General features: G+C 49.7%; 6 protein-coding genes across 25 annotated transcripts in view; 3 read left to right on the top strand and 3 right to left on the bottom strand.

Annotated features, from left to right (window-relative positions):
• Positions 1-10,396, top strand: part of Oplah (5-oxoprolinase, ATP-hydrolysing) — an 11,489-nt gene extending 1,093 nt beyond the window's left edge. The window contains exons 2-27 of the mRNA XM_051189201.1: positions 1,257-1,480; positions 1,553-1,744; positions 2,187-2,286; positions 2,363-2,486; positions 2,580-2,775; positions 2,853-3,018; positions 3,128-3,266; positions 3,528-3,595; positions 3,745-4,010; positions 4,154-4,266; positions 4,354-4,524; positions 4,712-4,849; positions 4,937-5,075; positions 5,210-5,322; positions 5,485-5,636; positions 6,257-6,417; positions 6,509-6,610; positions 6,692-6,866; positions 8,406-8,590; positions 8,696-8,842; positions 8,935-9,069; positions 9,236-9,385; positions 9,478-9,635; positions 9,719-9,879; positions 9,995-10,092; positions 10,220-10,396. Coding sequence (XP_051045158.1) covers positions 1,257-1,480; positions 1,553-1,744; positions 2,187-2,286; positions 2,363-2,486; positions 2,580-2,775; positions 2,853-3,018; positions 3,128-3,266; positions 3,528-3,595; positions 3,745-4,010; positions 4,154-4,266; positions 4,354-4,524; positions 4,712-4,849; positions 4,937-5,075; positions 5,210-5,322; positions 5,485-5,636; positions 6,257-6,417; positions 6,509-6,610; positions 6,692-6,866; positions 8,406-8,590; positions 8,696-8,842; positions 8,935-9,069; positions 9,236-9,385; positions 9,478-9,635; positions 9,719-9,879; positions 9,995-10,092; positions 10,220-10,366 — 3,920 coding nt within the window. The 3' untranslated portion in view covers positions 10,367-10,396. The remainder of the gene's footprint in view (positions 1-1,256; positions 1,481-1,552; positions 1,745-2,186; positions 2,287-2,362; positions 2,487-2,579; positions 2,776-2,852; positions 3,019-3,127; positions 3,267-3,527; positions 3,596-3,744; positions 4,011-4,153; positions 4,267-4,353; positions 4,525-4,711; positions 4,850-4,936; positions 5,076-5,209; positions 5,323-5,484; positions 5,637-6,256; positions 6,418-6,508; positions 6,611-6,691; positions 6,867-8,405; positions 8,591-8,695; positions 8,843-8,934; positions 9,070-9,235; positions 9,386-9,477; positions 9,636-9,718; positions 9,880-9,994; positions 10,093-10,219) is intronic.
• LOC127225689 (sphingomyelin phosphodiesterase 5) lies at positions 10,112-12,651 on the bottom strand. Its single transcript, XM_051189202.1, has 7 exons — positions 11,656-12,651; positions 11,496-11,568; positions 11,136-11,276; positions 10,974-11,063; positions 10,821-10,884; positions 10,609-10,744; positions 10,112-10,534 (listed from the first exon to the last, which is right to left on the bottom strand). The coding sequence occupies exons 1-7, from the start codon at positions 12,523-12,525 to the stop codon at positions 10,445-10,447; spliced, it is 1,464 nt and encodes a 487-aa protein (XP_051045159.1). The 5' UTR covers positions 12,526-12,651; the 3' UTR covers positions 10,112-10,444.
• Positions 12,652-14,425: 1,774 nt separating this feature from the next.
• Spatc1 (spermatogenesis and centriole associated 1) lies at positions 14,426-33,296 on the bottom strand. 4 transcript variants are annotated; one of them, XM_051189197.1, is made up of 5 exons: positions 32,663-33,296; positions 21,890-22,534; positions 21,266-21,781; positions 21,008-21,147; positions 14,426-14,833 (listed from the first exon to the last, which is right to left on the bottom strand). In XM_051189197.1, the coding sequence occupies exons 1-5, from the start codon at positions 32,865-32,867 to the stop codon at positions 14,504-14,506; spliced, it is 1,836 nt and encodes a 611-aa protein (XP_051045154.1). In that variant the 5' UTR covers positions 32,868-33,296; the 3' UTR covers positions 14,426-14,503. The 4 variants fall into 4 exon arrangements, with proteins under 4 accessions (XP_051045154.1, XP_051045155.1, XP_051045157.1 ...); XM_051189198.1 differs by having other exon boundaries at positions 32,696-33,296; XM_051189200.1 differs by having other exon boundaries at positions 32,736-32,879.
• A 28,528-nt stretch (positions 33,297-61,824) lies between these two features.
• On the bottom strand, positions 61,825-64,968 carry Grina (glutamate ionotropic receptor NMDA type subunit associated protein 1). Of its 2 annotated transcripts, none has more exons than XM_051189193.1 (7): positions 64,861-64,968; positions 63,547-63,882; positions 63,350-63,459; positions 63,062-63,262; positions 62,815-62,943; positions 62,592-62,735; positions 61,825-62,509 (listed from the first exon to the last, which is right to left on the bottom strand). In XM_051189193.1, exons 2-7 carry the CDS (start codon positions 63,857-63,859, stop codon positions 62,360-62,362), a joined length of 1,047 nt encoding a protein of 348 aa, XP_051045150.1. In that variant the 5' UTR covers positions 63,860-63,882; positions 64,861-64,968; the 3' UTR covers positions 61,825-62,359. The 2 variants fall into 2 exon arrangements, with proteins under 2 accessions (XP_051045150.1, XP_051045151.1); XM_051189194.1 differs by lacking the exon at positions 64,861-64,968 and adding an exon at positions 64,763-64,783.
• Positions 64,969-67,959: 2,991 nt separating this feature from the next.
• Parp10 (poly(ADP-ribose) polymerase family member 10) lies at positions 67,960-77,067 on the top strand. 2 transcript variants are annotated; one of them, XM_051189179.1, is made up of 11 exons: positions 67,960-68,017; positions 68,118-68,278; positions 68,354-68,608; positions 68,691-68,927; positions 69,011-69,750; positions 69,856-70,077; positions 70,160-70,232; positions 70,436-71,074; positions 71,173-71,306; positions 76,229-76,403; positions 76,483-77,067. In XM_051189179.1, the coding sequence occupies exons 2-11, from the start codon at positions 68,125-68,127 to the stop codon at positions 76,785-76,787; spliced, it is 2,934 nt and encodes a 977-aa protein (XP_051045136.1). In that variant the 5' UTR covers positions 67,960-68,017; positions 68,118-68,124; the 3' UTR covers positions 76,788-77,067. The 2 variants fall into 2 exon arrangements, with proteins under 2 accessions (XP_051045136.1, XP_051045137.1); XM_051189180.1 differs by lacking the exons at positions 67,960-68,017; positions 68,118-68,278 and having other exon boundaries at positions 68,360-68,615.
• A 327-nt stretch (positions 77,068-77,394) lies between these two features.
• Positions 77,395-137,734, top strand: Plec (plectin). Of its 15 annotated transcripts, XM_051189164.1 has the most exons (33): positions 77,395-77,545; positions 78,674-78,878; positions 113,719-113,780; positions 114,100-114,189; positions 114,486-114,521; positions 115,016-115,093; positions 115,196-115,288; positions 116,261-116,427; positions 117,111-117,226; positions 117,301-117,407; positions 117,497-117,616; positions 117,714-117,809; positions 118,052-118,179; positions 118,463-118,556; positions 119,252-119,406; positions 119,487-119,796; positions 119,878-119,955; positions 120,039-120,200; positions 120,389-120,493; positions 120,592-120,687; positions 120,876-121,001; positions 121,807-121,959; positions 122,057-122,211; positions 122,303-122,429; positions 122,530-122,713; positions 122,797-123,250; positions 124,597-124,735; positions 124,822-125,178; positions 125,247-125,330; positions 125,520-125,624; positions 125,719-125,817; positions 126,816-130,196; positions 130,331-137,734. In XM_051189164.1, exons 2-33 carry the CDS (start codon positions 78,680-78,682, stop codon positions 136,547-136,549), a joined length of 13,875 nt encoding a protein of 4,624 aa, XP_051045121.1. In that variant the 5' UTR covers positions 77,395-77,545; positions 78,674-78,679; the 3' UTR covers positions 136,550-137,734. The 15 variants fall into 15 exon arrangements, with proteins under 15 accessions (XP_051045121.1, XP_051045122.1, XP_051045128.1 ...); XM_051189165.1 differs by lacking the exon at positions 114,486-114,521 and having other exon boundaries at positions 77,396-77,545; XM_051189171.1 differs by lacking the exons at positions 77,395-77,545; positions 78,674-78,878 and adding an exon at positions 80,527-80,691.
• The last annotated feature ends 662 nt before the right edge of the window (positions 137,735-138,396 follow it).

Genomic DNA, 138,396 nt, shown 5'->3' with positions numbered 1-138,396 from the left:
TAGAGTTAGGTCCACTTAAGGGCTGGCTACTTATGTAGAGCCTGACTTCCTCGAGAGGGGGACACCAGATGTGTGCTGGTTTCACTACAGTTCTGGTTGCACTGTGGAATTGACTGCGGGATGTGTGCCTCTTGTTCATTGTGCCACTTCTCCAGCTGAAATAAGATTTTCTCGGAGGCAGGAGGCCCTTTTAGGTCTTCCTATCTTCCATTGTTCCTTGCCAGGCCCTTTCCACCCACCCCATCTCATGCCGGGGAGCAGCCTTGACAGTCTTAGTACATCAGAAATATTGCTACTTTAGGGCGCAACCAGTTACACAGAGACCTGAAGATGGGTGTTAAGGGAGCCCACGCTCGGTGAACCAGAACATGTAGAGCGGTTCAGCAGCTCCCGGAACCAAGGTGCCCTTGAAACAAAGTGCTGAGTCCGCCCTTGCAGGCAGGGCCACTCAGTCACTCAGTGGATCGCTGTTGGCAAAGGCGGAGGCGCTCCAGCTCCGACCGGCCCGCTCTTACATAACCTGGAGGGCACGCCAGACTTGTGTGTGTTGGGGGTGGTGCAGGGTGTGTGTGTGTGTGTGTGTGTGTGTGTGTGTGTGTGTGTGTGTCCCGGTCTACAGGCCCCTCCCCGAGGTGGGGGCAGGGCCTGCGGGAAGCACAACAGGAGAGAATACAAGCTGAAACTCCCGAGCCGAGCCGATTGTGCAGGTGAAGGTCTGTGCAGAAGTCCTTAGCTACTCAGCTACTGCCTTCTCTACTTCCCACTTGGGGCTCTGCTGTTCCTAGTCTCCTGTCTCCGGTCTCCCAGGCTTTAGCCTCGCCCCACCGTTGTACCAGTTCTGTAGGGTTCCAGTGGTCCTAAGGCCTTGCTTGGCCCGGAAGTTTGAGCAAAGCGAGAAGTGGAACTATTTCTTACCTTCACTTTCCAACTCAGGTGTCTTGCTGAAAGAACCCGAGCTCCCGCAGCATTAAAAAACAAGGCTCCAGGGTCCAGCGGCCCTTCTACCTCTACTCCAGGACCTGGCTTTCCATCGGCACCAGGACTCTCAGACCTGGTGCTGTGGAGACTTGGGGCTGGCAGATGGCCTTGTCTGCCTCTGACTTCAACTCAAGCCACCGTGTGTGACTTGGTCCTGCAGCTCCTACCAAACCTAGAGCTATTCTGGCTCTTCCCCAGAGCACCTCCTAGAATCGGTTGCCATCCCAACCTTTGTTTAGAAACTAGACCCCCTACTGACTGACAGGCTCTTTATTCAGTTCTCCCAGGATTACAAACTGAAGAGCCACTGCTGGACTCCAGCCCCACTGTCATGGGCAGCCCAGAAGGGCGCTTCCATTTTGCCATCGACCGTGGTGGCACCTTCACAGATGTCTTTGCCCAGTGCCCAGGAGGGCATGTGCGTGTCCTGAAGCTGCTCTCAGAGGATCCTGCCAACTATGCAGATGCACCCACAGAGGGCATCCGCCGCATCCTGGAGCAGGTAGGCCAGGGCAAAGGCGGTGGGTGAGGGAGACCCCAGCCTGAGGTCTCACACTGACCATGTGGTCTCCAGGAGGGAGGCGTGTTGCTGCCTCGAGACCGACCACTAGACACCAGTCGCATTGCCAGCATCCGCATGGGTACTACAGTGGCCACCAATGCATTGTTGGAACGACGGGGGGAACGGGTGGCACTGCTTGTGACACGGGGTTTCCGAGACCTGCTGCATATTGGCACCCAGGCCCGGCCAGACCTTTTTGACCTGGTGAGCTCTCGCATGCCAACTGGGTGTTAGGAGAACTTGTGCACTGCTCTTCCTCCTTTTCCCAGCAAAGGCCTTGTGGGGAGGGCTGTGAAGCAATGATGGCTAAGTCCACTGGATGATAGGCATAAAGAAATCTGAGTGTTGCTTGCAGGACCCTATGTCCCTATACCTTCCAAGCAGGTGCGCAGTGTTCTGCCAGTCCAAGCCAGCACTGTTCAGGATGAGGGGTTAGAGACTTCACCTTTGGATTCCTGGAGACAGCTGCCCTCTGGGGGAAGGGTGGTTGGTTCCACCCCACTTAAGTGCTTGGGTTCAGAGAGAAGCCTGGGTGGGTCTTGCTGAGCCATTTTGACTGTGTCCTCACTTTTTGGGACTCTCCCCTTGCCTGCACTGCCCCGCCCGCTCAGGCCTGGCTCTCTTCTAAGCTTCTGCCTGCCCTCAGGCTGTGCCCATGCCAGAGGTACTGTACGAGGAGGTGCTGGAGGTTGAGGAGCGAGTGGTGCTGTACCATGGAGAACCAGGTGCCGGGTCTCCTGTCAAAGGTACGCATGGTGCTGGCAGCCTGTGTGAGGTTCTTGGGCTAGGCACAGCCTAGCAATTTATGAATGGCTGTTTCAGGTCGTACAGGGGACCTGCTGGAGATACAGCAGCCTGTGGATCTGGGAGCTCTGCGTGGGAAGCTGGAGGGGCTTTTATCTCGGGGCATCCGTAGCCTTGCAGTGGTACTCATGCACTCTTACACGTGAGTGAGGGCTACATGGGTAGAGGCCTGGCCCAGAGGAAGCTGGAAGGGTTTTGGGTGGGATGCATAGAGTACCCTGGGTTCTTGTTGTAGGTGGGCCCAGCATGAGCAGCAGGTGGGCGCACTGGCCCGGGAGCTGGGCTTCACACATGTGTCCTTGTCCTCGGAAGCCATGCCCATGGTACGTATTGTTCCTCGGGGGCACACGGCCTGTGCTGATGCTTACCTTACTCCCACCATCCAGCGCTACATTCAGGGCTTCAGCCGAGGCTTCCAGGGCCAGCTAAAGGTAAGGCCTGTTGTCTTGCCCCAGACTCTAGCCTTGAACTCTCATAGCACATCACTCTCCATTCTCCCCATTCACAGGATGTGCAAGTACTCTTCATGCGCTCTGATGGTGGCTTGGCACCCATGGATGCCTTCAGTGGTTCCCGGGCTGTGCTTTCTGGCCCTGCTGGCGGTGTGGTTGGCTACTCAGCTACCACTTACCAGCTGGAAGGTGGCCAGCCTGTCATTGGCTTTGACATGGGAGGTATGAAGGCTAAAGCGGGTATGTGAGGGAAGATTCAGCTGCCTAGCTGGGTGAAGCTGGGGGATGCAGGTCTTGGGTGACTCTTGGCATCTATCTTATCCCCCATTAGGCACATCCACAGATGTGAGCCGCTATGCTGGAGAATTTGAGCATGTCTTTGAGGCTAGCACAGCTGGTGTTACCCTCCAGGCCCCCCAGCTGGATATCAACACAGTGGCAGCTGGTGGGGGTTCCCGCCTCTTCTTCAGGTCAGCCCCACCCCTCCTTTCTTGGTTTTTTTTTTTTTTTTTTTGAGACAGGGTTTCTCTGTGTATCCCTGGCTGTCCTGGAACTCACTCTGTAGACCAGGCTGGCCTTGAACTCACAACAGAGTTCTGCCTGCCTCTGCATTCCAAGTGCTGGAATTAAAGGTGTGCGCCACTACTGCCCAGCAGCACATATCTCTTTAGTTGGGACTTCTCAGCTTTTCCATGCTCCCCACCTCTGATACCAGTCCTTTATCTCCCAAGGTCTGGCCTCTTTGTGGTTGGGCCAGAGTCAGCAGGTGCTCACCCAGGTCCTGCCTGCTACCGAAAAGGTAAGAGCTAGCCTCTCCTCTGCCCTGCCAGGCCTTTTCTTCTCATGGTTCTTTAGGTCCATTCCACTCTTTTTGTCTCCATCCCTGCTGCACACATCTGGTTTGCTCCTCTAGTCTCCAAACCATACACAACTGTGCCTGCTTCCCAGGGGGTCCTGTGACTGTGACAGATGCTAATCTGGTCCTGGGTCGCCTGCTGCCTGCCTCCTTCCCCTGCATTTTTGGGCCTGGAGAAGACCAGCCATTGTCCCCAGAGGCATCCCGAAAGGCTCTAGAGGCTGTGGCCACTGAGGTCAACAACTTCTTGACCAGTGGACCCTGCCCAGCTTCCCCACTAAGTCTGGAGGAGGTGGCAATGGGGTTTGTGCGTGTCGCCAATGAAGCCATGTGCCGGCCTATCCGTGCTCTCACACAGGTATGCCCATACCCCCTTTTGCCCACCATCACCTGTCTGTCTTAGCCATGTTCCCATACTCTTTCAGCCCAAAAGAAATGGAATGGGGTGGAGGGCTGTCCAGGGTAGGAAAGACTACTTATTGACCCTTTCTGGATCACTAGGCACGAGGCCATGACCCCTCAGCCCATGTGCTGGCTTGCTTTGGAGGAGCTGGTGGGCAGCATGCTTGTGCCATTGCCCGGGCCCTGGGTATGGACACTGTGCATATTCACAGGTGGGTCTGCATATGGGTATGTGCTCTTAGTTGAGAGAGTTGGCTTTGAGGAGTGTCCCCACATTTCTGTGCCACCTGTCTCTGCAGACACAGCGGGCTGCTGTCAGCACTGGGACTGGCCTTGGCAGATGTGGTTCATGAAGCACAAGAGCCCTGTTCCCTGTCTTACACACCTGAAACCTTTATGCAACTGGATCAGAGACTGAGTCGCCTGGAGGAGCAGTGTGTGGAGGCCTTACAGGCCCAGGGCTTCCCTAGGTAGACTCATGGACCACTGGACACAGGGTTTATCTCCCTTTATCTCCACCACCCATTTGGTGGTGGACCACTGGATGTCTTCCCAGATGTTCCTGGGTCTTCAGGGCAATGATTTCATTGTGCCCCAGGAAGCAGGGCAGACATCCTCAAAAGGCACTGGGTAAGTAGCACAATCTTCTTCCTGCAGGTCTCAGATCAGCACTGAGGGCTTCCTGCATCTTCGTTATCAAGGCACTGATTGTGCTCTAATGGTGTCTTCCCATCAGCATCCAGCCACAGCCCGCTCACCCCGTGCTGGCGACTTTGGAGCAGCATTTGTTGAGAGGTATATGTGCCCTTCTGTGAGTCCCAGCATGTGGCCTGCGGGTCTGGTTGCCTTGTTCTGATTGCTCCCTTGGAATGGTGGGTGCAGGTACATGAGAGAGTTTGGCTTCATCATTCCTGAGCGGCCGGTGGTGGTAGATGATGTGCGAGTGAGGGGAACTGGCCGTAGTGGACTTCGGCTGGAGGACACCCCCAAAGCCCAGACTGGACCTCCACGGGTGGACAAGGTTGGAGGCATTGCTGTGCCGGTCCTCCTGCATCCTCAGGACCTGGGGACAAGAGCTAATGGGGAGGCCTGGCCATGTTGAGGGGCCTCGGGAAAGATGGTCTAGAAGCCCAGCTCATTCCATACCCTCTGCAGGTGACCCAGTGCTACTTTGAGGGGGGTTATCAGGAGACCCCCGTGTACCTTTTAGGAGAGCTGGGCTATGGGCACCAGCTCCAGGGGCCCTGCCTTATCATTGACAACAACAGGTAAGCCTGGGTTGGGTTATAGCCTTGGAAGGGTTATTGCAGGACCCTTCACAGCAGAGGTTCCATCATTGGGGTATCTCCTGGCATGAAGTAATGACATCCCTGGTTGAGGGAAGGTTGTGGCCAGCCTTCTTGTAGCTCTTCTGTGTCCCCTGCCCGTAGCACCATCCTCGTAGAACCAGGTTGCCAAGCAGAGGTAACTGAGACAGGGGACATCCGCATTTCTGTGGGAGCTGAGGCACCTAGCATGGCAGGCACCAAGCTCGACCCCATCCAGCTATCTATCTTCTCACACCGCTTCATGAGCATCGCTGGTGAGTGAACATTGCTGTCCTCTTTGGAGCACTGGCATTTGTGATGTAGGACATGGTGGGGGGGGAGGGTTGCATCCTAGGCAAAAGTACAGACACATGGGGTAACGTTGGCTCTTGTTACAAGTAGTAACCTGGCAAGTGTGCCAAGGGGGAAGGGCAGGATCCTTGCAGGTTGGGGGTGGGGAGTATGACCTTGGTTTTAAATTGTACTCCATGCTGCAAGAGCAGGCCTTGGACAGGGCAGGTACTTTCCTCTTCTCATGAGGAGTCAAGTGACCCTCATCTATCTAGGGATAGGAAGCAGGCATGCATCCACTGTGAGCTCATCTGTTCACAGTCAGGCCATAGGCTTTTAGGAGCTCAGGGGTCTAAGCTTGGGAACCAGGTTCTTGTTGCATCACTCAAGAAGGAAAGTTGAAGAGAGGTCCCAGGCAGGCTGGAAAGAGAATGCTCTTTTCATAAGCTAATGTATACCTGACTACAGCCTTCATGCTTAAGAAGGTATGTGCCACCCTGGTCTTCCTTGGGGCCCAGGAGGTCTTGACCATGGGGGTCCTGTGCCTCTTTTTTGGAGTGATGCATGTGGATGATGGGGCCACCTGGTTACTCTGTGCCCCCAGAGCAGATGGGCCGAATCCTACAACGCACAGCCATTTCCACCAACATCAAAGAACGCCTTGACTTCTCCTGTGCCCTCTTTGGGCCAGATGGGGGCCTGGTCTCCAATGCTCCCCACATTCCTGTGCACCTGGGCGCCATGCAAGAGACTGTACAGTTCCAGGTGTGGTGACAGTGACATTTTCCTTTCTGCTCATTCCCTTTCCCATGACTTCACTTTCCTTTTCCACTCTGTGTTTGTCTCCTGGTTTCAGATTCAGCACTTAGGAGCTGACCTCCATCCTGGTGATGTGCTGCTCAGCAACCACCCCAGTGCAGGGGGTAGCCATCTTCCAGACCTGACTGTTATCACACCGGTGGGTGAGGAGTGCTACCTTGGCTACTATCAGAGTGGCAGAAGTTTCTGGTGCCACTGACAGTTGCTGTTCACCCCTTAGGTGTTTTGGCCAGGCCAGACACGGCCCGTGTTTTATGTGGCTAGCCGAGGGCACCACGCAGACATTGGAGGTATCACGCCAGGCTCTATGCCTCCCCACTCTACCACACTGCAACAGGAGGGTGCTGTTTTTCTGTCCTTCAAACTGGTCCAGGGAGGCGTCTTCCAGGAAGAAGGTGAGCTGGAGAAGGGGTACAGTGATGATTCAGCAGGCAAGGATGCATTGCTGCTACCAGGAACCAGGTTGGGCAGGATTCTGATACACAACTGATGTATACTGCTATATCAGCTCAGGCCTGCCTTGAGGCTTGGCAAAGACAAGTGGTGACCTCTCAGGGCAGCTGTAAATCATCTCAGATATACAGAAGAGTTGAGATGACTTATGCCTGGACCATCTTTGAAGATGATTTTGGGGTGGGGAATTGGCTAAGACACCCAAGGTAGACTTTAGCTTCAAGGTTGGCAACTGTTACAAGCTACATGGAGTATCAAGGATACAGGAACTCTGTCTGGGTTTGGGTCTCAGTCACTGGGCAGTGGGGCAGCTGGAGCTATACTGGTCTGCTTGCACACCTACCTGCAGATTGACCCTGAGGGTGGGCAGAAGAGTCAGATGTGACAGCTGCACTCACCTTCAAAAATGGTGGATACCCAGGTGGTAGAGGGTGGGAGGAACTGTTTGGGAACTAAAGTGATACAACCTGGGGACTGTAGGGTCAGAGTTAGATAGCTACAGAAGGAAACTGCATTGAGCAGCATAGACAGCTGCAGGCAAGATGGAGGCACTGGAAAAGACAGCCCTGTTTAAGGCCATAGGATTCTGAGAACGCAAAAAGAAATTCTTGGAGTTGAGGTGATAAGGTCAGGGTAGAGGTTTGGAGTAACAGAGCAACAGGGCACTCTGGGTGTCACAGATACATAGAATAACCTTGATCATTGGGAGCTGAGGTGGATCATGGAGACACAAGTTTTAAACACATGGCTGAGAGTACAAGTGGCCAGTAGACCTCAGAGAAGTCCATGACCAAGACTGGAAAGTGAGGGTTTCCCCTGGTGTGGTATAGTCTCTGGGCTAGATAGCACTGCCTTGTCTAGATGTAGAAACTGCAGGAAGAGGACAGGAACAAGTGCATGTGTATGTGTTTCCCAGAGTGCATGTATGTGCACTGGAAGAGAGTATAAGATCCTCAGGAACTGGCATTATGGGCAGTTAAGAGCCCCCTTGTGTGGGTGTTGGAAACTGATCATGGATCCTCTCAAAGGACATCAAGGGCTCTTTAACTGCTGAGCCATGTCTCCAATCCTGTGGTGTCTTGTATTCTTGAAGTACTAGGAAGCCAGTGGGAGTGGGAAGGACATAGGGCAGACAGGACAAGGCACATGTGGTGTGTTTGTCAGGGAGACTGACTTTCCTGTGAGGTGTAGAGGGGGACCTAGAAAAAGCAGATGGATGAGCTTCCCAAGCCACCTCCAGCTCCAGCGAAGTCATTGTCACTGCCGCTTGTCAAAGGTGCTCCAGATACTGGGATATAGAAGAGGTCTCAGCAAGATGGAGCCTACATCTTCAGAGTCCAGGAGTTTCCAACAGGGGAGGTGGAAGGTCAATAGGGTGCTCCCAGTGCTCAGTATGTGTGTTGTGGGTATGGAACAGGCAAGCACAGGCAACTCTTCCTGAGGTCATGGAAGGTGACTCAGTTGTGACCCTGTCTATCCAGCGGTGACAGAGGCCTTGCGGGCACCAGGCAAGATCTCTGGCTGTAGTGGAACCAGGAACCTGCATGACAACCTGTCAGATCTTCGTGCCCAGGTGGCAGCCAACCAGAAGGGCATCCAGCTGGTGGGAGAGCTGATCGGGCAGTATGGCTTGGATGTGGTGCAGGCCTATATGGGCTATATTCAGGTGGGCCTGGGAATAGGAGCATACATGGGGTAGTGTTGTGGCTGCTTCAAGTTATCTGGGCCACCCTGCTGGTGGCATGGCTGGGCTGAACCTTATCCCTGCTAGGCAAATGCTGAACTAGCAGTTCGAGACATGCTTCGGGCTTTTGGAACCTCCCGGCAGGCCCGGGGCCTGCCTCTGGAGGTATCTGCAGAGGATCACATGGATGACGGCTCTCCTATCCGCCTGCGTGTTCAGATCAACCTGAGTCAGGTTAGTATGTGAGGGAAGTGGGGAGGGCACTGGCACTGGCCTCTGGGGTGTGTCCGGTTGCTGATAGCCACACCTTTCTTCCTCCTGGGTAGGGCAGTGCAGTGTTTGACTTCAGCGGTTCTGGGTCTGAGGTGTTTGGCAATCTCAACGCTCCACGAGCCATAACGCTGTCTGCTCTCATTTATTGCTTGCGTTGTCTAGTGGGCCGTGACATCCCACTTAACCAGGTTTGTAGGGGTGTGCTACAGGTGTAGGGGTGTGTAGGGGTTAAGTCAGCAGGTGGACCCCGAGTCACCCGGAGTTTGCCTGAAAACAAATGAACCCCAATAAAACAGTGGTTGGATTTTTTATCTGAATCTAAGTGGTACCCAACCCACCCTTTTCATTCACCAGGGTTGCCTGGCTCCTGTGCGTGTAATAATTCCCAAAGGCTCCATCTTGGACCCATCCCCAGAGGCAGCAGTGGTGGGCGGCAACGTGCTCACATCTCAGCGAGTAGTAGACGTCATTCTGGGTGCTTTTGGGGCCTGTTCAGCCTCCCAGGTGTAGTGGAGCAAAGGTCTGGGGGCTGCTGGAAAACAGGGTGCTGGGGTGGATGCCCATATTAACAAAATACTGTTCCCTACTTCTGTCAGGGCTGCATGAACAATGTGACCCTGGGCAACGCCCGTATGGGATACTATGAGACGGTGGCTGGTGGTACGGGCGCTGGACCTGGCTGGCATGGTCGCAGTGGTGTACACAGTCATATGACTAACACACGCATCACGGACCCGGAGGTTCTGGAGAGCAGGTGAGCAGAGCAGTCGCAGTGCTAGGCAGTTGGTCTGGGGGATGAGTACCCACTCATCTGGGCTGGGCCCTTCACCTGCACAGGTACCCAGTTATTCTGCGCCGCTTTGAGCTGAGGCCAGGCTCTGGGGGCCGGGGCCGCTTCCGGGGAGGTGATGGTGTGGTTCGAGAGCTGGTCTTTCGGGAAGAGGCGCTGCTGTCTGTGCTCACCGAGCGTCGGGCCTTCCAGCCTTATGGCCTCCATGGTGGGTGGCTCCCCAGCCCTTCCTGGCCTCTTTTGCCCACACCTCTGTATCCAATCTCCCCATCTCCTGCTCCTGCCTGCCTTGACTCCCAGCTTCTTGTTTCTTCCTCCTGTAGGGGGAGAGCCTGGTGCACGAGGCTTAAACCTTCTAATCAGAAAGGATGGGCGAACGGTGAATTTGGGAGGGAAGACATCTGTGACTGTGTACCCCGGGGTAAGAGACACAGTCTGTGTGGTGAACAGAGATGCAAAATTTTAATTTGGTAGTGGCCTCTGTGACCCCAAATGATTGTCCTACTGAGACAAGGCTACACCTGTGTTGAACCTGCTCTTCTTCACAGGACGTATTCTGCCTTCACACCCCTGGCGGAGGGGGTTATGGAGACCCGGAGGACCCAGCGCCACCACCAGGCTCACCCCCGCTATTTGCAGCCTTCCCAGAGCGCGGCAGTGTATATGAGTACCGCCGTGCCCAGGAAGCCGTGTGAGAACCCTACAATAAAGACCCTTGGAGTCTCCTTATGGTGGTCTTTCTCGCTAGTCAGCTGATTGTCTGTGTGCCAGCGTCAGGAACACACAACTTGAAGCTTCAGGCTCAGAGCTAAGTGGTCTGTGAGCCCCGCCAGCGCAGTACTAAAAGTCACCTGCTCCACATCCTGCGGGGTAGGAATCAGATTGAGAACTGTTTTCAATTTGATCATGCCCAGCTGACCCCAGCTCAGGCACTTACTGGACTCAGGCGACTGTCAGGAATTCCGCGGTAGGTGATATAGTCCAGGCGCCGGCCCTGCCAGGATTTACCTGAGTGACTTCCACTAGGGGGTCCAGCCAGGTAGAGGCGGCGCCCTTTTTCCTGTTCCAGGGCCCTAAGAGAGGGACAGAATCAACAAGGCTAGGCCAGTCCCTCCCAGCTGACCTGCTTAATGGTGCCATCAGACTTACCTCCGTAACATCTCTGGGGAGCTGGCAATGCTGTGGTGTAGCGTGGAAGTGCTCAAAATCGTCCCTGTGAAGTCATGGAGAGCAGAAATCAGTAGCAGCCCTGCTGACCTCTCACAGACCAGCTCTCCCTGCCTTCATTCACAGAAACAGTACCCAAGGCCCAGGGCTGCTCCTGGCGGATGCCTAGCCGGCAGGGGTCCTGAAAACAGCTGAAGAGTTGGTGCCCCTGCTCCTTTGCATGATCTGTATAAGAAAACTGTTCTCAGCAGGCAGCAGAGCTGAGTCTCTGGGCTCCACCTAGGCCCAGCTTCTCACCTCCTGAGCAGTTGTCAAAGTTTAGGTCTCCCAGGAGGACACTGAAGGCTACAGCATCATCACTCTGGCGGCTCTCAGCCTCAAACTCCTCTACCCATTCCAGCAGCAGCGTTAGCTGTTTGCAGCGAACATGCCCATCTTCTAAGAGGATAGTTGAGGTTGACTTAGCCCAGAGTGGGGATCCAAGACCATACCCTGATCTGTAAACCCACCCAGGCATTTCTTGGGATGTCTGGGTTCAGAAAATAAACATTGGGGCGTAGGGACAAAAGCGTTGGTGAGGTTAGGGGCCTGCTGCTTTCACAGGAGAGAAGAGGGGCTGCCCACATTCATTCCAACAACCCCTCCTGCAGAGCTCACCAACAGGTGCCTGCAAATGTGTGCAATGAAGGTATCCCACGATACGACGCCCGTCCAGGATGCCCAGTTGTGCCTGCAACACCACCCACAGTTCCAGCTCTCTGCTTGTTAGATCCACTGCCTACCCTCCCTGCTAGGGATCATTGCAACCTGTTAATACCTGAGCGGATAGTAGACCTTTGGAGGCCATGGCGTCCTCGCCACGAGCGTTAGGAAAGCAACGGAAGGTGGCACGGAGCAGCGGGTAGCGCGAGGCCAGTAGAAGTCCACTGCCCAGTACCTTGATGTACGGCCCAGGCACTAAGCCAAATGTGCCTACATCGTATAGCACTGGACCCAGATTTGGCACCAGGACGCGCACAAGACGATGAGCTGCACGGAGATCAAACACTTCCTGCAGGCACACGAAGTCCAGACCCATAGGTATTGTGGCCCTCAGCACACCACCAGGCACCCCAGGCAGTGACTGGCTGCATCCGGTAGCCCAATAGTGCGACATTCGAAGGCTACCTAACAGTGCTGTGCCAATAGCCTCCGCGCGCTGCTGGCTGTGCGACAGGTTGCTGAAGCGTGCCAGCCCATCAGGGAGCAGGCATATATTGGCAGTAAAAAAGACAAAGCAGCGCCCGCGCTCAGCAGGCGGGTGCCAGGGCTGTGGCCACACCCAGCAGGCAGGAGGAGGCTGGTAGCAGAAGGGACGGCGCCAGACCTGTAGGGGCAGCCAGAGCACAAGGCCAAACACCGCCAGAGGTAGGCCAACTACCATTAGCGATAGCAACGCAGCCCCACTTCCTGCCAGAACTTTGAGCCACCCCAAGCTGCTGGATCGTGCCATTGGTGCCCAGCACCCCAGCAACTGGTCCAGAGACCAGTAGGCTGGGAAGAGCAGCATACGGGATAAACTGTGGAGGGCTTGTAGCACGGGGTGCGGGAAGGGTGAAGGCCTCAGGGCATCTGGTGTCGGGGGCCAGCTGAGTGAGGGTTCATGGCTCACAGGGCTCCTTTGCTGCGAAACGTCAGGGAGATTCATTCCAGCGTGAGAGTTGAGTCCGCACGAGCTGCAGGAGGTCAAGACCAGGTGGCACAACCTGTGCACGCAGCTAAAAAGACCTGTGCCCCGGGAGCCTGAGTTCTGGACATTGGCCCCACCCACTCAGAACTTCCGTGACCGTTGGGGAAAAAAAAAAAAAAAAACAACCCGGACTTCACAGCCCTGCTCGCTGTGCTGGTCCTTCCTGGCGATTCACTTAGGGCTTCAGAAAAACTTAGGGCCCCGCCTTCCGCCTAGCCTTCCCCACCCCTCCGAATAGCCTTTCAGTCTGGCTACACTGCAGGCTTGGTGCCTGAGTGCAAAGTTTTAACACCAATGGCCTGCCAAGGTTGGGGAGGTACACGGACCAGACCGTTAGTTCTATACTTTAAGGAGGCTTGCCCGGACACATGAGCCAGATGAGCCAGGTAAAAGGAGGTTCCTCTTTCTATGAGCACTCTAACACACTTTAGTTTTTTGTTTTGTTTTGTTTTTCGAGACAGGGTTTCTTTATGTAGCCCTGGCTGTCCTGGAACTCAGAGATCCACCTGCCTTTGCCTCCTGAGTGCTGGGATTAAAGGTATGCGCCACCACTGCCCAGTTCAACTTTAAGCTCTTACATTGTCCCTTGGCTTTCACAGATTTTTTTCTCTGCTTCCCTTGGAAGTCTGCCCACCTAATTCCAGCTATGAGCCAGCATCCACCCTGATGTCAACCATAAGTATCTCTTAAATTGCCCATCAGGTTTGTCTTGGCTACCAGTCTTCACCCAGGATGCCAGGATAGTTATGGAGACATTTTGATGAAGCGACTGTTAATGAGCTGTCTGGCTGTGTTCTCAAAGTCTCTCCAATGGGAGTGGTCAGGGCAGAAGGTGGCAAGCTCTAAGGGGCCTGAGTATCCAGCTGGAAAGTTCCAGCAACCCCACACCTCTGTTCCTGGAATTTTATTGGTACTGGATAAGATTCCTGTTTGAATTCAGTCCCCAAGGCTCTTCTGATCTTTGACTGGTAATGACTAGTTTTCTAAGATCCTGGTTCTTTTTTTCGTTTAATTTTTGATTTTAAGACAGGGTCTCTCTGTGTAGCCCTGCTGTTCTGGAACTCTCTTTGTAGACCAGTCTGTTCTCAAACTCATAAAGATCTGCTTGCCTGTGCCTCCCAAATGCTGGTACCAAAGGTGGCCATCACCACTGCCCAGCTTCTTTTCCTTCTTGTCACCCTGGCACCTATACCTTCAGGCAGATCAGGAGCTATTCTAAGCTTTTCTCCACTGCCCTTCTGATGAACCAACCCATTCTTGGTGTACATTCTTCCAGCAATATCTCAGCCTTTCCAATCTCAAGCTACACTTTGATTCCAATACTCCATATGAACCCCTAGTCCTTTCTCTACTCGATCCTATTTTTCTCCACTTGATCCTTCTTTCTCCAACCCATATTCTTTATTCCCTGGCCAGATCTTCCATAGTTAGATAGGGCCTATCATTTTCCCAGACCTTGAACATCTTTGCAAGGTGCTGCCGTCTCTCTGGCTCCCCTGCCCAGGTTTGAATGCAGTGGCGTCTGGCTTTCCTTCCTCTACTGTCCCTCCTGCCCCAAGACCCTGAAACTCCCCACCTCCAGTCTCTTGCTCAGCACAGGAGACTTCTGTGTGTCATTCTTTCCCAGTTCTGGTTCTTATTTTTGCTCCAACTCCCAGAACCTCTGCTTTCATTATCAAGTGAAAGGAAACTTGGGGCATCTCATTCAATCCCTTCAGAAAGACAGTGTCGGAGCCTTGATCTGAGAGGTCTCTCCAGGGGCCTGTGATGTGAATGTGGCCCTCCAGGGCTGACGAGACCAAATGTACATAGTGAGGTACCCTACAGGAGCAGGTAGGTGTGGTATGGGCCCAGTAACTCAAGTCTTGGGAAACTTTAATGGCCATGCATGATGGCCTGCAGGGTGAAGTGAGCCTGGGCCAGCCGGGCACCAGTGTTACCAGATGAACATGGGTTTGCCGTCATCATGGGCCAGCTGGTTAAGGCAGGAGAGCAGCAGGAGGGCATCAGTGAGCATGCTGGGGTGCACAGTTTCCACCAGCACACGCTGCAAGAAGTCCACAGTGTAGGAGCCACCTTCTGAAGCCGCCAGCTCAGGCCGCTCCCGCAAGATGCCATACGCATTCACCAGCTGTTCTGTCAGTGCTGGATGCACCCGCCCATTGTAGCCCAGACTCTGCAGTCTGTTCATGATGCTCACATAGCGCTGTGTGAGTGTCTGGCACAGGTCCTCATCCAACTTGTGGTTACTGGGGTTTAAGGAGGCCTGTTGGGAGAGTGGCCATCAGGGACCTCCCACACCACTCTGGACCACAGGCAGGCAGGAAGAACCAGGGCAAGAGAGGCTGAGGGAAGGAAATGGTTAAGTATGGCTAAGAGATTGCAGAGAGAGGAGGAGCTGTGGCACTCAAAAGGCTCAAAGGGCTGAGCTTGAGGTCAAGGCACCCAAGACCCAGCTCAGGCAGGCCCAGTGGTTATCCAAAGCTTCCAGAGACACCCATACCATCGTTTTCTCCACACCAGATAGTGTATGAGACTGGGGTAAAGATGCCAGGCATGGAGGACAGAGAGGTATGACTTGTAGAATGGAGGTATAGGGAGCACTTCATATCACAGGTTGCCTGACTCCAGAGTTTGTAGGCTTTTCCAAGAGTTAATGAAAAGCTCTTAACCTGGAATGGCAAACATTGTTCTAAAATAGGATAGGAAGGTCTTCCTGAATACCACCTTTTCTGACACTCCCTTGTAATCAAAGGATCTACATTCCTACCAAGACAGTGGATGCAGACAGGCAGGTGAAGAGACCCTTACACATAGAAGGCAGGCAGGTCTCCAGGGAGTACCATGAATATGTCACTGGTTCTTCGGGGACAGCTGTATTCAACTGGGGATACCTGGCTGGGTATCTTTATGCTGTCTTGGGACTGGTGCCCATGGTGTGTCCACTAGGAGAGTCCCTTGGTGTGTTAACATTTTTTTTTTTTCTTGTGCGGTATAGCAAATGAATTTTGTGTCCTTCCTGTAGCTGAGAACCTTAATATTATAATGAATCCATATTTGTTTGTATCAGTTGTTGTTTGCAACCAAGCACACTGGATGATTTGTTTAAGAAAGAGACTGGTTTGGGTAGGTGATGATGGTACAATGAGAGACTAGTGTTCTTGTCAGATAAAGGAAAGGTTGCCATGTGATCTACTGCTTTATATAATTTGCAAAAAGATGTGACCAATGTAATCTGTGATGATGAAAGAATTGAGATACAGTAGAATACTTACTGGCCTTCACACAATGCCCTGGGTTTGACACCAAGTGGGTGCGCATGTGCACACATGCACGCGCACACACACACACACACACACACACACGAAATGGATCTGAGTTTGGCCCCCAGCACCCATGTCAGGATGGCTTATAACCTCTAACTCATCTAGCTCCAGGGCAATCTGACACCTCTGATGTTAAGAGTGCCTGCACACACACACAGAGGCTATACATAATTGAAAATACAATAGATCTTCAAAAAGAGAAAACTGAAAAGATATGAGTAGGAATTTAATGTGTAATCTGGTTAGACAATGTGTGTATGTATATGCCATCATATCATATGACATCCCATTAAGAGGGATGATTTAACCTTTTGCTTTATTCTTGGTTTTTCTTCTTTCTTCTGTCATTCTCCTTTTCTTTCTCTTTCTTTCTTTCTTTTTTTTATTTCTTTTGAGATAGACTCTAGTGTAGCCTAGGCTGGGCTTGAACTTGTTAGGTAGTTAAGTATGACCCTGAGTTCCTGATCCTCCTGTTTCTCCATCCTGTGTTCTGGAAGTGAAGGCATGTAGCACCACACCCAGTTTAGGTAGTATGGGCTAGGCAAGTACTCTACCAGCTGAGCAGTCTGTAAGTCCTGATTTTTATGTTTTATGTCAATATTAATTTTTCTTTACTTAAAAATCAATAAATTTTTTTATTATTTTTAATTGTATGTATTGTCATTGTGTCTATGTGCACATGAGTCCAGGGGCCCACACAGGCCAGGGATTTTGGAATCCCTTGGAGCTGGAGTTATAGGTGGTTATGTCACCAGATATGAATTCTTGAATTTGAACTTGGGTTCTCTGGAAGAGCAATACATGTGTTTAATCATGGAGCCATTTCTCTAGCCCGCTATTTTAAAAAATTAAAGGAATAGATGGGCCTGGTGGCTCATGCCTGTAACTGTATCACTCTAAAAACTGAGGCAGAAACATTGACTCAGGTTCATGACTGGCCTGGGCTACATGGTATGAGTCCAACTAGGGATAAGTATACATCAAGATTTTGTCTCAACAAGTAAATAAGTAAATAAATATCCATTCACTCATTCTCTGGACACAATGGCAAATACTTGTCATCATACTTCCCAGGAGAAAGAGAAAGAAGTATCACAGCAAGTTTTAAGACTAATGAGTTCCAGGTCAGCTGGACTACTTTAACAAGACCTATCTCAACAACCCAAACATACAAAAATAAATAACACAGCTGGGCATCCTCAGTAGGTTGAGGTAGGAGAACCATAGGTTTGAAGCCTACTTGGGTTAAATGTCAAGACTAAAAATATCATATATAACTGCCTAGATAATATGATTCTTACCAAGAAAAATGCAGATGATATACAGGTTATTAGAACACCTAAGAGGGCTTGGATACTTAAGGTGGTTTAGATCCAAGTCAGTATGTAAAACAGGTCATTCTTGGCAGACTGTCAAGGGGTCGTCAGGGCACCACTTTGCCACCTTGCATGGCCCTAGTCACTCTCACACGCCTTTGATCCCAGCAATTGGGAGGCAGAGACAGGAGGATCTCTATGAGTTTGAGGACAGCCTGGTCTACAAGAGCTAGTTCCAGGACAGGCTCCAAAGCCACAGAGAAATCCTGTCTTGAAAAACAAAAAACAAAACAAAACAAAAAAAGACAATGTGACTGGGCTGGAGAGATGGCTCCAGCACCCATGTTGGACAGTGGTTCACAACAACCTGTTACTCCAGCTTAAAGGGACTAAATACCTCTAACCTTTTCAAGCACTTAAAGGTACACATATATACCATGCACACACACACACACACACACACACACACACACACACACACACACACACAAATAAAACTTAGGAAAAAAGACACAGTGGTACCAGACATAGTGATGTGTGCCTGTAATCTATGTAAGTGGGAGGCAGAGGCAGGAGGAGGACTATAAGTGTTAGGCCAACCTGGGCTACATAGTAAGCTCTAGGCCGGTCAGCAGTACACAGAAAAACAAAAAGCCCCCAAACCTAACCCAAACCAAAAGACAGTGTAACTTCATGATCTAATAAAAATAAGCAGCCAGATTCAGTGGAAAGTCAGGGTTCAACTCACCAAGCCTGTACAGTGTGGAAAGCAAATGGCTTGTAGGACCAATCACAGGTCTGACTAGTTTTAGCAGGTCTGGTTAGAATTTAGGGATTCTAACTACTGACACTAAGGATATAGAAAGACAGATACAAGGAAAAACGGGAAATGAAAGTTGTACAGTGTGGAATCAGATGCAGGTGTGACTCAGCCAAAAAAAGCCCAACCAGACAGGTGAATACCCTTGAAGCCAGGAGGTAAATTTATGATTTCCAAATGTGACCACATAGGTTGGCCTGGAGAAGGCTCCACAGAGGGATACAGCTGGGATATTTAAGGTCAGCCTAGCTCCAGAAGGCCACTTTGTCTGCAGGTGGATTTCAATTGAGTTGTTCCCAGGAGAAAGGAGAGAGTCTGGGTCACTGCTACTAGGACTAAGATGAGACACTGAGTCTGAAAGAGATGATGGAGGCTCTTGGGCAGAAGGACAAGCATGTTACGATAAAAAGTCCAGCATCTCATAAAACCAGACATGGTGGAACACATCTCTAATTCTAGGACTTGGAGGCAGAGGCAGGAATCTCAGAAGTTTAAGGTCATCCTTGGCTATAAAGTGAATTCAAGGCCAGCCTGGGCTACAGGAGACCATGTTTCCAAAAGTAAAACAAAGTAATATGTAATCTAGAAATGTTTAATTCACCTATAAACTAATTCAAAATTTGGGCTAATTTTCTGGAACTTGATGGAAAGATCCTAAAACAAACAGAAAAGGAAAGAGCTAAGATAATAGAAGAGATCAAGGAGGAGCCTGGCTCAGGTGCTGGGATAAAACCCAGGGCTTTAATCCATGCTAGATTACTAGACAAGCACTCTTGTACCAGAGCTCTTTATAATGTCAGCTGCCCCTTGGCAGCTATGGTCTCTGTTGCTATGTCATTGGGTCCTCTTTGGTTGAGTTTCTGGCTGATGACTGTCCACTGGCATCCAGGAACACTGCTGTCCTGTCATAGTATAAATGGACAAGGAGGCTGGGACCAGACAGACCAGAGAATTCTCATAGATGCAGGTCTGAGAGGGACACTGGAAGGCACTGGGAAACCCTTCTTGCCCTAGCAGCTTTGAGCTTTAAGAGTCTGCACTGACTACCCTGTTAGTGAACTCCTGTGAGGTACAGCTCCACAGATACGCTGTGCCCCTCAAATAATGCGCTTATTTTCTGCTGCCATCATGTTCACACAGCCCTCTGTTTCCTCATCATTTTTCTCTCATCCTTCAGTCGTAGGGCCTACCCTCTAGCCTGGAGTCATACTAATGCAATGGGCACACTGTGTCTTGGTGGTCTTTGGAGTTAGTCAGGGGTTTTCATGCTTGGGAGAGGATGTGCCCTACCTTATAATTCTACCATGATCACTTATGGAAAAACCAGAGATTCAAAAAAAAAAAAAAGACACACACACACACACACACACCCCACACACACACCACACACACATACACCATATATACGCACACCCCACATACACAACACCCACATACAACACACAACACATACACAACATACACACACAACACACCACACAATCCCACATACACAACACACACACCACATACATACACAACGCGCGTGTGCGCGCGCGCGCACACACACACACACACAAACCCAACCAAACTTCAGGGCTGGAGAGATGGCTTGGCAGTTAAGAGCACTGGCTGCTCTCCCAGAGGACCCGAGTTTTGTTTTCAGCAACCACACCAATCATCCCTGTTCCATACATGCATACACATAATAAAAGAAAAAACAATAAGATTTTTTAAAAAACTCAAACTTTAAACCCTTAGAAGAAAATACTGACTATGGAATACAAAATATTTTCAGGAATTTCTGCTAGGGAAAGATTTTTTTCTTTTTCTTTCTTTTTTATTTATTTCTGAGATATGGTTTCTCTGGGTAGCCCTGACTGTCCTGGAACTTGCTCTGTAGACCAGGCTGGCCTTGAACTCACAGAGCTCCATCTGTCTCTGCCTCCTGAGTGTTGGGATTAAAGCTGTGTGCCACCACTACCCTTCTAGGGAAAGATTTCTTAATTGAGACATGATCAAAGACTGACAGTTCTGAACACATTAAAATTAAGCATCTAAACCAAGCAAGGCAGCACACACCTTTAATCCTAGCACTTGGGAGGCAGAGGCAGACAGAGCTCTGTGCATTTCAAAAACAAAACAAAACAAAAACCAAAGCATCTAAATCAAAGGACACTTTAGCCAAGGAAAAGGCACATTCAGAATTGGCCTGTGCAATCAAAAAGTCATTCCTACAAGATGGCAGGTGCATACAATCGGTACACAAAGATGGCAAGGGAACTAGCAAGTGGTAACACAGGGAAGCCATTTTCCCCAAGAGAAGCCCACACAGTCTATATACAGGGATAGGAACCATTGTCTTACATGGCACAATTATGAACAAAATCTCCTGGGTATCCAGCCAAGTGCAGACCCATATCCCCAGTCCTTACCCCCTTGCCAATACCATCTACACCTGTAAGTCATAGTTTTTTGTAACTCCAGTTTTTTGTTTTTTGTTTTTTGTTTCTTGTTTTTTTTTTTTTTTTTTTTTTTTTTTTTTACATCTAACTCCCTTTTGTCATTGGGAGGAGGCTTTGTGGCCATATCTAAGGACACATTAGCCTAAGCATCAGGCCTTCTGACAACAATGCTGCCACCCACCCAGTGTGTTCTAGGATGATAGTGTTCCCCATGGTTCAGCATTGGGGATGCTGAAGAGGAAGGCCACAGAATTCGTTAGGTTGCTGGCTTTATCCGTAGGGTTAGAGCTGCCCATCTAAAGGCCATTTTGGAGGCAAAAGAGGAATGCCACTTGCCCATTTGAGCAAACCTGCCCTGTTCTTTCCTCATGGGTTCCCATGAAAAAGCTCTGGACCCTTGTCAACTGCTTGCACTGAGCCCTGAGCTCCCTCCATTTCAGAGTCCCCGTAAACGCCCTGCCCCTCAGTACTGAGCTCACTGTTCCATCCATGAGGGCCCCTCTGGCAATGCGTGGGAGGTGGATAGCCACACACCTGGATGATCTTCTCTGGAATGTTGGAGACAGTGAAGCCGTACAGGCGCACACGCTCTGGGAAGATGCTGGACAGGATTCTTCGGTCTAACTGGAAGGCGATCTCCCCCACTAGCCTCTCCCAGGCTAGTTGCTTTGAGTCTGGGGATGACAGAAGGTCTCAGCTGAGCAATAAGCGAAGAGAGTGGTAGGGCCATGGTTAGCAGTGTGATAGGGGAGTTGGCACCAGACTCGTGTTGAGCAGCTGAGTGTTACTGACCTCGGGGACTGTCAGAGAACTTGTTAGACTTGCGGTGGGCTATCTTCCGCTCCATCTCCAGGACACTCTTCCGAGACTGGTCCATGGTGCGTGAACCCCGGGTGTCATTGACTGAAGCCGGAGAGGATGAGGTGCGGGGTGGGGAGTGGGGGTTGTGTGGAGGAGAATGTGGGCTGGGCACAGGCCGGGTAGGGGATTGGTGCACCCTGGTGGTGGAATTGGAGTGGGAGTTTTTTGAAGGGGAATAGTTTCCAGAACTTTGGGGGGCAGGTGTCGGGGCAGAGTTGGGGGCTGTACAAGCAGGAGAGCCTGTTGGGGAGTTTGGGACAGAAGTGAGGGTAATTTGTCCCTGGAGAACACCAGTCTGGGTCCGAGTATCTGAGGTGGCATAAAAATTTGCTGTGGGACTGGATGTGGCCATGGTGCTCATGGGAGTGGAGTTCTGAAGGGGTGCACCCACAAACATCATGTTGAGGGGCTCTGAGTCCTGGGTCTGCTGGGGGTGCTCACCGGTGACTGGTGACATGAAGGAGTAGAAAGGAGAGGAGGGGTTAGAGTGAGGCAGGATGGGAACAGGAATCGGCCTACCCAGGATGCCCTGCTGCCCCACCCTGTATCAATTACCTTTTGAGGTGGCGATTGGCCCTGCACCTGCTGAAGCTCCCGAGAGGTTTCCGCGGGGTGGCTCTGCCAGCCGCACCCTTGGGGCCTCTGACAGCCCTAGGTTGTTTATGGGGTTGGGCAGTATGTTCTGAGAAACACCTAGAGGGGTAGCCGTGGAGGAGAGCAGGGGGCTGCTCAGAGAGACGGCCACTGTGCCTGCCAGGGGAGCCATGAGGGGGCTGCTCTGAGATACAGCCACAGGGCCTGCCAGCCGGCTACTTGTCGTCAGGGAGCCAGTTGAGGTCAGGCCCAGTGAGCTGGCCAAGGTAGTCCCAGGGGGTACAACCATGGGACTGGTCAAGTGACTGCTCAGGGGTCCAGTCGTGGGTAAGCCCAGAGAGCTGGCCAAGGTAGCCCCTGGGGAAATTGCAATGGGACTGTTCAGAGGGCATGGCACAAGACTGGCAAACTGACTGTTCTGTGACAAGGGCATTTGGCCTGACAGCAGTGGGTTGAGAGGGGCCACCAGGGGGTTCATAAGGGAGCCTGCTGCAGGACTGAGCTGTGAGCTGTTGAGCATATCAGCCAGAGGGGCCAGGGCCACCATCCCCATGTCTTCCATGCCTGGCTCCTTTGCTGCTGCTGCTGCTGCAGGCAGGAGTACACCTGTGGATACAGAGAGCACATAAGCCCCTCTACCTCTAGAAGCAAGTGGGAGGCACTCGTAAAGATACCTGATCAAGATACCTGTCTCTGCTGAGCTGGCAGGTTTGACCTGCCATCTTGGAGGCAGGGTGGGCTGGATGATAATGCCCTTGCCTGAGGTGATCTGTGAGCTGCCAGAGGGCTTTCTGGGCCACCTTGAGAGAGTCTTGGATGTGGGTCTGCCCTCTTTCCTCTCAGTTCCTGAGGCTTGCTGTTCAGCCCCAACTCTATAGTCAGAACTCCTAGACCCTTATCAGACTACCTGCCCTTCAAGCCATAGGACATTCCAATCTCTCCTTCACCTGCACCCACTGCACTGAGCTGCCAACTTCACACACAGAGGAGAGCAGCTCCTAGTGGTTAGCTAACTTGGTCCTCTGCTTTTGGCTGGGAGGAGTAAGTCTGGCCTCAACTTTGTGGAGAGATATGTATCCATTTGGTAGGACCTTCAAGAGTATTAATTATTAGAGTCTCACGTGGCCTACAGCCACACATAGTCTATGTGAGGAGGGATGTGGCTCTTGATGGCTCAGAATCATTGCTGGCTATTCTTGGACTCACGGAGAGGGTGGGGTGAAACCTTATTGACTTCTGGAGCTGACTTTCCTTAATGGCCATTTTTTGGGAGGGAAATCCCTTTGGAGACATAGTTGCTACAAGAGATAGAGTGCAGAGTTTTTTTTTTTAACTATGCAATTAAAAAAAAAAAAAAAAAGACTTTGATTTTGCCTGGCTGGAGGTGGCTCAGTGATTAAGAGCACCGACTGCTCCTCCAGAGGACCTGGGTTCAATTCCCAATTCACAACTGTCTGTAACTCTAGTTCTAGGGAAGAATATGGGTTCCTTTTGGATTCTGTGAGACTTGCTTGTATGTGGCACACAAACATACATGTAGGCAAAGCACTCATACATATAAAGTTAAAACAAATTTAAAAAATGACCTATTAAAAAACAAAACAAAACAAAAAAAAAAAAAAAAAAAAGAACCTACTTTAGCCAGGTGGTGGTGGCACATGGCTTTAGTCCCAGCACTTGGGAGACAGAGGCAGGCAGAACTCTGAGTTCAAGGCCAGCCTGGTCTACAAAGCTACACAGAGAAACCTTGTCCTGAAAAACCAAAAACAAAAAACTACTTTGGAATTTACTCCTTTAAAAACATTTTCATAGCTGGTCCACACCTTTAATCCCAGCACTGGGAAGCAGCAGCAGGTGGAGCTCTGAATTCAAGGGCAGCCCAGTCTACAGAGCAAGTTCCAGGACAGCCAGGGCTACACAGAGAAACCCTGTCTCGAGAAAACAAACAAAAACATTTTTTTTAGTGTGTGTGTGTGTGTGTGTGTGTGTGTGTGTGTGTGTGAGCACATGCAGGCACCCATGGATGCTAGAATCTTCAGACCCGCTGGAGCTGGAATTACAGGAGGAAGCAATAAGAACTGAAAAGGATGCAATGGACTGCAAATAATATAGTGAATAAAACTAGAGTATGTTTGTATGAGGTGGTCAGCTGCCCTGGAACTGGAGTTACAGGTTACTGTATGTAACCCTGCTCACTATTTTCAATATGCAAATCTCTTCCCCAGCCCTGTAACTATAATGACATGGATAAAATAGCTCTCAGGGCTGGAGAGATAGCTCAGTGGTTAAAAACCAGTGGTTAAAAGCACTGCCTGCTCTTCTAGAGGATCTAGGTTCAATTTCCAACACTCACATGGCATCTTACAACTGTCTGTAACTCCAGCTCCAGGGGAACCAACACCCTCATATAGACATGCAGCAAAATACTGATGCACATAAAATAAAAATAGATCACTAAAAATGTTCAAGGCCACTGACCTACTTGAGACCTTGCTTAAAAACAAAACAAGAATTCACTTCTTAGCTGAGCAATGGTGACACACACTTTTAAACCCAGCACTTGTGAAGCAGAGAGGCTGGTTCAAGGCCACCTTGGTCAAGTGAGTTCCAGAATGGCCAGGTCTACACAAAGAAACCCTGTCTTAAAAAACAAAAACCAAGACCAAACCAAAAAAAAAAAAAAAAAATCACCATCGACCAAAAAACAGCATTTCTTTGCAGACTAGCAATATAGTTTAGTTAGTAAAGGTGGCTATTGCCAAGCTAGGTAATCTGAGTCAGATCCCAGGGACCTATGTCATAGAAGGAAAGAACCAACTCCTGCAAGTCATCCTTTGACTTTCACATGCATGCTCTGATGTGTATGCACTCTCCTTAACGAACACAAATAAATGTAATATTTAAAAAACGAAAGAAAAAGGTCTATAACTAATAAACAGCAGAGATAAAATTATATTTTAAAAAAGTTTGTTAATCAATACACTTTGAGACTATAATGCCTGGTGTTCCCATCTGAGTTCCAAGAAATACAATCTCAAATCTGCTCTTGCAGATTCCAAGCATGCACATGGTGGCTCACAGCCATTTAGGGGATCTGATGCCCTCTTCTGACTTCCAAAGGCATCAGGTATGCTTGTGGTAAGCATACATACATGCAGGCAAGACATTTATACACATAAGTAAATAAGTAAGTAAGTAAATAAATAAATACAATTAAAAATAGTCTCAAAAGGACTCCAGAGCAAAAGAAAGAACACAAGGGGGCTGGAGATAATTGTTAGCTGTTTATTTCAAAATGCCAACTAGAAAAATCTATTTTTAGGGCCAACCAGAGAGCTCAAAAGGTAAAGTGCTTGCAGTCAAGCGTTATGACCTGAGTTCAATCCCTGGAGCCCACATGGTGGGAGGAAAGAATGGGCTCTCACTTCCACATGCAACCCATTCCAAATAAGTAAGTGTAATGAAAAGACAGAAAAATCTGGCTTTTAAAAAATATTTATTTATTATATATAGTGTTCTGCCTGCATGTCAGCCTACATATCATAAGAGGGCACCAGATCTCATTACAAATGGTTGTAAGCCACCATCTGTGGTTTCTGGGAATTGACCTCAGGACCTCTGCAAAAGCAGCCAGTGCTCTTAACCTCTGAGCCATCTCTCCAGCCCAAGAAATCTGTTTTTAAATGCATTTTATACATGAGGTCAGGGTATACCTTGCATATTGTGCTTGAGACCCTGGACTCAATTTCCAGTGCCCTCTCTATCACCAAACCCCTTCAATGTGTACTCAAATGTTTGCATTAATCAGGGTCGCTGAAGAGGTCAGCAACAACCTTGAGATAGAGAAGCCTGCATTTGGGGAACTCATGTGTGGGGTGAGTTCTCCCACCTAACACACCTTTGAGACAGTTCAGGCCTCCCCTTTGCTTCTGATGAAAAGATGTTTAAGCCATAATGTTAGAGATCTTTGTTAGAGTTCGCATTTAGTTGATTAGGATTTGTGAATTTAAAAGCTTGCTAAGTTCTGGTACCATATTAGAATTTTATAGAAATTAGAAATTTCAGATTCGCTGAGTGTGTGGTTATCTTAACCAGCTAGAATTAGAAAAAATATGTTACATCAGACAATGGGGTTAAAAAAAGAAAAACAGCGTCTTAGGATTTATGACTACAGTTTGCCATGTTTAACTCTGAATGGCTGGTCCAGCTCTCCCATCCTATCTATCTTGGTCCTTTGCTGTTTCTCACACTTGCCACAGCCCTGCCACTCCATCTCTGGACCCACAGACACTCCCTCCTCCCTCCCCCCACACACCACCTTTCTGGCTCTCTCCAGCCCAGACAGGCTGCAGCAGCCTAGGGCTAGGAGGGCTTGCCATGGGGTCACAGCGCTGGGGGAGGTCCCGATAGGATGAAGAGCATGAGGTAACTGCATTAGGGGTACAGGCTGAGTCTGACAGAAGGGAGGGTTGAGGAAAAAAAGGAGACCACCCTAGCTAAGATGTTCAAATAGGGGTTTCTAGAGAGGTAAAGGGATGTGGAAAGGGCGGGGAAAACCAAGGAGTGTAGCGGAGAGGGAGGGGAAAGTATTCAGGGAAGAGATAACCAAGAGGAGGAGGGTCCCCTAGGGGAGGAGGATTCCTAGAGGAAGAAGGACAAGAAAAAGGGAGTCATGAGAGCAAAGTCCTGAGCGGGAGGATATTCCTAGAAGAGGATCCTGAGAAGGAAGGTAGAGTCCTGCATCAGAAAGGTCTTTGGGGAGAGTTGAGGACCGGGGTGGGGTGGGGTGGGGGGGGGGTGGGGGTCTCTAGAGCTGATCCTGGGTTGGGGATGTGCCGTGGGAGGGTGTTTTATGTGAGTCATCTGAGTACTGAGACAGCAGAGTTAGGAGGGACTGGTTTGTGATCCAAGAACAGGCTCCTAAAACAACAACAAAAACACAAAAAAGGAGTATCAGATCAGAGGCAGGTCTTGTGACAAGGTTAAAGATCTAAGATAGAGTAGGAAGTGGTTGGGAGGTGGTGGCAAGTAGCCATTCTATGTGCTCTTTCCTGGGGGGCGGGAGCCTGCCCCCTGCTGGAGGAAGCATCCAGCAGAGCAAGCAGTTGGCACAAAGGTAATCTTAGCAAGCCCAGGAGGAGGAGCATGAAGGAATGGGAGCAGGGCTAGGTGACAGTAATAGCACAGACTTCTTAACCATTTTATTCCCACTGTCTGTTCTTGTTAGCCTATGCCACTCTGGCCACCTGTCTACTTTCTTTTTCCTTCTCTCTCTTTGAAGTGGGTCTTTCTGTGCAGCCCAGTCTGGCCTAGCATTTGTGATCCTCCGGCACCCATATCTCTAGAGTTGGGATTATAGGCCTGTGCCATCATACCTAGGTTCTGTGTCTTTTCTTCCATGTGGAGAGGCTAGATCTGACCCTTGGGAACAGAGGCCACTTATCAGCCCCTCTTTTGGAGTCTTGCACACTTAGCTTCAGCCCTCACTTTTGGCTCTCCTCTGTTACTCCCATAGTCCTGCATCCATTTGTCTCTGTCTCCCAGAGACATCCTAGTGTCTGGGCAAGTCCTGGCGTTCTTGGGAGGAAGAGGCCCCACAGTCTGAGTGCTGTCTGGTTCTATTTCCATTTCCTATGGTGGAGTTAAGGTTTGAAAGCTCTTGGCAATTCTCTTCCTGAAAAGTTGTTTTCTAATTGTCTTCCTGATCTGCCCTTCCTCTATTGTGAGCCTACACTCTTGCTAAACCATTGCAGTGTAATAGATGCCTGATCTCAGGTTATAAAATGCTACAAGAAAAGGTATAAGATGGGTGGCTCACGCCTTTGGAAATCTTAAGGATGGCTAGTACCATTTAGCTCACTATATAGTCAAACAAGATGTCCAGGTTCCCTTTTCAGTTCCTACTCCCATCTCTATTTCAGACCTTCATTTCTCCACCCTTGTTCTTGTTTGTTATTGAGACAGGGTCTCACTGTACAATCTTGGCTGATTTTGAACTCACTCTTTAGCAGGCTGGCCTCAAGTTTACGGAGATCTGCCTGCCTCTATCTCCAGAGTGCTGGGATGAAAGGTGTGTACCACCATGCCTGGCTCCATACTTGCTCTTGAAAAATGTTTACAGAGAAAATTGAGTAAGTCAGAAGTTCCCTTACCCAGCATTCACACTTATAATTCTTTTCATTCTTCCCTTCAGTTGAAGATACTTCCTAAAAAGTTCCCTTTTCATTTTGTTCATTTTCAAAATTTCCCTTAGTTCCTTCCAAATATAAACAAATTCAGGTTGCTGTCATCTTGAAAAGAAACTCTGGACTCTTGTCTCTCTCTAGGTACCACACCGTCTATCTAGCACCCATACCTCCTATGAAGTTAATTTCCATAGTCAACTTGACTGGATTAAGAAACACCCAGAGTGTCCTAGAGGACATGGTGTCTATATCAGTAATTCTAGCACTTGGAAAGTGGGGGCAGGGTGTCAGAAGTTAAGCTATCATCAGCACACAAGCTCGGACTACACTCGGACTACAAAAACAAAAAGACAACAAAAGACAACCCAACTTTTAGTTTGTCTGTGAGGGCTTTCAAAAGGTGATTAACTGAATGTATAAACCTGACTTGACTGTGGGTTGCATTATCCTGAGGGCTGGGGTCCCAGACTGAATCAAAAGGAGAAAGCTTGTTTGTTGAGCGCCAGTGTTTATCTCTCTGTGAAGATACAAATGATTAATTACTCACATTCCCACCCCTGCCATGATGCTCTCAGACTATAAACTAAAATAAACCGTTTTTACTCAAGCTGATCTTGCCACAGCAGTGAGAAATGTAATAAAACTGCAAAGCCAAACTTCTTGAAATAAAACATCAGGGTCATCTGTTTTTTCTATTTTCTTTTAAAGTGTTTTTTTTTTTTTTAAAGTGTGTGTGTGTGTGTATACGTATGTATTCATTCACAGAACAGCATGTGTATGGGAAGTCAGAGGACAACTTGTGAGAGTCATTTCTCCTTTCAGAGTGTAGAATCTTGGGATTGAATTCAGGTCATCAAGCTTGTCAGCAAGCACCATTTCCGACTGAGGCACCCCACCAACCCTGTTCTTTCCATCTTCTAACTCACTCTTGTCAGCTTTTCTCAGTGAGGTTGAAATCGCTTTTATTAAAGTCTTGAGTACCAAGGCTGTGAATATACTCAGCACTTTCCTTGCTCTACTGTTTGGCAAGCCTTTACCTTGCTGACACCATTTCCTTTGAAATTGTCTGTTGGCCTCCCAGACAGTATACTTTTGACATTTGTTCCTTTGCTAACTTCTCTGTTCTTACTCGGTATTTGCCACTCAGTTTCTTCCTACTGTATACTCTCTCCCTAGGTGTTCTTAACCCCTCTCATTCAACTATCAACAACTTTTGGATCTTTCCATCAAAGATGTGGCATAAACACAAACTTGCATACTAAGGGCATTCATACATAACACAGAAACTCACATAGCCATATGGAAATATTTACTCACAAACAACATACCCTTAAAGCGTACATGCTGTATATATTCTCACATATCCATGCATGTACTCCAGGTACGTACGTTGCACACATTGACACCATGCACTCCACATCCATTCATCTCTTCACAGACTTATGCATATTCTCTCACACACATTACATTCAGCTACTTCTCACTTATGTATCACTAGGATCACATCTTTATCCACACTCCATTTTCTCCTAGAATGCAGCTTTCTGCCTTCATCATCAGCTGTTTGAATCCCTCCATAAAGATCTGCAATAGTCCAAAGCTTGGGTGGTTTGATTGCATGTATGTCTGTGTATTGCATGTGTGCTTGGTGTCTGAGGATAGCAGAAAAGAATGTTGGGGACTGGAGTTACAAACACTTGTTAGCTGCCATGTGGACTCTGTGAATTGAACACAGGTCCTCTGCAACAATACTCTCAACTATTGAGCCATTTCTTTAACCTCGAGTGTTGTGGAATATTTGATTACACTGTGAACCTCGAGTTTGCGTTTGGGTTAATTAAATCAACCTTGGGTCAAGAGGCCGAGTTAGCAACTAGTTGACAGAAAGTAATCATAGAGAGTTATAGGGTGTCTGTAAGACAATAGAGAGATGCACAGGAAGTAGTAGGAGGGACTACAGCCTCTTAGAACATTGGTGGAGCAAAATGACACTCTTCTTTTTGGAGGCACCAGTAAAGAAAAGAGGTCAACTGGTTGCTATTCAACCTCTCTGAGCTAGGTGGTTTTCACCCCTGCCTTTGGCTCCCAAGTCTTATCGATAACTAGAAAGACAGATATTTAATTAAAAGCTGTTTTGGGCAGTAGTGACAAAGCTGATGCCTTTGGGAACAGAATTCCTTCCAGGCTACAGCCTGAGTAGTCTCTGCCAGAAAAGCAGGTCAGTAATGGAGCCACATTAGCTGCCTTCACAGTAGTAGATTTAAACAGCCTCTGTGCCGACTGAAAAACAACCCCCAAGGATTTAAGATTTAAACCTAAGAGCCAGATATGGTAGTATGCACCTGTAATACTAGCACTCTAGAGGCTGAAATAGGGAGATAATCACTTTGAGGTCAACTGGGACTACATATTGAGTTCAAGACCAGTCTGGGCTATATAGTGAGATTCTGTCTCAAAAACCACAAGGGTCAGGGAGATGGTTCCATGGATAAAAGCACTTAATACAAGCATGAAGACCCAGTTTGGATCATCAGAGACTTTGCAAAAGCTGGACATGATGGACACATGTCTATGAAATGCAGATTCCCATGATGAGATCAGAGACAGAACTTGAAGAATCTTCCATAAGCACATGGGTCAGGTAGCCTAGAGTACAGTGGCAGAAATAAGGGGGACCCTGACTCAAATAAGATGAAAGATAAGAACCAACGCCTTCGGTTGTCTTTGACCTCCAAACATGTGTCATGGTAAGTGCGTGCATGCCCTCACGTACAAACCCATACACAAATGCATATTTGAAAGATGAATTTAGAAAGAAAAAATACCTAAGGCTTTAAGTAGGAAGCCAGACTCTAGCATTGTAGACTATGGAACTTTTTAAACTTTGTACCTCCTCCATGCATATTATTTATACCACCCTGTTGGCTAGCTCAGCCACTAGTGACATGACATTTAAAACTGGAGGTACATGTGTACTTATGACTACCACTAGAGAAATGAAGAGTGTCCACTACAGCCAGGCTTGATGATAAGAAGCCCAGTGGGTAAGCAGCCAGGGGAGAAGCCATAAGGGAATTGAATAATGTCCAAAGGACTTCAGCCTCTTAGTTTGAAAGTCTGAGTTCTATACCAGAACTTTCTTTTTGAGACAGTGTCTTGTGTAATCCAGGCTGGCCTTGACATCACTGGGTAGCAGAGAATGACTTTTAACTTCTGATATTCCTGCTACTGTCTTGCGTAATCATGCCTACTTAAGAGTAGGGATCAAACCCGGGGCTCCAGGCATGCTCAGCAAGCACTCTACCAATTGCATTACATCCCCACCCTCTGGTGAGACTATTTCCATTATGCCTTCAGAATCCTCTGAAGCTATCTTCACTTGTAGTCTGGTGTTGGAGGAGTGCTGTAGGTGAATTGGCTGAGGGTGGAGGGGCAGGGCTTGAAGCTTGAGCCTGGGAGTTGCAGTGATTAATGTGAGTCAGGATGTAGATAACAAACTTGGCTTGGAAACTCAGGAAGAAAAACTAAGAAAAGGGTTATTATTCCCAAATGCTGTGCAGAGGTGGAAAAGACACTTAGGTGACACTTAGGTTGTTACTCATAACCTCCCAGAACAGCATTGTTGGCATCCATTGCCAAACTTAGAGGTCTAAACAGGCAAAGTAAAGCTCTCCTTTCAGATGAGAGAGATTTCATGCCTGATCATGAACAGAGGAAGCAGGGACAGTAAGAGGAAGGTCTGTGCCAGGGGTCAAGTCACCATAGGGGCAGATGGACTGTAAGCACACATGGAAAACCATGGACAGGAAAGAACACAATGTCTAGGACAGGAAGGTCTGTGTAGGTAGGGAGATGGATGTAAAAACTACCAGTGTTTCCTCACTTGTATATACCTTGGTAACCTGTATCAGCTATGGCATCTATAGCTACATCCTGGTAGTTTGTTACCCTCATGTAATCTCTCCCTGGTATCTTCAATGTTGACCACTCTGCTCATAACTTTCCATTCTTTCAGCCCTTCCTAATATACTCAGCTTTGTGGGCTTTGTCTGAATGCCACCTTCCCCTAGCCCCATAGCTGGGCTTAGCATCTGTTCAAAGGCATTTCTGTGAATACTTGCAACTTCTTTGCTTGCTCTCCTCTCGCACCCTGCCCTGGATATCTAGCCCCAGGACTTCCATCACACACTAAGAAATCCTGAATCTCAACTTTCAGTCCTGGTTTCTCTCCTTGGCTTCTGGGCTCTGCAGGGAAGAACATTTGGATCCCAGAGTGTGGTAGTTTTCAGTCTATGATGCTGTTTGGAAGTTAGGTTGAGAAGTGAAGAGCTCCTACTGGGTGAGTGGGTATGGGACCTACTCTTGCCCTTTCACCCTTTGGTCCTGTGTATTCATCCTGCCTCCATCTGTTGAGGCCAATGTCCTCTATGTTTGCTACTATCTAAGCCCTCCCTCCAGGTTCCTCAGACCCCAACACACTGGCTCTTCTTCTCTCAGCACAGCCTCACCCTTCCCTCCCCACTGTCCTACCCAGGCCTCTTATAGTTACCCTGGTGTTGGGAAGGGCCTGCCGCTGCCTCACCAAGCCCGCTGGTGAACCCGCTGATGCCAAGGCCACCTGCCTGAGTCTTGATGGCAGACTTGAGCTCGTGATTCTCCCGAATGAGTCGCACCAGCTTCTTCAGTTCCTCATTTTCCCGCACCAACCTCTCTATCTGATGCCGAAGCCCCTCATAACTTGTAAGTAGAGACATGCCCCAGGGCAGTGGAGAGGGTGCGGCCCAAGGGAGGGCACTGCACCTGGAGGCTGCCCAGGGCCCCGGGCCTTGCCCGGGCTGGAAAAGGGCATCAGAGTCTGCAAGGCTGGCCCAGTGGGCCCTGGGTATTGTGAGGTCAGAGACTGTGCTCTCTTCCTTGCCCTCTGTTCTAACAGGTTCAGCTCTCTGAATCTCTAGGCCTGTGCCTTACCTAACCTCTGCCTGAAATGTCCTGACAAGGTCTGGCCAATTTTGATTTCAAGTTTGCCTCTTTTGCAAAGTTTCTTTACAAGCTAATTGCTGACTCTGGACTTTCCTGGTAGATGAGTCCTATGTCACATCACTTGCCTTGTGTCTATAAAATTGGGCCCTCAATGCTTTCCACTTGATATACAGTGTTGGTGTTGTACCTCCTTGGAGTCCTGAGACCACATAGGGTGCAGCTTGATACAAGCATTTGTTGAATATTTGCTGATGACTACTCATTATTTTGGCTTCCTGGGCAGGGTGCCCTTTTCTTTTGATAAAAGGCATGCCTGAGTTTCAGCTGTCATCTCCTGAGGAAGCTCTGTCTTGGATGCTGGAACATTGGCCCATAATTTCTTCTGGCCACAAGTGCTACATTCCTTCCCTGGTGATTGGCCCAGGGTTTCCTGTATCCAAGCACCAGGCTCCTCACAGCGTAGGAGTTTCCATTCCAGACATGGGTCCCCTTAGTCCTGAATCTGTCATGGTGCTTCTTTTTCACCCAGATTCCTGCTTCTTAGGTCCTTGAATCTCCCAAGTTTCATTCTTTCAAGAACCTAAAAAAAAAAAAAAAAAAAAAAAAAAAAAAAAAAAGGCGTGATGGTGATCTGGAAGTATCCTCTGTTACTCCATGATTCCAGGGTTGACGTGACTGGTCTGGCTGGGTAGGTGAGTACCTCATTTCTTCCTCACTGTTCCATGTGTGTCCCTTCAGAAGCTGTCCACTTGGTAGAAGACAACCAGTCAAAGACAGACAAGTAGCTACACTTCTCTGCTAGGGCTTCCAAGCAAGAACCCAAGACAGTCTTCCTCAACTGATTCCAAAACTGAGGATGGAATCCTCCTGGAACTCCCTTCTCTTAGTGCTCTCTGTAGAGAACCCCATGGGCCTAATCTTGGCAGTCAATGGAGGCTGATCCTCAGGACCTCCACTGGTTCTGTGGTCATCTCTCAAACCTCTCTATGGGTTAGGTCAGGAAGAAGAAGGTGAAGTTCAGTTCCAGACCAGATTCCAGTGGGCAGACTCTGGGAGAAAGAAAAGATGAGGAAGAGGAGATCCAGTAGGGCTGGGTTCACTCTGAGTTGAGTATTCCATCTGGACCTCACAATGGGGGGCCTGCTCCCACTTCTGACACTCCATGCTATAATCTGTCACTCTGGCCTGAGGTCTGAGGATGAGTTCTCTTCATTACACCTTCTAACTTTGTAGACTAAGTCTGCTGGACTTCCCTTATGTGACAATAAGCTTATTATGTCTTTGAGTTGATGTCATCTGTGACGGCTACATTGGACCTGTGTGTTTGGATAGTCTAGGGTGGGTGTGGTGCCCATGTCTTTGGTCAGAGGCTGGTATAGATATTGTTCTAAATGTTCTAAAGGTTTTTGTTTTGTTTTGTTTTCAAGACAGGGTTTCTCTGTGGCTTTGGAAGCTGGCCTGGAACTACCTCTTGTAGACCAGGCTTGTCTCGAACTCACAGAGATCCGCCTGCCTCTGTCTCCCCAGTGCTGGGATCAAAGGCATGCATCACCACTGCCCGGCTGTAAAGGTATTTTGTAAGTGTGGTTAACATTTACAAAATGTTCACTTTAGGGAGATCACCTCCAAGCTTATAAAGATGGGCCTCATACAGTCAGTTGATGGACTTATTAGCAAAAATCTGCATCATAAAAAACAAAAAACAAAACAAAAAACTTGAAGACAAAGACCATCCCTATTTCTTTTTGTCCTAGTGCCTTTTTCCTCCTCCTGTGCAGGCACAGAACTGGAGACACAGTTTCAGCAATAAATTGAATGATCATGAGGAACACATAAAAATGTTGAGCTAACCCTGTGACAAATGCTAGGATTGGACGTTTCCTGTCCCAACCACCTGGTCCCAAATAACCAACTCAGAGGCTGAATATGAATTATAAATGCTTGGTCAATGGCTCAGGCTTGTTATTAGCTAACTCTTACACTTAAATTAACCCCTATTTGTATTTATTCTTTGCTATATGTCTCATGGCTTTTTATCTCATTTTTTACATGTCCTGCTTGCTGGGCAGCTGACTGGCATCTCCTCCCTCTGCCCTTCTTCTTCCTATCATTCTCAGATTGGCTTTCCTGCCTAACTATCATGTTCAGCTATTGGCCAGTCAGCTTGTTTATTAAACCAATCATAATGAATATAACACAATGTACAGAAGGATCATTCCACAGCACTGTGGGTTAGATACAATTGGATCATGACAGCCTTACCTGAGGAAGTGACGGTTGAGGTAATGAATATCAAATGTGAATATAGTTTTTTAGTAGAGGGAACAGCCCATGCAGAGGCCATGGGGGAGCATGCTCTCAGGAAGGTGGACCTATGGATGAGAAGAGTGGACTGATGTGTGCTAGAGAAGGATAGAGGGCCCAGGTCATGATGAACTGATGTTGACTTAGAAGAGCTTTTAAAAAATGGAGTGTGAAATGTACTGAAAGGGACAGAACTGCTGGATGGTGTACAAGAAGGAGTTTTTGGCAGCCATCCCAATGAGCAATGAGGGTAGCTTGAAGGTGGATGGTGAAGTGGTCAGGGCTGGGAGATGGCTAGAGGTATTAAATGCAGTGGGCTTAGGGATGATGGCAAAGTTGAGGACAGGAATGGCCTTGGAGTTCCTGGCATAGGAATAGTGGAGTAGTCACTGGTTATACCAACCCAACAAAAAAGAAGGTCAAATTTAGAGAGGAAATTCCAGGGTGAGTTTAGATGTGCTACGAGACCCTGGAGATATGTTAATCGAGGTGGGAGTTTCTGTTATGAATCTCAGAGTAGCACATGCTGCATGGGTTGAAAAGATAGATTTTAGAGTTATCAGCTTCTGGAGTGACAAGTGAAGGAATCTGAGGGGATGATATCAGCCAGGAATAGGTAATGAGTGAGAGACCCATTGTGTCTCAAATAACTAGGGCAAGTCTGCAAAAGGCAGAGGGGTGAAGCCATAGGGATGGGTAGAATACTCTAGGAGGCCTTAGTGGATAAGTCACATAACAAAGGGAACACTTCAAGGCTATGGAACAACAGCAATATTAGCTAATGCTTCTGGGAAGTCAGATGAGACAAGATGGGAAAGTATATTAGTTCTGACATAGAAGTCGTTATGTGGGAGGCTGCTTGGGTGGAGCAATTTGGCTAGCTCCAGATTCATAAGTCTGGCAAGTGAGTGGGAAGGTAAAGAGATGGGAATACATATGGCTTTTCTCAGGGTTCAGATGTGTGAAAGAGTGTGGGGAGAGAGATGACTTCCTTCTCTAGTACCTTTTGTTTTCACAGCTGGGTGCCAGAGTCCACTGTGACCCTTGGCTCTTAGTCTACAGCCTCTCCATGGAGCTATGATGTCAGGAGTGAATGACCTCAAAGGGCACCCAGACTTTCCCAGAGCATTGAGCCATTCCCTCTGCTTCATTTTCTTCTCAGGACTCTATGTTCTTATTTTTCTTTTTTCCTTTTCTTTTCTTTCTTTCTTTCTTTCTTTCTTTCTTTCTTTTTTTTTGGTTTTTAAGACAGGGTTTCTCTGTATAGGTTTAAAGCCTAGCTCTGTAGACCCTGCTGGTCTCGAACTCACAGAGAATCCTCCTGCTTCTGCCTCCAGAGTGCTGGGATTAAAGGCATGTGCCGCCACCACCCAGCAACTATATGCTCTTTCTATTCTTTTTTTTAAAAGGTTCTTTTTATTATATGTGTGTATAGAACATGTGAATGCAGGCAGAGTTTGTGCCCACAGAGGTTAGAGGCAGATCTCTTGGAGTTGGAGTTACAGGCAGCTGTGCTAGGATTCAAGCTCAGGTCCTTGTCAAGAGCTGAGTTCTCTCTCAGCTCTACTCAGCTCTGCTCTTATTTTCTCTTCATTGCATTTTTCTTTTTTCTATTTGTTTTATGAGCATTGGTGTTTTGCCTACATGTATGTCTGTGTGAGGGTGTTGGGTCCACTGGAACTGGAGTTACAGACAATTGTGAGCTGCCATGTGGGTGCTGAGAATTGAACCCAGGTCCTCCGGAAGAGCAGTCAATGCTTTTAACTGCTGAGCTGTCTTTCCAGCCCCTCACATTGTTCTTATCATTAGTTTTATTATGTAGTATTTGCAAAGTGTCCTTTGGTATCCAAATTAGAGGGTTTGGAAGTTTGGAGTGCGGTATTTATCTAAAATCTGCTCCCATCCACCTGGATCTTATATTCAGGAAGTGAGGTCTGGGGAGTAGAGTGATGCTTGTCCCTGTGCTATCTTCAGTCTAGCTTGCCTGGACTCCTGGGCAGTGCCATCCACAAACAGGTCAGGGTTGTTGACTGGAGGTCCAGTGGGAGCCTCTCAACATCCACTCAAGCTTTCTGTTCCTCACAGGTTTCTTAGGAGCTCACTGGGAACAAATCTTAGTGTTGTCTCTTCTTGAGTGCTGAATCAGATCTACTCCCTTTGGTTTCTAGACACTGGGTTTGCACAGTTTGTCCCCATTCAAATTTGCCTCATTAGATTCAGTTCAGCATTTCAGCTTAGCAATACTTCATGGAGCTCTGCTCCCCACCTTGGCTTGGAATTTTTGCAGCTTCAGCAAGTTTGCTAAGCCCCCCCCACTTTTTTCTTTCTTTCAAATGACCTGGGGTCTGTTTTGGAGCCTATTCCTACCCCCTCACCTTTGGCTTCCCATTTCCTTTCAGTGGATGGACCATGCTATGCTGAGAGGTATCCCCTGGGAAGCTGCCATATACTGTACATGGCCAACACAATACTAGCAATGCTGGCCATGTGACCACTTTGATCCTTCCTGAGGTAGTTGGTGGTTGGCAAGCATGTGTTCACATCCTGCTAATGGCAGGAGCTCCTGTGAGGGACTGTCCATTCTTCTCCTCCACTCAGTTTACTCCCCTTTCCCATGTTTTGTTTTTAGTAGTGTTATTGTTGTCTTTGAAACAGGGTCTTACTTTGAAGCCTTGGCTGGCCTGAAACTCAATCATAAACCAGGCTGACCTCCAACTCACAGAAATCTACCAGTCTCTGTCTCCCCAGGGCTTGGATTAAAGTCCTGTGCCTCCATACCCTGCTTTCAGCTAGTCTTTGTCACTGTGCTCCTAAATATCAGCGGCAACTCTTACCTATCCCTGTCATATCCTCGAGATGATGAAGGGGCCATGGGTGACAGTTATGGAGTGCTTCCTGTATGCCAGGCCCCAGTTGTGGCAGCTGATGAGGTAGAGCACCTCACGGGACACAACCAGTTCTCTCTTGGATCAGTGTCTCCTCAGCTGTGTGGGTCCAGGCTTGCTGGAAGCACCACAGTCTCTGGCCTGCTTGTCTGACTTCCAGCACCCTCTTTCATGGCAGCTTTTCTCTGAGCAGGTGCCAACAGGCGGTGCCCCTGCTCCCAGCCAGAACACTGACTTAGAAAGACATCCCAGAAGAAAAGAGTCACATCATCTCTACTGTGTTCCAGAGCCCAGCACAGGCCCTGCTGGCACTCTCTCAGCAATCAATAAGAACTTTATTTTTAAAAAACCCAAATGCTAGCTGATTGTGGTGACACACACCTTCAGTCCTAGCACTTAGGAGGCAGAGGTAGGTGGATTTCTGGGAGTTTGAGACCAGCTGGGTCTACAAAGTGAGCTCCAGGGTAGCCAGGATTATTAAGTAGAAAATCCAACAGCATATTGGCAACGCGCCTTTAATCTCAGCACTTGGGAGGCAAAGGCACGCAGATCTCAGTGAGTTCAAGACTAGCCTCGCCTACGTTCTACATAGGGAGTTTCAGGTCAGCCATGGCTACATAGTTAGAATCTGTCTCCAGAACAAGCAGATTCGCCCATATGGCGAATCAGATGCTCAGGCACCCAAACAGGGTTATCTGCGTCTCGTGGAAAGACACAAACTGACCCTCCAGCCCGTACTAGAACTAGGTCGGGGCTGCATCATTGTCCAGCAATGACATTCTTCCACATAACTGAGCCAGAGTCAGATGACCGAGGGTGCCAATGCCTGTCAGCCGAAGATCGAACAGCACCATCAATAGTTAAAAAATTTTAAATATAAAGGACATGAGAAAGGTGATTATGAGGAGACCCTATAAATTCCCCCTTTTTTGTTTTATAAAGATAGGCTTTAATTTTGCAATGTGCACGCTCCACATGGCCTGACCCTGAGGATTGTAAGGGATGCCCGTGTTATGTGAGATAAAAAAATTTTTGCAAAAGTAGTTGAAACCCTGCCTAGTAGAAGCAGGGCCATTATCAGTTTTTAATTGTCTGGGCATTCCCATATAAGCAAAGGCTTGTAAACAATGGCTCTTAACATCCTTGAGCCTTTCTCCAGTATGGGCAGAGGCAAATATGGATATGAGAATGGGTATCCACAGATACATGAACAAATTGTAGTCGACCAAAGAAAGGAACATGAGTAACATCCATCTGCTAGTTATCATTAGGCATGACACCCCGGGGGTTAACTCCAAGGTGTGGAACAGATAAGAACTCTGCACATAGGGGACAATTCTTAACTATATTAATAGCTTGGTCTCTAGTAATTTTAAAATGGAATTTAAGCGATCCTGCATTAAGGTGGAAGGTTGTATGAGCTTTGCAGGCTGCTTCATAACAAGACTCTCTCATCATCATAATGGCACTATCTGTTTTAGTATTAAGATCAGCAATGGCATTTCCTTCACTCAAAGGGCTGGGCAAATCAGAATTCACTTGGAGATGTCCTACAAAAATTGGATGAGAGCACCTTCATAATAGGCTTTGTATGGTTAGTAAATGTTCCTGTACACGAGAGACCAGAGCTATATAAGCAGCAGTTTCTAAGAGAGCCAGTATATGATACACATATTTACTGTCAGTGTATAAGTTAAACGGCTCATCAGAAAAATGTTGAAGGGCTAATTGTACTGCAGTTAGTTCAGCAAATTGTGCAGATTTCACTTTAAGTATAGAGGGTTTAATAATGGGAAAGGAAACAACTACTGCACAACCATTTGAGGAGCCATCTGTAAATACATTGTGGGCCCCTTCAAGGGATTTTGGGAAATAGTCTTGGGGAAACACACAGGGTGATTTTTTCTTAAAATGAGTTAATTTATTGGAAGGAAAACGATTGGAAGGAAAAGTGGCAGGGTGTGGAACACAAGAAATGTGTTGAAGCCAATGTATCTGTTGTTGAGTATAGGGAGTAACAATTACATTCAGGATCTTGCCAAAAACTTGAAGACTCATTTTGTATGCCTTTTGAATAATACAAAGCATTGCCTGGGGATAAGACCTAACTGTCTTTCCTGGGGATGCATGTTCATGCACCCACAATATAAGACCAGTTTGCCAAAACACCATGGTAGGTGAATATGTTGAAGCAAAAACTAGTAACATCAAGTTTTGAGAATAGTCGATATAATTTAAATGTGCAGATTGGAGGCGTTTTTGCACAGTTGTATGCATTCTTGCATAGCAGGTGTTAAGGTGCATGGAGAAGTGGGATTAGAATCTCCTTGTAAAATATCAAATAAGGGTCTAAGTTGCCCAGTGGTTAGGGCAAAACTCGATCGAACCCAATTTATATCTCCCAATAATTTTTGAAAATCATTAAGGGTGGTTAGTCTATCCAGCATTAAAGTAATTTTTGAGGACGAATACCAAAATATAACAATTGATGACCCAGGGAAATTCTTGTTGCACCTTTTCTGGGGTTATTTTTAAGCCAGCTAGTTGAAGATTATGTTGCAATTACCCAAAAGCCTCATTCATTTCCTTAGGATCCAGGCTAGCTAAAAGAATATCATCCATATAATGTGTAATATACAGGGATTGAAATTTCTCCCTAATTGGGGTAATGGCTAAAGATACATAAATTTGACAAATAGTGGACTATTGGCCATTCCTTGAGGCAACACCACCCATTGATATCTCTTATAGGGCTCTTTAAAGTTAATAGAAGGAATGCTAAATGCAAATCGCCCACTATCCTGAGGATGCAAGGGAATGCTAAAAAAGCAATCTTTTAGGTTTTATAGACCTAATAAATGATAGCCTTGAGGAATACCTACAGGGGAAGGTAAGCCAGGTTGTATGGTTCCCATAATTTGCATACAATCATTAACAGCTCAGAGATCTTGTAGGAATCTCCATTTTCCAGATTTTTTCTTTATAACAAAGATTGGATTATTCCATGGGGAAGTAGAAGGAACAATATGTCCTGCCTCTAATTGTTCCTTTAGAAGTTGATGTGCAGCCTGTAATTTCTCAATAGATAAGGGCCATTGCTCCACCCATACTGGGTTATCAATTTTCCAGATAATAGGAATGGGAACAGGCTTCACAGCAATAGCCCCTAAGGAAAATTTCCCAGCCCAGAGCTCTTTTGATAATTAAATTTTTGGATGCAACAGACTGAGGGTCACCTTGGAGGAATTTACCCAGTCCTCTTCCTTGTACATAACCTTGGTCAGCCAGCATATTTTTAACAGGCTCAGTAGTAAGGATGGCTCCCATGGCCTGAAGCACATCTCTTCCTCAAAGATTAACAGGGATATGACTTAACACAAAAGGTTGAAAAAGACCTGTATGTCCTTCATCATCTGACCATTTAAGAAGCTGAGTACTACATTCTGGAGCCACAGCAGTTCCCACTCCTTGTAAATGAGTGGAGGCCGGCAGAAGAGGCTGTGCTTGTGGCCAATGGGTTTTGGTTTTTTTTTTTTTTTTGCTATTACTGAGGAGTCAGCTCTGGTGCCCCAATTCCAGAAAATTGTCTACCTTGTATGGTAAGAGTGAGCATGGGGTGCTGTTCAAGACTTGATACCCAAAAGGCCCCATGGAGCCTATGGACCAGCAGATCCCCTCCTTTCAAAAGGGATTGTTGGTTTTGAACATAGGGAGAAGAACCAATTGCGCTATCCGAGCACCCTGTGGTATCATTAATATTCCCATTTCTGCCCTAACCATGATTTTTATTTCTCCTTGAAAATCTAAATCTACTACTCCTGGAATAACTCTAATTCCTTTCAACAGGGCACTACTGTGTCCTAACAATAGCCCTATTGTTCCCGGGGGAAGAGGCCCAAAGACTCCTGTGCTTAAGGCTTGAGTGCCCATTTGTGGTGTTAATATTGCTCGGGTGGCGGAACAGAGGTCCAATCCTGCACTTCCTGGGTACCTCTGATAAGGCCCTGGACATAAAGGGGTTTCTCTGAGGGATCATCTGTATTGGGCGGGTTACAGGTGTATCCATGCCCCATACACCTGGGCTTGAAGGGCCCGAGGCTGACCCCACTTCCTGTTTCCTGGAGCCAGTAAAGGATTACCAAGGGCATCTGTTTTTGATCTACATTCATTGCTCCAATGGTGACCCTTACTGCAACGGGGGCAAAGCCCTGGCCTAGGACTCAATTGCATTGTCACACTCTGGGGACAGTTCCTTTTGAAATGTCCTGGTTGTCCACATCCAAAGGAAGTCTTTGGCCTGGCTCCTCCTTTGTTCCCACCTCCTTTCATAACTGAAGCTATAACCTGGCCTATAATGTGATGCCTATCTGTGTCCTGACATATAGGTATATAGTCATTAAGACTTTTGGCCTTATGGGGATGTAGAGCCTCTTTACAATACTTGTTTGCATTTTCGAATGCCAATGGCATTTTCAACATCACCAAAAATGTGACCAGCCAGCTGTAGGAGGTGGTCTGCAAATTATGGATAGGGCTCAGATGGTCCCTTCAATACCTTAGATAGTTGATCCTCTGTAGCCTTATTAGGCAGGGCTTTCCAAGCTCTAGTAGCAGCAACAGCAATTTATGCATAGACCTCTGGGTCAAAAAGAATTTGAGCTGCAAGGGTAGCATATTGCCCAGTGCCCATGAGCATATCTAAATTCCTTGCAAGAAATCCAGCAGCAGCATTGCATTGGGTGGTTTCCTTGCAAAATTCTTGAAATTCGCCTCTCCAGAGCAAATAGTCACCCCCACTCAGTGTGGCTCTACAGAGCTGCATCCAATCACTAGGGGTACAAGTTAATGCTGCAAAAAACTTAAAAATTGTCTGAGTAAAAAGAACATGGGGCCCATAAGCAGTGACAGCCTCTTTAAGTTGTTTTATATCCTTACAATTTAGTGGGCTGTGCTCCCTAACACTGTTATCCTGTCTCAATCACTGGAAACACTTGTCTTTCCTTTTCTAACACTTCTATCTTGGTTATTAAATCTTTGACCTCTTCCTCTAAGCCTCGAGGTGCAGAGGCCCTACTAAAGGGATCATAAAAGGGGCTGTGCCATGGTGGGCTGCATATGTGCTCATCAGATTCAGTTTCTGATTCCAAAGTATCCTCTTCATCAGTTACGGTAGGACTATCATCATTTCCTAGTTGGGATCTCTCTTGTTCCTTGATAGACTTCACAGATTCTAAATCTTGTACTTCCTTAAAAGTCCTATTCATCTCTGCCATTTTTTTTTTTTCTTTTACTTTATGGCAATGAATTCTTTAGTTGTCTTGTTTTAATCCTGGTGCCCTGTCTTTTCAATAGGGCCACTAATTGCCCACTGAGCATTTCCTTACAGTTACTTGCACCCATCCTTCAATACACCCTCATTCACTTACTTTGCCAGCCAGCCTCCGAGGGCAATCTCTTTCTTTCCCGACCTCCATTTGTAGCGCCCATGATACTATCTGTTCCACAAATTGGGCGAAGGCCTAGAGATTGAAATAAAGAGACAAGACAGTGGGTCATTTGTTCAATAGCAATGTTGGAACGCTGAATGCCATTTATTGAGGGAATGGAATGGCTTAAATACTGATTTACAGAACAGTGGAAAAATTACAGGATTTTTAGGCTTAGCTCCTCCCCACAAGGTGTGTGTTATCAAAACGGGAAGAGTACCAACAACAGGTTTGGGGCAAGGAGTTCCTGCCAACAGCTTCAGGCTTGCTCAAGGTGCCTTGGGGGTCCATGTAGGGCCCTACATGTGTGCACAAGTGCATGCATGTGCATGTGTGCGTGTGCACACATGAGCGCATGCAGAGATGAGAGAAGAATGAAGGCCAGGGTAAGATTTTGGGTGTCCTTCTCAACCTCTTTTCACCTTAGTCACTTGAGAAAAAGTGTGTCTCACTGTTATCTAGTTTTTATGCCATCTTAACAGAAGCTAGAATCACTTGGGAAAAGAGAGCATTCATTGAGAAAATACTCCTACCCCAGTCCTGGTGTACATCTTATTCATTAGTGATTAATGTGGGAGGTGCTACCCCAGGGTAGGGAGTCCCAGGGAGTATACCAAAGCAAGTCATGAGGAGCAAACCAGTGAACAGCATCCTCCATGCTTCCAGGTTCCTGCCTTGAGTTCCTGTCCTGACGTCCCTAGATGATGGACTACAAGGTATGAATTAAAATAAACCCTTTCCCCTCCAAAGTGCTTTTGTTCATAGAGTTTCTTCATAGCAATAGACACCCTAGCAAGAGCTCACTGACCCTAGGCTCTAGTCCTCCTGGTTCTGCCCCAAACAGAGCTGGGGTTCCAGGGCTGTGTGTAACCATGTCCTACTTTCTATTCAGATTCTCAGGATTTGAATTCAGGTCCCCACGCTTGCACAGCAAACATTCTTACCCTTGGAGTCATCTCTCCAGTCCTTGACCTGAGATCTAAAAGCTAGTTATGACTGGGTAACTGTGAACTATGCGACCTTTTCCATGCCATAGTTTATTCCTCTAAAGCAGGCAGCAGTGCTGTTTTATAGCTACAGAGAGGACAGTGCTTAGGTAATTCTCCACAGTAGGCATCTAGAGTCATCTCCTACAATACAGTGAGCACTGCAGAGTCCCTGTTGTTGCTTAGGGACAACTGTCTAGCAGAGGGAAGATTGATGGCCAGATAAAGGGATAATTGTGTATATGGGTCAGATGGGGTTATGTGTCATGAGTAGAGATGCAACCAGGAAAAGGGAGCACAGGGCAGAATGCTAGTGGGACAGGGTACTTGGAGAGGCTTCCTTGTTGTGGGATATTAATTTAAGATGTATTACATTTGTTTAAGCTGTGCAATATTTGTTTAGTGATGCAAAGACATGTTACATTTTTTTTTTTGATTAAATAAAATTAACCTGAGGTCAGGAGGTTGAGTCAGCAACTAGCTGACAGGAGTGGTAAAGAGGAACCATGGGTAGGTACAGTTCATAAGTGGGGGCTAAGAAGAAGGGTCCCTGGTTTGGGGGAGACTCTAGCTAAGAGAGAAGTTCAGCTCCTTGCTATTCAGCCCCTGTGAGCAAGCAGAATTTCACCTCAACCTTCGGATCCTGAGTTCTGTAGAGGGATAGAGATTTAGACAAAGTTCCCTTTTGTGGCTGTGATAGAGCCAGTGCCTGAGGGAACAGGATTCCTGCCTGGCTAAGGCCAGTGCACCTAATGGCTATAAGGGGCTATAATGGCTACCGAATTTAATAAAAAACAATATTTTCCTAACATGGTTATGCATGGCAGGAGACCTGAAGGAAGGGAATTGAGAAAAGGCAAAACTGTGTCAGTGAGACAGGTATCTCAGTCAGTAGAAGCAGCTCCACCAAGCCTGACTATCCTAGTTAGAGCCCCTTCAGATTCACATAGTAAAAGAAGAGAACCTACTCCTGCAGATGTTCCCCAACATCCACGTGTGTGTAGTGACACCCATGTACTAGCCAAAACACAAAATAAAGTGTGATTAAAAAAATAAGAGGCTGGGTGAGGCAGTGCACGCCTTTGATTCCAGCACTCAATAGGCAGAAGCAGAATTCTTGTCAGCCTGGTCTTCATAGTGAATTCCAGCTTAGCTAGAGTTACACAGTGAGACCCAGCCTACATACAACTCTGTAGACACAGTATACATATAAAAAAATAACATTTTTAAAAGGACAAAAAGTTTTTCACACTAACAGTGCAAAACCCAGGGGTTGGCATGTTAAGATCTTCAAGGAGACCCATGAGATGAAGCGGAAATAATCACAGGAAGAGGAATAGAATACAAGGAAGCTGAATATAAGTTTGTAGGCTGAGATAAGGACTTTGCATTTGGGCTGGAGAGATGGCTCAAAAGTTAAGAGGTGTTCTTCCAGAGGTTCCGAGTTCAATTCCCAGCAACCACATGATGGCTCACAATCATCCATAATGAGATCTGGTGCCCTCTTCTGGCCTGCAGGGATACATGCGACAGAACAATGTGCATATAATAAATAAATAAATCTTGAAGGAAAAAAAAAAAAGAACTTTTCATTTACGCAGGTAGAAGGGTCAGAAGATTCAGAGCAAAGAAAGGGACTACGCTTATTCTGTGAGTGTACACATCCTGATGCAGGAGAGTCACTTGGTTGGGTCTCTTGAAGGCTTCGTGATTCCACCAAATCAAATGGACATGGCCTGGCCTTACCCACTGTCTTTGCTCCTCGTTCCAGAGTAAAGTCCAGGTCTCTTAACAGTCCCTTCCCCCGAATGTCCTCACTGCTCCACATCCTGTACCTTTGACCAGGATGGTGTGCTCTCTCCCAAGTCACATGATCTTGCCTCCCCTTAAGTTTGTTCCTCCACCACTCTGGGACACTAGGCCTGGTCTGGTACCTCCAACACACCCCTTTGAACCCATGTTACCTATACATATATGGAGGGTGCTGTCAGGCCAGCCTGCTCCTGAGTGAATGGACCCTCCCCACAAAAAAATCCTTGAAAAGCAGTCTTCATCAAGAATCTCTGTAAAGAGGAAATTGGCAGGTGACTATGGTGGTTTGAATAAGAATGGCCTTCATAGGGTCTTAGGTCTGAATGCTCATTCATCAGAGACTGGTGCTATTTAAAAAAAGATTAGAAGGTGTGGCCTTGTTGGAGGAAGCACATCATTGGGATGGTCTTTGAGGTTTTCAAAAAGCTCAAGCCAGGCCCAATGGCTTTCTCTTCCTGCTGCTTGTGGATCTGAGTGCACAACTCTCAGCTCCTTCTCCAACACAACATCTGCCTGCATGCTGCCATGTTCTCCACCATGAAGACAATGGATTAACCTCTACAACTGTAAGCAAGCCCCAATTAAATGTTTTCTTTTATAAGAGTTGCGGTGGCGTGGTGTCTCTTCACAGCAATAGAACACTGATTAAGACAGTGACAGGCTGGGGTGTTGGTGGCACACGCCTTTAATCCCAGCACTCAGGAGGCAGAGGCAAGCAGATCTCTGTGAGTTAGAGGCCAGCCTAGTCTACAGAGTGAGTTCCAGGACAGCCTCCAAAGCCACAGAGAAACTCTGTCCGGAAAAACCAAGGATGGGGGGGGGAAAGATGCTGACAGTTTGAGGAAGGGTGCTTACACACAGCCCAACATTTTCCTGGCCATGTAGGTTGGGAAGTGTGAAGTTACCTCAGACTGGCTTCCTCTCCGTGAGTGGGGTTCATAGCACCTACACTTGGCCATCTAAAGGGCCATCTATAAACGGTGAGTGTAAATGAACCCAATAATAGACATGGACTTCTGAGACTCACCGGCCTCCCTGGGAAGGACTGATGACGTGGTGTGAAAATGCACAATCCACCCTAGCTTATTCTGATCCAGGTCAGCGAGCTGGGGTCGAGGTCCACCCTGTAGGGTTCTGCCAGCTTGCTCTTGAGCTATGCAGGCAGGCCTCTGTGTTCACCATCTCAGGCTGGAGGCAGCCTTTCCAGGTCATGTGTCCCTAGCTGGACTGCAGCCAGATCCCACTAGAAGCCTGACTTCTTCTTGAACTCTTTTACTCTCCATTTGAATCACCTGTAGGTCTGTTTCTGTCATTTAACTTTCCCTTTTTGTTGTTAGCCAGGCAACCCTATTTTGAAATACTTAGTAACTTTAATGAAATGATGAATATTGTGTTCCAGGTGATATTATCTCCTTTTAGAAGGAATTCACTTTATCCATTGCCAGGCATAAGGAGTGGAGCCCAGGTTGTGGTGTTAGCTACTTCACACCTGCTTCTAGTTGGAACCCTCCAGGTTTCTAGACAAGTCTTACCACTGCTTTCTTCCCCCGAGAGTCCCAAACATGAATTCTGGTCAACACAGGGCAACTTCTGTCAGTCACACAGCTGCAACTATTCCCTCTGCCAAAGACCACACTGTCACTTGTCCCAAGGCCGGTGGCACATATGCTGTGTTAACTTATTCATTCAATCCATATTTGATACTCTGGTATGCCAGGCTCTGTACTAGGTTCTGGGCTATGATTAAAAATTCAGATCATAGTCCCTCTGAAGGCACTTCCAGCCTAGAGATGCTGAACAGTAGCCCTAGTGAGCCAGAGGCAGTGTGTGGGGGATCTGAGCTGGCCTCTAGGAGCTAACCCCCCTACTGTGTTTTGCAACTCGCACCAATGACAATGTTGCTCTGAGGGTTTTCAAGATTAAACACCATAAATGCTAGTGTTTAACCTTGAAAACAAGATTTAATTATTACTTATAAAACTAAGTACTTTTGATTGGAAGTTAATCACCTCCTTTGGCTTTAATAGTTAACTCTGCCAGTGTTCTCCCATGTAATCCTCTTGGGCATATCTATGGCTTGACCAGGTAGGATTATTACCTATAGAGTCAGGGGTAATTCTTGAAGCAAAGACACAGAGAGAGTACAGCTTGATCCTTTTTTTTAAAACTTATTTTTATGTGCATTGATGTTTTACCTGCATATATGTTTGTGTGTGGGGGGGTGCCAGATCCCCTGGAACTGGAGTTACAGATAGGTGTGAGCTGCCATGTGGGTGCTGGGAATTGAACCCGGGATCTCTGGAAGAATAGTTACTGCTCTTAACCACTGAGACATCCCTCCAGTCCCAGCTTAGTTCTTCTTATAGCTTGAACAATGCCTATATTTTCTGTGTTTAGATAGATGAGAGGGGTCTCAGTCTCTCTCTCTTTTTTTTAATCTTAGTTTTATTTTTTACTGCCAGGTTTCATTTTGTGGTTACAAAGAAAATATCAATCATCTTATAATCATTTCAAAATGTAATATTTTAAAAAGCTAAAAAAAAAATCACAAACCTAATCTTCTTTATATGTTCAATAACCACTAATCTCTACTATAAATCCTCAGGGTGCATACACACTCATCAAGAGATTTTTATTAAATCATATTGGGAAGTTGAGGGGAAAAATGGGTACACATAATTAATCACATATCTTGCCTAACCATTCAAAAGTGTGACTTTCTAACCTTTATATTGTTCCTAAATACTTTCTACATTGAAGCCACTAAAGAAAACAACTTAACCTAACTATACTAATCATCTACATGTTTAAGTTCTTTTAAGAGTAGTGGTTAGTACCACTAACACTACTCAGAGTCAAGAGTTTCCATACAATACAGAGATTATGCTCTAATATGCGCGGCTATGCTCTATAACCACATGAGGTCCTCAAGACATATATTCTGACTCTCTACATTTATTTGGCATGGTTTTGCTACCTATCAATCTGTGTTGAGTACCAAGGTTTCTTGCTGTTCCTCTCACATGACAGCCAACCATTAGCACATCACAGTGATAAGCCCCTTCATGGTTTTGCAATACAACAGAATAGTCTTCTTGATATCAAATGTATACAAGTGACAAAATCAGGCTCAAAGATAAAAGCATTTAAAAATAATGATTTATAAAAAGGCTATCAACTAGAGTGTGGAGGAGGCATGAAATAGGCTCAAGGGATCTGATCTGAGAGGTGCTGCAAGGAAGAAGGTAAGGGGAGATGTGATATAATTAATGAAAACATTTTTAAAATTAAAAAATATCAACTAAGAAAATGTAAACTATATAGGAAGGGCCACTATTGAAACCGCAAGGGAGAATTTACAGATTTAAAACAAACAAACAAACAAACAAACAAACAAAAAACCCTTGAGAATTAATAGCTACATTCAAGAAAATAAAAAAATTAGTATGTCAAAGAAGTTTCTATTGTAGGCTAACTACGCAACTGTGTTGACATATCAACAAATCCAATACTGGCAATACAAACATATTTCCAAAACATGGTTTCAGTTATTCAAAAAGAATTCTTGAAAAAATTCTTAATAACTGAAATGTGTCAGAGTTTCATATACTGCATTTTATTAATTGTCTAATATCTAAATCTGTCTTAGTATTTCTATGTGAATCTTCTATGACTAATATTCTCTGAGATTTTCTGAGATGAGCACTGATAAACTAATTTCACAATCTTGGATATTTCATAGCTGAAGACATATGTGTATGTTTTCAAGATTACAGGTTATAACTTTAAAATCCTCATATTATTTGTAGGCATTCTTTCTGTAATCAATACTGTGAAGGTGAATAACAAATGAGCTTTTATTGTACCATTGGGAGGTGACTTATTTCAGAATCAATTTTCAGAGGAATTTACATTTTTATCAGTAGGTCTTGACAACATCAACTCATTTCTAGAAGTTCTCTAGAGTGGTCCTCATAAGGTACAATGACAGACATATCTAACACAAGTGTGAACATCTCCATACTTTCTAATATGTTTTCTTTAGTGTAGCAATTTGAGAAGAACTATTAATGAGGTCCATTCCTATTATATAATATACCTTTTCTGAAAAGATGTAGAATGCAAATGCATCTACTCACTCAAAATGTGGATTGAAAACAGAACCAAGAATGGATACCACCAAAGTACATTTTGTTAAAATCAATAAGCTCTATTTGGGTTACCTTAAGGAATAAGGAAACACATTGGTTACAGGAATAAATCAGACTAAAAATAAAATTCTAACCATTCATGAGAAAGAACGTATAAACCCTACACACCCAGAATGCACTGCCTTGAGTCACATCCTCTTGCAAAATAACGTATACCTTAAAACTCTAATTGAGCCTTATCTTGGTAAAGCAGAAAACTGCTGAAAAAGCAGTCTGTTCCATTCAACCCAGGAACTGAGATAAACAGACACTTATGGTCTGATATTTATGTTCCATTTAACCCAGGAACTGAGATGAACTAAGACGCCAGGAACTGAGATAGGTAGACATCTAGGGTCTGATATTTTTGGCCTGGGAAAATACCAGAGCCCCAGAGTCAGCACAGCTACCCCTCCCCTTCCCTCCCTGCTTTGCTTTAAAAACCCCTCTTTGTGCCTAATAAAGTGAGACCTTGACAAAGATTGCTTGGTCTCGTTCCTTCTTTCTCTCCCATTATTTTCAGGTTCTAGCCCACCTTGACCCACGAATAACTAGGCCCTGCTGGTCGGGGCAGGTGGCGTCCAACGTGGGGCTCGAGGGAGGGTTTTTACCAAAAGGAGTCCTCCAACCCTGAAGAAAGTCGGTAGTGTGCACTGAGAAGAGTGCTGGACCTGCAGACCTGAGCTCTGCAGCAAGGCCAGAAATTGGAATCTGTCCTCACTGCTCATGAGTATGCCGAATTCCTGGTGAGTTCCCCCCCTCCATAATAATGGGTTAATCCTTGTCCAAGGAAGTTAAGTTCATTAGGAACTTCAAGTCTTCCTTTCGAGAAAGAAGGAATTAGAGCTTCATATAAAGAGTTAGTAAGTTTCTTTTCTTTCCTTTCTAAAAATTGTCCTTAGGTTATTCACCCCCTGACATGGGAAAAGGTGGCGAGGATCTTAATAGCCTACTTAAAGAACAGGATCTAGAGGCCCTAAGCCGTAGGAACTCCTGCTGTGGCTAACTCCCAGCCAAGTGTATGGAAAAATTAATACAGCCTGTCAGAAACAGGTGAATTTATTGCAAATTGTTCAGATTGTGGATGCTCATAATTTAAGGGTTGGTTAACAGCTGCATTACAAGAAATTTCAATTAAGGATGTTTTATTTCAACAAACTAATCTTGGTCTAAAGAAAAAGAGAGCTAAATATGTATGTATGGTCTGTATGTTTGGTGTGGCCACACATGTGAATGTCTGAGTGTCTGAAATGTGATTATGAATGTATAAATGTGTGAATCCCAACAATAGGTACTACTTGAATTCCTTGGGATATAAAAAACAAAACAAAACATAATAAGAGAGAGAGACATCATAATTGAAAGAATTGGAGATCTGCATCTCCCATGACTGTCTTGCAGAGTGAAACAATAGAAAATGGTCAGAGCCAGAGAAATCTGTATGGACATCTCAAAAGAGTTTAACAGAGGAGAGAATACAAAAAATCTTCCTAAACTTTGATGGTTAAAAAAGAAATGGAAAGAATGGAGATTAATGTAAGATCTGAGAAAAGCTATTGAAAGGAGGCCTAGGGAAACTGCAGGGCCTATAACCACACCTGGAGAGGTGTCAGTGAAAATGCAAATGAGACCAGGTCAGCTAAGGAAAGCTTTACCGGTCAAAGTAGAAAGTTTTCAAAAGTATTTGGGACTTATGTTACATCCTAAAGAAATTAGGCCTCAAAGATTAAAAATTAGAAAAGATAGCTTATGATCATTGAATGATTTTCAGAAGTTATTAGGAAATATTCCAGTGGTTACATCCTTTTTTAAAAGGCACCTACTGGTGACTTGAAACCTTTAAGTATTCTCAAAGGAGATAGTAATCCCAATTCACCTAGACAGCTCACTGAAGAGAATAGACAAGTTCTCTTACAATCGGAGAATACAATCCAGCATCTGCAGATATGCTATATTGAGTATACAAAACCATGCAAGGCTTATGTACTTCCCACACAGCATAGTCCAAATTCTTTCTGTCTTATGGCAAAGGGGACCATTGTAATGGTTGCATTTACCTGTTTCCCCAGCCAAAGTGTTAAATCCTTATTTTAAAGCAGTAGCTTGTATGGTACAAAATATTGTCTAAGAGATAGTTTGCCAGAGAACCAAGCATAATACATGTTTCCTATACCAAATAGTAAGTTAATGGTTATTACTAAATCTTTACAACCAGCAATTAACAGGCAAAGGAATGTTTACTTAGATGGTAAGAGGTTACCTCCCCTTTTCTGAGAGTGGGCTCAGGTACCAGCCCTGGCATTCCTGACTTAAGGAGTTAATTTTCTTTTATCATTAGATGTTTCCTTCCTCTGTATAGATTTAAGGCCTACGTTTTCAAGCTTTAATTAATTATAATGTTTGGTCCATCAGCTTTTGCTCAGCTTTTGGAAAAAATTGATAATCAGTTTATAGACATTACAATTTGTACTAATACATCCTTTTGTATTAGTAATCCTGTTAAAAAATGCTATGTTCGTTTTTACTGATGGTTCTTCTGATGGAAAAGCAACTTATGTTATTGATGAAAAAAATATGTAGTACAGACAGATCCAGCTTCAGCTCAGATAGTTGAGTTACAAGCTGTTGCAATAGTTTTTCAGCGCCTATGAAAGATTCATTTAACTCATATACTGATAGTCATTATGTTTTCAGAGTTCTTCAAGTTTTAGAGGTAATTCCATACATTGGAACTAGTAATAATCAGGTTTAATTACTGTTTAAGCAATTTCAAAATGCCATTCATCAAAGAAAGGCACCTTACCTTGTGGGTCATATAAGAGCTCATTCAAACTTCCCGATCCACTGGCTAAAAGTAATGGGTCAGCTAATAGGCTGACAAATATAGTCACTTTATCTCAGGTAGAATTAGCTCAGCAGTCACCCAGCTTTTATCATCAAAATAGTAATAGTTTAAGAAAACAGTTTGGTTTAACTAGAGACGCAAAAGGACATTTAGGTTACTTCCAGCCTTATATCCTGGCTGGCCTCTCCACTAATTTGTGGGGAAGAGATCTCTTTTAGAAGAGATGGGAGTTGTTCTTACTACCCAAACCCTCGCCCAAGGCACTCTGCCAAGAGACAAAGCTCTCCAGATGATGTGTAAAATGGGCTGAGACAAAAGACAAGGGCTAGGTAAACTGGAGCAAGGAGACGTTCACTCTGTGGCCACTCTCCCATTAGACATTTAAGGTGATAGAAAAGAATTTAGCCATTTTTAAAGAGGGTTGCTGTTGCACTGCCAGCCCCTATTCCCATTACACAGATTTCTGACATCCAGTGTGGATGGAACAATGACTCTTAATGACAAAAAAAACTTCTGGTGGCTTCCCAACTAGTTCAAGAACAATTGGAGGCAGGACATGTGATCCCCTCCACCTCTCCCTGAAATTCCCCTATATTTGCGATTTAAAAGGCTTCAGGAAAAGGAAGATTACTCCAGGATTTGAGAGCCATTAATTCGACAATGCAGCCTATGGGAACTCTTCAACCTGGCTTGTCCTCACCTGTGGTTATTCCTAAAGATTGGCATCTAATTGTTATTAATTTAAAGGATTGCTTCTTTTCCATCTGCTACACTCCCAAGTTAGCCCCAGGTTTGAATTTAGCCTTCCTTCGATTAAATTTCTAATCGGAAACACACCCTTCACTTTCAATGGGTGGTGCTCTCCCAAAGAATGTCTAAAGTCCTACAATATGCCAGGCTTATGTGGCTACCTGCCTGGATCCTAGCAGGCACAAGTTTTGTAATCTTTACATTATCCATTATATAGATGATATTCTGCTGGCAGCACCTGCTGAGGAGAGATGTCTTGAAATGTTTGCTAAATTACAGGAGCTCTTGGAGGCTCATGGATTTATTCTGGCCCCAGAAAATATTCAAAAAAAACCTCCTTACACCTACCTAGGCCATTGGATCCAACAGGCTGTCCTCCAGCTTCAAAGACTCCAAATTGATTGTTCAAATTTAAAAACTCTTCACGATTGGCAAAAGTTTTTGGGAGATGTTCAATAGATCTGCCTCTCTCTCCATTAAAACAGTGGAGCTTAGACCAATATATGATATTCTTCTAGGGGATCCAGCTCAGACCTCTCCCAGACAAATTACACCAAGGCCAAAGAGGCCATCCAATGCTATTAAAAAGCATTGAAAAAGCCCATCTTTGCCGCCTAGATTATGAACAGCCTCTTGTTGTAGTTGTACTTTCCTCCAGTTTTTCACCCACTGCTGGTTTTTGGAAAAATGGCCCTATATATTAGATTCATTTGCCAGCCTCCCCTAAGAAGGTGTCATCATCATCAAAATAAAAATAGTCTAAAAAAATTTTTGGTTTAACTACAGGGACTGCTCAACAAATTGTCAAACAATATGATATGTGCCCACAATATTTACCAGTAACTAATATAGGAATAAATCCTCAGGCCTGCTTCCTAATCATTTATGGCAAATGGATGTTACTCATATTGCAAAATTTGGCAAATTAAAGTACATACATGTGATAGTCGATATGTATTCAGGCTTCTTAATGGCCACTGTACAAACTGGAGAAGCCACTAAACATGTGATAAGTCACTGTTTAAAATGTTTTGCTTACGTGGGAATTCCAAAAAATTATAAAGACAGACAACGGATCTGGTTATACTAGTAAAGCATTTCAACATTTTGTGCAATAAAAAAATTAAACATATTACTGGCATTCTTTATAATCCTCAAGGTCAAGGAATTGTCAAAAGAATACACCAGACACTTAAAAATATGCTTTATAAATTGTATTCTGGGGGACAAAAATTATACCCCGATAAAAATAATTCTAAAAATCTTCTAAACCATGCCTTGTTTGTGCTTAACTTCCTTACCTATGATAAATTTAAAAAGTCAGCTGCTGATCGCCTTTTGCATCTGACCACAGCACATGATCTTACCCAGGCATTATGGAAAGATCCACTTACCAACCAATGGCATGGACCAGATCCAGTGCTTATTTGGGGAAAATGACATACCTGCATATTTGATAATCAGGCCAATAATGCTAGATGGCTGCCTGAGTGCCTGTTAAAATTATATAACCCACCCAGGGGAAACCCTGAGAAAAATTCCAACTGTGTTTAAATTCTAGATACAAAGATGCTGTTTCTCTGGACTGCCTGCAGCCTGCTGTCCTTGGGAGTTCCTGCCATCTCTAACCAGTATCGAATCTACAACTATACATGGATCATCTTCAATGAAGCCGGAGATGTAGCCAATACCTCCTCACATGTTGGGCCCCAACCCTCTTTTGATTCCTTAGTTGTTGATCTCTGTGCCCTGGCTATGGGGGGCTCCTGAAACCAGGTGGGGAACGCCTAGCTATTACTTGCCCCGGTCCAGACCTGTCAATACAAATACTAGATCTACTTCCCTACTGGGATGATTTAATGGGCAGGCCAGGACTTATCTTACTATGGCACCTGTATATGTCTGCCCTGGATCCCATCGAGATCGATCTATAGAGGACAAATGTGGCTTTGAACAAAATTGTGCTGCCTGGGGATATGAGACCACTGGGGACACTTATTGGAAACCCTCCTCTAGTTGGGACCTTATAATGGTTAAGCGCCTAAATCCCCCTTCTTATGAATTAAATTCAGGACCTGTTCCCTATAATCGACAATGCTCCAATCACTGGTATAATCCTTTGTTGATCTCTTTCACCAATGGGGGAAAACAATTACAAAATTGGCCAACTCGAGGGGCTCAATGGGGTCTTCGCCTGTATATTTCAGGAGAAGATATAGGCCTTACCTTTAAAATACAGCTACAAAAATTTCTTCCCTCGAGCCCTAAAACAGCCGTTGGCCCCAATCCTGAATTACACCAGAAGGGAAATGTCCCTCGTAGGCCTCCTTTTAGACCCTCTGCCAAACCTTCCCCTTCTCCCCTGAAGGTCACAGGAATTTTTCAACCCACCTTACCCCTTGGACCTCCTTCCTCTGCAGAATTGATTCTTGCATTAGCCAATTCAACTATTCATACCCTCCATCTGACCAATAATACAGATCTACAAGAATGCTGGATTTGCTTTTCTCCAGGTCCCCCTTTTTATGAAGGGATTGCTAAATGTTATCTTTACTAATGATACTAGCCAATTAAGATGGAGCCCTACTTCCCCCACAGAACAAGGTCTAACCATTGGCCAAGTCTCAGGACTGGGTCTTTGTCTTCTTGGTCCTCACATTATTCCTCCCTCCTCATTAATTCCAATATATAACCTAATGGTTGTAATTTCCTCACAATACATTTATGTTACAGCACCAGAAGGAACCTATCTTGCCTGCTCCTCTGGATTGACTACTTATGTGGTAGTCTCAGTTTTTCAAAAGGAACGAGACTATTGCACCTTGGTCCAGTTGGTACCTCGACTTACTATACATGATCCAGAAACCTTCCTTAACTTCTGGGGTCGAGATACTTTCAGCCATGTAAAAAGAGAACCAGTAACTGCCATTACCTTGGCTGTTATTCTAGGTCTTGGAGCTGCTGGGGCAGGGACAGGAATAGCCTCTCTGGTATAGACTAACTCCCATTTCAATCGACTCACAGTGACAGTAGACAAAGATATTAAAGAATTACAATATTGACTAAAAAATCTAAAGGATTCTCATACTTCTTTAACAAAAATTGTGTTACAGAATAGAAGAGGACTTGATCTATTATTCTTACAACAGGGTGGCCTTTGTGCAGCCTTAAAAGAGAAATGTTGCTGTTATGCTGATCAGACTGGCTTAGTGGAAGACAGCTTAGATAGAGTACAAAAAAGTCTTGAGGAATGTAAACGACAGCAGGAACAGGCCGAGTCCTGGTATAAAAAGCCACCTCCCCTTGGCTTTCTACCTTGCTTCCTTCTTTCCTGGGACCATTTGTGGGATTATTGCTGCTGCTGACTTTTGGGCCTTGGGCATTCCAGAGACTAACTCAATTGATCAAAACTCAAATTGATTCCATGCTCAAAAAACCTATTTCTGTACACTACCATCAGCTTTTGGAAAAGGAACAGGGCTCCTCTGAGGAACCTGTTGAGGATGGTGAAAATGCCAATTCTGATCCTCCTAGACAAAGACTTGATTTCACAGGACTCGAACAACAGAGGACCTGGTTCTCTCAAATATGGAGATGTCAATGACGGGAGTATCGCGGTGCCACAAAGCAGATGCAGACCCTCCTCTTCGGCTGTAGGTCCCTCAACGACGGGAGTAGCATAGGGCCCTCTCTCAGGAGCCCACTCTTCCTGCCCGAGTTTCTCACCCTATTTTTGACTATGTCTTTGAGTGCTGAGGGCGGATGCACCCTATGTAGCCTAAGACAGAGGTCCTACCCATTCGTCACATAGTGACAAGCCCATCCCCAGGGTCCCGATTGTGGGAGCCCACCGTGTAGCCTAAGACAGACCCTCCATAAAAAATAATAAAATAGGGGGATATGTTGGGAACCGGCCTTGAGTCACATCCTCTTGCAAAATAACGTATACCTTAAAACTCTAATTGAGCCTTATCTTGGTAAAGCAGAAAACTGCTGAAAAAGCAGTCTGTTCCATTCAACCCAGGAACTGAGATAAACAGACACTTATGGTCTGATATTTATGTTCCATTTAACCCAGGAACTGAGATGAACTAAGACGCCAGGAACTGAGATAGGTAGACATCTAGGGTCTGATATTTTTGGCCTGGGAAAATACCAGAGCCCCAGAGTCAGCACAGCTACCCCTCCCCTTCCCTCCCTGCTTTGCTTTAAAAACCCCTCTTTGTGCCTAATAAAGTGAGACCTTGACAAAGATTGCTTGGTCTCGTTCCTTCTTTCTCTCCCATTATTTTCAGGTTCTAGCCCACCTTGACCCACGAATAACTAGGCCCCGCTGGTCGGGGCATAGAGGTATATCTATAGGTTGTAGGGCATCCATTCTTGGAGACTTGGTTCATCAGTACCTCCTATAAGTAGTATGGCTGATCTGCATTTCTTCAGGTTCTGAACTTCCTGTATGAACTTTCTGATGTATTCTAAGACAAGTGGTATGTCTGAAGGATTTCTCACAATCATTACAATTGAATGGTTTCTCTGCTTTATGAATTCTCTGATGTAGTCTGAGACTTGGGGAACATTCACTGAAGATATAGCCATTCTCTCTGATAACTCTTCTCTAAGTTACTGTTGCAAGAACAAAAGATCAGAATTCTTGTTGATATTTCACATCAAAACACAAACCCAACATTTAGGAGTTGGAGTGTGGCTCAGTTGTTAAAATGCTTGTCCGGCATAGTTCATGAAACTCTGAGTTTGATCCTGGGCAATGAGTAAGTTAGGTATGATAGTACACAGATATTATGCCAGCACATTAGCCCCAGGCCCTCTTGCGACGCTGTTGGAAGAAATTGCAGTAGTCCCATATGGCTCCTTTCTCCTCGGGCAACCACAGAACAGCTTCCAGCTCACACACAGATTCCCAGCATTCCCTAGAGGTTAAGGGGGCACGCAGCTCCCGCTCTTAGTTTTTCTTGACCCATTATGGTAAGAGTGGCCTGGTCTGTTGTCAATGTTTTATGAAATTGTTTAAACAGAATATCAAGGTCTTTATCTGTGAGGGTTAGACCAGTTCCTAGCAACCCCAGTCTATGAGTGCCAGGACAGATGCACTGAAGCCTTGCAGATAGGATAGGCCAAACTCTAGGTGCTGGAAAATGCTTTCTTTCTCACTTGAACACCTTGGTGGTCTCACAGTTATGATTCCATTTAACTACATGCATCAACTTGAGAGCTTTTAAAAATATATTTTTATGTGCTGTGTGTGTTTATGTGCAGGCATGTACATGCCATGTTGTATGTATGTAGGTCAGAGGACAAATTTGGGTGTCGGTCTTCACCTTTCACTTTGAGATAGGGAATCTTTGTTAACTGCTTCATTGCCCAGGCTGATCAGCAAGTTTCTATAGATTCTCTTGTCTCTGTCTCCTATCTCAATGTAGGGCACTAGAATTACAGAGGCATGCTATCATGCCCAGCTTTACTCATGTCCTGGGACTATGTATAATGTATAGTGAGAGTTCCCCCCCCCCCAGCCATCTTTACAAAGCAACATGAACACTTCTACCTACTCCCATGTTAGCATCAGGGGCTTGGGTTCTGTTTTACTTTTCTCAATGGATAGAAACCTCTGCTCTTCTTACCTTTACACTCAATCCCACATGTTCAAGGCAATATTTGCTCACGGTTTCTAACACATCTCAACAGCTCCCTGTCATGAATAGTTCTCTTGCTGCTTTCTACAAACCCAGTAGCTCTTGCTGAGCCCCTCTCCCTCTGGGGTGGGGGTGGGGATTGAGACAGAGTTTCTCTGTGTAACCCTGGCTGACCCGGAAATCACTTTGTAGACCGGGCTTGGCCTCGAAATCACACAAGTTCAGGGATTAAAGGCATTTGCCATCACTGCCTGGCAGAGCATCTTTCATCTATAGGACACTTTCAAGCCCCTATGTTTGGCCTTTACCTCCAGGATTTAGCTGTTCCCAGAGAGCCCCCTCCCCAACTAAGTTTCTCTGGGATTTTCTGACTAATTATTGCCCATTATGATGATCCCCAGGCTATTCCTCCCATTCTTGCTGGTTGTTTTAACAATATGAATGATCTTTTTTCTCTGGATCTGTGAGCTAGTATCAGGAGTGGGGCTTTGTTTTTAGGGTACTGGGGATCCAGGCCTTTGCTAAGCAAGTTCTTATCGGGCAAGTTCTCAGCCATTGAGCAATAACCCCAGAGCTTTAGGTTGATTACCCCAGTCAACATGTTACGGAACTTGCCTTGTACTCTCGATGAGGAACTGGATCTTCTCAAAGGAATGCCAGAAGGGGAGGTGGGGGAAGTGGTTTTGTCAATTTGATGTTTACCAAGTGACTAAGGTTAGCTATTAAAGTAAGGGAGACTTCTGAGCAGGAATAACCCCATCCCTGGATGAAGGGCTACAAGAACTGGCCATCAAGGAGAAATTCTTGGTTCAGTTTGTTCAAGGTCAGGGCTGGGGATAAGTACAGGAAGGCAGTTGGAACTGCCAGGGGCAATTGGCAGAGCCTAGATGCCAGGATGAGGAATACTGGCTTCACCCTGAGGAAACCAGGTAGAGGGCCTTAGGTGGGTAGCCTCCATGGCTCACATCTAGCAGTCTAGCTTGTAGACATAAAGTCTAAATGAAGCTGAGCAGGCTGGGTGGGGGAAGAATGAAACATAATGGAGGAGGGGATTTAACCACTTCTGGCCTGGTGAGATAATGAAGAAGCCCCATGTTTTGGGGAGGGTGTCTGTGGCTTGGCTCAGGCTACAGCTGAGGTACCTGTGAGCAATGGTTGGCTTGCGAAGTGGGAGTCCCTATATGAACATGAGCAACTGATGCCAGTTAATTAAACACATCCATACACTGCCAGGAGGCAATAGTCCAGGAAGGTTCTTGTGCCAATCAGGGTACAGAATCCTAAGGAGGAAACCTCCAACAATCAAGGCTGTCCTGGCCTTGGGGTTCAGGAGGCAAGAGGCTTGAACTGAGTTGAGATATAGGTATCAAGGAGCCTTCTGTGGGGAGGCTGTTTGTGCTCAGCCAGAATTCAGGGACTTGGATAGATGGCTGCAGAGAGGAAGTGGCAAGAACAAGGGAGGGAGGATGGACAGGCAGGCCTGTGGAACCAGCACTAAAAGGCCAAGGAGCCTGTTCTTTTAGGGTTGTGCCAGTGACCTATGTTGCTGGCCCTGGGTAGAGACATAAGAAACTCACAGAGCCCACTGTTGCACTGTGCCATTCTCAGAGAGTAGAGTGGTTATATACAGTGACTCCAAATTCTATGACCTGGCACTATGCCTGTGTGCCCCTGGAACCCTGTCCTCAGCTCAGATCCCAGTAGCAAGATAGCAAGAAAGGAAGAGAGGAAATATAGAGGGTTAGCTGTCATTAATCTCGGTTGTCATTGCCTGTCTCAAACAATCATCAACCAGGGCAGTGAGAAGAAAGACAAGGAGAAGCAGAGAGAAGAAGGGATCCTTTATTGGAATTTTAATGATGGCAGCATGAGAGGCTCCTCCCCTGAGGCATGCCATCCTTTCTGTTCTCAGGGATCAGCACAAGAATGAAGCCCCACCCTGTATATCCCTCAGAAGGCAGGGTGAGGAGGGAACAGGGATATTCTACACCAGGGGAGCTGGGACAGGAGGGAAGACGTGCACCCTCACCTCTTAGAGTGATCCTTCTCCCCTGGGACCTGGTGTTGATCCCAGACCCTGGGAAGGGCTGGCAGACAGGGCTCATGCAATGAGTGGACAGAAGGTGGCACAGAAATGCAGCCCCATCAGCCCTTGGCAAGGGTAAGAGGGCTAAAAGGGCCATGCTATGGCCACAGAGGGTCCAAACGTTAAGTATTTGCAGTGTACATACACGAGGGTGAGGGGTTCCCTCTGCTCCAGGCTATGCTTGGGGAATCAGAGAGAGGCAAGCACAGATGGCATTGTCATGCCAGGGCATGGGTCTCAGCCATCCATGCCACCTGAGCTGGGGCTTGTACTACTCCTTGGCACGGCCAATGATGGTGAGAATATATAGGAAGATGTTGATGATGTCCGTGTACAGGTTCAGAGCCGCAAACACATACTCCTCTGGGCTCAGGGAGAGCTGCTTGTTCCCCAGGAGCAGCTGAGTGTCCACTGCCAGGAACTAGGGGGTGAAGACATGGTATGAAACAACTTATTCACTCACTCAGTATCCCCTGAAAAGGCTTCCCAATACCCTCACTCACGCAGGTGAAGAGCAGAGCACCCAGAGAGGCATACACAATCTCCAGGATGCGGTTTCGGATGAAGATGCAGAGTATGGCAAAGATGAAGAGCACCACTACACTCACCAGGAGCACACCCATGCACGAGGTGAAGTCATAGCGGGTCTAGAAGGAAGGAAAGGAGGTGAGAGACTGTGGGTGTTGAGGGCTCTGAGGTTACAGTCCCATCTTAGGTCTCCCTTACCTGCATGGAGAAGATGACCACCGTAAAGCAGACAGCTGTGGTGATGCCCACTGCCATAATGACGGCTTCTGTGTTGTAAAAGCTGGCTATCATGCCCACCATGTAGGACAAGCTGATGGTCAGGATTGACTGCAGAAGAGGACCACGGGGGCCATGGGTGTGTGGAGATGCTCCTGGTCCAACCCCTGTGTACCCCCCTTTCTTATTCTACAGGCCTAGGGGTACTGAGCTCAGGATTGGGAGTTACCAGAGCAACAAGGTTCCAGGGATGCTTTCGCCGGAAGTCCCCACAACAGCTGAGAACAATGAGGGAGATGAAGAAGATGGCATAGGAGACATAGTAGGTCCAGACATTCTCCCTGACAAAACCCTTCACTTCCCCAACAAAAGTGAAAATGGCCACAGTCGACAGGGTCACTGACAGCTGCAGGGTCAGCACCAGAAACACCTGGGGGGGGGGAACGACACAGATCAGAGCCACACCTCAGCGGCCTCCCCATGACTCCTCCCAACCTACACACTTGCCAGGCCCAACCTTTCTGATGAAGGCCTGCCGAATGCTCTTGTCCCAGTTGACAGCCGGGAAGTCCTGATTGTCATAGTAGGATGGAGGTCCTTCTTCCTGGTAGTTCCCATGCTGTGGTGCTGGGGGCACAGAGGCTGGGCTAGTGTCCCATGAGGACAGCAGTTGAGTCCCTACCCCTACCCCTGCCCCTGTTCCCCTACACTTACAGCCAGGGTCCTGGAAGGGTGGTGGCTGTCCATAGGGGTTGGGGGGGAAGGGGCTCTGTGGGTATGGCCCTTGTGGGTAGCCTCCTTGAGGGTAGGGTCCCTGGGGGTAGCCACCTTGTGGGTAGGGGCTGGGCCCATGGGGGTACCCTGGCTGACCATAGGGGGATGGCTGGAAAGGAGGCTGTGGGTATGGGGCTCCAGGGTAAGGAGGCTGAACATAGGGAGGCATAGGGGCTTGGGGTCCCACAGGATATCCAGGGTTTGGGGGAGGATAGCTGTCCCCAGACACCAAGAAACTCTTTTCATGGGACATGGCCTCGGGTTCTGTGGCTGCCCCTAGAGGAGAAAAACAGAACAGTTACCTCTGAGAGACTGGAACAAGTGACAGCCCTACCTGCTTGCAATCCAGGAAGGGGAGAAAAAAAAAAAAAAAAAAAGCTGGACCACGACCTTTGTACAGGGCTTTAGGGAGCCTCAGAACAAGAAGGCAGGGAGCGTTGGGTGGGGCTTGGGGAGACCGATGTGGAATCTTGGAAGGGGCTGCTCTAGATCGATCTAGGAGTGGGGGTGGGAGGGTGGGAAAAAAGAGTGAAGGCTGTCAGTCTAGGCTTGGAGTTTGGAAGATACCTTCTGACTGCGGCGGGTCTTTCGGGTTAGAACTCAGCAACTGAGGGTCTGGGGTGGGGGGAGTGGCGCAGTGGCTAGAGAGGCGTGGGGGTGTGCCCCGGCCCTCCCTCTCCTATGCCGCCTATTAAGCAGCTTGAAGGGGCCAGCGCTAGCGGCTATTTCTATCCCAGGAAATCCCCAGGCCATCTGTGAGTAGCGGGAACCCTGACCCTCCTCCTAGGCACAGAGCCGAATGTCCCTAGCTCCGGGTGCTGAGTGCAGGCCTGTATTGGCTGCTAAGGTGTCTGCTAGTAGGGTACGCCAGGAACAGCGGGATGCGGGGGTGTGTGGGGGATGGAAACGACCAGAGGGCGTTCAAGGGAACAAAGCGGGGATGGGGACGACGTGGAGAGGGGGCGGTAGCCACAGAATGCGTCCGGAGGGTCGCTGGGCCCTCTCTCTGGGTGGGTGGGGGTCGCTGGGCCTCGACTCTGGGCCGCTGCAGTGTGCCACCCCCTCTCGCCAGCTCAGAGCTGCAGGAGCGCCCCACCCCCAATGATGCCACCAGTCTGGGCGAGCGCGCAGCGAGTCCTGGCTGAAACCAACTGACCCGAGGCGGCCGCACTCAGTAACTACGCAGGGATAGGATGTCAGACTGGCAGGGGACTGCGGCGGCGACACGCTCTTGAGTTTGGTTGGGGGACTCACCGCTCTCGGGGAGCCAGAGGCCGGTGTCTACGTTGCCCGCTGCGCAGCCGCGCGCGGTGATGGCCGGTGCGTCCGCACCTGCACCCGCTGGGCGGCCGGGTTGCTTGGGCCTGCGCCGGCCGCTGGAGAGACGCAAAAGAGCCTTGTGACTGGGCGGGCCTTGTGATGGGGCGGGGCCTTGTGACGGGCGGGGTGGAGCGGGGCGGGGTCTTGTGATAGGGTGGATGTTGTGACCCGTCTGCGTGCTTTTGCGCAGACCGAAACTGCTCTGCCCCGCCTGCCTAGGCAGTTTACTTTTGTTTGTAGCAGTCCTAGGTCAGATCCCTGTACCCTGGCTTCCTGATCAGGGTTGAAATCTGCGAGGGGGCTAATGACTCCTGCAGGCATGGTTCTATTTTGGCTTATGTGGCTCAGGGAGTTAATTCGTAAACCCAGGATTTACTAAAGCCTGCAAGCACTCCATCCCTTCTCAGCTTTGCTGTATTGAGACAAGGTCTCTGTAAGCACAATTGGCTTGGAACTCACTATGTAATTCAGGCTGGCTTCAAACTTGTGGCCATTTTCCTGCCTCAGTCTTCCAACTACTGAGATTATAGGCATAACACACAACACCCAGACCATTCACTTTCTCTTTTTATCCACACCTGTTCCAGACCAAGAGACCTAATCATTTAATTGTTTTATTCTCTCCATACTCAGCCTCTTGTCACTTGTCTCATATTCTTAAATAATAGGCCATGTGGTGGTGGCACACGCCTTTAATCCAACACTCGGAAGACTGAGTTCGAGGTCAGCCTGGTCTTCAAAGCTACACAGAGAAACCCTATCTCGAAAACTAGAAAAACAAAACAAAACAAAAAACAAAAGACAAAACAACCCCCCCAAAACAAACAAAAAGAAAAATGAAGAAGGAAAAAACAAAAAACAAAAATAAACTTGTCAGAGGCTGAGGCTAAGGTGGTACCAACTCCCTGCCTCAACTCTGGTGGGGGATTTCCTGAAGAAACATCCCATTGTGTGGTCTACTGGTCCTCTGTAGCTTAGGACATTCTACACTTCTTTGGTTCTTGATGTCTGGCCTTTCTGAGGCTTTACCTGTGACTACAAAGCATTGACAGCTGAATCTAGTAAGGATATGCCCAGTGCTCCTGCACGTCTTCCTGATACAAACACCAATTGATTACCAATTCTAATTGCATTCTGTTCCTATAATAAACACCCTGAGACAAAAGGACACAGGGAAGGAATGGCTCATTGATCTCAAAATTCCAGGTGCCAGTCCATTTCAGCCACTTCAAAGCAGGAACTCAAGCTGCTAGTCACTTCATGGGCACAGCCAAGAGCAGGAAACCATGCTACTTGTTTGCTCTGCTAGCTTTTGTTTCTTTTTTTTTTTGTAAGATTTATCTATTATATATACAGTGTTCTGCCTGCTTGCATGCCTGCATACCAAAAGAAGGTGATCTCATCACAGATAGTTGTTAGCCACCATGTGGTTGGTGGGAATTGAACTCAGGACCTCTAGCCAATGCTCTTAACCACTTAGCCATCTCTACAGCCCACAGTTAGCTTACTTATATAATTCATATAAATGGTGGTTGTTCCACTCCTAATTAACAAGAAAACCCTTACCGACATGCCCACAGGCCAACCTGTTCTAGATATTTCCACTCTAAGACTTTCTTTCCAGATAATTCTAGGTTGGGTCAACTTGACATTTAAAACTAACCAGTACATGAGGCATTATCATTTTAACATCCAGTTCACTGAAATTCCTAAAAATTTAACAACAGCAGTAATGTGAGCTGTTTTTGTACACCCCTGCCCTTGACAGGCCTCTGTAGCAGGCATTTATCTAAGTAAAGCATGGCATTAGAAGGTGGCTAAGTCCCATAAGAAGAAAGCATAGAGTAGGTGGGACAGGCTTTTGTAGAAACAGACTTTCACATAATCTGCATGACCTTTGAGGAAAATAAAACAACAAGCACAAAGTTGACTATAGGGACTCAGAAGGAGCCTGGACAACTTAAGTTGCCCTTTAAGTTTTTAGCTCCATGTTTTATCTGCCTCTAAGGGTTGAGTAAGGGAAATCATGGAGATGGGATGGTCGTGTGGCCCTGTGGGGAAGACTAGGTCATATAGAGTAAAGCTGGTCCAGGGTACTGGTTTAGGTAAGAGTTGAGGGTGGGAAGGTTGGAGCCCAATAAGCACCAGAGTGTCCAGGTGTGGAAAGAGATTAGCAGGATGGGAACTGGGGCCAATCTGACTTCAGTTGGCCCTGGGGTTTGTGGCAGTCATTGGAACCCTGCCAGCTCTGTGAAGGATTCACAGTAGGATTGGCTAGGAGTGGGAGAGAAGAGAGGATAGCATAGCCCTTTGAGAAGTTCTGGAGGCTCTTAATTGTGGGTAGTGGAAGGTAGTGGAGACTCGAGGACTACATACAGGGTTAGGGTTAGATATATAGATTGGGCAAAACCATGATTCTATGGAAGAACAGTGGAGGCTGGGCTGGCATGACTGGAAGGCATGGGTAGAGGGCCACAGCAGTTACAGCCTTGGCAAACAGGCTATGACGGTGGGCAGGATTGGTGGTGGGAGAGTGAATTATGAAGGTATGGCCTGAAACCTGGGCATGGTTGTCCATGTCTACAGCTCCAGCATTCAGGAGAGTAAGACAGGAGAATCACTTCTAGTTCAAGACCAACCTGGCCTGCATATCGAGTTTCAGGCAGTCTGGGATACAGAGTGATAACCTGCCAAAGGCCTGTCTGAAGAATCAGTGCTGCTCATGTCCAGGACCCAGGGCACAGAAACAGGAGATTCTTGGGGAGGGGGGGTACCATGAAGGGTAGATAGTGACTGAATCATCCCATAGGGAGGGTGATAAGTCACAAAGGGAAGCCAAGAAGATAAATCTGGGAGACATGTGGTCTACTTTGCCTGTCAGAGGCTAGTGGGTAGGCTGGCAGAAGGGACCTTAGAAGTTCCTTGTGGACTGAGGGTTAAGGCTTTACCAGGAAAGGAAACGCCTGAGCTAAAGCCATTGACTTAGCCCCTCCCTGTTTCCTTTGTTTGGTCAGTTTCACTTTTGCTTTCCCATCTCAAGCCTTCTGCCTGAGAAGGACTTTAAGCCTGACTGACTGGCTGGGGCAGTCTGGTGAGTGTAAATATGGGGTGCCGGGGAGCAGCTAGGGGCTTGGAAGAGAGGACTGAGTAGGTGGAGCAGGCCTCTTCCCTTCCCATGTGTCACATCCCAGGACTCTGATGGCAGCAGTGGAGCTCCGGGGACTGGCCCCTGAAGTGCCAGATGAGCTGCTTACCCTGTACTTTGAGAACCACCGTCGCTCTGGTGGAGGGCCCCTGTTGAGCTGGCAGAGACTTGGCTGTGGGGGTATCCTCACTTTTCAAGACCCTGAAGGTAAGGAGACTGACTTCAGGGGTTGCCTGGGTGCCCTGAACTTGGACATCTCTGACACCTTGCCTCTCCTCACAGATGCAAAGAGAGTCTTAAGCCAGGCAGAACACCAACTATCTGGTATATGGCTGAGCCTGAGGCCAGCCCCACCCCGTGCCCCTGAACGTGTGCTTCTCCAACAACTGCCTCCTGACACTTCACCTCTGAGCCTGGAGCAACATGTTCAAGCACTGCTGTGTGCCATTGGACACCCCATGCAGGCTTGCCATGCCCTGCCCAGTCCTCGGCAGGACTGTGCCCTGGTCCAGTTATCCATGCCCCTTTCTGAGGCAGGTAAGAGGTAGGTGAGAGGCAGGGTTGGGACATGGCTCCTAGTTAAGGAAGGTGCCTGAGTTGACTTCCATGCTTCTCACAGAGGTCTGTGCCCTGGAGGAGCAGGCCCAGAAAATGCCTCTGAATGGGGTCACAGTGTTGTTGGCCTGGGTGCCCCAGACCCGAGCAGTACGTGTGGTGGATAGTGCCGTCCCAGTGGACCTGTTGCTGCTGGAACTCTACCTGGAGAATGAACGTCGCAGTGGTGGGGGAGCCTTGGAGGGTCTTCGCAGCCTGCCCAGGCAACTGGGCACTGTTATCACCTTTCAGCAATGGCAAGGTAGGTGAGAGGATGAAACTAAACTAACAGGACACTCTCTCTATGCTAGAAACCTAATGGGCTTGCTTTCTTCTCTCTTCCAGTGGCTGAACGGGTGCTGAAGCGGAAACACTGGCTACAGGGCTCTGAGTTGAGCCTTGTCCCCCACTATGATGTATTGGAGCCAGAGCAGCTTGTTGAGGGCAAGAGTGGAGGGGATCACCCAAACATGCAGGAATCGGGAGCCATTGAGCATGCTTGCCTAGATACTGGAGGACTTGCAGGGGCCCTGACTATGACTGTGAGCTCTGGGGAGGCACCTGGACAATTAGGAGCTTCTCTAAGGACAGGTCCTGTAGGGACTCCAGGACAAGCCATGCCAGTTGATTTAGGGCCTGTGAGGTCTCTTGAGCAAGAGGAACCTATAAACCTGGGAACTGCGGGCTCTCCAGAGCAGGCTGGTTTCATGAGTGAGGGGACCATGGGGTCTGCAAGCCCAGTAGGTCCAGCAGAAAGTTTTACAGGGTCATCAGGGCAAGGAGGATCTATGGCCTCATCCTCTATGGGAGTTCAGAAGCAGGAGGGCCTGGGGGAAGTTGCCACAGACTCACCAGGGCAGGAAGAGCTAATGGGTCTAGTGGGGATGGCCACAGAGTCTCCAGAGAGAGAGCTGGAGAGCCCTGGGCATGGGGAGCTGCAGAGGCCAGAGGGCCTGATGGAGATAGTAATGTCAATGGATCCAGGGGCCATGCGCTTCCTGCAGCTTTATCATGAGGACCTTCTTGCCAGCCTGGAAGATGTTGCCCTTTTCCCAATTGAAGGAATAGATGTGACTGGCTTTCGGGTGAGCACCCCTCAGAATCTCCTCACTTTGCCTCTTCTCTTGCCGGAGTCCGTCCAGGTACATTCCCTGTGCTCTGAACCTGTAAACTGTTTTCTTATGTCACAGCTCTGTGGATCTAGGGCCCCATGCCAGGCAGCCCAGGAGTTGCTGCAGAGTCTTCTGGGCAGCATTAGCTGCCACACACTGAATGTGAAGCACCCAGGCAGTGCCAGGTTTCTACTGGGTGTAGAGGGGCAGCACCTTCTTCATGAACTGGAGGCTCAGTTCCAGTGTGTCTTTGGGACAGAACATCTGGCCAGCGCCACCCTGGACATAGATGCTGAAAGGGTAAGATGGAGTTCTGTCCTTATTCTTACACCCCAGACCTAGACACCCTCTATGCTGTGACTCTGCCATCCTCTTTCCACAGATGGATCCCACTGAGGCCTTCCAGGTCATTCATGGCCACAACACAGGCAGTGATCAGGACAACACAAGACTGGGTAGGGCTTCCCAGGGGCCCTGGGGTGTCCTGTGGTGTCTTCTTGATCATCCTCTCCTTACTCTGCCCTATCACTTGTTTAGTGACCCTTTTGTGGTCTACTCTAAACCCCACAAGATACAATCTTCCTGTTTTATCTATTCCAACTCATCAGCCCTCTGGCTGGACCTGACCCCTGACCCAGTAGCCCCTTTCTGCCCTTAGAGGAAGTTCAAGAGGTGCTGGCTACCTTGGAGGGGCTACATGGGAAGAACTGGCTACCACCGGAGATGGAGAAACCTGGAGAGCAGCCAGAGGACATCACCCTTGAACAAGAGGAGGAAAATCCCACACTTGAGGCTGGAGAGGAGCCTGTGGCCCTCAACACTGGGATACACAGACTATTAGAAGAAGAGGCCACACTGCAGCTGGCTATCCACAGATCCTTAAAGTTTCAAGGCCAGGTGGCTGAGCAGCATGAGGCTACTGCACTAAGGCGAGCCCTGGCCCTCTCCCTGTTGGAAGCAAAAGAGCCCCTGGGGGAGGACACTGAGGGCAGGGTGCAGCTGGTGGTGCACATATCTTTTGAGCAGGATATGGATGAGTTGGACCGGGCATTATCGGCTGCCTTGGAAGCACACGTTCAGGAGGAGACAGTGAGTCTCCAAGGCCGTATGCTGCCCTCAGAACTTGGGGCTCGCCTGGAGAGGTGCCACAATGTGAGTGTTACCCTGCATGGTGACTGCATCATCCTCTCTGGCTTTGGGGTCCAGCCTGCCCGTGCAGCTCGCCACTTAGCTGCCCTGCTTGTTGGCCCCTGTGACGAGAATTTGACCTTTCTTTTGAAGGCTTCAAACAACAACTGTGAGTTTGTACCTTGGACTAAGGGACGGTGCAATGGGTTAGTTTTTTGGGCTAGTGCTTGAGATATGACCCTAATGCCCTTTCTTCCTGTGCATCAGTGTCAGAGCAAGGGCTGAAAGAACCTTTGGACAGGCTGGAGGCCCTGGAAGAGAATTCCAAGGAGTTCCAGGATGTGGTGCAGGCCTTTTATGACACCCTGGATGCTGCCCACAGCTGGATCCGAATCGTTCGAGTGAGTTCATGCTCTATGTTGCTGGCCTTGTAACCTGTGTACACTTCTCTGTGTATTAGGATCAACTGACCAAAAACTGCTCAAGGTGAATATGTTGAAAGCTGATAGAATGGATTGGCACATCTGTGCATAGCTCCAAGGACTTGGACCTGCCTGGAAATATTGAGGGAATGAAACAAAGGCAAACACAGATATGTAGACAGCTGGGATGGGATCTGGGGTCTTAGATGGAGAAACTGTAGCACCGCAGAAGCTGAGCATCTTTGGTTTATGGAGTTGAGCAGGAGGTGGAATTAAGTTATTGTACACAGCTGGACAAGGAGCAATCTCTGTGGGAGCAGTCTTCAGGCAGTCAATATCCCAGGGGAGAAAGCTATGATGGACATTTTCTGCATACACCATCAACATCCGCATTTGGAACATTTGCCAAGGTTCTGGAGTCCTTGACATGGGTGGCTCATGTCACCAACAGATATTCACTCAGGGTTTCTCTGTTCCCTATAATAGTTAAGTAACCCTTCTTTACCCAGAGAACATTTAGAGTCTGAAGAAGAGAGACAGAAGGACACACAGATTAGGGATCTGACAGGCCTGCCTGAGTGAGGCTCTCTACCAGGGACAAGATGGGGAACTAGATGACTCTATGCCACAGTTTCTTTGTCTGGAGCATGGGGTAGTAATACCATCTGGTGGCTAATGTGGGGATCACACTTCCTGTTCTGGGGGGTTCTTCTGTCTCCAACAGAGGCCTCTTCTAGCAAAGGGCTAGTCCCACCTACTATTGTGTAAATAAAACAATACATTTTTTTTTTTTTTTTTGTGGACGCGGGGATATAGGTTAGTGGGAGAAAAATATGCACACATATAGGTGTTTATAAATAGTGGCTGCTCCTCCTGTATTCTTGTTAAATTTGGCAATTATGCACATGGACAAGAAACAAGCTAGTACCAAGTAGTAGGGAGCCTTAGGACCAGGTACTGTCCAAGCAGTGAGAAAAGAAGAGCAGAGGCAGGAGGATCTCTGTGAGTGTGAGGACATCCTGGTCTATGGAGCAAGTTCCAGCCCAGTCAGAGTTACATAGTGAGATTCTGTCTCAAAAACAAAAATAAATAAATGAAAGACTGGAGGGAGGGACTCTCAGGCTACATGTGATGAGGGAACAGAGAGTGTGCAGGGAGTAACAACAGAGACAGCCCTGGAAACATGCTAAGGAGATGGAGAATAAGTCCGAAGAGAGTATATGCCCAAGGACAGCTTTCTACCCACGAGATTGAGTGTACTCACAGATGAGGCCAAAGAAGGATGGGCATAAATCAGGAGGAGGGACAGGAGAGTTGTCACTGTGTGGTACAGCTGGGCAAGGTGCTCTCCACTCTTGACATTAAAAGTTGAGGGTGGGGATAGCAGCCATAGTCATCACAGAAAGATGACTGGAAATTCAGAATTTCTGGTTTTCCCTAGAGGTTACAAAGGTCACCACTGGGTCCCAACAATAGCTGTCACCTACTACCAACCCGCTGGTTTTGTTAGTAATATTTTTTTCTAGTTAGTGTATTTGTCTTTTTCTGTTATTAGAGACTTTTTTTTTTTTTTTTTTGGCTTGTCTAGCTCTCCAAAGAAGAATAGAATGGGTTTTTCTGCCACCTTTTCTTCACTCCATCTCATAATTTGGTCATGTGTTCATGCTATGTAGTTAAGGTGCATAAACAAGCTTCATATTGTAGTCTGCATGCTTTGACTTTATGTTGATAATGAAAAAAATAAAACTGCGGGAGCTAGTTGGGCAGTGTGGCCCACACCTTTAGTCTCAGCACCCAGGAGGCAGAGGCAGGAGGATCTCTGTGAGTTCAAGGCCAGTCTGGTCTACAGAGCGAGTTCCAGGACAGCCATGGCTACACAGAGAAACCCTGTCTCAAAAAAAACAAGAAAACAAAACAAACGAACAAATCTGCAGGTGCTGAAGAGATGGCTCAGAGGCTAAGATCACTTGTTGCTCTTGCAGAGGACCTGGGTTAAGTGCTCAGCACCCACATGGTGGGACACAAATATCAGTAACCCCAGTTCCAAGGACCCTGACATCCTTTTGTGGACTCTGCAGACACCAGGCATGTATGTGGTACACAGACACACATGTAAGCAAAACACACCATTAACATAATTTTAGCATATATTTTTTTCTATTTTTATTTATTTTATGTGTATGACTGTTTTGCCTGCATGTATGTCTGTGCCATGTGTGTGCCTGGTACCCAAGGATGCCAAAAAGAGAGCACCATGTAGTGCTGAGAACTGAACCCATATTCTTTAGAAGACAAGCCAGTGTTTTTGACTACAGAACATCTCTCCAGTCCCTAAAAATAACATTTTTTTAAAGTAAAAAATATACAAAGCAGTGCAGAGGCAGGAGAGATGACTCGGTGGTTAAAATTGCTTGCTGCACTTTCAGAGTACTGTAAGTTGAATCCCATTACCCATATTAGGCAGCTCACAACTGCCTGTCACTTCAGCTCCAGAAATCCACTGATGCCTTTTGGTCTCTGAGTGAAAGAACATACACATATACAAAAATTAAAAAAAAAAAAATGTTAGCTGGAGGATGGTGGCACACAACCTTTAATCCCAGCACTCTGGATGCAGAGGCAGGCAGATCTGTGACTTTGAGGCAAGCTGGGTCTACAGAGCGAGTTTCAGGACAGCTGGAGCCACACAGAGAAGCCTTGCCTTCAAAAACCTAATGTTTGAATTAAAGGTGTGAGCCACTATACCTGCCTCTAATTTAATATAGATGTAAACTTCCCATGGTCTTTCATTCGCTAATATGTCCTTATTTGTCTTCATTATTGTCTTGGCTGGAATATAACGTTTAGATTCAAAATATACTTTTTACCAGGTATTTGGAGACATTTCTCTCCTTCCATCTTCACATGGGTGGGTTCTGGGCCTGAATTCAGGTCCTAGGCTCACACAGCAAGGGTCTTTACTTGCTGGGTCATCATCTTACAGTTCCCCTCACAAAATTTAGTACAATCGCTTTATTTTTATTTTTGAAAATATTTTATGTATGAGTGCTCTGCTTGTATACCTGCATGCCAGAAGAGGCCACCATATCTTATTACAAATGGTTGCAAGCCTTCATGTGGTTGCTGGGAATTGAACTGAGGACCTCAGAAAGAGCAGCCTGTGCTCTTAGCTACTGAGCCATCTCTCAGCCTGATTTTTTTGTTTATGAAATATTAAAAAGAAATTGTGTTGTGCATGGGGGAGGATTATGTGTACATGAATGCAGGTAACTATGAAGGCCTTTGATCCCTCTGGAGCTGGAGCTATGGGTTGTTGTGAGCCATCTGATATGGGTGCTGGAACTCAAATTTGGGTCCTCTGCAAGAGCAGTATACGTTCTTAACTGCTGAGCTATCTCTTCAGCCCCATGCTTGATGGTTTATTAACATCTAGTATTGCTGTTGAGAAACCCAGTGTGGGATTCCCAATATGTATTTGTACACTGACTTTGGTGTATATGTATATATATTTGCAAAGTTTCTAAGTTTCTTCACTTCAAACACTATGGTCTTCCGTTAGGTGACAGGGGCATGTCTTTCCCAGTGTCCTTGGCACTTCATGGTTCTCCATCTGGTGACATGGTCTCCAGCTCAGGGAAACATCTTCCACTACGTTCCCAGGTGTGCTACCTGTGTCTCTTGGCTTATGGAGTTCATTTGAAGCAGATCTTAGCTCTCCTGCTGTTTCATGCTCTTGATTGTCTTTTCATGGTTTTTCTTCCTTCCTCCATTCCTCCCTCCCTCCCTTTCTTTCTTCTTCTTCTTCTTTTTTTTTTTTTTTTGAGACAGGGTCTCTCTGTGGCTTTGGAGCCTGTCCTGGAACTAGCTCTGTAGACCAGGCTGGCCTCAAACTCACAAATCCACCTGCCTCTGCCTCCTAAGTGCTGGGATTAAAGGCGTGCACCACCACCACCCAGCATGATTTCTTTCTCTTTTCTTTTAGCTCTGTTCTCAGCACCAGTCCCTTAAATTCATCTACAGTACATGCAGTTGAATCTTTAGCTTTAACCATTTCATTATCTTGCCCACTCACAGTTATCTCTGCAGTCCTTTCCTCCTCCTTGTCTTTTTCTTCTCTTCTTCCCTCCACCCCCCCTTCCTTTTCTTTTTTATTCTGGGGATCCAACCCACTTGCTCAGCAAGCGCTGTCCCCAGCCTTGCAATCTTATCCTCTGTTTCTAATATTTAGACCCCTTTTCAGAACAGATAATTTTGTTTCGTGGATGTTGTATTAGTCTGCATTCTTCCTCCAAAAGCTAATTAGACTTTCTTTAAAAGCTCTGTTTGAAACCTGAGTTTGTTCCTTTGGAACTGAAGTTGAGTTGGTTGGCTGAGGCCTCCTCTACTGTTTGAGGTTTGTTTTTTGTTGTTATTGTTTGGTAGCCTTAGAGCCTGTCCTGGAACTTGATCTGTAGACCAGGCTGGCCTTGAAATCACAGAGATCCATCTGCCTCTGCCTCTGCCTCCCTAGTGCTGGAATTAAAGGTGTGCACCACCACCTCCCAGCTACTGTCTGAATCTTAACAGCACTGAGAGGCAATATATAATCTCCTGGCTGGGATTTTGACTGCTGAACCTGATTGTTGGTCCTAAGTTTAGGTGAGTAGGCACGGTCTACCCACCTGCAGAGTTCCCTAGAGGAGTCAGACATCCCTAAAGGGGCTTTCCTGGAAGTCAACTCTCCAACTTGTCCCACAGAGGTGGTTCCTCTGGACAGAGCTTGATGGGGTGCTTCAAGTTTTCGTTCAAATCTTAAATTCTTCCTTCCACCAGAGAGCTGGTGATTGCTGAATTCAGCTCTTTTCTGGCCAGTGTAGGGATAGATTCCCAATACCTCATCCCAACTACCATGCACTTGGCAGGTGGAACGAGTGTCACACCCACTGCTGCAGCAACAGTACCAGCTGCATCGGGAACGCCTGTTGCAATATTGCCAGCAACGCCCCGTGGAGCAGGTCCTCTACCACGGCACATCAGAGTCTGCAGTGCTTGACATCTGCACACACGGATTCAACCGAAGCTTTTGTGGCCGAAATGGTAAGGCCCCGTGCAGGGCAGGGACACGGGCCTTGTCGACCCTGATGGCCCTCACCTTGGTGTCTCACCTGTCCTGTAGGCACACTCTATGGACAGGGAGTGTACTTCGCCAAGCGTGCGTCTCTGTCGGTACTGGATCGCTACTCGCCTCCCAACACAGAAGGCCACAAGGCAGTGTTTGTGGCACGGGTGCTGACCGGTGACTATGGACAAGGCTCCCGCGGTCTGAAGGCGCCTCCTCTGAGGGCCTCCGGTCAGGTCCTTCGCTATGACAGCGCCGTGGACAGCCTCCAACAGCCCAGAATCTTTGTAATATTTCATGACACCCAAGCTCTGCCCACTCATCTAATCACCTGCAAGAACATATCCCGGAGTACTCCCTGAAAACTGCCTTGGTCTCTTCTTTTTCCTGGACATTTGACTTAAGAGGCCAGTTTCTAATTCCCTGCCTAAGCGGCAGTTTCCCCTGGGGGCGCTCCTTGCCGCTGGCTGGAAAGCCAGGATAACTGGACTACGGAGGGCCAGACCTAACCGGTTCCTTGGCCTGCTCGACCGCCAGGGGTCAGCAGAACACGGCAGGAGGGTGCATTGCCAGGCACGCCGGTCTTGGTTGGACCGCGCCCTAGCGTTGCTCTGTCTTGGAATAAACGTGTACTTGAAACCAGTTAGATAGGAAGGACTGGCTGAAACTCCGAATCCGACCTGTTTGGGGAGTGGGGGCTACCCACGTGGCTAAGGGCCTGGTCAGCTGTTCACGGAAAGGGTGGGGGTGGCAGTGGGCCCTGGATCCAGGCATCAGGACGCGGTGCACTCCTACAACTTCACGTTCGCCAGCAGCATCTTGGTCTTAAGCGCACGGTCCGCCAAGGTGTGCGCACTCGGTGGGTTCCGCTTGGATCTAGTCATCATGGGCTCCGGTTCTGCCGCCTCCCGGACCAGGACTCCTGGCACGTAGCTGGGTCACGCGTAAATCGTTTGCTAGCTCTTAGAGGTGCCCAAGCAGCGCAGTTCTCGGTGGGACCGGGGCGGGGCTCTGAGTTCGCCCCGCCTGCGCTGCCTCCGCGGTTCTCCTGGCCCCAGGAGTCTGGCTGCAGCGGCTGAGAGGAGGCAAGCGGAACCACCAGGAGCATAGACCTGGGAGGGTATGGATAGGCTCGAGATGTCCGGGAATTTGGGGGGCGCGTGTAGGGTGGGGTGGGATAGGCCCAGACCACCCGGAACTAGGTGCTGCCTCACAGCCTATCTTGCTCTATGCAGAGAACAACACCTCCAGGGATCAGGAAATTGCGGAACTGGACAGGAGGTGCTTGAATATGGGTAGAAAAGGCTGCCGCGAAGGCAGGCTCGGCTGGGGGCTGGAGCAAAGACCCCCCCCACAGAGGGTCCCCGCGGGGCAGCGGGGTCGGGAGAGGCACCAGCTCAAGGACCGCTGACTCTTTCTCAGCCCTTGGCCTGAGGGCGGAGGCACAGAACCCACATTGTGCCCCCACCCTCCGCCACCCTGCTGAGACAGAGCCCCATTCACCTCTTCGCACGCCAGTGTTCTTGGGGCAAGGAGCTGGGGCGTGTGCACGCGTGGGTATGCGTGCGCTTTGGCTGCTCCTGCAGTAAGCATCCGAGTTCCCGCAACCCACGCCGCCGCTGTGGCTCCAGCTATTTATAGGCTGTTGCTGCAGAGATCACAGAGGTAGAGGTGGGACTTTGCGGACTGGAGGTGGGGTAAAGTGATGGGGATTCCTAAAGACTGAGGTTGGTGGTAGAATGCAGTGACCGTGGCCTGGGGTTGGAGGTCCTTTTCCGAAGAGTGGGACAATAGGGGCACAGGCAGTGTTTGTTGATGGCCTCATTGCCAGCCCATTGGAGGATCAGGGGAGAGGGAATCCAAGATTGAAATGCAAGGGATGGAAGCTCTAGTTGTTCCAGTGACAGAGTCCTATCAATGTGTACTTGAGCAGTACCCTGTTCCCCTCCAGTTTGACAGGTGGAGGGTGGAGTCAGTGTCCTGTGTTGAGAATGGGGTGGGTAGTCAGCGTTTGGGTAACTAAGAGACAGGAATGATGGTTAGTGTGTGTGCTGAAGCAAGTGAGGATAGATGGGAATGGGGGAGAGGTTGTCTAGTCTGGACTGAGCACCAGAGGGTCGGTGTGTGGGCAGGAGGAGGCTAGGAGGAGTTTGGTATCAATTTTAGGTTAAGGAAGTGGTAGGTCTGTGTACGGTATCAACTCCCCCACCCCCCAGGTGAGACTGAATCCCTTGTACTCTCCCTTCAGGAGGCCATGTCAGGGGAGGACTCCGTGGTACGGCCGGTGGCAGTGGCTGAAGGGAGTTCCAATGGCAGCAGTGGCTCGCCCAGCCCCGGGGACACACTGCCTTGGAATCTTGGGAAAACACAGCGAAGCCGGCGAAGTGGAGTTGGTTCTGTAGGCAATGGAAGCGTCTTGGATCCTGCAGAGCGAGCAGTCATCCGCATTGCAGGTAATGGGCCAGGGTCTGATCTGCTAGCCTCATTAGCATAGTTGTTGAACACCTTATATGTACTGTATGCAGATATTGGACTGGATGAGAGGCCAGGGACCAGCAGCTAGCTATGAAGGAAGGCTGGCTCATCCTGTCCTGGTGCGGATAGGCAGCACAGCTCCACCTGCTGGCTCTACAGTGGTAGCTGCAGAAGGATGAAAGTCCTGTTGCAGCTGCTCATCAGTGGTCTCAGAGAAAAGGGTCCAGAGGCCCATCTTCAATGGGAATGATTTCTTGGGATTTTGAGGTCAAACTGCTTCTCCTAGCCTTGGCTACCATCTGAGTGTTGGGGACACATTGCTGCCTAAAAGTAGAGGATGCTTGATCTGTGACAGCCAGGATCCAGCTGTGCCTTTCCAGAGCTGCCAATCTGAGGATAGGAAAGATCAAAGGCACTCTAGGAGGCTGCAGGCAGTTGGAGGGTAGCTAGCTGGAAGTCAGCTTGTTCATTTGGGATATGGGTCACCTAAGGCTGGAGGCCACTGGGTGGGATATCCTGGAAAAGGGAGCCCTGGTCCCATTCCACCAGCAGGGACCTCTAGGGGATGATGAGGCATTTGAAAGATAGGATGGGACCTTGCAGGAGGTGGGAGGGGTGAGAGCAGAGTGGCCAGGTGACCAGCACAGAGGTGGTACAACATCCAGGGACTTTGATGGTGGAAGCAAAGCAGCAGCTTGTGTGGATGGAAAGGAACAGATAATGGACATGTTCCCCACTCTGCATGGAAGACTATTCATGATCTGCACACACACACACACACACACACACACACACACACACACACACTCTCCATGCCATAAAGGTCTTATAAAGGGGTCATTTTCCCACTCGGACTCATGAATATCCTTCATGCCCTTCATACCTCACATATTTAAAGACTAGGATATGGCTGGGGTGTAGGTAGAGATGGAGTACCTCAGTAGCCCCTTTTGCTGGTTGGGTGGTTTCTGTGTTCACTGCCCTTCATATGGTAGCCAGTCCCACCTGGTATCGTCTTTCTGTTCTCTGAGTTCTAAGGACTGATTTCTAGAAGCTCTTTCTGCTCATGGTGCGTGCTGTGTTTAAGCTTTCCAGGAACAGTGCAGTGTCCGTGGGAAAAGGCAGTTGTATTAATGTCAGGAGACAGGTCTGTGTCAGATGGATAGAAGTCCCCCCCCCCAATTGTGTACTCCGTTTCTTTTATGTGAGATATTTTCCCTTGTTCTAAGGGCTTTTTTATATTCCACTGTTACTACAGAGGAGAGTTGTAAATACTAGCGAAAGGAGGGAGGGAGCCAGGCAGGAAGGGCCTTTCACCCAGGTGGCCAGGTAAAGTTGCCAGGGGCTAAGGAAAGTCCTTAGGGAAGTCCTAGGAACTTAGCCACCTAGGGCTGAGTTCTGGGTGAGGAGGACTAGTCTGTTAGTCTGCCGCATCTGGCTCCCGAGTGGGCAGGGAAGTGTTTGAACTGGATCTGTGTGAGATCAAGGCTCGGATTCCGGTGAAGAAGCGCTGGTCAGCGGATACTGCTACCGGGCAGGTCCGGGACTGGCTGTCCCGGCCCCGCCCCGCCCCGCCCGTGGGGCATCCTGGGTGCGGGGCGGGGCGGGGGAGGCCTCTTTAAGCGGCGCGCGCTGAGGCGGCGGGGGCAGAGCGGCTGCCAAGGCTGGCCTTGCGCAGCGGCCCGTTGCGTTCTGCTCCCGCCGGCATGGCCGATCTGCTGACATCTGGCCAGCTACCCGACGAACAGGACTTCATCCAGGCCTATGAGGAGGTGCGGGAGAAGTACAAAGGTACGGAGCCTCTGGCCCCTGTTCCGCCCTCCCAGCGCGCGGGGCCCCTCCAGGTTAGCCAGCCCGACAGCCGGTCGTGTTCCCAGCTGCTGTCCCTGACCGTTGTCCCAATAGAGTCCAGTCAGTCGCCGCAAGTTTCACCAGCCTCGTTCGCCCCCCTGTAGCCTTTGGGGTCCAGGAAAGGGATGGATGCTCTCCACTGAGCCCCCGCGTCTATGACCTTAATAGGACATCTCGAGGCACGGGTGGGTGGGGTGGACCCTGGTGGGGCGGGTGTGTTGTGTGTACGAAGTAGGGCTTGTCAGGGTCCGACGATCTAAACCAGTGTCCGATGTCTTTGTCCAGCAGACACGTGGGTCAAGGCTAAGCCATCCTCTGCCTCAACCCTGAGGCAGCAGCCTATGTGGGGTGGGGGTGGCTACTATTGCCTGGCAGTGAGTGGCATAGCTGTTGCCTCTCCTCACCTCCCCAAACTAGCCAGGACTGGGCCACACCCTCCTTGGCCGGGAACTCCATTGCACCCTGACTTTGTCTTCTGGAAATAGCCCCTTCTTGTCTAGAGGAACCTCACAGTGTCCTACCAGGTCAGTCGGTGGCTTTGGAAATCCTTATCTGTTCCATGCCCTCCTGGAGCCTTGGACCTGCCCTGAGGCTGTCAGCCATTCAAGGCCCAAATGTTGGTTCTAAGTTGGGGGTTTTTCAAAAACTTTGAGGTTTGGGTAGGTTCACACTGGAGGTTCATATGGAGGCCCCAGGCAGAGCCCAGCAAAGCAGATTCCAGCTTCACATGGCTGGTTTTGCTGGCTCTGCCCCCAAGGGCAGCTCAGGGAGAGAAGTCCTGCCACTGCTTTACCTGGAGCCTGTGATGCCACTCACCCAGGCAGGGTAGGTTTCCCAGTGCTTTGGGCACAGTGGGTGTGCTATGTGGGCATCTGCTGGTTCTGTGGCTGGCTAGTTTGCTCATGTGGGTCAGGTGGTGATGCTCCTGGCACAGGAAGCTCTTGGGCCTGACCACTGTGCCTCTAGAGAATCACTGGGAGGGCTGGCCTGATGTTCCGCTCTAGAGGGTCTACCTGGAAAGATGCTGAGCAAGGAAATACCATCTATCCAGGCTGCAGCCCTCCTGGCAACTCCCAGGGCAGTCCTGTGTAAGCTAGTATTGACTCTGTAGAGTGGCATGTTCGTCTGGTTGGGTACTGGGCTATAGGGTCCAGTGCCAGAGCCTTGTATGTGTAAGCTTCATGCTAAATTCATCCAGGCCTCTTCTTCCTGGGGTAGGAGTTTCCTGCTCATCCAGGAGTATACTGAGGGATCCCTGGAGGTTCCTGGGGCCCAGCTCTGTATCCTTCCCTAGCCTAGTTCCACTTGAGACAGAGGTTCATGTTGGGCACACTGGGTAATATCAGCCCTTGTCTGTCCTCTGGTTTGGCACTGGAGACTGTAGAGAGGGCGGTGGGTACAGGAGTCCTGCCTGAAGTGGAAATATCATGTGACAGTGCAGCTGCCCATCTTTCTAAGCAAGATAGCAGGTGCTGGGGGCTCCTGGAGCAGTGATGAAGGATCAAGAATGCTCCTGAGGCATGCCAAGGCACCAGAGTCTCCTTGACTCTGACTCCATACAGGGGCAGTTGAGAGCTGGGGCTATAGGCCAAAGCAAGGAATAGCCTAAACCAATCCAGAGATGCCCCATTTATCCCCCTTTTGAGGTGTGAGCCTAGTGATCTCATTGAGACCTGACCCTGGTAGTCCCATTAGGCTGCTGAGGTTCCTGGATTGTAAGGGTATATCCTCAGCAAGGAAGTCAGAGGATCTGGTGCCTAACATTAACAAGCAAGGGCCTTGAAGGTGATTATGCCTCTCTTCTAGGCCCAACTCATCTTTGGCCTTTTCTATGGAAGGCAATGAAGCTCACCTACATTTGGAAGTTCTACCTCACATGTCTGAACTGATGAAGGGCACTAGCCCGCTCCCCTTTTTCTTTTCTTTCTTTCTTTCTTTCTTTTTTTTTTTTTTTTCTTTTCTTTTTTTTTTTTTTTTTTTTTTTTTTTTGAGACAGGGTTTCTCTGTGGTTTTGGAGCCTGTCCTGGAACTAGCTCTTGTAGACCAGGCTGGCCTTGAACTCATAAAGATTCACCTGTCTTTGCCTCCTGAGTGCTGGGATTAAAGGCGTGTTTAGGCACTGCTAGCCTTTAAAGAGATTCTACCTTCTCCTTTTGGCTCATCACACTGACCTTCATTCCTATTTACAACCTCCCAGGCCTCTTCCCTGGAGTCATTCCTGGCTTCTCTTCATTGGAAATCCCCAGCCTTCCCCACAGGGCAATGCTTTTCCCAAAAACTTTCTATTCTAAACTTCCGGGTCTGTTTGAGCCTCCTCTGTCTTTCTGAGGAGTTGAAAACTGTCGAGGAGGCTTGTAGCTGGAGAGCTCTGAGGGAACCACACTTGCTGTGGTGTTGTGGGCTGATGAATTTATTGCCAACTGGTCCACCTGTGAGAGGTATCCTGAGCCCTGGTTCCCTCATAGAGCTGTGCCACAAGAGTGTGTGGTTATGAGGAGGGCAGGGAAGGTTTTTAAGAGGGATGAGATGATTTAGTTATATGGACATGGGGATGTTTGATAAAGAAGGAAAAGCTCAAGTCCCCCCAATCTTAAGTCAGGGCTCAAGTTTATGGTGCAGGACAAGAGCAGTGCCTTCAAGGCTATCCTGTCAATCATGGAAACCGTATAGCAATAGCATGGTTGGCAGGGTGGAGCTTGGGAATGCTGACCAGACTGGTGTGTCATCTGGACAAAAGGTATAAGCAAGGCTTGAGTGAGTACTGTTGGTGAGTGGGTAAAGACTGGGGGTTGGGGATTTGCAGGAAGCATGTGTCTCTGAGATTCACACTTGGGCTGGAGAAAAGGTGGTTTGGGAAAAGGCTGAGAGCAATGTCTACAGCAGGGCCTGGGGTGGGAGCGCAAACTCCCACCTGGTACTGTTGTGGGTGTGCCCTCACCTGTGTCCCTGTCCTTTTACATATGGACTCTGTGTCCCTGGCACCAGCACACAACCCCCACCCCCGCACCCAAATTTGCAGGGTGTTTCTGTGGATGAACGGTAGAGCTTGGGTGGCAAGGGTGAAGGCTGGCAGTTGTTTGGGGGCTCTTTGGAGACTTCTGGCCTCTTTACTATGGAAAGTAAAAAAGTAAAATATGCTTTAAAAAAATCTAGCACAAAGGAATTACCTTAAAGAACAGTAGTAAGAAGTGGGGTGTGTATGTTGGGGGTGGCAGGGGTGGGGTGGGAGATGGGATGGGGATGGGGGTGTAACACAGAGCTCCCTTGTTCTCACTACCTCTCAGACAGTGGTGACCTCTGGAGGCACTGGCTTTCCTTGTCAGCCCTTATTCTGTTGACATCATACTTATTATTGTTTGGATGTACTTTATATGGCATAATACCTTTCACTTTTTTAAAATATACAATTTGCCAGGAGGTGGTGGCAAATGCCTTTAATCCCAGCACTTGGGAGGCAGAGGCAGGCGGATCTGTGAGTTCGAGGCCAGCCTGGTCTATTGAAAGAGTTCCAGGGCTACATAGAGAAACCTTGTAACAAAAAACCAAAAAAAAAAAAAATGTGTACAATTCAATTTTTTAAGAATATTGATGGAGCTGTACCAGAACATTTTTGTCCCTTAGGTCCTGCTGTCACTTATCTGCTTTCAGCCCTTATGGATTCTGGATTGGATATTTCATCTAAATGGATGCCTACAATTTGAGTCTGCCTTTTTTTACATATACCAGTATTTTTTCCACCATCCCCCTTTATTCCCACCCTGTTTTTCTGTGACAGGATCATACAGTATAGCCCAGACTGGCCTTGCAATACTCTTGCCTTTGACTTCTGAATGTTGAGTTTATAGACATATGCCACCATGGTAGAAAATTTCATTTTATGGATATAGCAACATTTGTTTGTATATTTATTAGTTAATGAATGTTTGAATTATGATGACTAATCCTACTATTAACATTTACATCCATGTTTGTGTATGGACTTAATCTTTCTCTTGGGTAGATGACTAGGAGTGGAATTGCTGGGTCATGTGGCAATTCTATATTTAACCATCTGAGGAAATGCCAGGTGGTACTTTCCCAATATCACTGTGTAAAGTTTCCAATTTCTTTCCTCCCTTTTATCCCCCTTTCTCTCCCTTCTTAATTTCTTCATTTTCTTATTTATTTTCTTATTTATTTATTTATTTATTTATTTATTTATTTAATGTGCAGTGGGATGGACCCCGGGACCTTTGGCATGCTATCTACCTTTCTAATTTCTTGAAGTGTCTTTTGAAATATTTCAGTTTTGAAAAAAATACTTTTAATTAAAGAATTTTACACTAACATATTTATTGGGTGGGGCAAGCATGTTTCATGGTGAGTACCTGGAAGTTAAAGGACAATTTGTGGAATTCACTTCTTCCATCTGGTATCAGGGGTTGAGCTTGTGTCCTCAGCTTGGTGGTAAGTGCCTTTACCTGCTGAACCATCTTCCAAGCTCACATAGTATATTAAATTTTCATTGTTATAGATCTAATTTTTTTGTATACATGTCATATCTAAGAAACCATTGCTTAAACCAAAGCTATGAAGAGTTGTGCTTATGTTTGTTGTTCTTCTCCTTCTTCTTTGGTGCTGGGATTGAACCCAGGGTTCACCACTGAGCTACACTTTTAGTCATATATATTTAGCTCATTAAAAAAAAAATTTACCTTAAAAAATTTACCTTAAATTTCTGGATATAATGGTTGCTTGTATGTACACCATGTGTGTGCAGTGCCTGTAGAGGCCAGAAGAGGGCATCAGAACCCCCAGAACTAGAGCTGCATCATCTGAAAGAGGAGCCAGAGCTCTAAACAGCCTAGCCCCTGTACTTAGACCTTATGTTGCGGTCTTTGGTCTTTTTTGAGTTCATTTTGTGCATGACATGAAGCAGATAATCCACGTTAGCATGTGAATACCCTGTTGACCCAGCATGGTTTATTGCAAAGAGTCTTTCCCCCATTGGATGCTATTAACAGTCTCATGTTTTTAAATGATTACAAAATGCTGGATTACTTGGAAGCATCACTGTTTATGTGATCTTTTCAGATGGACATTGAACTTTTTAAAAAGGTTATTGGGGCTGGAGAGGTAACTTGGCAGTTAAGAACATTTATTCCCACTTACTTGTTAACCTTTCTATATTAAAAGAGCAAAACCCTACTATTTCCCCATTGTCAGATTTCTTTAGAGCTTGACATTTTGAAAATGTAGGCAATATTATATTCTGTAGAATGGCACTGAATTCACAGTCCAAAATAGTGAGGGAAGAATGTTCTAAACAACACATAGGTATAAGAGACTAAATGTCTCAGCTGTATCAAACTATGTAGTTGACAAGGAGGAAAAAGAACACTTATTCCTCTCCCAGAAGATCCAAGTTCTGTTCCTAGAACCCACTCTGGTTGCCTTATTTCTATTATTTGAGCTCCAGGGGCCCAGCATCCTTTTCTGCTTCCACAGGCACCTGAGCTCATGTGGCACACACACACACAGAGACTCTTATCCATACATTTAAATTAAAAAGGAGTAAACCTTTCTTTGTTTTGTTTTTCAATACAGAGCTTCTCTATGTAGCCCTGGCTGTCCTAGAACTTGCTCTGTAGACCAGGTTGGCCTCAAATGCACAAAGATCTGCCTGCCTCTGCCTCCCAGGTGCTGGGATTAAAGGTGTGTGACACCATGCTTAGCTTATAAAAATCATAAAAATAAATAATGTTATGTTTCTAGAGCCAGTGAGCTGGGTTAGTAGGTGAAAAGCACTTGCTGTGTGGGCCTGACAACTGAGTTCCATCCCCAGAGCCCATGGGGGAATATGAGAACAAATTCTGAAAGTTGTTCTCTGACTTCGGCAAACACTCCTGGCAAACATATGCATACTCACTTGTGTAAGCACACACACACACACTCACACACACACACACACACACACACACACACGTTAAAAGTGTTGCATTTCTAGATTGGGATCAGTGTAGATGGATCCTTCAGATGTGACACAGAACTCTACAGTCTTACTGAGAAAATTTTAATTTGAGCTGAGCAGTGGTGGTGCATGCCTTTAAGTGATCAGGAGGCAGAGCCAGGCAGATCTCTTGAGTTTGAGGCCAACCTGGTCTACAGAATGAGTGTCAGGACTGCCAGGGCTACACAGAGAAACCCTGTCATGAAGCAGCACCCCTGCAAAAAGAAAATTCTAATTTGATGTACTCTATATTATTTGATTATTAATGAAGGTCAGCATTGTTTCACAGAATTAGTAACCATTCATATTCCTTTCTGTCTGTCTATCTATCATCTATCTATCTATCTATCTATCTATCTATCTAATCTATGGGTTTTCAAGAGACAGGGTTTCTTTGTATAGCTTTGGAGCCTATCCTGGAACTTGCTCTATAGACCAGGCTGTCCTTGAACTCAGAGATCCACCTGTCTCTGCTTCCCAAGTGCTGGGACTAAAAGTGTGTGCCACCACTGCTCACTAATTATTATTATTATTATTATTATTATTATTATTATTATTACGTATTTTGTGTGTATGTGTTTTGTGACCGGGGAAGGGGAGAGGGAGGGGTGGGGAGAGAGATAGGTATCATACATGTATACAGCATGCATATGGAGGTCAGGGGACAACTTCCAGGTGGTGTATATCTCCTTCCGTCATGTGGGCTCTAGAGATTGTTTTAAGTTGTTAGGCTTGGTGGCAAGTGCCTTTACCTGCCAAACTATCTCACTGTCATTACCTTTTTTCTCTTTGAGTTGCCTGTTTAAAAGTGTTGTTAATATTGACATGAATTTTTCCTTTGTCTTACTTTATGTGTGTGTGTACATATATATGCATGTATGCTGAACAACTTCCTTGTTGTCATTCCTGGTGGCTGTCCTTTATTGTTTGGAGACAGGGTCTCTCACCAGCCTGGAGCAAGTTGGAGAGACTGGCAGACCAGGGAGCCAATGGATCTCTTATCCCTCCCTGCTTCCCCAGCAAATGACTATAGATATTACTTCTACAAATGGCTTTTCTTTTCTTTACATGTATGAGTATTTACCTGCACACATCTTTGTACCACGTGTGTGCCTGCAGAGGCAGAAGAGAGTCAGATCCCCAGCTCCATGTTGTTGTTGGGAATTGAACTCAGGTCCTCTGGAAGAATAGTGTGCTCTTAACAGCTGAGCCATCTCCAGCCCCATGCCTGGCCTTTTAACATGGTTGCTAGGATCCCCCCCCCCAAGACAAGGTTTCTCTGTAATGCTTTGGAGCCTGTCCTGGAACTAGCTCTGTAGACCAGGCTGGCCTCGAATTCACAGAGATCCGCCTGCCTCTGCCTCCTGAGTGCTGGGATTACAGGTGTGTGCCACCAATGCCTGGCTCAGTTGCTAGGATTCTACATCAGGTCTCATGCCTGTGTGGCAACCATTTTACAGACTGAGCTGGCACTCCATTTTTAAAAACTTTTCACTTGTGAGCACACTTTAAACACTTATATCTTTATACATTATGTAAATTTTGTATTTTCTGGTTATCTTGTGAGCAAGTGAAAGTTTTATTGAGGTATAGCCCTTCTGTACAAAAAAAATGTACAAATTCTACACATATAGCCTCAATTTCAGGGTTACCACCCAGATCATGAGACATTTTTGGATCTTTGGATTCCAATTGCTGAGTCTAACATCATCGATCTTTTTTGGTTTTTGGAAGCAGGGTTTCTTTTTTGTGTAACTCTGTCGTGGAACTCACTCTGTAGACCAGACTGGCCTCAAACCAAGAGATCTGCCTGCCTCTGCCTCCCAACTATTAGTCTATCTTTATTTGAGTCTGTTGATAGCAACTTTGGGCAAATTAGTTTTAACTATTTAATTTAATAATAAAAATAATTACTATTGGAACTTGGATTGTGCAAGCCTTTAATTCTAGCATTTGGGAAGCAGAGGCAGGTGGATCACTGAGTTCAAGGTCATCCTGATCTACAGAGCAAGTTCCAGGACAGCCAGGGCTACACAGAGGAACCTGTCTTTGAAAAAATAAATAGTAACAGTAGTAGTAGTTGTTGTTGTTGTTGTTGTTGTTATTATTATTATTATTACTTGAGATGGTGCCTTGCTGTTTGTTTCCCAGGTTGGTCTCAAGCTCTTGTGCTCAGTTGATCTGCCTCAGCTGAAACTGTGTGTCCCACAGTTCCTGCTCAGAACTGTCTTGCAAATTTACCAGTTTTCATTCTATGACCTTTGGATTTTATGCTGTGGTTTGAATGGATTTCTTTTATTAAAAAACAAAACCATGGGCTGGAGACATGGCTCAGTGGTTCAGAGCACTTGCTGCTTTTCTAGAAGAGCCAAGTTTGGTTTGCAGCCCCCAAGTCTAGAGGCTCACAATGATAACCTGTAGCTCCAGCAAAACCCAGTGTCCTCTTCTGGCACCTGCACACATGTCCACACACACAGTGACACCACACACACACACACACACACACACACACACACACACACACACGGAGGAATAAAATAAAAGCAAAAATAAAACCATATACATCTGTTTCTTTTCTAGTCTGTCACCTTAACCACTGGGCCACAACTACAGGTATACATCTGTTTGTTTTCTACCTTTAACTTGTTTGGAATTTTGGGGATGGGGTGCTGAAATATATAAGAGGCTTTAGGGTCTGGAAGTGTGTTCACGGGCAACAAGGAGTATTTTAAATGTCTTTTCTCCCATCAAACTCAACTCCCTGAGAGCAGGGTCTATGGCTTGCTGCATCTCTGCATCTCTGAGCCAAGCTCCTACCCGCTCGCTGGATGGAGTAGGTGTACTCTGAGCTGTACCCCACAGCACTCCAACTTTGGGAATGACTTCTTAGTTCTCCTGAGAGGCTGCTGAGGTGGCAATAGCATGTCCATGTTAGGGAAAGTAGAATGGTAGGTTGGCATTGGATGTATACAACTGACTCTGAGACAGGGATCTGCATAGAGAACCAAGATGCTGAGAAATACTGTCATGGGTTCTACCTGGGACAGACCTGTTCCCTAAGTCTAGGGACTAGGAGTATGCAGAACTAGACTAGGAGGAGAGGGCTACCTGGTGTGTGTGTGTGTGTGTGTGTGTGTGTGTGTGTGTGTGTGTGTGTGTGTGTGTTTGATACAAGATAGCCACTTTGGCTAGCCTGGAATTCTCTTATGTAGACTAGGCTGGCCTGCCTGTCTTTGCCTCCCTAGTGCTTGAATTAAAAGCCTGTGTCATCACATCTAGTTTGAGCACCAAGTCCTGAGAGCAGGCAGAATAGGAAAGAGTGCCTGGGAGCAATAGATGAGGGATTGCAGGGTCCTCTGCCAGCCAGATTCGATAGGATACAGTCACATTCCAAGCATTAAAGGGGTGTGTGGGAGCTGTTGGGGAGTTGAAGATGACAGAGTTCCCAGTGTGGTTGGGATACAGACCTTTAGGTTCTTCATTCCTGACCTCTCTGTGGGGCTCAGGCCCAGGTTTAGCCATGGAATGGTTCTCTGTTATGGGCAGTTGGCCATTGAAGAGACATTTATTGTTTCCCCAAGGCAAAGGAGACTCTGACCCAGGAAGAAAAAGGGGGCCATTTTGCTGCCTGCCTGCCTTTCTTACACCCCTCCCCCCAGACAGGGTTTCTCTGTGTAGTTCTTAGTTCTGGCTGTCCTGGAACTTACTCTGTAGACCAGGCTGCCTCAAACTCAGAGATTTACCTGCCTCTGCCTCCCAATTGCTGGAATTAAAGGTGTGCACACCCAGCTGCTGCCTTTCTCTGAGAGGAGGCATTCTTGCTCTAAGTTTACTATCCTGTTCCTGCTTCTAGCATCTTGGAAATCTACCACTTCTGTTACCTTCTGTCTGTGTCTCTTTAGCTCAGGCTGGCAGGGTTGCTATGGCACAGCATTTTTATAAATCTGTGTTTTCCTGTGTCACAGAGAGCCAGGCCACTAGCCATGAATGCCTGCCACAGGGCTTTTCTGGATAATCTCTCTCCTCCCCACTCTGCAGAGGTAGCTGAATGGACTCATGAGTCACACATAGGCCAAAGGCTATCTAGTCACACAAATGGCTTTTTTCCAGAGCACCCTGTCCAGACAGTGATGATCCCAGTGTCAGCATCTTTTTGCAAGCTCAGTAGCCTGTGAGTTTCCTGAAACACCAATGCTGGTTCCTTTTTGCTTAACAGTTCCTTCCTCAATTTCTTTTTCTTCCTGACTTTTAAGATGTGTCACAAGAAGAAGCTGGTCTCTGTAGCTGCTTGGGAATTGTTTCAGCTAAAAAAATTTATGTTTGTTATGTATAACTTCTGCACAACCTGATCAACATTAGCTGACAAGGATAACCTCACTTCTGTATCTGAGAATATGTTTTTCTCATTTATTTCTCCCCCACCACCACCGCTTTCTTTCCAGACAGATTTTCTCTGTGTAGCCCTGGCTGACCTGAAACTAGCTCTATACAGGCTAGCCTCAAAGTCAAAGATCTACCTGCCACTTTCTCCTTGTTCTTGACAGGATCTTACTATGTACCCCGGGCAGGCCTGGAACTCACTATATGCTTATTTAAGCATGGCCTTGAACTCACGATATATCTTCCTCTGCCTTTAGAGTGCTGGGATTAAAGGTCCCTCCCTCCCTCCCTCCTTCCCTCCCTTCCTTTTCTGTCTTAGTTACTGTTCTATTGCTGTGAACAGACACCACAACCAAGGAACTTAGGGCTTGCTTACAGTTTCAGAGGGTTAGAGTCCATAAGCATCATGACAGGGAGCATGGCAGCAGACAGTCATGCCAGAAAAAGAGATTGGGTCTGCTGTGGCCTTCAGAAATCTCAAAGCCATACCTCCTTCAATAAGGCCACACCCCTAATCCTTCCCAAACAGTTCCACTAACTGGGGACCAAGAATTGAATTATGTGAGCCTATAAGGGCTATTCTCATTCAAACATCTACACTTTACCTTTCTTTCTTTCTTTCTTTTCTTTCTTTCTTTTACTTTCTTCCTTTTTTTTTTTTTTGAGGAGGAGTCTGCTGTATCCAAGACTTAATTTCATCTCACCATGTAGCCAGAGATGACTTTGTAGTTTTGATCCTCCTGCCTCCAATTCCCCAGTGCTGGACTGCAGTCATATGTCACCACTGTCGCTGTGCCTAGTTCATGGGTTTTGTGCATGCTGGCAAGCACTCTTCCAACTCACATGATTTTACCAGCAAAATCTTTAAGCTTCTTATTATCTCTCCTTCTCCTCTTTCTCTTAAATGTTGGTCTCACTATAATGCCCAGGATAGCTTGAATCTCCTTGACTCAAGCAATCGTCCTGTCTTGGCCTTCAGAGTAGCTGGGATGGGGCCATACTATGTGACACTATGCCCTTTTCTTATCTTCCACATTTCTAACAGCAGCAGGTAAGGCAGTCCTAGGTTTTTTTCTCTCATATGCCTCAAAATTCTCCAATTTCTGCCTGTTGACTAATTTTAAAACTATTTCCACATTTTTGTTGGTGTTTTGTTAAGACAGTGTTTCATTATGTAGTTCTTGGATCTAGCTATGTACACCAGGCTGGCCTCAAATTCAGAGATCTGCCTACCTCTGCTTCCTAAGTGTTGGGATTAAAGATGTGCACCACACTGGGCCTTCATTTCCACATTGTCACATATTTGTGACACAGCACCCCTTACCTTGTAATAATATCTGCATTAATTTCTTTGATCACTTTAGATCACAGTAGGCCAGCAGCCCAGCATCCAAACGTTGGTGGGTAATTCCTGTGGAGGCACTTGGAAGTCCTGCCCTCCCTCCAGCTGTCCTGTTCTGCATCCCCGTACTATACCCTTCCATTTTCTGCCTCTGTGTTTTACCTCTTCTATGTCTCCTGAGAACACTAAATAATCCCGGATGATCTCAGTGTGGGGTTTTAATTAGATCTGTCTCTAAGTAAGTTCACATTTATAAATTTCAGAGACATAAACATATGTGTTGGGGATCTGCCATTTTATTGCTGCTTCAAATTGTGTCCTTTAGTGTTTGATTGATGTAAAACTTTGGCATGTTTTCTTTGTGTGTGTGTTTTTGTTTTGTTTTGTTTTGTTTTTTAACACACTTGCTCCATGTTTATTACAGTGCTTCACTGGTGGCTTTATGATATGGTGTTTTGAACTATTTTAGACCTTTGTAACAATTTTTTAGCAACTAGGTTTTTTGCTTGTTTGGGTTTTTTTCTTTTTTCACTTTTTGTTTTATGTGTATAAGTTTCTTGCCCAAATGTATGTATGTCTGTGCATTGCTTGCATGCCTGGTGCTCTTGGAGGCCAGAAAAAAGGGGGATCTCTTCTTGCACTGGGGTTACAGATGGTTGGGAGCTACCATGTGAGTTCTGGGAAAAGAACATGTGTTCTCTGGAAGATCAGTGAATGTGTTTAATCACTGAGCCATCTCTGCAACCAGCCAACTAGGGCTTTACCTAAAGAAGGTACCTGGTGAACCTTAGCAGCTGTTCTATCTATATCTACCTACCTACCTACCTACCTACCTATTGATTGTGCTTTGAGACAGGGTTTCTCTGTAAAGCCTCGGATGTCCTGGAACTCTGTAGACCAAGATAGCCTCAAACTCAGAGATCTGCCTACTACCTCTGACTCCTGGCTTTTCTTTTTTAAAGCCCCCAGATTATTTTATGTGTATAATTATTTTGCTTGCATATGTGTATGTGTACCCCATGGAATTGAAGTTACAGGTGGTTGTGAGCAACCATGAGGGTTCTGGGAACTGAACTTGGGTCCTATGCAGGAGCAACAAGTGCTCTTAACTTCAGAGCCATCTCACAGGAACTTATTTGTCTGCTTTTTAGGACAAGGTCTCTGGCTGTCCTAGAACTCTCTGTGTAGACCAGTCTGGCCTTGAACTCCACAGGGATCCACCTGCCTCTGCCTCCCGGAGTGCTGAAGTTAAAGACATGGACTACTCCTCGTAGCTAGTGTACACCTGGCTGACCTTTGTAACTTTTTAATTATAGACTATGAACAACTTTCTGTGACATTAATTACATTGTCATATTTCTTTCTATGGTAACATCCTGGATTCACTCTACATGTATTTTACACAAGATCTTAGTCGATAGGCTTAGAAGTAATTGAGAGTGAATTATTTATTTATTTTTTGTCTTTTCAAGACAGGGTTTCTCTGTGTAGCCTTGACTATTCTGGAACTCGCTCTGTAGACCAGGCTGGCCTCAAACTCAGAGATCTGCCTGACTGTGCCTCCAAAGGCCTGGTGAGACTGGATGTTTTAATAAGGAAAAGAGGATATTTAGCTGGAGGTGTTAGAGATTGAAAGTCTGCAGTCTGCTCCATTTGGTTGGCCTCTTTCAAGGAGTGAGAGCCTTTGGGCAGTATCGTAAATGGCAGCATGATGGAAGAGAGATCCTGGGAAGGGCCAGGCTCTTTGAGAACAGTCTTCTCTGGCAAGTGATGATATTGTCCCTTGAGAGACAGCACCCCTGTGAGACAACATTAATCCTTCTTAAACAGCTAATTATTTCTCTTAAGGTTTGCCGCTTCAGTCCCTTCACCTTGAGGAATTCAGCCTCAGCATGAGTTTTGGTGGGGACAAACCACATTCAAACCACAGCAGTGAACACATTGGATTAGACCATTTCCTTCTCCTAGGACATTGAGGCTATTATTAGTTTTTAAGTTCTAAACTGCCAGAGGTATGATGGTTCAGATGGTGAAGGCACTTATTCCCAACCCTGATGACCTGAATTTGTTCCCAGGACCCACATGGTGAGAGAGAACTGACTTCTACCTCCATTATGCTCCTACATGCATACAATAAATAGATGAATACATGAGTAGTTTGAATTTCTTTGTTTTTTCTTTTTTCTTTTTTTCTTGTTTTTTGAGACTGAGTTTCTCTGTATTGCTTTGGAGACTGTCCTGGAACTTGCTCTGTAGACCAGGCTGGCCTCGAACTTACAGAGATCCGCCTGCCTCTGCCTCCCGAGTGCTGGGATCAAAGGCATGCACCACCAACACTATGAATAGTTTGAATTTCTGACTTTCAAAATTTAGGCTTGCCAAACTGCAATTATCAGATTGGTTAAAAAAATTCCCAAAGTCTGGACTTCTGAGACTTGTTGATGAGGAGACAGCAAATGGATGAGCGGTCAGAAATAATATGTTTGCAAGTGGGAAAGAAGAGCCTGCTTAGGGAGCAAGGTGGTGTGTTTTACCTATGGATTCGAGACCACCATGCTTTGGGGTTGATGGAAGAGCTGTGGGTGAAGCATGTACATCAGATGTCAGCCTTTTACATTCGAAGGCAGAAAAATCAAGATCATATTAGGATTTGCTTGATTCTTTTCCATAAAGAAATTGGAGCAATGAGCAGAAAGCGATTGTATTTGCACTGTTTGGGATTACGAAGGGGCCGGATTGGAGAAAGACTGTTAATTCTCTACTTTTAATACTTTATAGATGGGTTATAGTGTCTGGCTTGCCCTGGAGCTAGGAATCTAAACTGAGGTCCTCATTCTTGCATAGCAGGCAGTTTTCTCACTAACCATGCCTCTGGCCCTTTAAAAATTGATATTATTTTTATTGTTGTTTGTTTGTTTTACCAAGACAGCATTTCCCTGTGTATCCCTGGTGTTTGAACCCAGAGATTCTCCTGCCTCTACCTCCTGAATGCTGGGATTAAAGGTGTGTGCCACTGCTGCCTTGTAAAATAAAATAATTTTTAAAATTTTAATTAATTAATTAATTACTTAATTAATTTTGTGGTTCTTGGAGACAGGATTTCTCTGTCGCTTTGGAGGCTGTCCTGGAACTAACTCTTGTAGACCAGGCTGGTCTCGAACTCATAGAGAGATCTGCCTGCCTCTGCCTCCCAAGTCCTGGGACTAAAGGTGTGCACCACCAACATCTAGCCAAAATACATTTTTTTAAAAAAAATTGAAAAAAACCACAGATGATCTCTAAAGCACAGTTAGCTCATTTGTTTCTTGGCTTGCTTTTGTTGTAAGTTTAATGTGCTGGAGACAGAAGGCTTCATATATGCTGGCTAAGAGCTCTAATAACACATTTGGTTAAAAAATTATCACTTTTTTTAAGGCCAAGCAGTGGTGGTACAAGCCTTTAATCCAAGCACTAGAGAGGGGCAGAGGCAGGCAGATCTCTGAGTTCAAGGACAGCTTGGTCTACAGAGCAAGTTCACTTTCTCGAAAAACCAAACCAAAATTGTTTTGTTTTGTATATATGGTGTTTTGCCTATATGTATGTCTGTGTACCACTTGTGTGCCTGATGCCTGAAAAGGCCAGAAAAGTGTGCCAGGTTTTCTGGAAATGGGGTTTACAGATCATTAGGAGCAGCTACATGGTACTGGGAATTGAACTTGGGTCCTCTGGAAAAACAACCAATGCTCTTAATTAATGAACTATCTTTCTGGCTCCATTCTTTTATTTTTAAAAATTATTTTATTTTATGAGTATGTATGTACATAATGTACATATAGTGCCTGTGGAAGCCAGAAAGGCAGAAGGCAATGGATCTCTTAGAACTGGAGTTACAGATGGCTGCTAGCTGCCCTGTGGGTGCTGGGAACAAAATCCAGGTTCCTCTGTAAGAACAGTCAGTGCTCTTAACTACTGAGCCAAGCCTTCACCCTTCCTCAGTTCAGTAGTTAAGTAAGCAGCAGTGGTGGAGTTCTTCAGAAATATATCTTTCTTGGACTCTAAAATTTCACATCTTCATTAGGTCCATATTTGCTGTGATGACAGCTTAAGGTGGTAAACAAGGGAGGTCAGGTGCCAAGAGACAGATGGAGAGGCCTTTCTGCAGAGGCCTGGAGAAGAGATTTTACTGAGTCTGGTCTCCTGGGGTGAAAGCTATCTACTGACATGATCTATAGCTATCCTAGGTTATCCTGCACAGCACTGACTGGGCCTCTCCCCACTAACATAATCCATAATCGGTGAGTCCCAACAGGAAGGCTGTCATTGAGGATACACAGATTTGAAGGTGGGTGCCTTCAGGGGGGCACCAGCCCGAGGTTGAAACTAGCTTGTTTCAGGAACAAAGAGGAGGTCCAGGGCCAAGGAGTGAAGCATCTGATGTGTAGGATGGGTGGAGGCAGGGCTTCCCCCTTGGTTTTGGCCAGTGGCAAATCTTGCCAGGGTTACAGGGCACCTGTGAGGAAGGGTTGTTCTATGTGCACCTGTGAGAAAGGGTTGTTCTATGTGCAGAGGGGAGAATCTGTCTTGATCTGTCTCTTGGAGTCCTCAGGGTCTTCATTCCTTTCTTGGTATTGTCAGAAAGCTTCAAGAGGACTTGGCTTTGTCTGGGATGTGTGTCCCTAAGCCAGATGACATGATGGGACCCTTAGTCACCATGGGAGCAGTGTATGGTCAGACTGCCTGTCCTTTGAAGATAACCAGAACAGGCTGGAGGTTGTGGATTTCTGTGGATTTCCTGCCGTGCCCTGTGTTGGTGAGCACAGCTCCTGTGAATGTCCTGTTGCTTTACAGACCCTATTGCTTTGTCAGTAAAACATGTCTGTACTTCACAGTAGATTGCTAGGAAACTAGAACCACAAAATCTGGGCAGTGGGGGTGGGGTGGGGTGGGGAAGCAGAGCACTGTGGTGAGGGACCAGACTTTGCTTCAAACAAAGGTGGAGAAGCAGGGCATCCTGCTTTTGTGCTACCACCCTGCTTCCTCTCCAAGGATACCTCTCTCGCCCCCAGGCCCTTCTCTATTTAGGACTGTGAGGTCTGCCTATTCTTGGGGCTGGAGGGAAGATCCGGGTTCAAAACAAGGTGGACAGCTTCTGAAGAATAACAACCTTATTTGCCTCTAGTCTGCATACACTCCACATAGGGACATCCACAGACACAGACACACATAAGACTTGTTTACTTGTAGGCTGAATCTCAGCTTGTCCAGGTATAACTTAGTAAAAAGTAAAAATGTAATCTGGAGTATTTAGAAAATTGTGTGTGTGTGTGTGTGTGTGTGTGTGTGTGTGTGTGTGTGTGTGTGTTTAAGACAGGGGTTCTCTATGTAATCTGACTGTCCTGGAACTCCCATTGTAGATCAGGGTGGCCTCAAAGTCACAGAGATCTGCCCAAGTGCTTGGATTAAAGGCATGCACCACCATGCATATTGAAAATCATGTTTTAATTCTTTACTATTTTCCCAAAGTTTGGGAACTAGTAGACTGGCTGAATCCCAAAGATTGCAGGAATGGGGGCAGAGGGGGTCTAAGAGCTCAATGGGACTGATACCTGGATTCTCAGTCTAGGTCTGTGGGTGTTACCGACATTGCTCCTGTGCCATTTTCATGGCCTCCTTGCTCTGACTTGACCCATAATGATAGGTCTGTCTGCAGGAAAATGGGGACTCTGAACCTGAGAAGGTAGCAGAGGGTCTTGGGAGAGGACCATGGAAGAGTATAGACTTGAGTCTGACAGGAGACTGAGGGAGGCTGAAAACATCCTGTGGCAGTCACCTCTGTCCCTCACTGTTTACCCAGAACAGAGAACTTAGGGTCCACTCTTGTGACTTCCTCTGGGACACAGAAGGAGGTAACCGATGGTCTGCAGGCATGGACACCCTGTCTAGGATGCAGGCAGTTACCAACAGTGAGCCGCTGACCTCTGTGCTGGTTGGTCCAGAGTAGCGGTTGACTGCTTCTTGGTGATGGTAGTGATGCAGGAGCAGAGGACTGGACCCTGCTGGGAATTGCATGTCACGCTGGGTGGCAGTGGAAGTGGTGACAAGTGGATATATTGAAGAGCAGATAGTGACCCCAAAGGTGTGTCCTGAGCCACAGGGTTAATGGGAGGTGGGATACCTTAGAACAGACCGGGCATGACAAAAACAGTCTGGCTGGAGAGGCAAAGGCTAGGTAGGGCATCTTGAGCCTAGGATGGTGGAGTGATGGAGTATCACACTTGAAGAAATTGGATGGGACAGGACCTGGGGAAGGGCACACTGCTGGTTGTCTTCCAGTCCCATCTATGGGGCAAAGCTGGAGGTCTAGAAAGCAGATAGGCTGCTGAGGCTTCAAGGTAGATGCAACCTGTAGGTCATTCATAGGACTCTTGGTAACAGAGGCCCTGGCCAGTGGAGCTGGCTGTGCATACATACTTGACTATTGTCTGTTGTTGTCTGGGTAGTCAGGCTGGATTTTATTGGTTAGGAAGCTCATGCTGGCCCTGTAGAAGGGGAGGGGCAGTGTGGTGCATGGCCTGGAGCATGCGCTTTGGGGCAGTAGTGTCCTGAACATTGATCAGCAGAAGCCCCGCCTCTTGCTAGCAAGCCCTGCCCCACACCTCCCAGCTCCTCCTTCAGGCTGCAGTGCTGGCCCTGGGCAGTGCGGTGTGGTGCAGTCCTGGACCCAGTGGCTGCAACACACTGTTCTCAGCCCCTAAGTGAAGACATGGACCCCTCGAGAGCTATCCAGCATGAGATCAGCTCCCTCAAAGGTACAGTCAGACACTCAGTGACCTCTGTCTGGGTGCAGCATCCCACCAGACTGTCAGGGTCAGCTGTCTCCCTGACAACATTGGAAGGTGCTGAGCTGGAGATGAGGTTCATACCCTTCCAGGTTTCCTCCTAGGGCTGGGTGAGAGGAGCTCCGCAGAAGCCCTGTAATGAGTGCTGCCTGGGGTAGTGCAGGCTGCAGCGGCAGCATCAGTGGGAGGGTGCAAACTTGGCCCTTGAGCAGTCAGCCTGCACTCCTGGCTTTGGCCAGATGCCCCACAGATTGGGGTTTGGGTTGGCAGTGTAGGCCTGTGGAGACCTTCATGCCCAAGGCGCTAGGCGCCAGACAGACTAGCTCTGGGAAAGGCCACACTGTGGCTCTTTGTCCAGGGCTGGGGGGGCTAGGGACTACTCAAGGGTGCTGTCTGGTTGCTCTGGAAACCTAAAGGGGCTGGCCAGGGAGTGCGGCTGGTCTCTTTCAGTGCTGAATCAGCAACTTCTCAGTGCTCCTACAAGATAGGGTAGGGTACAGGGAGTCCTCCTAAGTCCAGGGACCCTGAAGACAAACAGACCCAGACCAGGGCTGTGTGTATGCCTGTGCACATGGGAGCAGATGTAGGAGGACATGTTGTTCTAGGCTCCTCCCTTCTGTCTCAAGCCTGCAGGTGCTCTGGCTGGCGCTGGGAGGAGAGACTCCCTAGCCCCTTGCTCTGGAGCTGGGAACTACTGCCCTCTCCTGCCTAGGGGTGGGATGGGGATGGTGGCTGGATTGAATTAGTGAATATAAGGGCACACATGTGGGTCTGGACAGAAGATACTTCAGGTCCAAGGGCTCAGAGGACTTTAGATGTTGCTGGAAATCATTTGGGGACAGTGGTGAGCTATGTATTGGCTTGGTGGGTGTGGGATTGGAGATTTGGTGGAATTAAGTTAGGAAACCATGTCAGGAAGATGGAGGGGGTTGCAGATGTTGAGTGGGTAAGTATAGAGTAGTGAGGAGAGATATCTGAGGGACAGGTCAAGTGAGTAGGAACTTATTTGGATGTAGGGCTGGGTTGGCACTGGTCCCAAAACTAAAACACTGGTGTGGAGAGTCTTTAGGTGCTATAGGGATGGCAGTGTGTGGCAGCTGTATTCTCTTGGTCTCGAAGACCTGCTTTAGTGCTGCCCGGCCTCCCAGGGCTGGGCTCCGAGGGCGTGGCACAGGGAGAGCCCTGCGGCAGTGAGCTGGCTGAGTTGCCTCTGGGAGGGCTTTGGGAGCTGTTTGTTGGCTGAGCCTTCAGAGTTTCCACCCGCCACCGGCTAGTGTCTGTATGTTTGGAGTCTGCTGGGGTGCCATGGTGACAGCCCATAAACCCGCCCCATGCATTGCTTTGTTGGCTGCCTGCCAGCCGCTGGCCAGCACCTCCCACCGCAGGATCCCCCACCTACGCCTTATTTATAATCAGTTCCTGGGTTTGCTGTGCTTGGTGGGAATGGGTGTGTCCACTTAGGGAGAACATTAATGGCTTGGGGGCTTGGTGGGGTACAACATGGAGAGTTGGGGTATTGGGTGGCACCCCACACAGACCATATCCATGCTGGACCCTCAGTTGTGAGGACCTGGCAGTTTTGACAGCTGTGCTAGGCAGTCCTTAGGGCATATTGAGAGTTCCTCTTCCTTTCACTTTGGTCCCTGATGGTGCCCTTGTGTTCTCTTCCCAGCACCTGCCCCTCAGGCCACAAATGGACACTCAGGCTCCTTGGGGGTAGGGAATTTTTAGATGGCAGGGCCACCGAGCCTGGGCGTCAGGGACTTGGTGACTTTGATTTCCTGTGGCAGCTGGGAGTCCCTGGCCTCCCACAGCTGTGCTGGAGGTGTGGGTGGATGGAGACCTCACCCAGAGCTCCCCACCCTGAGCTATCTTCAGAGGTCTTTGGCTGGGAAGTGTCTTTGTTTCTGGATGGGACCCTAATCTAGCCTGGCATGAGAGTATTAAATTCTGTGGTCATTTGGAGATAGGGGCATGGTCCCTTTCTTTTTTTTCTGATGACAGCAGCAGTGGCACCTGCAGCCAGCTGTCTGTGTGTTCTGGCTGCTGTCCCTGCTCTTCTTCTGGTCTCTGCCACTGCCTCCCTCCCACCCCACTCCACCCCACCCCCATCCCCCTCCTCAGACTCCAGATTCCTCTCCAGGCTCTAATCTTCTTCCCTTGGACTTTCAGTTTTCCAGTTCAGGCAACCTCTCCTTTCAGATAGTTGTGAACCAGTCACCCCAGAGATCACAATTACCTCTGCTTTCCCTGCCACCCCTTTTCTGCTCATTCTGTCATCTTTTGGGGATGATTCTTGATCCATGTTAGACCCCACTCTGCCCTTCACAGTCTTGGGAACTTGGAAGAAGTGTTTTAGAAACGGATGTAATGATTTCTGACATTGGAACTGTATGTGGCCTGGGAGGGGAGGAGTTTATTGGTGCCCCCCACTCTTTAAGGGGCCCTGCCAGTAGTGGGTGGGAGGGGCCGGTCCTGCTGCTGAGTCAGAGAGGGCTGGCTTAGGCGTCCAGGAGGGCGGGCAGGCGGGAGGCTCAGACAAGCAGCCTTGCCGGCAGGAATTCACAGAGTCAGGCACTGGAGCCACACTGCCCCTGAGCCTGTGCCCTTGTGCTTAGAACCGGAGCCTGCTTGCCTACTTGCCAGTGGCCCCTGCCACATCCTGTGCCTTCTGGCTGTGCCCCACCTGCTACCCTCATACTGTGCTGACCGGCAGGCTTCCAGCAGCCATGGTGGCAGGCATGCTCATGCCTCTGGACCAGCTACGGGCCATCTATGAGGTGCTCTTTCGTGAGGGGGTGATGGTGGCCAAGAAGGACCGGCGGCCACACAGCTTGCATCCCCATGTGCCTGGAGTCACCAATCTACAGGTCATGCGTGCCATGGCCTCACTGCGAGCTCGGGGCCTGGTGCGGGAGACCTTTGCTTGGCGCCACTTCTACTGGTACCTGACCAATGAGGGCATTGACCACCTACGCCAGTACCTACACCTGCCACCAGAGATCGTGCCTGCCTCTTTGCAACGTGTGCGCCGCCCTGTTGCCATGGTGATGCCTGCACGTCGTCGCTCCCCCCATGTGCAGGCCATGCAAGGTCCCCTGAGCTGCCCACCAAAGTGGAGTCCTCTGCCAGCTGAGGACCCCGTCCGTGAGGAGCGAAAGGTCTATCGCAGAAAGGAGCCTGAGGAGGGGGCACCCGAAACGCCTATGGTATCTGCCACTTCTATGGGGACCCTGGCCAGGCCAGGCCCCAATCCTGCCCCAGTCACAGGTCAGCTGCATTCCTGCTCCAGGCCGAGAGGGGTGGGAAGGGACAGTGAGTGTTTTTGGTGCCTGGGCTTAAGTCTGGTGGGCTCTGGTGGGCAGCACAAGGTATGTGTATGGGCTCTGCTCATATCAGCAGGTGGCGCCCTTTCTGTCTGGGTGTTCTAGCCAATGGACCCACGTGGCTTGTACTCCTCCAGGCAAATCCTGGTGGGGGTGGGGCCTTCAGGCCCTAAGACTGGCAGGACCAGCTGTTGGCATAGTCTTGTTTGCACCCCTCTCCGGCACTGTCCTTGCCCTTGCCCCCACCCACCTCCTTTCTCCACCTCAGTGGACTTTGGAGGCCCCTCTTTTCAGAAGTGTGTGTGTGTGTGTGTGTGTGTGTGTGTGTGTGTGTGTGTGTGTAAGAGCTGCTGGCATGAGACTGGCCCAGGCAAACCACTTGTCCACTGGGGCTTGAGCCTGTCTTCTTCTATGACCAAGTGGGCTCAGATTCTGTATTATATGAATAGTACAGAGGGTCCTCATGACTGGGTGCTTGGCCTGCTTGGGTTTGGCATGATCTGGATGTGGAGTGGCTCTAGGTGAAATGGGAAGAAAGGCAGAGGCCAGATAACAACATTTCCTAGGGAGGCAGAGGACAGGGCATGGGGGGTTGGGAGGGGTGGGTGTTAGCTCAGCCTGTGGTCTAGGTAAGTTTTTTTTCCTCCTGGTTGGGAACCAGATCTTAGAGGATGGGACAAGATCCCATTGGCCCAGGGACTCCCAGAAGCCACTCCCTCTATCCTTAAGCCCTTATACCCACCAGACACTTATGTGCTCTGTGCATGAGGTTTGTGCAGGCACTCCAGAGGCCATTGTCCTTTGTGACCACTGAGGCATCCCAGGACCCCCAGCATTATCTATGTTATGCAGGCAGGCACCAGAACAGCCTGGTATCCACCTTCCTCTCTGTGGCTTAGTATGTGGGGAGGAGCTTGTTCTCCAGGAGTGGGGAAGGGAGTCTAGAGTGAGGGATAGACCATATAGTGGGCAAAACTGCATGAGTAGAAGCCTCAGTTCTGGCTTTTCCCAGTTGGACTTCTATGACTTGTTGGAGTAATGAGTGTACCTGGAAGGGACAGGGAAGGTGAAGGTAGACAATGGCCTCTGGGCTCTCTCCATGGCCTTAGGCAAGTTGGTGGTCTTTCCAGCTTCCCTGTAACCATGGCTATGTCTCAGTCCTTTCCTTTTGGGTGTGGTGAGTGGGAGGGAGCCTTCCCCTGCTTTTCTTGCCTTGCTTCCTTGTCCTGGTGTGGACTGGGCCAGCAGTTGGCAGCAGGACTAGGAGGGGGTTTTGGGTGTGGCTATAGTGGGCAAAGAGGGGGGCAAGCTTCCCTCCCCTGTCTCTGATGGAGATGACTCAGTCTTCCCAGCCACAGTCGCTTGTGGCTATTCAGAGTTTCCAACAGGAAATAAGCTCCAGCTTTAGAGTGAGTCAGGGCCCCAGGCAGATTCTCCCCACACCCTCAGGACTGAGCTTGGGGCTTTAGGTGCTGGGTGTGGCTGGTGGCAGAGGCAGTATAGTTCCACATATAGGCTGGGGCAGTTCTGATGTCACCTAAAACCATGGGCTTCTTAGGGTTAAAAATGAGCGAGCTGTGAGCCACAAAGACTGTCACTTTCTATAGCATGGTCCGGTCCCTCCAGTGGGTTATATATTAAGTCTGTTTAGCAACAGTGCTGGTCATCAGCATGGCATCAGTTAGATGGGCTACCTCTCCATAGTACCCTGTCCAGTGAGCCAGAGACATGACAGGGTGAGTTGGGAGTGCCCCCATCTCTAATCAGCACATTCGTGTGGAGGGTGTCACCGTCTTGCAGTTTCAGATGAAGCCCCCCCCCCAACTAGGTGAGGAGAATGTGCTAGTGGGTGACTTCCCCCCCCCCCCCCCCAGACAGGGTTTCTCTTTGGAGCCTGTCCTGGAACTAGCTCTTGTAGACCAGGCTGGCTCACAGAGATCCTCTTGCCTCTGCCTCCCAAGTGCTAGGATTAAAGGTGTGTGGTAGGGGGTGACATTAGGAGCAATCAAGCTAAACCTGACAGGTGAGAGATTGGTCATCTCAGAGAGCTGCTGTGAGGAGGGGGGCAGCCAGACATTCAGACATTTTCTTGTATTGTAAAGTTGTTGGGGTGGTTTGTGTATGGGAATGTCATTTTAACTCCAAAAAATAGTGTTTTGCCTGTCTCAGAATTCAGAATGGATCCAGAAGTGTTTGGAGAAAAGATGTCTGAGCACTTTGAGGCTCTTGGAGAGATGTCATATAACATCACATGTGGGTCAATTCCCCACTTTTCATGCCTACCTGTGACAAATGCACCCTGCCTTCCCCTGTGTGGGATGCTGCTGTGCCTTCCTCACAGCCACACAGCCTCTGCTCACATGGGCTGTGACTCTTGGCAGGTGCTAAAATCTGAAGAACTCTGGAAGGTTTTAACCAGGTTGTGGACAAATCAGGTTTGCATTTCCCAGGTTACATACAGCTGTTGAAAGGAAATGTGGGCTGTTAGGAGATGTCATATTTATTCAGATTAGAGGACTGAGCTAGTTGTGGGGGACTTGGGCAAGAGAAGGGGCCATATTTGGGGTCTGAGGGATTGTAAATGCCAAAGAGGAGTAGAGAGGGCCAGCAAGATGGCTCAGCAGACAAAGATGCTTGCTGACCAGTCTGATGGTGTGAATTCCAACCATGGACCTATGGGGTGGAAGGAGAGAACTGACTCCTTGGTTGTCCTCTAATCTCTACATTCATGCTATGGCACACACACATTCTCTCTCTAAATAAATATATAAATGTAACTGGAAGAAAAACAAAAGTTGGGTGGAGAAATTTAGCTTGCCTAGAGTGGTCAAGGTACTGAGATTGACCCCTAATCCCACTAAAATTGTTTGTGCCAGCATGCACATGCAGGGCTCTGCGCCCATTGTATCTGCATGGAATGTGGGTGGGTGGGGTGGCAGGGCTCAACTGGCAGAAGGAGGGAACATGGAGGAAGTTAGAGGCCAAGGATTGAATTGAGCTTTGTATGGTAAAGTCGGTAGGGAAGAACAGTGGACTGGGACCCCAGAGTTTAGGAACTAATCAGGTCTTTCCTCTGTACGCCTATATTGGTTGCCTAGGCTACCCATTGATCCTGTCCCCAGGCTTGGGCTCTGTTGGTGTGGCTGACTATGAAGACCCTTTAGTTACTCATGAGGAGGAGCTACTGCTGGGTGTGGAGGCTGGGGCATGAGCAAGCCCTCTGCTTCCCACCCCTTCCCTCCTTCCTGTCTTCCCTTTCTCTCTGCTGGCTCTGGAAGCAGCCTATCCTGGCCCCACAGCTATGGATAGGTACAGAATGGAGGAGCTGATCCAGCTGGGCCAAGGTAGGGCATAGGGGTAATGGAGGCTTCATGTAGAGGCTAGAAGACAAGGAGGGACCAAAGTCTCTAGCTGAGGTTGGCGCTCTATGACGGGGGGGGGGGGGAGGTCCCTGAGTGGGATGGGGGGTGCACTGGGTGTCCCCTACTGGTAGTTCTCATAACCTCAGATACTAGGATTTAGGGATGGTATCACTTCTCACAGCTAGCTCAGGGTGTGTGGAATGTGGGTAGGGAGCCCAGGGCAGGCTAAGTGGTAGCGGGGCTGCCCAGAGCCAGAGCACTCTACTTTGGGGGGCTATCACTGAGGCTGTGGAGACACTCTGCTGAGGCTTCCGAGCCCCTGCAGAACTTTCCTGCCTATCTCTGTCCCTGCCCCCTGCTGACCAGCAGGGGTCTCTTTGGCCTGCTCTTGGGACTTCCAGTAATACTCTCCCTACCCAGTCTGTCCAATCTGTGGCTGCCCAAAGCTGACCACCACAGGGTAGTTTTCTCCAGAAACAAGTTTCTGAAATGTGATACAGGAGAGTAGGAGGGCTGTGGTAGACCCAGCGTGAACAGAGAGCCCCCACCTCAGCAGCCAGGGTCCAAGGCTGTTTAGCTATGCTGTGTGGACAGTATGTTAGGGAGTCACTTGACCTTGTGGAATCTCAGGCTCATCACTAGTATCATGCCTCAGTTTCTTCATCTGAATATCGTTCTCACAGCCAAGACTTTATATAGAATGTCCTCAAGATTATAGTAGACACAGGAAGTGTTTACACCTCAGCCATTTGTCAGCCAGGACCCAAGGGCCTTGCCCAGTGCGATCAGGCTCCTGAGAGGAGAGAGATGTGAGTATTTCTCCCCTGTGCACAGATAGACACACGTGCAGCTTGTTTCTCAGTATTGTGTATGGTGGATGTTTTCTGGGCCTGCTTGCTGGCCTGTGTGGACACTGTACCTCCACAGACCAGGTGTGCTGGGGGTCTGGGAGAGGCTTCCCCATTCCGTAATTTCTGGGGTACCAGGAGGAGAGGCCTGGGGTGGAAGGTACAGCCTCATAGAGCTGTGAGAAAATATTCATATGGCTTGGGCTCCAGTTTGGGGCTGCCTGGGTCTTTGGCTTGGAGTGAGTGTGACCTTGGGGAAGCAGTCACCTCTGCCCTGTGGCCAGGTGTTGTGTTGAGTGACTTGCACAGAGCTCTCTGGGAAAAAAAGGGACTGGTGCCTCTTTGGCTCATGTGGCATTTCCCTAGAGCACCCTAGAAGTTGGGCAGGACATGGGCAGCACCCTCTCCCAAGGGATCATGAGCCGGAGTCCACTTCTGCCTCCATCCATGGTAGATCCAGGCACCTCCTTATTATAGTATCACCCATTGGAACTGGGGAGGGGAGGGTGCTGGGGGGCTGAGTGTTGTGGGGCGGCCCAGCCAAATGGGACTCCAGTGAGCCTGGGTTCCATACGTCATGTGCTAAGTCGGGACAAGTGACAGGCCTTGCTTGCCCTCCTTGGATATTTATATCCCCTGGGCCCCCTGCCCACTGCTCCTCTCCCCTCCCCCAACTTCTGCTGACACTACTGGATAGCTGTGCCCTCCTCTGCCTTAGCACTGCTGCTGCAGGCTTGCTGCCTCAGAGGGGCCTGTGACCCTCCCCACATCCCTTGCCCGCTCCCTGTTCCGCCCTGTGGGCTCCTGTTGCTGTCCCCAATGAAGATCGTGCCCGGTAGGTGGGGCAACCCTTCAGAATCTTTTGGGAACCCAGCAAGGCTGGAGGTCATGGCCCTTCTGTCTTCCTCTGTATACATACAGCTGCCTAACTTCACTGGCCTCTCCCTCAGACCCTGTCCAAGACCTCACATGGGAGCTTGGGGCTTGTGAGGACCCCCCCCCCCACTTTTCAGCATGGTGGGGTCAGTTGTAGATCTGGGGAAGGGCACTAACACCCATTTACCCTCTGTGCTTGGTGGCTGTTCCCAGAGGGTACCCTTGGAAGTAGACTGAAGAGTTTGGGTCCTCCTCTTGATGGGGACAAGGGATGCCGTTTAGGCTTGACTTGGGAGGGAGGACCTGTGTTGAGTCTGCCCAGGCTAGGCTGGGGGGCTGAGGCTTGGGGAGAAGAGCTATAGGCCCCTCCTCCTGGCGGGTGTGGCTGTGGGTAGGCAAGGGTTAAGGCTCCAGTTAACCTTGAGCGTTGGTGGCTCCGAGAGACAGCTGAGCTGGGCCCTGTGGGGAGTGCGGGTTGGGAGCGGCCAAGAGCCACGGGAGGGAGGAGGCTGGGAGGAGGCTGGGTAAGAACACAGTTGGTGCCTAGGGGACTGTACATTGTCCCCCGGCTAAGGGCTAACTGCCTCTGAAGGCAGGGCAGCAGCAGACAGGGTGGGCTCTGGTCCTGGGGGACCCCTTCGCTCACCCTCCATGCAGGGAGGTGCTGTCTGACTTCGCAGCATCTGGTCCCTGGTGAGGACGGCTCTGCCCATTCAGTGTGGCAGCCATGGAGCCGACTGGCAGCCTGTTTCCCTCCCTGGTAGTCGTGGGTCATGTTGTCACTCTGGCTGCCGTATGGCACTGGCACAAAGGGCATCGTCAGGCACAGGATGAGCAAGGTAAGCACCCTTGCCTCTGCCACTGTCGTGGGCCACCGCCCCTGACAGAAGACTGGGGCGGGGCAGGGGGTGGAGGGTCCGCCTTCCTCCCGCCCCTTGCCTTCTCCTGAGTCCTCTTCCTGTTCCTGAGCTAAATACCAGTGTTTGTGAAAGTGTGGTCTACCCTGTGCCTACCCTGCATTGGAGACCCTTCCACTTCCTAGGATATGCTGAGTTAGAGTTTGGCCTCTGTCTAGCCTCAGCAGGGCCTGGTAGGTGAAGGGAATGAGGCTGGAGACAGAGTTCTGGATTGAAGGCACAGGTTTGTGGGAATGCCTGCTTTTAAAGGAAAAGTCCCTCTCCTTTGCCACACCAGGCAGAAACCAGAGTGGCAGGTTCACAGGCTGATCTGGGCAGGGCACAAAGTCTGCCTAGTGGCCTTCCTGCCCACAGAGTGTAGGCTGAGTTGTACAAAGGCAGTTTGTCTGAGTGTCCTCCAACATAGCATAGGACCCAGAACCAGTTGTGGGGCAAGCAGTTAGCCTATGTTCTGCCCTATCCTCAAAGTCACTAGCTCTTGGGTCATAGTCCGAGGTGACCATGCTCATCGCAGAATGGAGTGGGGCTGAAGTGAATGGAGCCTGGGACGTCCCTGGGGATTGGCAGTTCTGAACCAGGGCTTCCGGCCAGAGGGACTGCCTCTGAGATGCAGTCCAGGACTGCATGGGAGTGGTTGTTTTCTCGTGCCCCCTAGCGGGTCTGCTAGGTTTTAGCTCCAGTGGAAGGTCGTCAGGATGTGGGTCTTAGAATGGGTTTTCCAGGCGTGGCTCTAGGGTTCCCAGAAGGCGGTGAGTCAGCTGTAAACAGTGACATCCAACAGAATGCACACACCCAAAGGACTCTTCCCCTCGGAGATTTTTTTCTTTTCCATTTGGGACTAGCCACTGACCCCTTCTTCTTGAGCCCAAGTTTTGTTTCTGGTCACCACATAGGGGAAGGGGCTCCCTGTGTCTCCTCTTGGTTCACTAGGTGCCTTGCAGTGCAAGGTATGGGCGTGGTCGCCCACAGTTCTGTACTCTGTCCATCGCTTCAGCTGATCTGGTCTCTTGGAGCCGGGTGACACTTGCACATCCTGCTAGAAGTGGCACTCCCACAATCGCCAGGCGACTGGGTTACCATGGGCGTGGGAGGAACTCTGGAAAACTCTGATCACCGGAGAGTTCCCAGACCCTTTTGACCTAGAGGGTACCTGCACCCCTGTTCCCTCGAGTTCCCGCGAGCCGGTTTGCTCCCCATGGGTTGGGGCGCGGCTTCCTGGCCCACACTGGGCGGGGCAGGGCGCTTGTAGCAGGGGCAGGTTCTCCGGGTCTGGGCAATGCGTCCGGTGGGCGGGGGCGGACGTGGAAAGCCTAGCCAGGGCCTTCAGCCTAGAACACAAGCAGGGAGCACGACTCCCGTGTCTTCTGGGAGCAACCCGGGGCACCCGAGGTTCCGGGCCATGACAGGGACGTGGGCAGCGAAGGGCGTCTTCACTTCGCAGAGAGAGGTCCTGCTGGAGCCGCTCTGCTGGCTGGCTGGGGACTGTGAGCAGGTCCGCCGGGGCTACCTCTACGGACAACTGTGTTGTGTAGGTGGGTGCGGACGCTCAGGTTTTGGTGGGCCGGTCTTGAGTTTGTGATGGGGGTGGTACTTGGCCCAGGTACAGCCCCGCCTCCAAGCTCCGGAAACACCCGGGGAGGCAGGCAGTGTTGTCTCAGCCAAGAATAGGTTTTCCTCTGGAGGTGGGGGGGGATGGTAAATGGGCGAGCCACAGGGTTTTCCCGGCTTGGTGCTTTAGCTCTGGGGATGATACCGGAGCGGGAGTGGAGCGGGCGTTGAGGGTTGGGCTCTGGGCCCTCCCACTTGTGCTGTCATTGGCCTTCAAGGTTTTCTTCCACTGTGTGTGTGTGTGTGTGTGTGTGTGTGTGTGTGTGTGTGTACACGGACATACACGTGTACACGCATGTGCGCACGCAGGTACGTGCGTGTACTTGTGCTGGTGTCGGTATCTGAGCGTCTGAGGTGGGAAGGGATTCTTTGCTTTAGTTAACTTGTTACCACTTCACTGGAAGCAGGAAAGTCATTCCTTGCAGGACCATAATTAACCTCCTTTCCTAGGGAGACTGACTCGGTGCTGAGGATGGAGGGTGTCCCTGGGGCTGATTGGACAAGTGGGAGAGCCCCATGAGTGTGCAGCAGCGTTTGAGGACATGGCTGGGCTCTGGCCAGGTGGGGACAGAGCAGCTTGGGACCCTGTGAGTTTGAGAGTCTTCCTAGGATGAGCAGGGGAGGGGACATCTCCAGCGAGGGGCAAGGCAGAATTGGGAGAGGTGAGGGCTAGTATGAACTCTGAGGCCCTGAAAGACTTTTTAAGGAAGGAGGCCCCCTACAGACAAACTGATGTCCAGGGAAATGGGTGCCCAGAGGTCACTAGGCAAGGTGAAACCCCTACCTGGTGCTGAGTCCACTTTCCAGACAGCATTGTTAGACCATCATACAGGCAAAAGAAAGACGCTGGAAAAGCAGTTTGGCTGGAGTGGTTAGGGTCAGTGTAAATCTTGGATACCAAATCCTGTCTCCCCAACGCTCTGGTGGTTTCTTGGGTTCCTGTGCTCAACTTTCAGCAGAGTGACAGCTCACACTTCAGCAGTGACTGCTGCATACCTCCACTCATTTTTAAAGAGTTATTTATACGAGTGCTCTACACACATGTATGACTGGATGACAGATGATCAGAGAGAAGAGGGCATCAGACCCCATTGCAAATGGTTGGGAGCCACCATGTGGGTGCTGGGAATTAGACTGAGGACTTCTGGAAGAGCAGCCAGTGCTCTTAACCTCTGACCCATCTCTCTAGCCCTAGCATACCTCCACTTCTCTAAAAGGGTTTCTTCTTGACTGAGTGGTTGTTGGCCTGGTCTCTTTGAGCAGCTCCCAGAGCACTGACCAGTGTAGAGTTGGATTTGAGGTTCAGAAGGCCTCTTGAGTGGGAGGAGTCATCACTGGTGAGTTGTGGTGGTTGTTGGGCTAGGGGGGAAAGAGGTAGGTGGTCTCGAGTTGGAGGCCCAGTATGGCACTCAGTAGAGCCACTGTGCTCTGGGGTTAATGTCAGGCCTAACTCAGGCACTTGCTCCTGTTCCTCCCTACAGAGCTTTAGTGCCCTCTTGTGGCAGCGTAAGGGAAATGTTTCCGGGAATGGAGAGGCCTTGGACTCTGGAGAACGAGGCTGTTCCTCAGCAGCCCACAGCTGGATCACATCAAGGCTGATTCCTGGGCTGGAAAATTCTTGTGGTTTGAGTGGTACATTTTTTTCCTAGAGTGGGTTGGGTAGGTTGGCCATAGGTGGCTTCATCTTCTGACTAGGGGAGCCAGAGACTACACGTAGACAGATCTAGTCACAGGGGCCCCTGTGCCCTTTGCCCAGGTCCTCCACCTTTACAACCTGTAACCGCTGTTATCTGCCAGCCCTACCCTGCTGCAAACAGCCCCATCCTGCCCCCAAGGTACAACTTCCTTTGTAATGAGTCATGGCACCCAGGCCCCCTCCCCAGGTCTGACTCACTGGCTGTGCCCCCTTGGTGTGCTGCCTGCTGCCCCAGCAGCCCTTTCTCCCACCCCAACTGGGGAGGTGTCCCCGCAGCTTGGGCTGGTCTGCCTGCTGGTATGAGTCATTGCTGAGCTATGAGCTGTTCTTGCCTGAGGTGTGCTTTGCCTGGCTGGGCTGGCTTGGGCTGGACTGTTGGGGAGCCTTTGGGAGACTGCTAAAGCCAGGAAGTCCTTAAGTAGGGCCTGAAAACCTAGCAGTTGTGGGGGCTACTGCTCAGTGCAAGTTTGAGGAGGTATTGGTTAGGGGAACTTCAAGAAGTAGACAGGCAACTGGTATTCAACCCTAGCAGTTTCTTCTACAGTCACTCTACAGGAAAATAGGCCTGTTGTACGAACACACTAACACCCCTGTGTAGTAGGGAGCCTCTGTTCACTGTGTGATACAAGATCCTTCTGGATGGCCATGGGGTAGTATGTGTTCCCTTGTGACCCTGGGGCCAGCCCTCCCTCCCCCGTCTTTGTACCCAGGTCCTACTGCTATGGGTAGGGTGATTGAGGAAACCCGGGTTTCCTGTTTCTGGTGGGCTGAGGGTGTGGCCATGGGGGAGGGGCTGCCTTCCTCCTTTCCTGCAGGGACACTCCCCTTTGGGGGGCGGGCTAGGAGGGGTAAGGCTTCTGGGGTGGGACGGCCTTGCTAGGAGCACAGCAGGCAAGGGAGTGGCCACAAGGACTCCAGTCTGAGCTGAGTCTCTTTTGAGTTAGTGTCTAGAGCAGCTGGCAGCAGCCCTCAGCAGCCTTTGTACCACACGAGGCTGCCTAGACGGAGCACCTGAGAGCCAAGGGACAGTTTGACGAAGGGGCGGGGACCATGTCTCAGCACCGGCTCCGTGTGCCCGAGCCTGAGGGCCTGGGTAGCAAGAGAACCAACTCAGAGGATAACCTCTATCTGGCTGTACTCAGGGCCTCCGAGGGCAAGAAAGGTAGCAGGCATTCCTTCTGGGCAGGGCCTTGGTGACAGGAAGGGGCCTTCCTGTATCAGGAAACCTTGGCACAGAGTTGGGGTGGGGCCCTATGATAAGGGTATGGATTTTGGGGACAGGCTCCAAGATGGGGGCTAGTGATCCATGCCCATCGCTGATTGGTTCTCTAAGCCAGGGACCAGAGTGTCTAGGGCTCTCTATGTCTCTGGGAAGGCCTACTGCCCTGTTAGGGAGACTTGACTTTCCCTCTAAAAGTCCTGCTGGTGTCAGCCCTGCTCTTGCTCAGCCTGGGAGGCAGCATGTAGGGCGGGGCAGGCTGGGACTTGTGTGCTGTGGGCTCTGGGTACAGTGGCTCTAGACTGCCTCTCTTTTAGAAACAATGGAAGTTTTGAACAGCAGCACCCTGCTGGACTGGTCCCCTTTGAGGACTAGGGCAGGCCAGAGCTGGGTTTCTTGGTCTCTGGTGTCTGTGTGGGGAGGCTTTTTGGGGTCTTTCTGATCTGGGAAAGGCCTGGGGTTGCCCTGGTAGAACCTTGTCAGGCAAGGTGTGGCCTAGCAGGCCACTATGCCTGCATGGTGTCCCCCTCTGGGGGCCTTTTTAGGCTCCCCCAGACTCTAGGTAAACTGGCTTTGTCTCCTCCAGATGAACGGGACCGTGTGCAGAAGAAAACTTTCACCAAGTGGGTCAACAAACACCTTATCAAGGTTAGTGGTACCTGTTTGTGAGCTGGGAGAGTCCCTCAGCCTATTACCCCCGGGGTGTTCTCACACTTCCTAAGCTCCTCTTTTCATGTCTGAAGCCTGTTATTTTCTGTCCTTTCCTCCCACACTTACTTCTGTCTCTTTCTTCTTCCTTCTGGTCTCTCATGGTCTCTGCTGTAGCACTGGAGGGCAGAGGTAGGTGCTTCATGGGGCAGGGGTGTGCCCCGTGCCCCTCCTTTTTCACACCCAGTGCAGTGCCCAGTGCCTGAGTGGCTATGGGAATTCTCATCTGTGGCCGTCTTTGTCCCTGCTGTTTCCACAGGCTCAGAGGCACATTAGTGACCTTTATGAAGACCTCCGTGATGGACACAACCTTATCTCCCTGCTGGAAGTCCTCTCAGGGGACAGCCTGGTATGTGTGTCCCTGCCTGTGTTCCTTCCTTGGGGCTTTTCCCTACTACCCACTCAGTGTCCATCTTGGTCTCTCCCCTTCTCCAGCCTCCTCCAACCCTAACCACTCCCCCTGGCCAGGGTGTTGACATTATAGCCGAAGGCTAGGCCTGTGAATGACCATGGCCCCCCCGCTGTTCTCTGCATTTGAGCTCTAACACAGTAACCTCACGCTCTGCTCTGCTTTGGTTTCTCTGCTGCTTGGACTCTGAATCTTGACCTCTGCCCTTTACCCTTTGCCCTGCTCTGGCTGGGCAGCCGAGGGAGCGGGACGTAATCAGGAGTTTGCACCTGGTGAGTGGTTGTGCCTGCTGGCATAGCGGCACCTGGGCTTCCCAAGACTGTGGAGCCCACCCAACTCACCTGGGGATAGCAGCCAATCCAGCCTGGCCCACACCTGGCTCCTGGGCCGGCTGATGGCTGTGTGTCAAGCTGCCTTCTGCCTCCCTGCTGCCTGCCTGGGGCTGGGCCAGAGACAAACCAGAAGCTGCAGTGGGCACCACTGAGGACCCCCCTTCAATGCCACTGCCCTCCGCCTGTGGCTTCCTGGCTATTGTCTCCTCCCCACTCCCTTCCTTCCTTCCCACAGCAGGGGTTGCTGGCTTCCCAAGCCTGCCCCTGGGCTGGTGGTCATTCAGTTGAGGAGGGTGAACCTGGGACCATGGATGCACTGGGGAAGACCCTTGGATTAGTTCCTCCTGCTGCTGTTTTGGGGGTGACTGAAAGGTGGGGGGCCTTGAAGCAGCTGTTGCCTTGTGGACTCTTAACTGTGCCTTGTCTCCTCTCAGCCCCGAGAGAAGGGGAGGATGCGTTTCCACAAGCTGCAGAATGTTCAGATTGCCCTGGACTATCTACGACATCGCCAGGTAAGTAAGGCTGTCTACCTGGCCTCAGGCTCTAGGTCATAAACACCAAACCTGGCCATCTCCCTCTTCTCTGTGGGTTGTGACTGGGCCATTTGTTCTCAGGTGAAGTTAGTGAACATTAGAAATGATGACATTGCTGACGGCAACCCCAAGCTGACCCTTGGCCTGATCTGGACCATCATCTTGCACTTCCAGGTAGATGACCACACCCCTACTGTCCACCTTCCCCTAGGATTTCGGTGGGCTCCATAGCTAGTTGGCTGGCCCTATTTCTGGCTTGGGTGTGGCCAGGGAGGTGGTGCCGTTGAGCCTTCCTTCTAGTCTGAACATATGCTTGCTAGTTCTGTGGCTCTAGGGCATAATCCTTTCTCCAAGACCTGCCTATCCTGTGCCCTCAGGCCCTGTCTACATAGGGCTGGTAGAACCTCCTTGTAGAGGAATGCATTTTCTGCTGGCTGCCTAGAGAAGTTTCTGGAGCTGCAGGGATGTCCTGGGTGACTCATCTATTGCCTGTGCTAGCCTCACAGGAAGCCACAAATCTAAGATCTTGGGCCTAAAAGCCAGACTGGCATGGTAGCTGAGTCACTTGGGCTGGCCAACAGACAGCTAGGGCTAGGCTGGCACAATTATTGACATCAGGCAGGCTGGTAGACCTAGACCGGCCATTGGACTTAGGGTCAGGATGCCAGCCCTATACATTATGTCCAGTTCTCAGAGACTACTCCCTCTACCGGGACCTGCAACTACAGAGGGACCGTTACCTGCCCCTTCACCCCCCAGCAGATGAACCAACTTTGAGGGTTGTTCTTCTTATGTCCATTGCCCATCAGCTGTGTTGCATGCCAGTCTCAGGGGGTTCAGGGTGTACTCCAGCCTCCCCCAACTAAGGGGAGTCCAAAGCACCAATCGTTTGACAGTAGTAGTTAGGGATTCTGTTGTCTTCTGTGGAGGCTGCCGCCCAGAGTGGCCTGGTCTTGAAGTAAGTGTGATAGGCTTTAGCTCCAGGAACCCCAGTGTGCCCCAAGTGGCCTGGGAGCCCTGGGTATTGCAGTCCCATGCTGAGCCACTCTGCTTTCATGCAGGTAGTCAAGGCATCTGGTGGTGTGTGTGGTCAGGCAGGTCAGGTGGCCAGGACTGAGCTCTTGCCCTCTCTGCTGTGTGTGACAGATCTCAGATATTCAGGTGAGCGGGCAGTCAGAGGACATGACTGCAAAGGAAAAGCTGCTGCTCTGGTCACAGCGTATGGTAGAGGGCTACCAGGGCCTGCGTTGTGACAACTTTACCACCAGTTGGCGTGATGGCCGTCTCTTCAATGCTATCATCCACCGGCACAAGTATGTGATTCCATAGAACAGAAGGCGGCTGGAGGTTGGGAGCCCTTCAACCCAGTGACTTCAAGACAAGTCAGGGCAGAGTGGTAGCAGGAGGAATTATCTTCCACTGTTGGAACCTGGTGCCTGCAGGGTGTATTGAATTCCTGCAGCTTCCTCTGGGAGGTGCCTGGAGCAGGGCCCTGCTTTCTCCTACAAGGCCCTTCAGAGGTACCTCTGTTTATCCAGGCTGGTCATGTCCACATGGGCCCTCAGAAGGAACCTGATGGGAAGGGAGACTGTAGAAGCCCAAGTTGATGATATCTAGCCAGTGCACTGCTCCTGTGCTGGTGCCCACCACAGGCTCCTTGGGCCCCGTTGCTGAGTATGGTGGCACATGCCTTTAATCCCAGCACTCTGGTGCAGACACAGGCAGATGGATTTGTGAATCTGGTTTACATAGGAGTTACAGGCCAGTCACCCAGGGTTACCCAGTGAGACCCTGCCTCAAAACAACAACAACCCTCCAATCCCAAACAAAAATCAACTTTCCCATGGCAGGATTGGAGATGTTAGTGAGTGGGTAGTGTGTCTTTAGGAGGGTATGAGGCCGAGCTCTGTTTGCTAGGATGTGTGAAGGAATGTGTCTATGTAGCCCTGCTCAGTGGGTGTCTCTGCCCCTGCTCCCCATTCCCACTTGTCCGCAGGCCTATGCTCATTGATATGAACAAAGTGTATCGTCAGACCAACCAGGAGAACCTAGACCAGGCCTTCTCCGTGGCAGAGCGGGACCTGGGAGTTACAAGGCTCCTGGACCCAGAAGGTATGAACCTCTCACTGGCTTGTCCCATTTTCACTCTTGCTACTTGAGCCCCGCTGAACCAGTCTCCTCTACAGATGTGGATGTCCCTCAGCCTGATGAGAAGTCTATCATCACTTATGTTTCATCCCTGTATGATGCCATGCCCCGTGTGCCCGGTGCACAGGATGGCGTGAGGGCCAATGTGAGTGGGTAGCTTATGATGGGTGAAAGGTGAGCCTCAGCCTAGAACCCAAAACCTTGATGGCTGCTTGCTTACTCCTTTGCTCATAGGAGTTGCAGCTTCGCTGGCAGGAGTACCGGGAGCTAGTGTTGCTGCTTCTGCAGTGGATCCGGCACCATACAGCTGCCTTTGAGGAGCGCAAGTTCCCCTCCAGCTTTGAAGAGATTGAGGTGGGTCTGCCCACTTAGTCTTGTGGTGGGCCTGCCTACTTGGGCTGGTATCCTTTGGTTGTCTTGGTGTAGCTGCTGACACCCCTCATCTCCATAGATCCTATGGTGTCAGTTTTTGAAGTTCAAGGAGACGGAGCTTCCAGCCAAGGAGGCAGATAAGAACCGGTCCAAAGGCATCTATCAGTCTTTGGAGGTAAAGTGAGGCACTCCTGTGGGAAGTGAGTGGGGTACCTCCTAGATTTTGGGCTGCCTGGGGCTGTGAAGGCCAGATATTCCCTGGGTAGATAAATTGAGGCCTTCATGAGCCCCAGAACTCTCAAGTATGGCTTGACTTTGCCTAGTGCTTAGGGACCAAAGTTGTACCCGGTTGTGGAGGAGATGAGCATCCGGTAGTCCTTTTGTCCAGTTTAGGCCTGAGCTTGTTCCTGTTCACAGGGGGCAGTACAAGCAGGCCAGCTCAAGATTCCCCCTGGCTACCACCCGTTAGATGTGGAAAAGGAATGGGGCAAGCTACATGTGGCTATCCTGGAGCGGGAGAAGCAACTCCGGAGCGAGTTTGAAAGGTGGGCTGTGTGGAGGGTGGCAGGCAGTGTGGGAGGCAGCAGGCGGGTGGGGCCCTGTGGTGTCAGGGGAGCCACCCCAGGGTGAGTCATTGCTTGAGGAGGAAACCCCCACCCCCACCCCACACACCAGGCTGGGGAATCCAGGCTGCAGTGTTCAGGGCCAGCAGGACAGTACGCCCCAGGCAGGCAGTGAGGCTAGAGCAGAGGGGAGCCACTCTCTGGCCCTGGAGTGTGGTGGGGCTCAGTGACTCACTGTGGGGCTTTGGGGTGATCTGGTTCATAGGTTGGAGTGTCTCCAGCGAATTGTGAGCAAACTGCAGATGGAGGCTGGGTTGTGTGAGGAACAACTGAACCAGGCCGACTCCCTACTACAGTCGGTGAGGGGGAGAGGAGAGATGGGGAGAGTGGGCGGGGTGGCAGGGTAAGGGTGGAGTGGGCACCCCTCCAGGTCTGAGGGAGGTAGGAGGAGCTCTGAGCTGCTTACTCTGCAGCCAGGGCTGTGGCCTGCTGGGCTATAGGCACAGGGTGTGGCACTAGGGTGGGAAAACCAGGCCCTTCTGATTTGCTGCCAACTCTGACCTCCTTTTGTGAACAGAGATGACTTCTGGCCACTAGGCAGGACTCTGCCTCCCTGCCTCATCCCAGATTGGCCCTCCTCCCTCTTCAGGAAATGGGGAGTGGGGAGACCCCAGCCTCATTGTTGGATAAGTGCCATGAGGCACAGGGCTTGTGTGGGCCTGGGTTTGGGAGAAGTTGTGTGGTAGATGATGGAGGGTGAGGCAGAGGGACTCTGTGAACAAAGCTGTGACGGTGTCTGTCCTTGGACCTAGCGGGAATCTTTTGGATGGATCCTGATTCCCCAGAGAACTGATACAGATTTGTCTAGAAGCATGATAGTAAGATATGTGGGATTGCCAGGAAGGGAAGGAAAGAACGGGGCTTCCAAGGCTGTGAGCCAGACAGGACCTTGATCTTAGGTTGGGGAAGTGGGTGAAGGGGCAACTTTGGTTGAGAACAGTAGGCAGTGAGTAGGAGAGTCAGCCAGATCAAGTCACGCAGGATCATCTTTCAGGATATTCGGCTGCTGGCCTCAGGCAAGGTGGCTCAGCAGGCTGGGGAAGTGGAGCGAGACCTGGATAAGGCTGATGGTATGATCCGGCTGTTGTTCAATGATGTGCAGACCCTTAAAGACGGGCGGCATCCACAGGGTGAACAGATGTACCGGAGGTAGGTACCATACCTAGGAAGGGTAGGTTAGGAGGCCTGAGATCCATCTGACCCTCTCCCCAACTCTCGTGCACTCTCAGGGTGTATCGTCTGCATGAGCGCCTGGTAGCCATCCGCACTGAGTACAACCTCCGGCTGAAGGCAGGAGTGGCTGCCCCTGTGACCCAAGTGACCTTGCAGAGTACACAGAGGCGCCCAGAACTAGAGGACTCTACACTACGCTACCTGCAAGACCTGCTGGCATGGGTAGAGGAGAACCAGCGTCGAATAGACAGTGCTGAGTGGGGTGTGGACTTGCCTAGTGTAGAGGCACAGCTGGGCAGCCACCGAGGCATGCATCAGTCTATTGGGGAGTTTCGGGCCAAGATTGAGCGGGCACGGAATGATGAGGTAAGCAGTACACTTGGGGTAGGCAATGGTTGTGGGCCAGGGCCAGGCCACTGCAGACCTTACTACTTGTGTCTTTTGCAGAGCCAGCTCTCCCCTGCCACCCGGGGTGCCTACAGAGACTGCCTGGGCCGCCTAGACCTGCAGTATGCAAAGCTGCTGGTGAGTGTTGGGGGACCTGGACTGCAGGCGGCTGGGAGGGATAGGCAGCAGCAGTCAGCTGACTCATTTTTTCCTACTTAAAGAACTCCTCCAAGGCCTGCCTCCGGTCTCTGGAGAGCTTGCACGGGTTTGTGGCTGCTGCTACTAAGGAGTTGATGTGGCTAAATGAGAAGGAAGAGGAGGAAGTGGGCTTTGATTGGAGTGACAGAAACACCAACATGGCTGCCAAGAAGGAGAGTTACTCGGTGAGGCAGCTTTTTCTTCACAGGGCGCCCATGTCCACCTGCTTCCTTCCCATTCACATCCATGTTGTCTCCCACTATTGGGAGCCCCTTGAGTTCAGCTTCAGGTCTCTGTGAAGATGGGCGTGGGACTTGTGTTGCATTTATAGCCTTCCTGAAACTGCCCCTGACAATCTTTTCCTTTTTGTCAGGCCCTGATGCGTGAGCTGGAGATGAAGGAAAAGAAAATCAAGGAGATCCAGAATACTGGAGACCGGTTGCTGCGGGAAGACCATCCTGCCCGGCCCACGGTGGAGGTGGGGGCAAGGCTTCAGGGAACCTTATGAGCATCGGTGGGGTAGGGCTATGGGACTGATGGTGTGGGTGTGGGGCCTAAAGACCGTGTTGTCTATAGTCCTTCCAGGCTGCCTTGCAGACCCAGTGGAGCTGGATGCTGCAGCTGTGTTGTTGCATTGAAGCACACTTGAAAGAGAACACAGCCTACTTCCAGGTAAGGACTAAAGCCTCTCTCCCCCGTGGCTCAGCCACAGAGCCCTAGTCGTACTTGACTTGTGTAGCCATGACTGCCAGTCCTCCTGGGGGGTTCCAGCACCTCTTCCCTCCAGTCTGGCTTCTGGTCTTATGCTTGCCTGGGGTTTGGGCCTGTCAGCCCTGTGTGACCCCCTCCTGCTGTCCCAGTTCTTCTCAGACGTTCGGGAGGCTGAGGAACAGCTGCATAAACTACAGGAGACAATGCGCAGGAAGTACAGCTGTGACCGCTCCATTACCGTCACCAGGCTGGAGGATCTGCTGCAGGATGCCCAGGTGAGGCAGATGTGAATGAGGAACAGAAGGGCAGACTGGATGGAGCATGGGTTGTGTGGGTGCCAGTGGGTGGGATGGAAGGCCCAACAGGACTAAGGAGACACACAGGGTGCAGGTGTACAACAAACTGAAAAGAATGGTGACAGGCTGGTGGGCTGGCATGAGTCCCAAACCTTAGAGCCTACCTGAGTGGAGCTGTCACCAGCCCTATGGCGAAGAGGCATTGACATCATGGCCTGATGATTGGAGCAGGCCTAGCTGTAGCACTGTGAATGGCAGCTGGGCAGCTGGATGTGGTATCCTTATCCACTGCGGTGTGGTTGGGGGTAGCCACAATAGTCTCAGTGCTCCAGATAGGAAGTCTGGAGAGGGAGAAGAGGAAGCTGATTCTATGATCTGCAAGGACTGAACCAGCTACAGTACTTACCTGAGAGGATGGGAGAGGGCCAGGTGCTCCAGCGTGTACTCTGACCTTGAACTGCTCTTGGTGAACTTTGTTCTCCCATCCCTTCCCTTCAGCTTAGACAGGGGAAGAGGGTGACTTTCTTCTACAACTAGAAGGGGAGGGTGAAGGGGCAAGGTCATTGCAGGGGCTGGCTTAGAAGTAGGCCCTACCCTTTCTTTAGAGGATGTAGGCGTGGCCTAGGGTAGGGATGGGGTACCTAGTCTTAGTTGGAAGGAAGGAGATCAGGGGAATCAGTTTGTGGTGGCCTGTACCCTCTTGGAACTGTACCTGCTGCTTTCTGGGCCAGGTGTCTCTACATTGGACCTAGGTGGGTTGACCCTGAACCTCCCCTCCCCACAGGATGAGAAGGAGCAGCTGAATGAGTATAAGGGGCACCTCTCAGGCCTGGCCAAGCGGGCCAAGGCCATTGTGCAGTTGAAGCCACGCAACCCTGCCTACCCCATGCGGGGCCATGTGCCCTTGCTGGCTGTGTGTGATTATAAGCAGGTGGAGGTAAGGGCTGCGCTAGGCTATGCCCAAGTTGGAGGGTATGGTTCGGCTAGGGCACAGTTCCCTTTACCTACATTGCTTACTGCTCTAACAACCCCAGGTGACTGTACACAAGGGTGACCAGTGCCAGCTAGTGGGCCCTGCCCAGCCATTCCACTGGAAGGTGCTCAGCGGTTCTAGCAGTGAAGCTGCTGTGCCTTCAGTGTGCTTTCTTGTGCCACCACCCAACCAGGAGGCCCAGGAAGCTGTCACTAGGTTGGTTAACTGAGGGTTCACTGCTATGGGGGAGGGTGTTGTGGATAGTGAGGAGGGTTCTAGACACTTGAACATGGTCCTTGTCTCGTAGACTAGAGGCCCAGCATCAAGCCCTGGTCACACTGTGGCACCAGCTGCATGTGGACATGAAGAGCCTTCTGGCGTGGCAGAGTCTCAGCCGTGACATACAGCTCATTCGGTCCTGGTCCCTCGTCACGGTAGGACTACTCACTGGCCATGGGTTCTGGGAAGGATGGGAGGTGGTGTCTTGTGGGCACAGCTGGCCTGGCCCCATTCTCAACGGTGTGTCACCTCCAGTTCCGCACGCTGAAGCCAGAGGAGCAGCGCCAAGCTCTACGCAACCTGGAGCTACACTACCAGGCCTTCCTTCGAGACAGCCAGGACGCTGGTAGCTTTGGCCCCGAGGACCGACTGGTGGCAGAACGGGAGTATGGATCTTGCAGTCGCCACTACCAGCAGCTACTACAAAGCCTAGAGCAGGGTATGGGGTGGGCAAGGCCCTGTGGAGTGGCAGGTAGGCAGGAGTATGTTGCCCATTTCTGATTAACCTGGTTGTTTCCCCAGGTGAGCAAGAGGAGTCTCGCTGTCAGCGATGCATCTCGGAGCTCAAAGATATTCGGTTGCAACTGGATGCCTGTGAGACCCGGACTGTGCACCGTCTGCGGCTACCACTGGACAAAGAGCCTGCACGGGAGTGTGCCCAACGCATTGCTGAGCAGCAGGCAAGCACAGTCCCCATATATCTCACCCCTCCTACCCACTCCACCCTCTCTCATCTTCAAGGGAAACTGGTTGTTAGGCTCTGCTGGTCAATGTGTCCTTACCTGGTCTCTCTACAGAAAGCTCAAGCTGAGGTAGAAGGGCTAGGCAAGGGAGTTGCCCGCCTCTCTGCTGAGGCTGAGAAAGTTCTAGCCTTGCCAGAGCCATCACCTGCTGCTCCCACTCTGCGCTCGGAGTTAGAATTGACGCTGGGCAAGCTGGAACAGGTCCGAAGCTTATCTGCCATCTACTTGGAGAAGTGAGTGTTCCTGTGCAGGCTTCGGGGTCCAGTGGGGCTCCTCTGCTGAGGGCAGTGATTCCAGACACATTCTGAGCAGAGGAAAGATGAGGCTGGGGTTGTAAAGTAGCAGTGGGGACTGACTGTTGAGCATTCTGGCTAGGGGATGGTGGGCGTGGGTCTAGTCCTGCACAGCAGCATGGGGTGATAAGTAATGCTCAGAGCCTGATGCACTGTGAAGGTCCTATCCGTAGATCTTCTTGATAATGGAATGTGAAGGGTGGGGTAAAGAGACACTGGTGCTATTTCCTGAGAAGTCATAGATTTGGCACACTACCAGGAGCCAGCCCAGTGAAGAGGGAGGGGAGAGGATGGATTGGAACAGAGGTTGTTTCAAGTTGTGATTAGAAGGGAACACAGATAGAAGGGAAGGGGGGAGGGAGAGGAGGAGGGAGAGAGGCCATGAGTGTGGCCAGACTGGTAGCATCAGGAGGAAGGACCAATCTGCTACATGGAGGCCATCAGTGAGTTTGAGAGACTGATGAGCTTCTTGGTGGAGAAAAATGGAGACCTAAGAGGAACAGTTATGGTTGGAGCAATGCTTAAGATGTTAGAGGGACAGGCAGCAAGATCCCCCAGGCTTCTTGACCTCATCATCCTTTTAGGATCCTTCCTTTTGGTGGCATGAGATCCTTTCCAGAGCCCAGCCCCTTCTACCTATCCTCTTGTGCCTAACTGCAGAGTTTCTACTCTTTTCTTTCTGTTTATTTTAGCATATTTTCATTCAGAGGTTTTTGTTTTAGCATAGTTTCATTCAGAGACACTGTAGATACATTCATAGGGCCTGACTTCCAGAAGACTTGTGCCCTCAGCATTTATTGCTTTCTGTATTATGTAGTACATCCACTTTTTTTTTTTTTTTTTAAATGTGCTCTGGTGATGTTTTGCCTGCATATGTGTATGTCTGTGTAAAGGTGTCAGATCCCCTGGAACTGGAATTACAGACATTTGTGAGCTGCCATGTGGGTGATGGGACTGGAACCCAGGTCCTCTGGAAGAGCATCCACTCTTTATTAACAAATGCTAATACAGTGTTAGGACTGTCTCTGTTGGTTACATGGTCTCCTTCCTACTTCCTGTTTGCTCAGCAAGTCTTGAGCTGGAGGTTGAGGACTACACTGCAAGTGCTGTAACCTGCTCCTACTTGGAGCATCCTCCCTCTGGGTCTTCCAGCTTAAGTCACCACTGCTCTGGCCAGGTAGGGTCTGGGCATAGCAGGAGGCACATAGTGGTTCTGGTTCCTTCATCTAGGCTGTGTTGCTTGAGCCCATGTATTTCCTGGCTGAGTCTTGCTATCTCCTACCTAGACTGAAGACCATTAGCTTGGTAATTCGCAGTACCCAGGGGGCTGAGGAGGTGCTTAAAGCCCATGAGGAGCAGCTCAAGGAGGCCCAGGCTATACCTGCCACTCTCCAGGAGCTTGAAGCCACCAAGGCCTCACTAAAGGTACTGTTTGGGAACTTGTGCTTCACTGGGGACAGGGTCAATAGGAGTCTGTGTTAAAATGGCACCCACCTTGTCTTGCCCAACAGAAACTGCGGGCCCAGGCAGAAGCACAGCAGCCTGTATTTGACACCCTAAGAGATGAGCTGAGAGGGGCCCAGGAAGTTGGTGAAAGGCTACAACAGCGGCATGGAGAGCGGGATGTGGAAGTGGAGCGCTGGCGAGAGCGCATCACCCAGTTGCTGGAGCGCTGGCAGGCTGTGCTAGCCCAGACTGATGTGCGGCAGCGTGAGCTTGAACAGCTGGGTCGCCAACTTCGCTACTACCGCGAGAGCGCTGACCCACTGAGCTCCTGGCTGCAAGACGCCAAGAGGCGGCAAGAACAGATCCAGGCTGTGCCAATACCCCACAACCAGGCTGCACGAGAACAACTGCGCCAGGAGAAGGTGGGTCTCAGGCTTGGCATGCCATAGGTTGCAGCCAATGGCTCGATGCTAACCCCTTCCTCCCTCAGGCCCTGCTGGAAGAGATTGAGCGTCATGGCGAGAAGGTTGAGGAGTGCCAGAGGTTCGCCAAGCAGTACATCAATGCCATCAAGGTGAGGCCTCCCACTGCCAGCTCTAGAACTCAAAACCAGGGGCACACTTGCCAGTTGCAAGCATTGGGCTCTTGAGTGGCTCTCCCAAGCCTGGGCTGTGCCAGAGAAAGCCCGTGAGGCAGCCTGGGGATCAGGCTCAGGCAACCAGAGTGTATAGAGCTGGCAGCTGACTACACTGTGTGTCTATAGGACTATGAACTCCAGCTGGTCACCTACAAGGCACAGCTTGAGCCCGTGGCCTCCCCAGCCAAGAAGCCCAAGGTTCAGTCTGGATCGGAGAGTGTCATCCAAGAGGTAGGATGGAGTTGGGCCAAGCCTCAACTGAGCAAGGGGCTAGGTGGACCTCAGGCGGCTCTTGGTTATTGATTGACTTCCTCCTTTCTCCCAGTATGTGGATCTGCGTACACGCTACAGTGAGCTGACCACACTCACAAGTCAATACATCAAGTTCATCAGTGAGACATTGCGACGCATGGAAGAGGAAGAGGTATGCCTGGGGCCATGTGGGCAGGGTCGGGGAAGTGCCTTTTCCTGGTTTCAAATGCAGCCCATATTTCTATGATCCCTGTCTGGGACCACTTGTTACAGTTCACTCCATGCCCCATGCCCAGTGCTGCCCAGTACCCCACCCCAGCACGGCTCCCTCGGTCACCCTTCCTTGTGGCTGCCACCTTGATCTGGCTCAGCTCTGCGCTCCTCCTGGTGGCTAGTGCGCCCTTTCTCATTGGCGAGTGTTCCTACATGCATCCTTCTGGCTCTCATATGTGCTCTTCCTGGGGATTCTGTGTTGGTGTCACTGGGTCTCACCCTAGGAAGAGTTGATGTGTGTGGTTGTGGGCTTTGGAGAGAAGTGTCTCAGAGTAACTTGGCCAGGCGTGGTGCCATCTGTCTAGTTCCCTGTATCCCAGGTGGCCTTGGTGGCTTGCCTGTAGCCCTACATCCACTTTGCTTCTATTGGCCAGCTTGAGAGGCCTTCTGTTCTGGCTCTGGTCTACGTGGCTATCCTTACTTTGGCTGCCTTACCATGCTCCCATCCCACTGGGCTTTGGGAACAGCGCCCCCCCCCCCATGAAGGGAGAGGGCCCTTGGTGGGAACCAGGCCTGAGAGGATCTGGTAGAATTCAGATTCTGTGTGTGGCATGGTGGGTATGGCTTGCAGGCCCTGCGAGCCTCCTGCTTTGCTCTCTCTTCTCTCTCCCCCTATCCATCTGTCTCCGTTGCCTGTCTGCGGGAAGAGGGGAGGATGCCTGGGCCTCCTTCCCCAGGCTGGTGAGCATGGTGGGGCCGCTATGCTCGCTGCTCAAGTACCCTGGGTGGGTGCACGCTGTCTCCTTGGTTGGTTTGGAACCCCTGTCCTCCCTGATCCCCCCAAATTGTGCTGTCGAAGTGAACTGTGCTAGTACTGTCCATGTCATGTGAGCACCCGGCACCCTCCTGACGCTCACGCTGTCTCCGGTTCTCTTCCTCTCTCTGCTGCCGCCACAGAGGTTGGCTGAGCAACAGCGGGCAGAGGAGCGTGAGCGACTGGCTGAGGTAGAGGCTGCACTGGAGAAGCAGCGGCAGTTAGCTGAGGCACATGCCCAGGCTAAGGCACAGGCAGAGCTGGAGGCACAAGAACTGCAGCGGCGCATGCAAGAGGAGGTGGCACGGCGTGAGGAGGCAGCGGTGGATGCACAGCAGCAGAAGCGCAGCATCCAAGAGGAGCTGCAGCATCTTCGGCAGAGCTCAGAGGCAGAGATCCAGGCCAAGGCCCAACAGGTGGAGGCTGCAGAGCGCAGCCGGATGCGTATTGAGGAGGAGATCCGTGTAGTGCGTCTGCAGCTGGAGACAACTGAGCGTCAGCGTGGAGGGGCAGAGGGCGAGCTACAGGCTCTGCGTGCACGGGCCGAGGAGGCAGAAGCACAGAAGCGTCAGGCTCAGGAGGAAGCCGAACGCTTGCGAAGGCAGGTGCAAGATGAGAGCCAGCGCAAAAGGCAGGCGGAGGCAGAGCTGGCCCTGCGTGTAAAGGCCGAAGCAGAGGCAGCCCGAGAGAAGCAGCGGGCCCTGCAGGCCCTGGAGGAATTGCGGCTGCAGGCTGAAGAGGCTGAACGGCGGCTGCGCCAAGCTGAGGCAGAGAGGGCACGCCAAGTGCAGGTAGCTCTGGAGACAGCACAGCGCAGTGCCGAGGTGGAGCTGCAGAGCAAGCGTGCATCTTTTGCTGAGAAGACAGCGCAGCTGGAGCGCACGCTGCAGGAAGAGCATGTGACAGTGACACAGCTGCGGGAGGAGGCCGAGCGGCGGGCACAGCAACAAGCTGAGGCTGAACGAGCCCGTGAGGAGGCTGAGCGGGAGCTAGAGCGCTGGCAGCTAAAGGCCAATGAGGCGCTTAGGTTGCGGCTGCAGGCGGAAGAGGTGGCCCAGCAGAAGAGTCTGGCTCAGGCTGATGCGGAGAAGCAGAAGGAGGAGGCAGAGCGGGAGGCACGGCGGCGTGGTAAGGCAGAGGAGCAGGCTGTGCGGCAGCGAGAGCTGGCTGAACAAGAGCTGGAGAAGCAGCGCCTGTTGGCGGAGGGTACTGCGCAGCAGCGCCTGGCTGCAGAGCAGGAGCTGATCCGCCTGCGTGCTGAGACAGAGCAAGGCGAACAGCAGCGGCAGCTGCTGGAAGAGGAGCTGGCCCGGCTGCAGCGGGAAGCGACTGCAGCCACGCAGAAGCGCCAGGAGCTGGAGGCTGAACTGGCCAAAGTGCGGGCCGAGATGGAGGTACTGCTGACCAGCAAGGCGCGAGCCGAGGAAGAGTCTCGATCTACCAGCGAGAAGTCTAAGCAGAGGCTTGAGGCTGAGGCCGACCGCTTTAGAGAGCTGGCTGAGGAGGCTGCCCGTCTGCGTGCCCTGGCTGAGGAGGCAAAGCGGCAGAGGCAGCTAGCTGAGGAGGATGCGGCACGCCAGCGGGCCGAGGCAGAGCGAGTGCTTACTGAGAAGCTGGCTGCCATTAGTGAGGCCACAAGGCTCAAGACAGAGGCAGAGATTGCACTCAAAGAGAAGGAGGCCGAGAATGAGCGCCTACGGCGCCTGGCTGAAGACGAGGCCTTCCAGAGGCGGCGTCTGGAGGAGCAGGCTGCCCTGCACAAGGCTGACATAGAGGAGCGTTTGGCGCAGCTGCGCAAGGCATCAGAGAATGAGCTAGAGCGGCAAAAGGGGTTGGTGGAAGACACGCTGCGACAGCGGCGACAGGTGGAGGAGGAGATCATGGCACTGAAGGTGAGCTTTGAGAAAGCTGCCGCGGGCAAGGCCGAGCTGGAGCTGGAGCTAGGGCGCATTCGAAGCAATGCCGAGGACACAATGCGCAGCAAGGAGCAGGCAGAGCAAGAGGCAGCGCGACAGCGTCAGTTGGCAGCTGAGGAGGAGCAGAAGCGCAGGGAAGCAGAGGAGCGTGTGCAGAAGAGCCTGGCAGCTGAGGAGGAAGCTGCACGGCAGCGCAAGGTTGCACTGGAGGAAGTCGAGCGTCTCAAGGCCAAGGTGGAGGAAGCACGGCGCCTGCGGGAACGAGCAGAGCAGGAGTCCGCAAGGCAGCTGCAGCTGGCCCAGGAGGCTGCCCAGAAACGACTGCAGGCAGAGGAGAAGGCGCATGCCTTTGTGGTGCAGCAGCGGGAAGAGGAGCTGCAGCAAACTCTTCAGCAAGAGCAGAGCATGCTAGAACGGCTGCGGAGTGAGGCAGATTCAGCGCGGCGAGCTGCCGAGGAAGCAGAGGAGGCCCGGGAGCAGGCAGAACGGGAGGCAGCACAGTCACGGAAACAAGTGGAAGAGGCGGAGCGGCTGAAACAGTCAGCGGAGGAGCAGGCACAGGCCCGGGCGCAGGCACAGGCAGCTGCAGAGAAGCTGCGTAAGGAAGCTGAGCAGGAGGCGGCGCGTCGGGCACAGGCAGAGCAGGCAGCATTGAAGCAGAAGCAAGCTGCCGATGCAGAGATGGAGAAGCATAAGAAGTTTGCTGAGCAGACACTGCGGCAGAAGGCCCAGGTAGAGCAGGAGCTGACAACACTAAGGCTGCAGCTAGAGGAGACTGACCACCAGAAGAGCATCCTAGATGAGGAGCTGCAGCGGCTAAAGGCTGAGGTGACTGAGGCTGCCCGCCAGCGTAGCCAGGTAGAGGAGGAGCTCTTCTCTGTCCGTGTGCAGATGGAAGAGCTGGGCAAGCTCAAGGCTCGCATTGAAGCTGAAAACCGGGCACTCATCCTGCGTGACAAGGACAACACGCAGCGCTTCCTGGAGGAGGAGGCTGAAAAGATGAAACAGGTGGCAGAGGAGGCTGCCCGGTTGAGTGTGGCTGCCCAGGAGGCAGCACGGCTGCGGCAGCTAGCAGAGGAAGACCTGGCGCAGCAGCGGGCCCTGGCAGAGAAGATGCTCAAGGAAAAGATGCAGGCAGTACAGGAAGCCACGAGGCTTAAAGCTGAGGCCGAGCTGCTACAGCAGCAGAAGGAGCTTGCACAGGAGCAGGCCCGGCGGTTGCAAGAGGACAAGGAGCAGATGGCACAGCAGTTGGTAGAGGAGACACAGGGTTTCCAGCGGACACTGGAGGCAGAGCGGCAGCGGCAGCTGGAAATGAGCGCAGAGGCTGAGCGCCTCAAGCTGCGCATGGCTGAGATGAGCCGGGCTCAGGCCCGTGCAGAGGAGGATGCCCAGCGCTTCCGGAAGCAGGCTGAAGAGATTGGTGAAAAGCTGCACCTCACTGAACTTGCTACGCAGGAGAAAGTGACATTGGTGCAGACACTGGAGATCCAGCGACAACAGAGTGATCATGATGCTGAGCGTCTGAGGGAGGCCATTGCTGAGCTGGAGCGGGAGAAGGAGAAGCTCAAGCAAGAGGCCACATTGCTGCAGCTCAAGTCTGAGGAGGTACCGCCCTCCCTCCTCATAGGTGGAAGGGTGGGCTGGGTGGCAGGGAGGGTCTGCCCTTGGTGGCGAATACTTCTGGGTCTCCAGGGTCTCCATCTTCCTTGACAGCTAACCTCCTTTTCCGTTCTTACCAGATGCAGACTGTGCAGCAGGAGCAGATACTGCAGGAGACACAGGCCTTGCAGAAGAGCTTCCTCTCTGAGAAGGATAGCCTGCTACAACGGGAGCGCTTCATTGAGCAGGAAAAGGCCAAGCTGGAACAGCTTTTCCAGGATGAAGTGGCAAAAGCGCAGCAGCTACGTGAGGAGCAGCAGCGGCAGCAGCAGCAGATGGAGCAGGAGAAGCAGGAGTTGGTGGCCAGCATGGAGGAGGCCAGACGGCGGCAGTGCGAGGCAGAGGAGGCTGTGAGGCGTAAGCAGGAGGAGCTGCAGCATTTGGAGCAGCAGCGGCAGCAGCAGGAGAAGCTGCTGGCTGAGGAGAACCAGAGGCTGCGAGAGCGGCTGCAGCGCCTGGAGGAAGAGCACCGGGCTGCATTGGCACACTCAGAGGAGATTGCTGCCACCCAGGCTGCCACCGCAAAAGCTCTACCCAATGGCCAAGATGCACTGGATGGCCCACCCGTGGAGGTAGAACCTGAGCACGCCTTCGAGGGTCTGCGTCAGAAGGTGCCAGCTCAACAGCTACAGGAAGCAGGCATTTTGAGCATGGAGCAACTGCAGTGGCTGGCACAGGGCCACACCACCGTGGCTGAGCTCTCACAGCGGGAGGATGTACACCAATATCTGAAGGGCCGCAGCAGTATTGCAGGACTGCTGCTAAAGCCCACCAATGAGAAACTGAGTGTCTACACAGCCCTACAGAGGCAGCTGCTTAGCCCTGGAACAGCTCTTATCCTTCTCGAGGCCCAGGCAGCCTCAGGCTTCCTGCTGGACCCTGTACGGAACCGGCGGCTGACTGTCAACGAGGCTGTGAAGGAGGGTGTCGTGGGTCCTGAGCTACACCACAAGCTCCTGTCAGCAGAGCGTGCTGTCACCGGCTACAAGGACCCCTACACAGGGGAACAGATCTCCCTCTTCCAGGCCATGAAGAAGGACCTCATCGTTAGGGACCATGGCATCCGCCTGCTGGAGGCCCAGATCGCCACGGGTGGCATCATCGACCCTGTACACAGCCACCGTGTACCTGTGGACGTGGCCTACCAGCGTGGCTACTTTGATGAGGAGATGAACCGTGTCTTGGCTGACCCCAGTGATGACACCAAGGGCTTCTTCGACCCCAACACACATGAGAACCTCACCTATCTACAGCTGCTGGAGCGCTGTGTGGAGGATCCCGAGACAGGCCTGCGTCTCCTGCCTCTCACAGATAAGGCTGCCAAGGGTGGTGAGCTGGTGTACACTGATACAGAGGCCCGTGACGTCTTTGAGAAGGCCACTGTGTCTGCACCATTTGGCAAGTTCCAGGGTAAGACTGTGACCATCTGGGAGATCATCAACTCAGAGTACTTCACAGCAGAGCAGCGACGGGATCTGCTGCGGCAGTTCCGAACAGGCCGCATCACAGTGGAGAAGATCATTAAGATTGTTATCACGGTGGTAGAGGAACAAGAGCGGAAGGGCCAGCTCTGCTTCGAGGGCCTCCGTGCCCTTGTGCCTGCTGCAGAGCTACTGGAGAGTGGGGTTATCAACCATGAACTCTACCAGCAGCTGCAAAGGGGTGAACGTTCTGTGCAGGAGGTAGCTGAGGCTGACAGTGTGAGGCGGGCCCTGCGGGGTGCCAGTGTCATTGCAGGTGTGTGGCTAGAAGAAGCAGGGCAGAAGCTGAGTATCTATGAGGCCTTGAAGAAAGACTTGCTGCAGCCAGATGTGGCTGTGGCCTTGCTGGAGGCCCAGGCTGGCACTGGGCACATCATTGACCCTGCCACTAGTGCCCGGCTAACTGTGGATGAGGCGGTGCGCGCTGGCCTAGTAGGCCCTGAGCTGCATGAGAAGCTCTTGTCAGCTGAGAAGGCTGTGACAGGCTACAGGGACCCCTACTCAGGACAGAGTGTCTCACTGTTCCAGGCCCTGAAAAAGGGTCTCATTCCCCGAGAACAGGGCCTGCGCCTGCTGGATGCCCAGTTATCCACTGGTGGCATTGTAGACCCCAGCAAGAGCCACCGAGTGCCACTGGATGTTGCCTATGCCCGGGGCTACCTGGACAAAGAGACCAACAGGGCCCTGTTGTCACCCAGGGATGATGCCAGAATCTACCTTGACCCCAGCAACCGGAAGCCAGTCACCTACAGCCAGCTCCAGCAGCGGTGCCATTCTGACCAGCTGACCGGGTTGAGCCTGCTGCCAGTCTCAGAGAAGGTTGTCCGGGCCCAGCAAGAGGAGGTCTACTCTGAGCTCCAGGCCCGTGAGACATTGGAGAAGGCCACGGTTGGGGTCCCCGTGGGCAGCTTTAAGGGCAGGACAATGACAGTGTGGGAGCTCATAAGCTCCGAATACTTCACTGAGGAGCAGCGGCAGGAGCTGCTACGGCAGTTCCGCATGGGCAAGGTCACTGTAGAGAAGGTCATCAAGATTCTCATCACTATTGTGGAGGAGGTAGAGATCCAGCGGCAGGAGCGACTTTCCTTTAGTGGCCTCCGTGCCCCTGTGCCGGCCAGTGAGCTCCTGGCTGCCAAGATCCTCAGTAGAGCTCAGTTTGACCAGCTCAAGGATGGCAAGACGTCAGTCAAAGACCTGTCAGAGGTGGGTTCTGTGCGGACACTGCTACAAGGCAGTGGCTGCCTAGCTGGCATCTACCTGGAGGACTCTAAAGAGAAAGTAACCATCTATGAGGCCATGCGCCGGGGCCTCCTCAGACCCTGCACGGCCACACTCCTGCTGGAGGCCCAGGCAGCCACTGGCTTTCTAGTGGACCCTGTGCGGAACCAACGTCTGTATGTCCACGAGGCTGTCAAAGTGGGGGTAGTGGGCCCTGAGCTCCATGAGAAGCTACTGTCAGCTGAGAAAGCGGTCACTGGCTATAAGGATCCCTACTCAGGCACCACCATCTCGCTGTTCCAGGCTATGAAGAAGGGCTTGGTCCTCAGGGAACATGCCATCCGCCTGCTCGAGGCTCAGATTGCCACAGGTGGCATCATTGACCCCGTGCACAGCCACCGCCTGCCCATGGACGTGGCCTACCAGCGTGGCTACTTCGATGAGGAGATGAATCGTATGCTGACAGATCCAAGTGATGACACCAAGGGCTTCTTCGACCCCAACACACACGAGAACCTCACCTACCTACAGCTGCTGGAGCGCTGTGTGGAGGACCCCGAGACAGGCCTGCGCCTCTTACCACTCAAAGGGGCAGAGAAGACAGAGGTGGTGGAAACCACACAGGTGTATACTGAGGAGGAGACTAGGAGGGCGTTTGAGGAGACACAGATTGACATCCCTGGTGGTGGCAGCCACGGTGGCTCCTCCATGTCCCTGTGGGAGGTGATGCAGTCAGACATGATCCCAGATGATCAACGAGCCCGGCTCATGGCTGACTTCCAGGCTGGTCGAGTGACCAAGGAGCGTATGATCATCATTATCATTGAAATCATTGAGAAGACTGAGATCATCCGCCAGCAGAACCTTGCCTCCTATGACTATGTGCGCCGCCGCCTCACTGCCGAAGACCTGTACGAGGCCCGGATCATCTCCCTTGAGACCTACAACCTCTTCCGGGAAGGCACCAAGAACCTCCGTGAAGTTCTGGAGATGGAATCTGCCTGGCGCTACCTTTATGGCACAGGGTCAGTGGCCGGTGTCTACCTGCCTGGTTCCAGACAGATGCTAACCATCTACCAGGCCCTTAAGAAGGGGCTGCTGAGTGCTGAGGTGGCCCGCTTATTGCTGGAAGCACAGGCAGCCACAGGCTTCCTGTTGGACCCAGTGAAGGGTGAGCGGCTGACTGTGGATGAGGCCGTGCGGAAGGGTCTAGTAGGCCCTGAGCTGCATGACCGACTGCTTTCCGCAGAGCGGGCTGTTACTGGATACCGTGACCCCTATACCGAACAGACCATCTCACTCTTCCAGGCCATGAAGAAGGAGCTGATCCCTGCTGAGGAGGCGTTGAGGCTGCTGGATGCCCAGCTAGCCACGGGAGGCATTGTGGACCCCCGCCTGGGTTTCCACCTCCCTCTGGAGGTGGCTTACCAACGTGGCTACCTCAATAAGGACACACATGACCAGCTATCAGAGCCCAGTGAGGTGCGCAGCTATGTGGATCCCTCTACAGATGAGCGCCTCAGCTACACACAGCTGCTCAAGCGATGCCGCCGTGATGACAACAGTGGCCAGATGCTCCTGCCACTCTCTGATGCCCGCAAGCTGACCTTCCGTGGCCTGCGCAAGCAGATTACTGTTGAGGAGCTGGTGCGTTCTCAGGTCATGGATGAGGCCACGGCGCTACAGCTGCAAGAAGGCCTGACCTCCATTGAGGAGGTCACTAAGAACCTGCAGAAGTTCCTTGAGGGTACCAGCTGCATTGCTGGAGTCTTTGTTGATGCTACCAAGGAGCGGCTATCAGTGTACCAGGCCATGAAGAAGGGCATTATCCGCCCCGGTACAGCCTTTGAGCTCCTGGAAGCACAGGCAGCCACTGGCTATGTCATTGACCCTATCAAGGGACTCAAGCTGACTGTGGAGGAGGCTGTGCGTATGGGTATCGTGGGCCCTGAGTTCAAAGACAAGCTTCTGTCAGCTGAACGTGCTGTCACTGGCTACAAGGATCCCTACTCTGGAAAACTTATCTCCCTCTTCCAGGCCATGAAAAAGGGCTTAATCCTGAAAGACCATGGCATCCGTCTGCTAGAGGCTCAGATCGCCACTGGTGGCATCATCGACCCTGAGGAGAGCCACCGTCTACCTGTGGAAATGGCCTATAAGCGTGGCCTCTTTGATGAGGAGATGAATGAGATCCTGACCGATCCCTCAGATGACACCAAAGGCTTCTTTGACCCCAACACAGAGGAGAACCTCACCTACCTGCAGCTGATGGAGCGCTGTATCACTGACCCCCAGACTGGCCTGTGTCTCCTCCCGCTGAAGGAGAAGAGGCGGGAGCGGAAGACGTCCTCCAAGTCTTCAGTGCGTAAGCGCCGTGTGGTAATTGTGGACCCTGAGACAAGCAAGGAGATGTCAGTGTATGAGGCCTACCGCAAGGGCCTCATTGACCACCAGACATACCTGGAGCTGTCAGAGCAGGAATGCGAGTGGGAAGAAATCACTATCTCCTCATCAGACGGCGTGGTCAAATCTATGATCATTGACCGACGCTCTGGCCGACAGTATGACATTGATGATGCCATCACCAAGAACCTCATTGACCGCTCAGCACTGGACCAATACCGTGCTGGCACACTGTCTATCACTGAGTTTGCTGACATGCTCTCAGGCAATGCTGGTGGCTTCCGTTCCCGCTCCTCCTCTGTGGGTTCATCTTCTTCCTACCCCATCAGCCCTGCTGTCTCTAGGACCCAGTTAGCTTCCTGGTCTGATCCCACCGAGGAGACCGGCCCAGTGGCTGGCATCCTGGACACAGAGACTCTGGAGAAGGTGTCCATCACTGAGGCCATGCACCGCAACCTGGTAGACAACATCACTGGTCAACGGCTGCTGGAGGCACAGGCCTGCACTGGGGGCATCATTGATCCCAGCACTGGTGAGCGCTTCCCAGTCACTGAGGCTGTCAACAAGGGCCTGGTGGACAAGATCATGGTAGACCGTATCAATCTGGCCCAGAAGGCCTTTTGTGGGTTTGAGGACCCACGCACCAAGACCAAGATGTCAGCTGCCCAGGCCCTGAAGAAGGGCTGGCTGTACTATGAGGCAGGCCAGCGCTTTCTGGAGGTGCAGTACCTAACAGGTGGTCTGATTGAGCCTGACACCCCTGGCCGTGTACCCCTTGATGAGGCCCTGCAACGGGGCACCGTGGATGCTCGCACAGCCCAGAAGCTGCGTGACGTCAGTGCCTACTCCAAGTACCTCACGTGCCCCAAGACCAAGCTCAAGATATCCTACAAGGATGCTTTGGACCGCAGCATGGTGGAAGAGGGCACAGGGTTGAGGCTGTTGGAAGCCGCGGCACAGTCCAGCAAGGGCTACTATAGTCCCTACAGTGTCAGCGGCTCTGGCTCCACTGCTGGTTCACGCACTGGTTCACGAACCGGCTCCCGGGCCGGCTCCCGCCGTGGCAGCTTTGATGCCACTGGCTCTGGCTTCTCCATGACCTTCTCGTCTTCCTCTTACTCTTCCTCCAGTTATGGCCGTCGCTATGCCTCAGGGCCTTCAACCTCTTTAGGGGGTCCCGAGTCTGCTGTGGCCTGACCCCCTGCCTGCACCCTGCCCTCCAGCCCTGCATGCGGCCAGGCTCTCTGTGGAGGCGCTGGGGTCTTTTAACATGTAAAGGTGTCTTCCTCCCAAGCGGTGCCTAAAATTTAACCAAAAAGACCAGACTAACACACACACACACACACACACACACACACACACACACACACACACACACATCTGATGTCCAGACAGCCTGTGTCTTGGGAAATGGGGCTGGCCTAGACCCAGTGACCACTTCACTCCGCTTGGGTCTCCCTAATCCTTTCTACCTGCCACTCACCACAGCTAGGTGCCTTGGAGAATCCAGAGCTGGGCACTTAGCCTACCACGCCTGTCTCTCCTGGGAAGATTCTATCTGTGAAAGGCCTCCAGACCTCTAAGCCAACCCCACTGGATGTCTACCTGCTGGTCCTAGCTGCTGAGGGGACCTGGGGACGATCCCATGAGTAGACAGCTCTTAGGTCTCTTGAGGCCTGTGTCCTGAGTCAGCTGTGTGTCTCTGAATTACCTGCCTATTCATTGGGTCTTGCTGGTGAAGGAAAGGTCCCAGGCCAGCCATCTCTTCCAGCCTACCCACAGAGGCCCCTCTCCCATGGGAAGATAAGGCCTGGTCCTGGCCCCAGCCTCCCCCCTGGCTCCTGCAGCTGCCATTGGAGCTGTGCTTTGTAGCTCACCGCCTGCCCTGTACTTATTCACCCCACCCCGAGACCTGAGCCTCTGCTTCAGCCTTCCAGCCTCAGCTCCCCTTGTAAGTGCCTTCTGTGTCCTTCTTGTACCCAGGCCCTAAAGATCCAGACACAGGGTAGGAGATGAACTTTCTGGCTGGGCAGGGCTAGAGGGTTCTCCAGATCTGACACTCAGTGGCTCCTCAGCCTGTGGAAACCCTCTCTGGGTGCTGCTGCCCAACTCTCCCAGGGAACCTTGGCCCCTCCATGGCCCAGAGACACTGGCTGGCCCATCTGTGCTGATGTTAGCACCTGGCCAGTGCCACCCTCCCTTCCTGTCCAGCCAGCTCATGGCCATGGTGGTTCCTACCCTTGCCTCCACCCTCTGAGTGAGCTTTGCATGTCCCACTAACCTTGAGCTGGTGGCAGGTGGAGATGCCAGGCAGAACACTAACCTGACCATGGGCGGAGGCCCTGCGGTGTCCGCCCCTCAATAAAAGCAATTCCAACCTTCCTTTGGGTCTCACCTTGTCCTTTGGTACTAGATCATCTTGTATCTGTGAGAAGGTAGAGGCTGTGGTCCCAGGCTCTGGGCCCAGCAAATGTGTCCTGGCCAGGGTAGAGGGATGAGGCTGAGGCTGGGCATCACAACCAGGAAAACCCATGTGGTAGCTAGGCTCCCAGGCATAGAAGGCATAGTGGAGAAGGGAACCGGCTACACTGAGGTGGTCCTGTTGTGGTCCATCTTGTGTGGGTAATAACCTGTCACTTGGCCCACCCCCTTGACAGCCTGGAACACCCCATTCAGAGTGGTTAAGTCCACACGGTCCTCTACTGGCTTTGGTGCAGTACTCAGCATGAGTCTATGTCATGTGATCTGGAGGTCTCGATCCAACCAAGGCTTCACAGGCTTCTCAGATAAAACCCAGGCTTTCTGGTACGATCCCACAATCCAGGATTATCACACATATGAAAGCACACATTGAGAACAAGTTGGAAAAGCAGAAATCAAAACCAAAGATTTAAGATACCAGGATTATTCAGTAAATACACAGTAGGGTTTGGGGAGATGCCGCAGCAGGTAAAAATGCTGTGTAAGCCTGATGACCTGAATTTGATCTCCCACCATCCATAAAAATCCTAATGCTCTGGTGTGCATCTGTAATCACAACACTC

This window comes from Phodopus roborovskii, unplaced genomic scaffold (genome assembly GCF_943737965.1).
Source record: "Phodopus roborovskii unplaced genomic scaffold, PHOROB, whole genome shotgun sequence".
Taxonomy (NCBI): Eukaryota; Metazoa; Chordata; class Mammalia; order Rodentia; family Cricetidae; genus Phodopus; species Phodopus roborovskii.
This window is presented reverse-complemented; position numbering and strand designations above follow the sequence as displayed.

What these genes read in the sequence shown, in the direction of transcription:
- Parp10 (XM_051189179.1), top strand. Translation starts at nt 68,125, where the DNA reads ATGGCAGCAGTGGAGCTCCGGGGACTGGCCCCTGAAGTGCCAGATGAG. An exon ending in TCAGGACAACACAAGACTGG is followed by an intron (nt 70,233 to 70,435) that starts GTAGGGCTTCCC and finishes TTCTGCCCTTAG; the next exon opens with AGGAAGTTCAAGAGGTGCTG. An exon ending in AAGCTTTTGTGGCCGAAATG is followed by an intron (nt 76,404 to 76,482) that starts GTAAGGCCCCGT and finishes CCTGTCCTGTAG; the next exon opens with GCACACTCTATGGACAGGGA.
- Plec (XM_051189162.1), top strand. Translation starts at nt 102,010, where the DNA reads ATGGTGGCAGGCATGCTCATGCCTCTGGACCAGCTACGGGCCATCTAT. An exon ending in TCAACAAACACCTTATCAAG is followed by an intron (nt 113,781 to 114,099) that starts GTTAGTGGTACC and finishes CTGTTTCCACAG; the next exon opens with GCTCAGAGGCACATTAGTGA. An exon ending in CCGACTCCCTACTACAGTCG is followed by an intron (nt 118,557 to 119,251) that starts GTGAGGGGGAGA and finishes ATCATCTTTCAG; the next exon opens with GATATTCGGCTGCTGGCCTC.
- Grina (XM_051189193.1), bottom strand. Translation starts at nt 63,859, where the DNA reads ATGTCCCATGAAAAGAGTTTCTTGGTGTCTGGGGACAGCTATCCTCCC. An exon ending in ACCCTTCCAGGACCCTGGCT is followed by an intron (nt 63,460 to 63,546) that starts GTAAGTGTAGGG and finishes CTGTGCCCCCAG; the next exon opens with CACCACAGCATGGGAACTAC. An exon ending in TGGTCATCTTCTCCATGCAG is followed by an intron (nt 62,736 to 62,814) that starts GTAAGGGAGACC and finishes CCTTCCTTCTAG; the next exon opens with ACCCGCTATGACTTCACCTC.
- LOC127225689 (XM_051189202.1), bottom strand. Translation starts at nt 12,525, where the DNA reads ATGAATCTCCCTGACGTTTCGCAGCAAAGGAGCCCTGTGAGCCATGAA. An exon ending in CTTTGACAACTGCTCAGGAG is followed by an intron (nt 11,064 to 11,135) that starts GTGAGAAGCTGG and finishes TTTCTTATACAG; the next exon opens with ATCATGCAAAGGAGCAGGGG. An exon ending in GGAGCAGCCCTGGGCCTTGG is followed by an intron (nt 10,885 to 10,973) that starts GTACTGTTTCTG and finishes ATGACTTCACAG; the next exon opens with GGACGATTTTGAGCACTTCC.
- Spatc1 (XM_051189197.1), bottom strand. Translation starts at nt 32,867, where the DNA reads ATGTCTCTACTTACAAGTTATGAGGGGCTTCGGCATCAGATAGAGAGG. An exon ending in AGGCCCTTCCCAACACCAGG is followed by an intron (nt 22,535 to 32,662) that starts GTAACTATAAGA and finishes CTGTATCCACAG; the next exon opens with GTGTACTCCTGCCTGCAGCA. An exon ending in GTTCTCTGACAGTCCCCGAG is followed by an intron (nt 21,148 to 21,265) that starts GTCAGTAACACT and finishes TGTCATCCCCAG; the next exon opens with ACTCAAAGCAACTAGCCTGG.